General features: G+C 46.2%; 2 protein-coding genes across 2 annotated transcripts; both read right to left on the bottom strand.

Moving 5' to 3' along the window:
* Nucleotides 1-1,064: 1,064 nt before the first annotated feature.
* B4GALNT3 (beta-1,4-N-acetyl-galactosaminyltransferase 3) lies at nucleotides 1,065-101,150 on the bottom strand. The gene is made up of 20 exons (XM_038387374.2): nucleotides 100,887-101,150; nucleotides 45,489-45,592; nucleotides 38,556-38,633; nucleotides 26,716-26,811; nucleotides 26,206-26,296; nucleotides 25,054-25,154; nucleotides 24,613-24,680; nucleotides 21,970-22,048; nucleotides 21,456-21,522; nucleotides 19,889-20,032; nucleotides 19,414-19,523; nucleotides 18,734-18,834; nucleotides 14,889-14,968; nucleotides 12,839-13,868; nucleotides 11,689-11,987; nucleotides 11,029-11,182; nucleotides 5,655-5,727; nucleotides 4,347-4,500; nucleotides 3,159-3,285; nucleotides 1,065-2,386 (listed from the first exon to the last, which is right to left on the bottom strand). The coding sequence occupies exons 1-20, from the start codon at nucleotides 101,026-101,028 to the stop codon at nucleotides 2,278-2,280; spliced, it is 3,207 nt and encodes a 1,068-aa protein (XP_038243302.1). The 5' UTR covers nucleotides 101,029-101,150; the 3' UTR covers nucleotides 1,065-2,277.
* Nucleotides 101,151-112,244: 11,094 nt separating this feature from the next.
* On the bottom strand, nucleotides 112,245-133,188 carry CCDC77 (coiled-coil domain containing 77). Its single transcript, XM_043506347.1, has 11 exons — nucleotides 133,177-133,188; nucleotides 128,979-129,233; nucleotides 124,990-125,132; nucleotides 123,525-123,621; nucleotides 121,936-122,008; nucleotides 121,548-121,645; nucleotides 119,729-119,877; nucleotides 118,882-119,131; nucleotides 117,628-117,744; nucleotides 117,345-117,497; nucleotides 112,245-114,821 (listed from the first exon to the last, which is right to left on the bottom strand). Exons 1-11 carry the CDS (start codon nucleotides 133,186-133,188, stop codon nucleotides 114,675-114,677), a joined length of 1,494 nt encoding a protein of 497 aa, XP_043362282.1. The 3' UTR covers nucleotides 112,245-114,674.
* Between the last annotated feature and the right edge of the window lie 59 nt (nucleotides 133,189-133,247).

The following is a 133,247-nucleotide window of genomic DNA, read 5'->3' on the forward strand; positions in this document are numbered from 1 at the left end:
ATCTTCTAGGCCAGCCAGTCCCCATTCCACATGAATTTCTTTACAGAGCCAGTTCAGACAGGCTATGAGACTTGCAATCCCAAGGAATCCAGAGTTTGGAGAGAGGGTTTGCAAGTACTAGAGATTGGTTGTGCACTGCAAATATGTGCACAAGCACCTGAATAAAGCAGCATGATAGGACATGCACTGAAGATGCAGATCAACTATTCCAGTCAGAAACAATCAACTGCCAAATTATTAAATTTCTAAAAACAGAGAGTTTTCATCTGTCACCTCCTTTCCTTTCCAAAAATCGTTTTCATGTTATTTCTCAGTCTCTAAATATGAAACTTCCCTAGTTACAAAGACTGCTGTGATTTGCAGTGGGTTTGATACTGAATCTTCTTAGATCCCAGATGGCTACAGTCCTACAAATATTTAATGGATTAAAAGACTCAGTAGCCCCTTGTACATTTTTCACCATTGCTCCCCTCTGCATAGCATGCCCTCCCGAACCCTGGAGGTTGATGATTGGTGGAGCACTGATTTATCCCATACCAACCAAGTTGTGGATCTCTGCACTCCTTGAATTATGAGAAAGGACCATACCCCAGGCATTAGGGGTGAAAACTTAACCCACTAAAGTCAACAGGAGTTTTACCATTGACTTTGGTGGGGGCAAGATTCCACCCTAGGTTTGGGCAGAGTTTGAACAAGGTCCCCTCCATATTCCTTTCATCAGTGCAGTCACCAAACTTTCATGGTCCTGTCAGCAGTGCAAGCCTGAGGTCCTAAGTTCATAGATTCAGAGATAGATTCATAGATATCAAAGTCAGAAGGGACCATCATGATCATCTAGTCTGACCTCCTGCACAATGCAGGCCACAGAATCTCACCCACCCACTCCTTCGATAAACCTCTCACCTATGTCTGAGCTATTGAAGTCCTCAAATCATGGTTTAAAGACTTCAAGGTGCAGAGAATCCTCCAGCAAGTGACCTGTGCCCCATGCTACAGAGGAAGGTGAAAAACCCCCAGGGCCTCTTCCAATCTGCCCTGGAGGAAAATTCCTTCCCGACCCCAAATATGACGATCAGCTGAACCCTGAGCATATGGGCAAGATTCATTATCCAGATACCCAGGAAAGAATTCTCTGTAGTAACTCAGATCCCACCTTCATCTCACCAGTGCCAGGGCCAGGCTCATCTGGTCTTTCCATAAGTGCAGCATGGTTAACTGCTCCTGTTCTTCCACTATGTAACAAATAGTTCTTCACACATGTAGAATCTACCATGGAAAACAACTGTGAAATCATAACTTATTAAATTAACCCCCAGATGCTGTGTTATAGACCAGGTTTGAGGAGCAGAAAAGTTCTCCTTCTCACTGACAAAGATACAATATTTCAGCCAATCAAATATTCCATTTCCCTCTATTATGAATTCCCAGCTACTGCTGGGACACACACTTGTCTGACTGGGCTACAGCTGTCGACATGGCTTCCCAGTTCCTACTGAGATGGCCTCACCTGTCCTCTCCAAGTACCCAGCATGAGCCTCAGGCAGGGAACAACTAACCAAGATGGGGGTCTTAACACTAGCCCCAGCCAGCTGCAGGCAAATGAGGTCTCTCGTGAGAGAAAAGGGTTTGAGTCTACAGATACGGCCCATGGTTTGTTGAACAGGAGTGTAGATTTTCCCAGTGATTTAGATGAAAGGGTGGCAAATAGGGCTAAGCACTGGCAGCCTAACATCCCTAACAGCTCCTCAGTCTATTCTGGGCTGGGCTGGTACCTGGGGATGAGGACACAACACAGTTCAGAGAAGTTCCTTTGGTCCCCTGTCCAAAGACATGGGTGTCAGAGTTTTTCAAGTATCAAAAGAAACAGCAGCGTTATTGTAAATAATCCATTCAGGTTGTAACTGGGATTTGTTCCTTTTCTTAAATTTGTACCATGCAAGACACTCCAGACTGCTCGCCACCACTTTTATTGTACCATCAGTCAGGGGCTCCAGGTGCATCAGTGTCAGGGGTAACCAGTCCTTCGCTTGTCTAAGGCTCCCCCAAATACAGAACGAGTCACTGATCCCATGTCTGGGACCCACTGGCTCACAAGTGCCAAAGATAAGTTTCCACTCCTATACACTGATCATCCCTTTTCACAAGCACCTGTAAGTCTGCTCTCCTGTGATGACTCTGGAGAGAGGAGGAGTGTGTACTGTTGGCAGCATGCCTAGGCGAGGTGCATGTGCTGCTTCAGGGGTGGCTGGCTCTGCCGGGCAGCTTTATGGTCGAACTTTATGGTGTCCTCAGCTGTCGTCGGTTCCACATGCCCCGCTTGGAGTGAAATCGGTGAAAGAAGTTCCTCAGGGACAGTCGTTCCACTTCCAGGCCAGCCTGCATGATCCTGTGGGGGAAGGAAGAGGAGGAAATTCAAGAGAAGATTAGTTCAGTGAGACACTCCAAGGAAGGGTTGGCAATAAGGGTTGCTAGGGTGATGTGAAAGTCTCCTCTGTACAGTGTTGTACACCAAACCATTGTACTAATATAATGAACCAAAAAACCGCTAAGGCCTACAACCCAGGGCGGCTGAGGTCTAGGACTTGTACAGCATTCAAAAGAGTTGTCTGGCATGAAGGGGTGAGGGAAAGGGATACCTCATATCACAAACTTTTCAAAAAATGTAATTGCAACCCATGACCTTACTTCTAATATCTGCCCTGTTGGGCATTTATTATGTGTGTTATTATACAGCCTATAGGCCCCAGCTGAGATCAGAGCCCTATTGTACTAAGCACTGATCAGAAGGGGTCGAAAATATGCACTGGGAGTAACTGTCTGTGTCTGCTCTACCAATGCCTGCCAAGGATGTAGCAGGAAAGTACCAAGATTCTGGAGATAGCTCTCTCCTTTCCTAGATCAGTGGCTATAATAAGGCATTCTGGTTATAACAGCACACTTAGCTCTGACAACCAATGTGTTGCTCAAGAAGACATGCTCAGGGGGTTACCCACTAACGGGGAATGCACACTGTGATCTTTGTCACCTTCATTTATTACTGCTCTACGTCAGCAGGAACCCCAGCTCACTTCTCTCTCCCTCCCTGCCACCTGAGGATCAAGGGAGACTGCTCTACTGAACCGCAGCCTGGGCAGAGCTTGTGGAAAATCTTCACTCACCTGTCCACGAGTTCCCAGTCCTCTCCTCCCCAGCGATCCCGGAACTCTTTGGTGTTCATCCCTCCAATCTGATCCAGGTCAGACTTGTATATGCCTAGGAGACCAAATCCATTCACCTCCCAATAGCCTGCGGACAAAACCAGAAGTCATCAACCATGTTTGCATCCTAAACCACTAGTGAATGAAGCAGGAGACTCTCAGCCCTGGTGATTCCTGCCTCCTCAGAGACAAGCAATCACACTTCCCTGGGACAATAACTGATCCAAAGAAATGGGAGGGACACACAAACTAATCCCAGCACCTCTAGTTGCAAGAAATCAGCACCAAGGTACAAGGTGTTAATGTTTAGGGCACCACAGGAACCAGTTCTGAAAGTGGCTAGAGAGCACATGCTCCTTTTAGCTCTGACAGATGCCCTCACCTCTCATGTAAAAGCAACATACTTTCTAATTCACCTGTATTATCCCAACATGGAGGGTCTGTCCTGGGTGTTAATACTGAAATTGGAATTTTGCCCTGATTTTGAGAGAATCACAGGAAGTCCCGCACTCCTTTCTTGGATGGTCACCTGTACCTAACAGCAGTGCTGCTCCCCGACCCAAGGCCTGCTGTCTCTCAGCTCTTCTCAGCAGGGATGATCTATGCCCACTGAAGAGAGACGAATGAGCTCAGACCAAAGCAAGATGCTCTAAGGCAGTGGCTCTGGAGGCCCTGGCATCAATCCTCTTTGGGGCAGTCGTGGACCCAGTGGAGATGAGCCTGAGAACAGTTATGTCCACAGCAGAAAGAAATGAAGAGAGCAGATGAAGGAGTTGGAGTGAGGGAAGAGAAACTGAGAGAGAGGAAGTATTTTCTTGAAGAAGCCAAGTGTATAAAAAGACCGTAAATGGTGTCCAGCATAATCTTTGCGCATCCTGCATCAATACACCACTCACATGCATTATAGAGCTCTGCTTGCTTAACACTCTGATACAATGCATGGTAACAATCTTCTTGGCACCTGGCATGGAGATTTTAGCTCAGTTAAACCCAATCCTATATCTAGTCACTCTCTTAGTGGCCCTGGTAATACCCCCAACATCAAGATTTTGGAGGACCCTGATAATAGTGAAGGAACATATCCTGAGGGTTTTTCAGATTACAAGCACCTTCCTCCCAGGTCTGAGCCATAGAGCCCTGGCCTCTTACCCTCAGGCCATTGTGGAGATGCGCCGCACTGCAACCTCATAACTATGGGTGCAAAGGCCATCTTGCCCTCTATGCAGTGCTTCCGAATCGAGTCGATGATCCCAGCCGGGAAGTGGATGTGGAGATCACACAGGAAGATGATACTGTGTGGATCCTGGAACCAATCACACAGCTATCAGTCATAGGAAGATTTAATCCATTGCCATTGACCTGGCACCACAGCTTATCCAGTGAGGGCATGCGGGCACCATCCTCGCTGACACTGCTATCAGCCACAGAATCCTGCACTCACTTTCGACTATCTGGGCTATGCAGCTGTTATCTATTGTTAACGCTGTTGAACTAGGGCAATTTTCCAACCCAGTCAAGCTGAATGATCCTAGTTATATCCAAAGACTACAATACCCACCTCTCTCACAGCCCAGGTAGGCAAAAGCCAACCACCAGCCAGCAGCTATTGCCCCATAGCTGTCCAAGATCCATAGGGTCTCATACTCTTTCACAGTAGGGTTCCTTCACACTGCTCTGACATATAATTCACACCCACTTTAAGGCCCCTCTATACTGGCAGAGCAGTGTAAATGGGCCCTTGTGTAAATAAGAATCAAGCCCCTAGTCTCTGCCCCACCATCATCACCTTGGGCCCAGAGATCCTGCCTAACTTGGGGCCATGGCTCATGTGCCACAAACAGAACACCCTCAGCTCACTGAGGTCCCAAAAGCCTCCTCTCAGATCTTAAGGCTGTGCTGTGGCAGCTGGACGATCAAACATGCTTCAATGTGATCTCTTCGTGCACCTCACTCAGAGCCTTGCTGGGGAGTCTGCGTGGGGGATGGTGCTTTCTTATTTGGAAAATACACACTGGATTAAAACAGGCCTGTCTAGGGTGACCAAGTGATGGGGGGTTGGGAATGAATTAAAACAGCCTTTCACCTCTAGGTCACAAATCCAAATCCAGCTTCAGTTTGGTAAAGAGGTTGCCGTACAATGGCTGTTCAGTGACTTGTGTGAAATATGTTGTTGCCACAGTCTAGTTCCTTGCAGGCAGTGTTCACATTACAAAAGCCACAGGCACTAATTTCTCTCCTTGATTGGTAGTCCCAACAGGGAGGCTAAGAAACTGAATGGGCAACGTGGCCCCTCCATGTCATGATTGAGGCACATTGTCAAGGCAGCATGAATAGGGCACTTACACTGACCCTGGCCACGCTGAACGACAAAGGTTTCAGTATGACAGGTAGTGCCTGAGCTGTACAGGGACTACAGATCTTTCTGCAGCTTGGGCTCCACAGCTGTCAGGCACTCACCTTCACTAGGTCTATTCCAGCCTGCAGCCCTGCAGAGCGCTCAAAATTCCCCGTCAGCTTCAAGTACTGGTAACTGTTGGCAAGACAGACAGGAATTGGGTTAAGTTCCTTAGCCACACAACAACAACTTCTAGCAAGGCTCTTTTGCTCTCTCACAGCAGTTCCTGGAATTCTCTCAAGGAAAACAGGTGGATAGTGGGAGAGGGGGAGAAAGGACCTTGGTTCACTGCTCACTTACAACTCTTGGGAATGTTTAGTTTTACGTGTGGATGTTATTGTATTACACATTCACCCTTACTTTCAATTCCTATTCAGCACAGTAAACACCTTCCAGGGCCCAACAGGTGCCTGATATAATCGGGGCCTGGACAACCGAGATGTGTGCTTAACTGAGACCTGCATTCCAGAACAGATGTCTCAGAAGTGCTTTGAGACCCACAGATAAGTGTTTCATCAGCACAAAGCACTATTAGTTGTATGATTTGGCACATATCTGAAAGCTCATTCTGTGGAACTGCTCCTAGCTGCTTCCAAAGCAACCAAATGGCAGCTCCATGACATGGTTACGAAGAAGGGGAAAACACATTTGTAACTTTAATCGAATGCTTTGTTAGTTCACATCCCAGTCTTGTGTAATGAGGCTGTATGGTGCCTTGTTTCTTTTTATTTACAGGAGAGGGTCTCTTGTGAGGGCAGTCCTCAATAGCCAGTTCAGCACCATTTGGCATTCCAGAGGCCTGGACTAGACTGACTAATGGGATGTGCTCTAGATCAGGGGTTCTCAAACTTTTTTTGTTGGGCCCATCTTTGAAAATATTTCAAGCTGTGATGACTTCCCCCACCCCCGCGCCCTCCAGGGTTACCATATTTCAAGTTTCCAAATAGAGGACACTGCCAGGGGAAGTTGGAGGGGGAACACGGGTACAGCCCTCTGGCTGCCCAGCTCTGAAAGCAGAGCCGTCACCAGCAGCAGTGCAGAATGGTGGCATGTTATGGCATTGCCATCCTTACTTCTGTGCTGCTGCTGGCAGCAACACTGCCTTCAAAACTGGGTGCCAGGTTAGCAGCTGCTGCTCTCGCAATCCCCCTACAATAGCCTTTTATCCCCTTTTGCATCAGAACCCGCAGTTTGAGAAATGCTGCTCTAGAACACAGAGGGAAGGTGTGATGCTCTGTACCTCATGGGAACACCCTACAACCCCATGTTCATCCTTATAAAAGGATTGTGTGGTATCCAATGCAAAGTTTGTCATGTTGGGTGTCTCTGGAAGGCTCATGATGCACTGAGCATTGTTGTTATAGTGATAGGTTTCAGAGTAGTAGCCGTATGTATTCTGTATTCGCAAAAAGAAAAGGAGTACTTGTGGCACTTAGAGACTAACAAACTTATTTGAGCATAAGCTTTCGTGAACTACAGCTCACTTCATTGGATGCATTTGGTGGAAAATACAGTGGGGAGATTTATATACACACACAGAGAATATGAAACAATGGGTTTTATCACACACACTGTAAGGAGAGTGATCACTTAAGATGAGCCATCACCAGCAGCGGGGGGGGGGGGGGGGAGGAGGAAAACCTTTCATGGTGACAAGCAAGGTAGGCCATTTCCAGCAGTTAACAAGAACATCTGAGGAACAGTGGGGGGTGGGGTGGGGGGGAGAAATAACATGGGGAAATAGTTTTACTTTGTGTAATGACTCATCCATTCCCAGTCTCTATTCAAGCCTAAGTTAATTGTATCCAGTTTGCAAATTAATTCCAATTAAGCAGTCTCTTGCTGGATTCTGGTTTTGAAGTTTTTTTGTTGAAGGATAGCCACTCTCAGGTCTGTAATCGAGTGACCGGAGAGATTGAAGTGTTCTCCGACTGGTTTTTGAATGTTATAATTCTTGACGTCTGATTTGTGTCCATTTATTCTTTTACGTAGACACTGTCCAGTTTGACCAATGTACATGGCAGAGGGGCATTGCTGGCACATAATGGCATATATCACATTGGTAGATGCTTACAGCACACAGGGAAAGATTAAGAATGAGCTCTCAAAACTGGATACTCTCATAAAGAACCAACCTTCCACACATATTTCCTCGTGGCTGGACTTTACAAAAACTAGGCAAGCCATTTACAACACACACTTTGCTTCTCTACAAAAGAAAAAGGACACTAAACTATCTAAACTACTACATGCCACAAGGGGCCACAAAAGTGGTTCCCGTAACCCACCCAGCAATATTGTTAATCTATCCAACTCTTAACCCAGCAGAAGAATCTGTCCTATATTGAGGCCTCTCCTTTTGCCCCTCCATCCCCACGAACATGATACAGTACTGTGGTGACCTAGAATCCTATTTTCGACGTCTCCGACTCAAGGAATATTTCCAACACACCTCTGACCAACATATTAACCCACAGAGACCTTCCTACCAACACTACAAAAGGAAGGATTCTGGGTGGACTCCTCCTGAAGGTCGAAACAGCAGACTGGACTTCTACATAGAGTGCTTCCGCCGACGTGCATGGGCTGAAATTGTGGAAAAGCAGCATCACTTGCCCCATAACTCAGCCGTGCAGAACACAATGCCATCCACAGCCTCAGAAACAACTCTGACATCATAATCAAAAAGGCCGACAAAGGAGGTGCTGTCATCATCATGAATAGGTCGGAATATGAACAAGAGGCTACTAGGCAGCTCTCCAACACCACTTTCTACAAGCCATTACCTTCTGATCCCACTGAGAGTTACCAAAAGAAACTACAGCATTTGCTCAAGAAACTCTCTGAAAAAGCACAAGAACAAATCCGCACAGACACACCCCTAGAACTCCAACCTGGGGTATTCTATCTGCTACCCAAGATCCATAAACCTGGAAATCCTAGACACCCCATCATCTCAGGCATTGGCACCCTGACAGCAGGATTGTCTGGCTATGTAGACTCCCTCCTCAGGCCCTTTGTTACCAGCACTCCCAGCTATCTTCGAGACACTACTGACTTCCTGAGGAAACTACAATCGATTGGTGATCTTCCTAAAAACACCATCCTAGCCACTATGGATGTAGAAGCCCTCTACACCAACATTCCACACAAAGATGGACTACAAGCCATCAGGAACAGTATCCCCAATAATGTTATGGCTAACCTGGTGGCTGAACTTTGTGACTTTGTCCTCATCCATAACTATTTCACATTTGGGGACAATGTATACCTTCAAATCAGTGGCACTGCGATGGGTACCCACATGGCCCCACAGTATGCCAACATTTTTATGGCTGACTTAGAACAACACTTCCTCAGCTCTCGTCCCCTAATGCCCCTACTCTACTTGCGCTACATTGATGACATCTTCATCATCTGGACCCATGGAAAAGAAGCCCTTGAGGAATTTCCACCATGATTACAACAATTTCCATCCCATCATCAACCTCAGCCTGGACCAGTCCACACAAGAGATCCACTTCCTGGACACTACGGTGCTAATAAGCGATGGTCACATAAACACCACCCTATATCGGAAACCTACTGACCGCTATTCCTACCTACATGCCTCTAGCTTTCATCCAGATCATATCACTCGATCCATTGTCTACAGCCAAGCGCTACGATATAACCGCATTTGCTCCAACCCCTCAGACAGAGACAAACACCTAGAAGATCTCTATCATGCATTCTTACAACTACAATACCCACCTGCTGAAGTGAAGAAACAGATTGACAGAGCCAGAAGAGTACCCAGAAGTCACCAACTACAGGACAGGCCCAACAAAGAAAATAACAGAACGCCACTAGCCATCACCTTGAGCCCCCAACTAAAACTTCTCCAACGCATCATCAAGGATCTACAACCTATCCTGAAGGACGACCCATCACTCTCACAGATCTTGGGAGACAGGCCAGTCCTTGCTTACAGACAGCCCCCCAACCTGAAGCAAATACTCACCAGCAACCACTAACCCAGGAACTATCCTTGCAACAAACCCCGTTGCCAACTCTGTCCACATATCTATTCAGAGGACACCATCATAGGGCCTAACCACATCAGCCACGCTATCAGAGGCTCGTTCACCTGTGCATCTACCAATGTGATATATGCCATCATGTGCCAGCAATGCCCCTCTGCCATGTACATTGGCCAAACTGGACAGTCTCTACGTAAAAGAATGAATGGACACAAATCAGACGTCAAGAATTATAACATTCAGAAACCAGTTGGAGAACACTTCAATCTCTTTGGTCACTCGATTACAGACCTAAAAGTGGCAATTCTTCAGCAAAAAAACTTCAAAAACAGACTCCAACGAGAGACTGCTGAAGTGGAATTAATTTGCAAACTGGATACAATTAACTTAGGCTTGAATAGAGTCTGGGAATGGATGAGTCATTACACAAAGTAAAACTATTTCCCCATGAAGAAAAGGAGTACTTGTGGCACCTTAGAGACTAACAAATTTATTAGAGCATAAGCTTTCGTGAGCTACAGCTCACTTCATCGGATGCATTTGGTGGAAAAAACAGAGGAGAGATTTATATACACACACACAGAGAACATGAAACAATGGGTTTATCATACACACTGTAAGGAGAGTGATCACTTAAGATAAGCCATCACCAGCAGCAGGGGGGGGAAAGGAGGAAAACCTTTCATGGTGACAAGCAAGGTAGGCTAATTCCAGCAGTTAACAAGAATATCAGAGGAACAGTGGGGGGTGGGGTGGGAGGGAGAAATACCATGGGGAAATAGTTTTACTTTGTGTAATGACTCATCCATTCCCAGTCTCTATTCAAGCCTAAGTTAATTGTATCCAGTTTGCAAATTAATTCCAATTCAGCAGTCTCTCGTTGGAGTCTGTTTTTGAAGCTTTTTTGTTGAAGTATAGCCACTCTTAGGTCTGTGATCGAGTGACCAGAGAGATTGAACTTCACGGAAGGTCTTGATGTTGCAGATGACCACTTTAGATAATTGCTACAGTGAGATACACAAGTTGGCTGAAGATGCAGCTTTCTAAATTCTCCCTTCTCTCAGTCCCATTCATCACTGATTTGTCACCTTCTGGGTCTTTCCCCTCTCTCCATTACTTGGAGACTTGCCTTTGACCTTTTTTACTACAAACCTGAACAGGAGCTACAAAAAGGGAGCTGCATCTGGATGGATGGCTTATGCAATAGGCATATGCGTGGAGGCAGATGGTGTCACTGTACGTGGCATACAGGTGCAAGAATGTGTGTGTGTGTGGCTTGTGTCTGCAGGGGTGCATGTGTTTGGCTTTTTATATACGGATGGATGTGGATAGCCTGTATGCAGAGATTAATGTGTGTGCTGTGTTTGTAGGGGTGTGCCTGTGTGTAATTCATGTGAATAGGTGGTATTCTCACCTGTGTAAACTGGACCTTTTCAGAGCCTTCTCTACATCCATGTCATCACTGCTGTAGTCTGCGATGATGACATTGAAGTATGGGTCCTTGGTGACTCTAGACAGTTCCTCCATGTCAGAAATGAACTGCAGCACCCAGCGTGCCTGGTTTTTCACTAATCATGGTGGGGACAGGGTTAGGGAAGAAACAGAATCAAAGCAAAATTGATTTCATGCCTTGAAATGATTGCAGACAGCCAAGATTTTCAGTCTCCTGTCAGATCCAGTTGAGACAGACAGGGGTGTCAGGGAGCAATCTAGGGTCAGGTCCAAACTGAAAACCCGGATCTGAATGCCCTGAGCTTTGAATTCAGATCTTGGCACTGCAGGGTGAACCCATTCCGAGTGTATTTTGGGAGTCAGATTTCAGAGAGTTCAAGCCACTCGGGGGGTTGGGCCAGTTATATTTCTGATGCAGTTTCATTTGGAGGGAAAAGGAAGTTGAGAGTGAGGTGAGCAAGGTGGTGGAGACTGGCACAGACACAGTGTTCAGAGCTGTCTCAGAATCAGTCCCTAGCAGCTTCCCACTCAGAGGCTGGCTCAGGACCAGGCCCCACAAACTCCCCACTCATGTTTTATTTTGGAAGAGTCTGGATCTCCTGCCCCATTACAAGGCCCTTACCTGGCACTATGAAGTGGACAACAGCATGATGGTTCCAGGAGAAGCCCAGTGGCCAGCACAGGTCTGGCTCATTTGCAACTCCCATCAGTTGGCGCTGATGGCCCCATGCCAGGTTCTTCATGTTCATCTCCTCCTGCTTGTCGCTGCTGATGCCCTGCCAGCCCCGCGCAAAGACATACTCTGAGAAGCGCACGAGCTGCCCTCCCCTCTCCAGCAGCTCCAGCTCCAGCAGGTAGCGGCTCCCGCGCAGGCGGTCTTGGCGCTTCTCCACATTCACTACGCGCTGTAGGTGGAATCTCCTGCAGGGATGCAACAGGGTTATAGATGTTCCCCACACCAGCGCCCAGCAGCCACTCCTCCCCAGGTCATCTCAGCCAGTCCCTCTTCCAGGAATGTTATGAACCCTTTCACTCCCAGTCCATAGCTTTACTGCAACACCCCAGAACCCATGTCAGAGGGTTTAGGATTTTGATTATCATCCGGCCTCAGGACTATTCACTTGGGATTAGATCTGAAATCTCAACAAAGATAAAATAGCTGACGAAGGAAGGGGAACAAAGATCATGCCAAAAAATAACTGTTTAAAAGTGAATTTAAGTTATGCTGTGGTGCCGGTGATAGGTGCTGTATGCACAGCCCTGGAGAATACAGGCTTCTTAGGCACAGCCTGGGTGATGGTAGCCTTCCTACACTCTTTCAGTGTATCTGAACCCTCAACTGGCAGGGAGAAGTTATCTCAGTTTCTATGTCCATTCAATGCTTGGCTGTTCTGAGGAGACAGCCAACAGAAGAGCTAATGATGATGCTGGTTTACACATTATGGGAACGTGCTTACTGGGAACTGGACTGAAACCTTCATTCATTTCACACCAGCCACCACCCAGCTGTCAGAGAACTTTCAGCCACTTCTGACCTGGGTTAGATAGGTCTTAGTGAGCTAAATTGAAGGTGTTTTCTCCCATTCTCATTCCACTCAGGTGTTTAGTACCCCTTCCACCTTCACAGTTCATTTCCTAGGGCTGTATTTTCCACCTCTGGAGTTTGCTCTCTAACTTCTACTGGTTCCTTACACTCTCCTGTGGTTCCTATGCAGCGTGGTATGGAGACCAGTAGGAGAGGACCACAGGATGCGAGATACATTTTGCCTTACCCTTTGCTTCTCTGGTTGAGTTTTTTCAGGAAGACATGTGTGACCTCCAGGGCCTCCCTCTCTTTCAACAGCAGGTTCCCCGATGTGTTGCACTTCAGGTCGATCCAATCTGTCCGCAGCGTGTGGAAGTCCAAGTTGCTCGCGCTGAAGGTCTGCTCCCAGTTCACTACCTGGTCAAATTGTGGCATGTACTCAAATTCTTCCTCCTCCCCCTCTGCTTCCCCTTCTACCTCTTCCTCCTTCTCCTCCACTGCCAGCTCAGCAGGCTCAGGCTGAGACTCCACTTGCCCCCTTTCCACATCCACCTCAATGCCGTCAGCCGCCTTCTGCTCGGCAATGTATGACTCCACTTGGTTTAGCCACTGTGCCTGGTAAAGGGTCTGCTTGCTGAGGCTGGCAGCACTCACGGCCCTACTACTTATTTTGCCAGAGACTGGACTTTGTCTCCTTGCTTGCATGTTGCCTGCTGGCTGGTCCTTGGTGCTGGTTGCATAGAGATCTCTCTGAGGAGGCCCCATCTCCCTTGGAATCCTGTCAGTGGAGTCCCTGGAATTGCTGGGTATATGTTCCCAGGGCTCGTGAGGTCTTGTACTAGAAGGAAGGTCCTGGCCTCCCATTCTTCTCTTGGGCAGTGACTTCCCATGGATGCCCCTAACATGATGAGGAGGGTTTCTGGAACTGTCCTTGACCTTGATTTTTAGATGGGGCCTCTTCATTGATAGGTTTCTTTCTAGGCCAGTTTGGTTGATGCTCTGGTTGGCTGAAGTCCTGTGAGCTGGCTTGATGAGGGGCCTTTGTGCTCCTCTCTTCTGTAGCACCTGTCCCAACTTATCATCCATGAGCGAGAGGAACTTCCGATGCCCCGGGAGGGAATAGTCATTGTAAATGTCATCATAGCCTGCTTTCATGGTGGGGTTTGCCTCGATTCCCACTGGCTCTGCTCCCCACTTGCTGAGATTCCTTGGGGGATTGGTGCTCTCTGCATATTCATCCGTGTACTGAAACTCATCAGGATTCCCTTCCTCAGAGCCTGCAACATCGATCCTAGTTACATCTTTCATACCCGCTCTGCTGCCCCCACTGCCCTGACCCACACCCACAAGGAGAAGGGAGTTAACCCATCCGCTCATCCCTCTTTATGCATCCACCACTGAGGAAGCTGCCTTTGCTTGTTCTCATTCACTGTCGTGGTCTGGATGGTGAGTATTCCCTCTTCCAATGCCCTGGGGGTGCTCTGGGGAGGGGAAGTGGCACTAATTCTTGTACTAGTCTCCTTGGCATGTGTGGGACAGTCTCACCAATGGCCATGTGTCTCTCGCATGTGTAGACTTGCCCCTCTCACCCAGCTATGGCCCTCTTTCACATGTGGACAAGGATGGCCAAGTATGCACATTTGGCACTTCTCTCAGGCCAGGCTGAAGCTCAGCTGAAATCTTATGTATGAAGTTGTGGGCAGGAAACGCAGTTCCTACTGAGGCCATTAGAGCCCGCTGTGGTGCCTGACATCGGGTGCCCATCCAGCATGGAGTCTGCCCTGAGGAAGAGGCAGGGTGACAGCCGGGATCAAGGGGAACACTGAATGAAGAGCACTGAGATTGTGGAGGGGACTGAATGTTGAAACTGGGTGGGTTATAAGGTGGGGGAAGGGACTGAGGTTTAGGGAGCAGAGTAGGGAGAGAATAGGGCAGGGCCTGAAAAGGGCATGGGGAGGCTGCCCCATCCTGAGCTCCCAGTGATATCTTTAACCAGCAATAAATCCACATTTTTTTTAACGATGAAGTTTAAGACTTTATGCAAAATTATTAGTAAATAGGCAAGTCATATAATAAAATAATTTGCATGATTTGTCATATGTGCAGCTTCACTAAACTTAGCAGGTCTGGTGGCCCTGCCCCCTCCTCCTGGCCATGGCTCTCTGGCACACGAGGGCCATGCTTTTCACTGCACATGAAATCAGCTGCATCTTCCATCCATTCCAGGGAAAGAGAGACAGAAAAAAAAAATTCTATAGACAGGGGAGTCCTCCTGTCTCTCGCATTAGGGTCTCTACCTGGCTGCTCGGTTTTCTCCCCAGACTCCAGATTTCTCCTCTCTGGATGGTCGATTTTCATATACTTATAGAATCCAAACCTTCAGGAGTAAGGAGGCAATGTAAGCACAGCTGGAGTGTTTCTCTGCTGGAAGTATCACACCATGATAAATGCCATCTTACCGTCCCTTAAATCCATTCAAAATACTGCTGCAAAGACCATGTCTCAACACTCTGACTTTCCCAACCCCATTCTTGGCATCCTCTTTTCCTCTGCATCAAACAAAAACTACTTGTCTTCATGCTTATAGTCATCTCTAATACAGTTTTGAGTCATCAACCCCTCCTTTATTGTCCATCATTTCAATGTCCCCTCAAACACCTTCCTTCTTTCTCCCATGCTGCCCCATATGAATGGGAAGAGCTCTCATTCATATGGAGAAGCAGGTGCTGGATGGTTACCTTATTGCCCCTCAAAGATAAACCCTGCAGGGGAAAGAGAAGCCTTCATAGATTCCATTTGCAAGGTCCAAAGGGACCACTGTGATCATCTAGTGCAGTGGTTCTCAACATATTTACCATTGTGGGCCACATATGCAGCCGTCTGTGTTTTATGTGGATCGCATCAACACAATATATATATTACCTGTATGGCCCTGAGGATGTCACATGGGCCACAGCTGTGTGCTGATTGGGCTGCAAGCGGCCTTGTGGGTTGAGAACCACTGAAGACTGACCTCCTGTATAGCACAGGCCATAGAACTTCCCCAAAAGGATTCCTAGAGCTGACTTTTTAGAAAAACATCCACTCTTGATTTAAAAATCGTGAGTGATGGAGAATCCACCATAACACTTGCTAAATTGTTCCAATGGTTAATTACTCTCACTGTTAAAAATGTAAGCCTTATTTCCTAGCTTCAACTTCCAGCCATTGTGATTGTGTTATACCGTTCTCTGCTAGATTGAAGAGCCCATTATTAAATATTTATTCCCCGTGTACATACTTAACATACTGTAATCAAGTCATCCCTTAGCTTAACAAAGAGAAGGTTAAATAGATTGAGCTCTTTGAGTCTATCAGTATGAAAGGCATGTTTTCTAATCCTTTAATCATTCTCTTGACTCTTCTCTGAACCTTCTCCAATTTATCCACAACCTTTTTGAAAGGTTGCTGATAAATTGAAAGATTCATAGATACTAAGGTCAGAAGGGACCATTCTGATCATCTAGTCCGACCTCCTGCACAGCGCAGGCCACAGAATCTCACCCACCCACTCCTACAAAAAACCTCACCTATGTCTGAGCTATTGAAGTCCTTAAATCATGGTTTAAAGACTTCAAGGAGCAGAGAAGCCTCCCTCAAGTCACCCATGCCCCATGCTACAGAGGAAGGCGAAAAACCTCCAGGGCCTCTCCAATCTGCCCTGGAGGAAAATTCCTTCCCGACCCCAAATATGACGATCAGCTAAACCCTGAGCATATGGGCAAGATTCACCAGCCAGATACCCAGGAAAGAATTTTCTGTAGTAACTCAGATCCCATCCATCTAATATCCCATCTCAGGGGATTAGTCCTATTTACCCTGAATATTTAAAGATCAATTACTTACCAAAATCCCATTATCCCATCATACCATCTCCTCCATAAACTTATCAAGTAGAATCTTAAAACCAGATAGATCTTTTGCCCTCACTGCTTCCCTTGGAAGGCTATTCCAAAACTTCACTCCTCTGATGGTTAGAAACCTTCATCTAATTTCAAGTCTAAACTTCCTGGTGGCCAGTTTATACCCATTTGTTCTTATGTCCACATTGGTGCTGAGCTGAAATAATTCCTCTCCCTCTCCTGTATTTATCCCTCTGATATATTTATAGAGAGCAATCATATCTCCCCTCAACCTTCTTTTAGTTAGGCTAAACAAGCCAAGCTCCTTAAGTCTCCTTTCATAAGACAAGTTTTCCATTCCTCGGATCATCCTAGTAGCCCTTCTCTGTACCTGCTCCAGTTTGAATTCATCCTTTTTAAACATGGGAGACCAGAACTGCACGCAGTATTCTAGGTGAGGTCACACCAGTGCCTTGTATAACGGTACTAAAACCTCCTTATCCCTACTGGAAATGCCTCTCCTGATGCATCCCAAAACCGCATTAGCTTTTTTCACAGCCATATCACATTGGCAGCTCATAGTCATCCTATGATCAACCAATACTCCAAGGTCCTTCTCCTCTTCTGTTACTTCTAATTGATGCGTCCCCAACTTATAACTAAAATTCTTGTTATTAATCCCTAAATGCATAACCTTACATTTCTCACTATTAAATTTCATCCTATTACTATTACTCCAGTTTACAAGGTCATCCAGATCCTCCTGTATAATATCCCGATCCTTCTCCGAATTGGCAATACCTCCCAGCTTTGTATCATCTGCAAACTTTATTAGCACACTCCCACTTTTTGTGCCAAGGTCAGTAATAAAAAGATTAAATAAGATTGGTCCCAAAACCGATCCCTGAGGAACTCCACTGGTAACCTCCCTCCAACCTGACAGTTTGCCTTTCAGTAGGACCCGTTGCAGTCTCCCCTTTAACCAATTCCTTATCCACCTTTTGATGTTCATATTGATCCCCATCTTCTCCAATTTAACTAATAATTCCCCATGTGGCACGGTATCAAATGCCTTACTGAAATCTAGGTAAATTAGATCCACTGCATTTCCTTTATCTAAAAAAATCTGTTACTTTTTCAAAAAAGGAGATTAGGTTGGTTTGACACGATCTACCTTTTGTAAAACCATGTTGTATTTTGTCCCATTTACCATTGACTTCAATGTCCTTAATTAATTTCTCCTTCAAAATTTTTTCCAGGACCTTGCATACTACAGATGTCAAACTAACTGGCCTGTAGTTACCCGGATCACTTTTTTTTCCTTTCTTAAAAATAGGAACTATATTAGCAATTCTGCAATCATTCGGTACTACTCCTGAATTTACAGATTCATTACAAATTCTTGCTAATGGGCTTGCAATTTCAGGTGCCAATTCCTTTAATATTCTTGGATGAAGATTATCTGGGCCCCCCGATTTAGTCCCATTAAGCTGTTTCAGTTTTGCTTCTACCTCAGATATGGTAATATCTACCTCCATATCCTCATTCCCATTTGTCATGCTACCATTATCCCTAAGATCCTCTTTAGCCTTATTAAAGACTGAGGCAAAGTATTTGTTTAGATATTGGGCCATGCCTAGATTATCTTTAACCTCCACTCCATCCTCAGTGTTTAGTGGCCCCACTTCTTCTTTCTTAGTTTTCTTCTTATTTATATGGCTATAGAACCTTTTACTATTGGAAACCTTTCAATCCATTTAACGTGTGCCATGTTAATTTTATATCATTCTAGTTTTTTAATCAAAATGTTGTGCAATACTGAGTTAAATGCCTTACAGAAAGTCAGTATATCAATACTATTACCTTTATCAATCAAATTTTCAATCTCATCAAAATGAGAGATTGGTTAGTTTGACAGGATGTATTTTCCATAAACCCATGTTGATTTCCATTCATTACATTACTCTCTGGGGGGCAGTTTTCATTTAGGAGTTAAAAACATTTTCATTTAAAAAAAGTACATCAGCTATCTGCAGGATTTAAGCTCCAAGCTGGCACCCTCAATTCCCATTAACTTCAGTGGAGACTCTGGGTGTTTAATAAGAGAATTCTACAAATTTGCACATAAAGTTCTATCCCAGTCCAAACCCTTGTACTTCTCTGCTCCCACTCCAGTGGTTAAATCCTAGCATCTCCGCTACATGCCAAGGCAGTTGCCTCACCAACCAGTCCTGGACTGTGACTCGGGAGGATTGTTTTACCTCTCCAAGTAATAGTGGCTCTCCTGGTAGAAGCATTTGTTGTCTGACTCCATGTGGCTCAAGCGGCTGTAATCATTTGGGTAAACAAAGGACAAATGAACCTGGGAAAGAGAGAAAAAACCCATGCACAAAAAAGTATTTTATAGATGGGCATGAGCCTCAGTGTTCAAATCCCGATGTGAGCTGTCAGAGCATGCAGATCTGGGGTTGGCCCATTACAGAAATCCAATCTGTCCTAGGGATTTTTGGATCTAGAGTTTTGATTTGGGCCCTGTATAAAAACGGGGTGAGTTGCACAGTTCAGAAATTCATCCAAACTTTTGCAGCATTTGGCACTGTCTGGCGCTAAGGTTTGGGTTTGAGCCTAGTTCTGTTTATTGTATGGCTTCAGAACTGATTCTGGGGGATATGTTTTTCAAACCCCCCATTTGCATCTTGCTGTGTGTATCCAGCTGAGTAACAGCTCCGGTTGAATAAGGAAATAGGGAAGCAGACATTGGATTGTTCTACAGACAATGGAAGCAACACCCAAACAATCAGCAGGTATCAGCTCTTGGGCTGCTCCACACATCATGAAAAGAACACCCTCCCCTCAAGCAGGCATTAGTCCCGGAATGTACACTTTTTCCCATGGCAGGGGTGAGCTGGGCAAACATTTCTGTTTAAGGAATGAGACTTACGAACTGGAGTCCCTGATAGCGCTGCAGTGGGAATCCATTCACTAGGTAACTGGGTTTGTAAGGGCAGTCTGGTAGGGTCCTGCGCAGGCGTGACTTACTAATCAAAGGCACTGGGAGGCAGACACACACACACAAAGAGAATAGTTACTAAACTAAACCCTAAACTGACGCAACAGGACAGCCATCACTGTGGTCATTCCCTATTAACATGTACCAATTTGCCACCACAGTGATGTCAGCTGCATTAAACATGCAATCCCACTGGGGTCATCCCACTACACTAACCTCTTACATTTATAATTTATCCTTCATATGCTATATCTCTCTTGGGTGTCCTGAAATGACAGGGCAGAGTGTAGAGCAGCTATTTCCTTATCTCAGTTTGGGGGAAACAGCTTATGAAAAACCACTTTACTCAGTTGCTCCAGTTCATGTGATGTGATGAGCTGCAACTGTCTGTTTGATGGTGTCTTACCTTTATAAATAGTGTCTCGAGAGTCGGGCTTCAGCATGTCAGCTGGGTGTACCATGTTGCCCAGATTGGCTGTAGATGGGCTTGCATGGCTTGCCAATGTCTGTGGGATATGACCAACCTCATCCATCTTGAAGACAGTCTCATCTAGAAACCAGAGACAGAATGAGAGAGGGAGGAAGGAACAATCCTTCATTTCATCCACTGCTAGTATCGTTCCACTCTTTGGGGGCTCCTCCAGCATTCACTCTCCAAACTTTAGTCCTTCTAAAATTTGGCATCTCATCCCCAGAAATGATTAAATTATTATTTATATTATGGTAGTGTCCAAAAACCCCCAGTCAGGGTCAGGTCCTCATTGTGACAAGGACTGTATGGACACTTCCCTGGAAAGCTCAAAATCTAGAAAACACCAGAGCAGATGAAGGATGGGGATGGAGAAATCACATTCAAGCAATGAACGTAGTAACAAATGACACCACTCTGATAATTTACTGATTTGTTATTTGAAAAGGGGGTAGTGGCAGGGAGAAGGGGAATGGGGGAATTAGTAAGAAGCAGGGAGCAAGAAAAGGAAGGGGACTGTCACAACTCATCATCTGCCTAGTCATTGTCACCTGGCAGGTTCTGAAGACATCAGAGCAGAGGTGGTTTTCAAAGAGGGATTTGAAGAAAGAGAAGGTAGTGGCTATACGGATTATATCAGGGAGTTTCCCCTATGCATAAAGCGTGGCCTGGGAGAAAGCCCAGGGGTGTTTGAGAGTGAAGCTGACACTGATGATTGGTAAAGATTGGGAACACTGGCAGAATGAAGGTGGGGTTGATACTAGAGACACTAGGTAGGGCCAGGCTCAAGTGTGAAGGGCCATAAATATAAAGACAAAAAACTTGTATTTGATGTTATGGAGAAAGGAGAGCCAGTGGAGGGACTTAAAGGGGGAGGGTGACAGGGTCAGTGGAACAAGCCAGGAAGATTTCAGCAGCAGCATTTTGAACGGACTTGAGAGGTCAAGGCTGTAGCTGCATCCTCAGATATCTTCGGTGGCTTCCCTTTCATTCAGCATCCAGCACAAGAAATTCCGTCTAGCCTTAAAAAATCCTTCACAGATCCATCCCCCTCATCTCACTGTCCTCATTCCTGTCCATCTGCCAGCACATTCCCTTAGCTCTCATATTCTGCTCCCCTCAGTCCCTGCACAGCAGGCAGTAGATCTTCCTCCTGTACTACCAACACCTTCCTTGCAGATTCCCTCACGCTCTTCAGATTCCATCTCTTCTCCCTTGCAGTGGACTCCAAATCTCTCTAAACAACATTGAGATCCCACTCCATGAACCCTCCAATTTCCCCATGCTTAATAATGTGCCCCCAAACTTGGCCAGAGCGCATCTTCTGACCCGTATCCTGTTAAACCTCCAGCTGCTCTGTGTAACATGCTGTGTACACAGCACATTATTTCCATGTGCCTGGATAGGCTGGAATCAGCTGTGAAGCATCTGTGATGCTTTGGAATGAACAATGAGATACATAGACACATCTGTGAGGCATCAGGCCTGTGGAGGAGACACTTACTAGCAAAAAGGGAGAGGAACTGGGAGTCTATGACTGTGAACTTAGTTTCTGGGTCACTCAGTCTCCACTGGAATAGAAAAAGAGATTAGTATGAAATGTTTATTGAATTATTCCATCCAGCAGGAAAGGAAGAGAGCGCATCTGTCCATAACCATATGGGACCTCTGAGAAGCCATCTTCCCCAAATCAGTACAGAACATCTAACAGGGAAGGGACGGGAATGGGAGCAAGTCTAAAATTCACCAGGACTCAGTCTAATGGCAGGAAAGGGAAAGAATGGAGAGGGGGAAAGATGGAAGAGGTCAGGGACTGAGTGGGGCTGTCCCAGGCAGAATGAGATAAGGGCCAGGATAGAAATAGGGCTGTCCCTCACTGAACAGTGTCAAGTTTCAGGATGGGAACAGCCATGTCCCAGGCAAAGTGGGGAATTGGGAGGGGAGTGAAGTTGTCACCTAATCTCACTCTCAAACTCCACTAGTGCACATGCGGAACCTGGCTGGACAGATGCACTTACTGCCACTTCCACATGGTCTGTTCCTCTGTCATCCTGTTTGTGAAGCACCTCAAAGTAGTACCTGCCTGAAGCTGATAATCTGTGAAAGAGAGAAACTCATGTCTACCATTGGGAATGTTCAGTGGCATTTGCTTGCTTCATTGCTCTCACACAGGGACCGTGGAGCAACCATACCACACCTTGCAACCTACCCTGCTCTCAAACTAAGCAAGGTTGGGCTTGGTCATTTGTGGGATCTGAGACCTCCAGAGGAATCCCAGATGCTGCAGGCAGGGGGCGCTAATGATTCTGTATGTAGCACTCTTCCCTGGAAGGCCATACTCAACCAATGCTCCCAGCCAGTACTTGCCACCCCCTCAAAGGCAGCAAGATGAGCCTCCACCTCCAGCTAATGATTCTGGATACCGGAATTTTAGTCCCCCTGTTGGGTTTCTTGGCCTTTAGGAAACCTGGCCAGTTGCTAGGTGGAACACTCTAGGCAATGTTGTATACAATCTCTCTCTTTTTTTTTTCTAGAGGAGATTGTTGGATTCTTCTATTTTTGTTTCAGAGTAGCAGCTGTGTTAGTCTGTATTCGCAAAAAGAAAAGGAGTACTTGTGGCACCTTAGAGACTAACAAATTTATTAGAGCATAAGCTTTCGTGAGCTACAGCTCACTTCATCGGATGCATTCAAGTATTCCTTTTCTTCTATTTTTGTGTTTGTTTCTTTAGGAGACACCGCCTTCTTCTCTCCTCAACATCACAGTTCCCCAAGGAATTCTGGTAGGCAACCACCAGGGGGAATACTGTCACCATTTTTATGTACTCTGGATGCATCTGATAGGGATATATAATCTGGCAGTTTCCCCATTTTTAGGTCTCTTTCCCAATATTCGCAAAAAGAAAAGGAGTACTTGTGGCACCTTAGAGACTAACAAATTTATTAGAGCATAAGCTTTCGTGAGCTACAGCTCACTTCATCAGATGCATTTGATAATAATAACTAATAAATTTGTTAGTCTCTAAGGTGCCACAAGTTCTCCTTTTCTTTTTGCGAATACAGACTAACACGGCTGCTACTCTGAAACCTTTCCCAATATTGCCACCGTAAAACATTCAAAAATCATGACATTAAAAATATATATAGTTTTTATTTCCCTACAGTTTTCTGAGCCCTTAGGATACATGGATTCACTCAAATAACATTTTCAAGCTTTTCTCCACAGTCATCAAGGCTAGAAACTAACTTTTTTCTTAAGGAAAGTTAGGTATCTCATGGTCACTTAACTCAAGAAACTGAGGTTATGAGTAAAATATCAAATACCGCAGAACTTGCAATAACATTGCAAGAACTGACAACACTGTTTTCTCCCATGGTGGATTCTATGCAATTTGTCATCTGCTGGTGTCCTGGATACCCAGAGCAAAGAGATCCTTGGGCACATCATGGGTTTACCAGACCTGGAATTTCAGAGTAGTAGCCGTGTTGGTCTGTATTCGCAAAAAGAAAAGGAGTACTTGTGGCACCTTAGAGACTAACACATTTATTTGAGCATAAGCCTTCATGAGCTATATCCGACGAAGTGAGCTGTAGCTCACAAAAGCTTATGCTCAAATAAATTTGTTAGTCTCTAAGGTGCCACAAGTATTCCAGACCTGGAATTATTGGTCTTGGCCTTTTGGTAGGCCATCATAAGCCCCTTGATCTCCCAGCTCTGTGGCCCAGTGTGGTGGATTCCCGTCTCAGCCAGTGTAGAGCTTTGCATTTCAGTTCTTGCTTCCAAAGCAGGGAGCCTTGCATCAAAATTCCACAAATGCCTCAGAGTTAGCCTCTGGCCAGCTAGTGGCACACTCAGACAATGCACTAAGTGGGCACTGTAGAAGCTCTATACGGGAGATGATTTAAAATTGCTCACGTTGGAAGTCACATGTGACTAGGAACCAGGACACTGAGCAGTCTTATATATAGTGGTCAATGACTTCTAGCCAGAGAAAAGAGAATAAATAGATAGCAAAATAGGCCACTACATGTGGAACCTGAGGATTGTCGGAAGGCCCAGGAGGACCAGCAGCCATCAGCTATTGTGCCATGGCACTAACCTGAATTCACACTAGAGAAAGGGAAGGAAGGAGGCTCATTCAAAGTCTGCCTTATACCCCAACCATGCCAACTACCTTGAGTAATGCCACCAGCAACACATGACTCGGGGGTTGTGTCTGGATAGGAAGCAAGTTAATGGGAGCAGTCAAGCAATAACTTCAATTCAATTGCTCGTGAAGACAAACCCTTACAGATAAGAATGAATCAAACCACTGGATCCCAGCCCTGCATCCACACTCTGCGAGTAGGAAATTAAAGAAAGAAAAAAGGCTCATTTTGACAAAAAAAAAAAAAAAAAAAAAAATCAGTTTTGGAAAAAAAAAACCCATGTGACTAAGCTGACCAATCAGAACTGGTGGTGGTAGAGAAACAAACAGAAAACAGTAAATGAAAACCAAAACCGGTAAATGAAAAACTGAAGATGGTAAATGAAAACCTTTGTAATTAGAGACACCAATAAAGCCAAACCGCAGGAAGTGGGGAAGTTTGGGACTAAATCCAACATGTGTAGATAGTGCTCTGAGCATCGGGGAGTTGCAGCAACCATTCCTGATCACTTACCTCACAGGCCTTGATTGCTGGCTCCGGAATTTCCCAAATTCCCCTGGCGCTGTCCACTCCTTGCCAGTCTGTGAAAGACAGAAAATGCCCAGGTTACAATGCACTTCTTCACCCAGGCTCCCTGGTTACTATCCAGCTGTGGGGATTGAGCCCATTCTCTTGGGAAATCTGACCATGAGCTCCAGTAGCTGGAAACAGAGCCAGGTCTGTTGACTACAGCCCAGGACTCCAGCAGCTCGGGAATAAGCCAAGCTGCCCCAGATATGCCATGTGGTGAAAATCCTCCATTTGCAGGGGCCTCCCACAGTTTGATCAGGAGGACAGTTTGGCTAATCCAGCCACCCTTTCTTCCTCCTGAAATACAACATAAGCTACGAGGATTTTCATCCCCCCAAAAGTATTAGAAACTTGACTAAAACAGCCATGCGACATGCACTGTACCTTGCCTACACTGGCCAGCAGCTGGAGACCAGACGTCTTTTCATCTGGACTCAACCAGAACTCAGCATTGTCATCTGCAGCAATAGCAAACTCAAAGTCCCCTGCCGAGAGATTTCTGGGATTAAGTGGTGATCTCCATTAACAGGATCTATATACAGACAGAAAAAAAGCTTCCTCTCCTAGAGAGGGGTAGCCTGATCCCCTTTGACGCAGCACTTTCCCTCTGCCCAACTATCCCTTCCCCTCTCTCGTTCAGAATTGTAAAACACGACTGGTGCTTTCAAATCTCATCTTCCCGTTGCAACAAAATGCAGATTGTCTTCTTGTGCTCTCGATAGTGAAACTGGTTAATTCCCCCTGCTGCGCAGTTTGGCTGAAATATAACCGAGGGGGAAGCTGAGAAGTCCACACAGATTCTCCTCAGCTCCTCCTTTGCTTACTAAGGGGGAAAAGAGTGTGTGCTTGTATCTGGGAACGTGCCCACGGAAGCATGGAGGCAGGCACATATGTGTGGGCTTAGGGGTGTGTGAGGCTTTGGAGTGCTGACCAGGATATATGGGTGGGGGAGTTCATAGGGGCTCAAGGGTGGTGTGCGCAGGTGCACATGGGTGCGGGTGGGTGCTTACGAGGAGGCTGTACTTAGAAGCATGTGGATAGGTGGATAGGGATGGGGTGGGTGGAAGGGGCCTGGGTTTTGTGGATGTAGATAGGGACACGGGGTGTGTATGTGTGTGTGTGTGTGTGTGTGCGCATTTGCCCATGAGGGTAGATGTGTCTGCACATGCAGGAAAATGTGGGCATGCGTACATGGGTGTGCAAATGCTGGTAGGTGGTGTGCATATGCATGTGTGGACAGCTATGTGGTCATGAGGAGCGTGCGTGTGTGTATGTGAATAGATGTTGTGTATGCAGGAGTGTGTCATTTGCTTGCTCAGAAATTACATATCTGTTTTCTTCTGTGTTCTCCCTGCTCACCCCACAGTGAAGAGCGGGCACTCTGTTGGAGTCAGAGCTGGACCGTATCCCTGGCTCCCGGCTGGAGAGCCATCAAGCTAGGATTGCCTGCATGAGAGCATTTCTGTTTGGTCTCAAGCAGAGAAAGGGAGGGCTGGGGCAGCATGACAACCCTGATCTGCCATTGCACCTCCTCACCGTCAGTGAAAGGATGCAGATAACCGAAGAGACGGAGCCCATAGTTTGTCCATTTTGGTGACACTGCCAGTTTCTTCAGTGTGGTTCGTATCTAAAGATGGAAGAAAGAAAGAACAAAAAGTAATTAAATGGGATGGGATTGGGAGGTATCGGAGGGGAAGGGACTGACAAAAGGAATGGGAGAGAATGTGAGAGGAGGGGCCGATGAAGGAAATAGGATGGAGGGAAGGGCAGGTGGAACTGGGGGGGATGGGAACAGCAGGAAAGGGTGCGGTATGGGCAAGGGAGGAGAAAAAGGGAATGAAGGGCCTGGGAGCAATGCCAGGAAGATGGGAATGGGAAAAAGAGTGAAAGGTAGGCCTGGGGAGGGGAGAGGAGAGGAAAGGGAAGAGGAGGAGGAGGAGGGGCAGCGAGGGTACAGTTAAAGGAAAGAAGAGGAAAGGAGGGGCAGTCTGAAGTAAAGATGCTGAGTTGTGCAGGGATGGGGATAGGGAGTTGGCGTACACTCACATGGGGGTACAGTGGGAAGTGGAGGTTCCTTCTGAGCTGCTCAATGGAGCTGCCACACCAGTCCTCGAACACATGGAGATTGACTTGACCCTGGAACTGCAGGAACATAGAAGCACAAGGAGAGATTCCCATTAATGACTGCATCCTTCCTGGCTCCCCATAACTCTGCAGCAGAGCATGTCATTTGAGTACCCTGTGCCTATCATGGGAGAGGGAGGTTGACACTTGCCATTACTGTGGGAGTCTGTCTTAAGGCAGCTGGCCATTTAAAGGAGGATGGGTCCAGCTCTTCCCTTGTGACCAACCAGCTGTCTCACAGCTGAGTCTGTAGGGCCAGCAGACAGGGGATAACCTGAAGAGCACTTGGTCCTTCTGGAGGCCATCAATTGCTCAAGTGAATAGGAGACCTGGGAACAGCTATCCATGTTGGACTGAGAAACCACATTAGATATTTTGCCCAAGTTTTTATTTAACCAATACATTGCATACTGAGGCAAGGGCCTGAATCAGAGTCCAGTGTGGCATCAATCTTTCCTGGGCTGGTGTGAGAGCACATCAGCTTACAGTCACTGAAGAAAGAAGGCATGTGGATTGGCCCCTAAAGCTGAGACAAAATTGAGGCAGTTACAGAAAAGACAGGGGCAAAAAAAATGATACAGTTGGTAAAGTTTCTCTGGTGGACCCTCCTTCCTTCACCTTTCTTTGAAAGCAGCAGGAGGCCCAAATACCAGCAACAGGAGCGACTTCTGAAACAACTAGAGAAATAGGTTCCTGGAAGTCTTGCTGGTCTCGGCAAAGGTAGCATAGGCAGCCTGGCCGAGGGTTAGTAATGCTGGGGTCAGATGATAAATGTGAATGGGAAGCCTAAGCTGTCGGCTGGGAGAAGTTAACTTGGCTGGCCAGGGTGGTACCATTTCTGAAGGGAGAGACCAGGCAGTGTCCCGAGCCTTGAGCAATAAGAAGTCTGGCTCATATCCAGAGTTAAAAGCTGCCATTTTAGACAAATTGGGACCAACTCCAGAGGCATAACGTCCCCAGTTCTGTGTTGAACTGTTTCCACTGGGAGCACACCTGAATGTAGGGGCACAACAATTGCAGGACCTCCCTACCTGTTGGTTGTGTCCAGAGATGAGTTCCATTGACAGAATCATGAACCTGGTGTGCTTGCAACAATTTTGGCAAGTCCTGTGCGACTGGGCTTCTGAGTCAGGAGCTGACTCAACAGCCTGTCACTCAAATCCCCACCATTAATTGGGATCTAAGTGGAAGACCAATTAACAAGTAGGGCCACAGCTAAAGAGCTAATAGAAGGGAGAAGCAATCCCTGCAGCTGGGAGCTGATCAATAGAGAGGAAAGAAGCCCTGGGAAGGGGAGGTGCAGAGCCTGAAAGAAGGCAGAGCTGGTTGCTGCTAGTGCTGCTCCCTATTCCCCTAGAAGAGAGGAGCTGACTGGGACTTGTATATATGTAAATAGTACTACAGGCGGTGGCCTGACAGAACACTATAATAAACAGTGTGGTAGTGAAGGTGGCCGGAGCATGGTTTGTATCTAAGGCAAGAGAGATTCCCAGGGGACCCCTATAACATCCTGCCTGTGGGAACTCAAAGCTGGGCATGGTGTTTCTGACCATCATCCATGGGTGAGGCAGTGAACAGAGGGTGGAGATGAAGTGATACCAGTCAGCTCTGTGTTCTTGGGGAACCAGGGCACAGTGAGCTGTAGCTCACGAAAGCTTATGGTCAAATAAATTTGTTAGTCTCTAAGGTGCCACAAGTACTCCTTTTCTTTTATCCAGCCTGTCTGACTCATGAAAGACACCCCACCACCAGCCTCTGCTTAAACCAAAACCAATCAGAGAAAAACTTGCAGAGAGCAATGAAGGGCGGATGGGAGACACACCTAGACCCCTCCTGACAAGGGTAACAAGATTAAGACATTTCCATTAGCATACAGAATGGAAAACAGAGACAACTCCCCTAACCTCATCTGCATGAAAGATGGGACAGGGAGACATCTCAATTTGCATACAGAATGGAAAACAGAGAACAGCACTGAACCCTGAGACCAGAAAAGCAGGGAAGCATGGCATCATGGGGGATCTTTGCTCCAGATGTTAATGAACCTACGCCTGCACACACCCAGCTTAGCAATTATCAGGCCAATTTTCATAATAAATCCTTGATTGATATCCAAAATGCTGAAGCAGCCTAGCTGCATTGTGAGCTCCATGGAAGAAAACACCACCCATAGCCAAGAGTGATCAGCTCCTATTGTCTAACCTAAGGAAAACTTGAGTCATCAGTTTACCAGTAAACAAATCTAGTGTTCTCCCTTGAACCATTGTATTTTCTCTACAAAAATCCCAACTCACCCTCCAGGCAGTGTTCTAATGCATGGATCCAAACTCTGCATTAGTTGCACTGGGACACCATCTCCTGACTGATCGTGCTAGGGGTTCTGCCTGCCTCCGGCACTCAGGACCCTGAGCTACCAACATCACCTGGGAACCCCGAACAGTTCAAGCCTCATGGAGTGAGTGAGATCCCCCCTTCTCTCTCTCTGTTTTCTTTTCTACCTCAGGTATTAACCTTTAAAAATGTAACTGTTATGTTTGCTTAGCCCTCCTTGTGTAGTTATCACTATTATTCAATAAATAACTTTTATGGTTAAGCTGGTTGCTTCTCTCTTGCTCTCTGAACTTTTGTGTTTTTAGCTTCCCCATTTACTCTGCAGCAATGCTTCTTTTAACTAAGCTAAAGATCCCTGTAGTGCCCAAAAATACCGTGGGGTTTGCTCATTAAGTGAGTTACTACCAGTACAATTGTGACATGAAAGTGGGGATAGGGACGTGTTAAATCTGTGGCATATGGGGTGGGGGCCAGCTGAAAGTGCTGCTTGACCCAGCCTATTGAGACAAGGGGCACATAACGGTGACAGCTTGAACGCGCTGCTTGACCCAGCCCATTGAGTACAGGGGCATATAAGCGGATCAGCTTGAGAATGCTGATTGACCTGGTTTGCTCAGACTTGCTCCGTTAGTGTGTGTGCGCGTGCGCGTGTTCACCTGGTTCTAGGGCTGGAGAAACCCAGTCCTGGGGAACGTAGGTCCTGCAGGATAGCTCCATTGGGAGGGAACTTGCATAAGGAAGGAGTAGAGCTCCATATGAACACACAAGTGACATTAGCAGTACATTAATAGAATTACAGAACACCCCCCCGCACTGAAGAGTAACCCTAATAAATGAGCATACCCCAAAGTAACGGGCACATCTGGTAACAGAACGGAGCTGAGCAGCATGCCAGACCAAGAGTGTCCCACTTGGGAAGGCAAGAAGAGGTGACGCCTTGACCTGGGGAGACCTCTGAAGGGGAGAATGTCCTTGTTAACTCTAGCCATAGGGTTCTGGATGAGCGACCAGTCATTCCCACAACCTGGGGTAGCAGGGAAACCAGTAGTATATTTTTCATGAGGGAAAGCAGGGCACATCTAAAGAGTGCTCACTAATGGGGTGCTATTTCACCCAAGTGGGTAGGCTGGGATCCCCGACCAACAGCTTGTCCCCTAGGCCGTGAGTAAGGTATATCAGGTCACAGTAGTGGAAGAGTCACCCCAAGGTCTACTTTGGATGTGTGAAGATAGGACATGTAGTAAAGGCATTGCCTTTTGAGGGCTGGGACCTCAGAAGTGGGTGAAGGCCCTAAGAAAAACTGGGTCTGTGAACGAAGAGAAACAGTCCTCAGGCCTAAAAGTAAAAAGGGGAGAACAACACACATTATTAACTGAACCATGTCAGCCCCGGGCACTTGAAGCGAAGCAGGAGGAGACAGGGGTCCTATCCCAGACTGGGGATGTAGAGAACTGGATCTATAGGCCAGCACAAAGTTGGAAGTAGTGTGTGGGGCAGACATGACAGTGATGGCAGCGGTTCAGACAGCTACCTAGCAAACCAATCTAGGAGTAGATGAGAAACTGGGGAAGAGGGTTTCTGTGGCTGACAAGAACAGGGCAGAAGTCTTTGCACAACTCAGATGGCAGAGTGCTAGCAGGAGCTGGAAGAAACATGCTCCTCAAGGGATAAAGTTTGGATGCAAGCCATAAGGAGAGCAGGAACTGGTTTGCCTTGGAGTAAAAGAAGAGAACAGTGAGCAGCACCCGTGCTTGCTTCAGGAGGAGGAGCTGATGAAGTTGGGCACTAAAATCCTCCTGCAGAGCCAGAGCCTGGCAGAAAAGATGAGACATTAGAGACCCTGGAAGCTGAGTTGGCTGCTTTAAAAGGTAGAGACTGAACTCTGGGTGAGAGTATCAACAGTAAAACTTATCCTGGGACCCGGCAAGGCTCTTGGGACAAGATATGTTACAGGGGGACTGGCCCTTCTAAGGGGAGACTAACCAGCTGCCTACCAGCTGAGGCTGAGAGGCTTGGAGCCAGGGGATAGCCTGAAAAGCATCTGGTCCTTATGAAGGCCAGCAAAAGCTCAGCTGAGTATGTGAATTGGAGGGAGCTGGTAGGCTGGTCCTTGGGTCAGGTCAAGGGGGCTGGGAGAAGTCTGGGAAAAGCCCCTGGGAGCTGTAGCCCATATTGGGCAGAGACACTACTTCATTTTGATGTTTTGCCCAAGTTTCTGTTTAACCAATAAAATCGTACCCTGTGGCGATGGGCTGAAACAGACTGGCTTGGCATCAATCCTTCCCGAGCTGGTGAGAGAGCCCACCAGCGTACAGTCAGTGCTCCGGCTACCGCTCCTTGTGAACTGAGCACTGTGGTCCTGCACACAAAAATCATCTCTACACACAAGAATACACACACTTGATTCACATCCATTCCTCCTCCTACCTGGTTTCTCATCAGCGCTCCACCCTCTGTAGCTGAGCAAGAAATGCTCCTATGATGAGCACTCCACTAGCTCTGCCTGGGTTCAGGGTTTGCATTAGAACCAGCTGTACTTCAGCCACGAGCCCACTGTCTCCTCCTTCCCTCCTCAGCTGCCTTCCCACAATGAGCTCCAGTACTGCCTATCAGAGGCAGAGAGGCAAGACTACAGAAAGAAATTTAATTCTCAAAGGTGATGCTAACTGAACTGTACAGAATTACAGAGAGGAACAATAAAGAGGGTCCAGGGCAATGAGTTTCCTCTGGTGAAGGATTCAAAATCCTTGGAAGGATCCCACTGTTGGGTACTTGGGAATAAGCAGGGCACTATGATAGAAAGCATCTACTATAAAGGTAGCAATGATGGAACAGATCTCTGAGGTGAGGTGAACAGACCATGATACCACGCAGCTATATACAGATTTGGGCCCAAGGATCAGTGGCAGAGTCTGGAATAGAACTCCCATCTTCTGACAATGGGTGCCACTTTAACTACTAAGTAATGGTGTCTTCTCCTTCACTCGCTGGGGAGGGAATCACACACATTATCTCTGCACCATGTGCAGCAAGCACACTGCAGTATAAAATGCCTCTTGCAGAAGAACACCCAGAGGCTGTGGAGAGACTGGGCTGTTCCTTTACGGCTCCACAGCCCCTTACTTCGTGGGTAATAACACAGTTCTGCAGGCTCTTCTCTGGCTCCAAGACCTCAAAGGGGCCATAACTGTGGCAGCTGAGACACCAGAGCAGGACTTAACTATGGAGAGCTCACAAGTCAGTGACTAGACTTGCTCAGGTTATTGTAGATGAGACACAAAGCAGGTCAGTCATGGTACAATTTACTTCTGAAAGAAGTCAGAAACTGGATTTAGAGAGACTGGAGGAGCCCCATTTTAACTACATTATAAATTAAGTAAAGGGCACTCAGATTTCATGTTCTAGGGCATAACCGATCACTGTTGGAATTGCCTCACCCCCAGCTACACCACTCAACAATTAAGTGCATCCTTCAGGCTAAGGTTGGCCTTTATCTTCCTTCAAAGCATCAGATGTCAGCCGGACAGTCAGTCTCTCCAGAGAGAGACACCAGAGCTGAATCAACAGTCTGATCCATTGCAGCATTGTCATTATTAGGACTGTATCAATGCCTAGAGACACCAGTCAAGGATCAGGTCCCCTGTAAACATAGTAAGACAGTCTCTGCCCTAAATCTAGGTTATTTTAAGAAGCAACAGGTGGAGGAGACAAACAGATGGGGATGGAGGAGAAGAGGTCACAATAAAATAAGTGAGTTAATCAGGGTATCTGATTAGACAGAGCAGTTGTTTGATCAGGACTGCAGGAAGCAGCCTGTCAGACCAAGACCAGTGGCCTGATATAGCACAGCAAATACTACAGGACGTATTCTTAGTAACACTGGGACCCCTTCATACCACTTTGGCAGTGTAAAGGGCCCTTAATGTAAATGAGAATCTGGCCCTAAATCACTATGATCAAAGGCAGCAGAGCAGGGCCCTACAAGGTGACCTGAGGGCAGCCTCTGGCAGGCCCAGCTGTCAGGAGCTGATGGGCTGGCCTCCCTTTTGCTGAGCTTATGGCCATGAAAAAACATAATGGCATATAATAGTAATTCCTAGCACAGCAGTGCACAGGTTCAGAGTGGCATTTCCAAAGCAGCAGAGTTCGGTGGTATCAGAACTGGAGCAGTTTGGCTTTACCTACAACAACAGGGGAACAACAAGAGCTGCATAGACCATGTCCCTCCTGGAGGAGAACAGAGAAATGCTATTAAATGGACAAGTGCTGGCTGCTGAAGGAGCGAAATCTGGAATTGGGCTTTAATTTTAGGTCCTTAAGAGTCATCAGCACAGCAGCTGCAGACTGAAACCCTATAACCCTTGTTTTCTCCCTGCCTCTCCAGCTCAGGTCACCACTCCCTCTAGGAAGTGGGTGAAAAATTACTTTGGCTGCCATTTGGGACAATAGAATAAAAGAATAATCGTTGGTGCTTGTCACTGCGTATCACAATGGCAGGTAAGTATCACAGTCATTCCCATTTTACACATGGGGACACTGAGGCAGAGAGAGGCCGACAGTCATATTTTAAGATGTGGCTTCTGATTTTGGGTTCTGAGTGAGGCACCTCAGGCCTGCTTGTCAGTGATGCTGAGCAGCCTCCACTTCCATTGACTTCAGTGAGGCTGTAGGTATTCAGTGCTTCTGAGAATCAGGACTTAGGTGTAACAGGTTGAGAACCCAAAAAGTGGAGGCTCCCACCATCAGTGACAACTTTGGAAAATTTTGGCCTAAGTGATTTCATAAAGGCCACACAGCAAGTCATTGACAGAGCTAGGCATAGGACCCAGGAGTCCTCCAGTCCCGTGCCCTAGCCACTGGACCTTGCCCCTGCTTAGCTGTACTGGCAACCTGTTCTCACCTTTAGAGACTCCCCATACTGCTGAGGGACTATTTCCCATTTACCCCTGAGTCTCCTACCCAGTAGAGGACCCCTCCTGCTGTGAAGGGTGGAACACTCCCTGAAGCTGCATCCTCTCTGGGCCACAATGCAGGAGAGGTTGTCATAACAAGATCTTCTGTGATTCCCAGTTAAGAGAGCTCCATTTGTCTCACAGGTCTCTCCCACCATCTTCCTCTCTCTCTGCCTCTACCCCTCCTTCTTTTTACCACACCCTATGGAGGTGCTTACTCTAAACACCCCCCCTCAGAATCAAAATGGCTGTAGGGGGTATCACCAGATCATTTTCACAGTGCACGGGAGGGCAGGCGCAACAGTTGCCTGCGATAGTAATACTAGCAGAATTGGCACCAGGGATAAAAGGGAATTGTTCAGCGAGGATGGTTTATTGCAGGCCAGTATCACCCTAAACTAGATGTCAGGCTGAAAGCAAGGTACTCTGAGTATGGAGGAGAGAGGATCCAGACAGTATGTGATCACTATAAAGTAGCATTTGCAGAAAAGATGGAGAGCAGACACTCTCAGTTTCATGTGTTGAATTAGTGCTGGCATGTTTGAATCCCTGGTTTTATATTAATAGGCTTAAGTATTTCCACTTATTCCAGCAAGGTGTTTTAGGTTATCAGCACCTGGCCCCACCTGGAAAAACTATCTCAAGGAAGAGGCGGGTTCCAACACCGTAAAAATTCCTCCTCGCTGCCTGTCTTCCTCTGTTCTGAAACCACCACACTAGGGGCTCACCACAAAACAACACTTCCTTCTAGAGCAGGAGTAGGCAACCTATGGCACATGTGCCAAAGGCGGCACGCAAGCTGATTTTCAGTGGCACTCTCACTGCCTGGGTCTTGGCCACCGGTCCGGGGGCCTCTGCATTTTAATTTAATTTTAAATGAAGTGTCTTAAACATTTAAAAAACCTGATTTACTTTACATACAACAATAGTTTAGTTATATATTATAGACTTATAGAAAGAGACCTTCTAAAAATGTTAAAATGTTTTACTGGCATGCAAAACTTTAAATTAGAGTGAATAAATGAAGACTTGGCACACCACTTCTGAAAGGTTGCACTGTTCTAGAGTGAAGATACCTGGGGAAGAAAGGCTAAAAGGGAGCGGAGATGAGAGACCCACATAAAGCACTGCTACACACACACAACCACCAACAATGTGAAGGGACACGGGGGCCAGGTTACAACCCTGGAGAGGTGACTCCCTAGATTGTAACTGGAGCAGGAGGGGAGGAGAGGCCTTGTCTAATTTAATCTTCGATGGCTTGGCATTTCAGGGGCAAATCAGCTGCTTACAATCCAAAGAATGCAGAGCCCTGGGGAAGATAAACTGGACAAAAAGAGGGTCTGAGTCAGGGAAGAATGGAGACATTGTGCTACCGATTAGAAATTCTGTAAGATGAGTTTACAAGACTCTTCTGTCTCCTCACAGCAGCCCTGGCCCCTCCTCTTGCCTCCACGAGCTCCCTTGACTGGGTGACATTCAGGAGCAAGCAGCTGGATGTTGCTGCAGTGTCTTCTGAGCCGTAAGAGGGGAAAAACCCCCTCCCCCTCTGCACTGCACTGCTGCAAAGTCACTCAAACCCCTTTAATTATTCAAGTTTGTCAGCAATATACATCATCTGTTCAAACAAAGCCTGGCTTCATGACATGTAGAATTGCCCCTTCCTCCCCCCAGCACAGGAATCAGGCTGCAATTATGTTCTTATAGATGGCGTAGAGGGGACACAATAGGATCATAGATCCCAAGTAATTAATTTGTGCAGAGTTAAGCCTCTAAAACTGTCAACAGGTGATTAACAGGAAAGCAAGCAGCTCTCTAGTGCTATCTGTTCCCTCAGTGGCTGTGTTATACCAGGCACAGTGTAAACAGTAACACTGGAAGAACTGGAGTACTTGTGGCACCTTAGAGACTAACAAATTTATTTGAGCATAAGCTTTCGTGAGCTACAGCTCACTTCATCGGATGCATTCAGTGGAAAATACAGTGGAGAGATTTATATACATAGAGAACATGAAACAATGGGTGTTACCATACACACTGTAACCAGAGTGATCACTTAAGGTGAGCTATTATCAGCAGGAGAGGGGGGAGCGGGGTGGAAAACCTTTTGTAGTGATAATCAAGGTGGACCATTTTCTCTGGTTACAGTGTGTATGGTAACACCCATTGTTTCATGTTCTCTATGTATATAAATCTCCCCACTGTATTTTCCACTGAATGCATCCGATGAAGTGAGCTGTAGCTCACGAAAGCTTATGCTCAAATAAATGTGTTAGTCTCTGAGGTGCCACATGTCCTCCTTTTCTTTTTGCAGATACAGACTAACACGGCTGCTACTCTGTAACACTGGAGTGACTCAGATGACTTCAGTGACACATTTAAACAGGTGTAACCAGTAGCTAGATTTGACCCTTTGGGTACAGGGACTGTGCCATGACCAACATGGGGCAGAAAATATAGACCAGGACCGGGAATTGGTGAGAAAGGCAGGAGCTTCACAGAGCGGGGAGCAGAGTAGGAGGAACCTTATGGGTGTGGGGGAGGATAATTTAACTCCCCACCCTCCTATTTGATTATTGTATCCACCAGTTTTCTCTTGTCAGATACCTAGAGACTTAAAGCCCCTTGGGGCAGGGACTGTCTTTGTTAGGTGCATGTACAGTGCCTACACTATGGGGGTCCCATCTATGATTGGGGCCCTCTAGGAATTACTACAATAATATTAATATTAACAATAATCCTGTCCCTCCCTAACCAATCATTGATCTTCCTCTACAGCTCTGTCCCATCAGCCTTACTACACAGCAGAGCATTGTTTTCACAGAGAGCAGTAGAGAGAATGACACAGGAAGTCCTGGTTCCAGGCACTCACCAGCCATTGGTGAGGTGCTGCCCCAATCCAGGCTGAGGCCCTCTCCCTTTGCTTTGCATAGTGCAGCATCACTTGGGGCTCTCTGCTTGTTTCCTATTTGGCAGCGCTGCAGAAGGAGAAGGTTTATGCCCTTGGTCTGTGCTTTGCCTGGCACAGCACTGCACAGGGGAGTGAAACTGTCTTGTGTCTGGCATGGTGAGGGTTGGCACTTGCCCTGCTTGTGGTAACCTGCCACTCCAAGGTACAAAGCACATGCCACAGTCACGCGTCTCAAAAAGAAAAGGAGTACTTCTGGCACCTTAGAGACTAACAAATTTATTTGAGCATAAGCTTTCATGAGCTACAGCTCACTTCATCGGATGCGAACTTGCCAGCAATGGGTCTTCCTAAGACAAATCACGTGGGCACCAAATCACGTGAGCACCAGAGACAAGCATGCTTCACATTGTTCTGAGCGATCGCTGGGAATAAGAGTCAGTGAGCAAAGCCCTATGCTGGCCAGGGAGGCACAAATACCCATCACCCATCACTGACACTGTGGGAGAAGAGAGAAGTTAGACATATCATGTGCATAGCAGCAATAGCAACTGTGGCATCCTGATGCCCTTCTGACAGTAGCTGCTCATCCGAGAGGCAGCCCTGAGGCAGCGTGAAGTGCCAGGCAAACAGCCTGCCACTGGAACAATGCCATGCAAGGGAAGGACTACATCAGACTCGAGCTGTGACCAGTCACCATAGCAGTTGCCACAGCAGAACACAGTAATGGTCCATCTTCTAGACTGGTTTTCTGTGTCAGACAGTGGCCACTGCTGGATGCTTCAAGGAAAGATTTAACTCCCTCATCATACCCCAAGCTGTCCAATGCTATAGCTAGTGAGGAAATTTCTTCTTGCCTCCAGCTGGTGATCAGCTTATGTCTTGAAGCATTAGGACTGTAGTTTGTTTCCTAGCTAGAGCAACTGCAGAGGCCATTCTAATTTGTGTGGGTGTCCAGTCAGCTTTTGGAATTTACTAAGTTAGCAAAACACCCAGTGGTTGGTGCTTCTCTCATTATCAACATGCTGCATTGCTCCATTATCTGAAGAGAAGTAGTACAATAAGGGGACAGTGGAGGGAAGAATAAATGAGACATAAAGAAAACAAAGGAAATGTTTACTCAGGTTCTCAAGGGTCACCTGAGAAGGTCTCTGCTCACCAGAAGTGTCAGTGAAGTGACAAGACCTCTATGCACAAGATACAGGGATTGGATAACAGGCAAATACCAGAGCAATAGCACAGTGTGAGACACTTACATGTCACAGTCATGTATTTGCCTGTTGAATTCTTTGTACTACACATTCTCAGCTCTGAATAAACATCACCTTTAAGGGGGTAGCAATTTGGCTGCTTTCCAGAGGCTGAGGGTGGATTCCTGGTGCCTTAGTGGCTGGGTCAGAAGCCAAATCTCCAGGAATCTGGGGATTCCTGTCTTTCCAGATTTTTTCTTTGGTTTGCAGAACCAAAGCTTTCATTAAACAGGGATGGGGGTGGGAGACACTGGACTCCCAGAGAAGCAGAGGCCATAAGTTACAATCCTCTAATAGAAAATGGTTCCAGAAAACACCAACCTCCGGGATCCAAGGGACGGAGTTTTCCCTGGCTGGATAAACAGACCTATTCCTCGCACCTCTTTGCTGCTCTTGGTTCTAAGAGACATGCAGATAAAAGAAAAAAATCATCTTATAAGTGACTGATCACATTTACACAAGGTTGAAAAGCTTTCACAAGTCCATGTGAGCATGGGTGCTGGAACTAGGGGGTGGGGGGTGCGGGAGTGGTTTCCATCATATTCAGGCTTTACAGTTTGGTTCAATGACTCTCAGCACTCCCACTATACAAATTGTTTCAGCGCCCCTGCATGTGAGCAAACAGGAAGTGCCCAGCGGCTTCTAAAAGCCCACAAGTAGTACTATGTGGGAAAATGTTCTCCCAGCCGAGGAAATTTTTTGAGACTGATAATTTTTTCAATCCTGATTCAGGATGAAAAGTCAAAATAGCAAATGTGCACAAAACAACAACTTGGGGGAGGGGAGGGGTTTATTGGTGTGGGTCAGTTGAATATTTCATTTTGATTTTGACCGTTTACACTTTGTTTCAGTTTGTTTTTACTATAAATTAGCTTAAATTTCTAAACAGTCATTTTGAACCCCACACCCCTACCCCAGTAAAAGGGAATTTCTCATTTAGACAATGTTGAAATGAGAGTGGTTTTTTTGTTTTTTGGTTTTTTTTTTACAATATTGCATTTTTTCCTCCCAAAATTTGTCAAAGTGAGAAATTCAACAAAACTGATCTTTTCCTCATGAAACTGTTTTGGTTGTGACAAATCAGCATTTTCCCAATAAAAAAACATTTTGTTAAAAAATTCCTGATCAGTCACAGGTATAGTGAAACATAAGCACTCTCTGCCTTCGGGACTGATGACTAAGGCCTTGTCTAAACTACAGAGTTTTGTCGGTGATCAAAAAGTGCTATAAGAAAATCAGTATTTCATGTTCACATTACACTCCCTCTGTCTGCAGAGCGTGCCCACATTTGGGGCACTAACATCGACATTGAGAGCTGTGCACTGTCGATTGCTATCCCACAAGTTCAGCTGGACACCTTCTGCTGCTAGGTCTTGTGGAAAGATGAAGTGGATTGCAGCACATTATGGGTCCGGGCTCAATGTCCCATGATGCATTGCTTTCCGTCCAAGCATTCCAAGTGCTTCCGTCTTTGGTTGGCGGCATTTTTCAATGGCCTTTGTTTGCTGTTCATCCCACCATCTCTGTGTGAAAGGATGGATCCCGCACTGCTCTCCAATGCTCTTCTGCCATTAACACATCACTGATGGAAGTGCAGTTTATTGTGAAGTTCCTAACTCAACAGGATTCACAGTTGCCTGATGTGCTGTCTGACATGGATAAGAGCAACATTAGATTACTTTTGGCATGCACAGAACAGTTGCACATGGTGGACTGTCGCTTTTGGACTGAGTGGTGGGATCACATCATCATGCAGGTCTGGGATGACAAGCAATGGCTACCTTCCTGGAACTGTGTGCAGAGCTCACCCCAGCTCTATGGCGCAAGGACACCAAAATGAGAGCTGCCCTCTCAGTGGAGAAGCACATGCGATTGCGGTGTGGAAGCTTGGTGACTCCAGACTGTGACTAACTGGTCACAAATCAGTTTGGAGTCGGAAAGTCGACCGTTGGGGGTGCGTTAAAGCAAGTGTGCAGGTCTGTTAATTGCATGCTGTTACGAAGGACCGTGAGTCTTGGTAATGTATGTGAAACAGTGGATGGCTTTCCAGAAATGGGTTTCCCTAACTGTGGAGGGGCCACAGATGGCACACATATTCCAATTTTGGCCCCAGACCACTTTGCGACGGAGTCCATCAATAGGAAGGGGTATTTCTCCATGGTGTTGCAGGCATTTGTGGATCACCACCAGCGTTTCACTGACATCAAGGGTGGTGGGGGTCCGGAAAGGTGCATGATGCATGTATCTTCAGGAACACCAGCCTGTACAGAAAGCTGCAAGCGGCAACTTTCTTTCCAGACCAGAAGATTAAAGTGGGGGACGTCGAAATGCCCATAGTGATCCTGGAAGACCCAGCATACTTGTTAATGACATGGCTCATGAAACCTTACACAGGAAACCTGGATAGCAGTAAGGAGCAGTTCACCAATAGGCTGAATAGGTGCAGGATGACCATGGAATGTGCATTTGGCAGATTAAAGGTGATGACTTTATGGCAGGTTAAACCTCAGTGAGGATAATATTTCCATGGTCATAGCCATGTGCTGTACATTGCACAATATTTGTGAAGTTAAGGGTGAAAAATTTGCTCAGGGTGGACTGCTGAGGCAGACCGCCTGGATGCTGAATTTGAACAGCCATATGCCAGGGCTATTAGAGGGGCACAAGGTGGGAGCAATTCGAATCAGGGAGACTTTGAGGTAACACTCTGAAAATGAGAACCAGTAATGTATATTACTATTCTCAGGACTGCAATGCTTAATGAAATTGAGTTTTCCTAGGAAGTACTTGTGATTTTTGTGGCCTAGGATTCCAGTAAGCAAATGATTAAACTGCTTGTGTATGTCTTGCTGCTGCCTGATATCACAATTTTCAGGAAACAAATAAGATTACTTATCATTCAAAAACTTTGCTTTTATTGCACAGAAAACACAACTACCACACACACACTTGCTGGGAAAGGAGGTACCAAGGAAGGGCTGACTTTCAGAGCTGTGCATAAGTCCAGCTATCATTTGAAAAAGTGTCCGCGGGATGGAGTGAACGGGAAAGCAAGAAGTCTCAGAAAGCAGAAAGGAATGCTCAGGTGGAGTTTAGAGAGGGCATGGGAAAGAGTTCTGAATATGCTGATGGAAAGGGCAGGCATGCATCTGCTCAGTCTATAGTGTTATGAGGGACTTCAGCATTTTAGTTTTCTCCTCCATAACTTTAATCATCCTCTTAGTAGCATCCTTAACAAGGCCTTTTTTTTCCCCCCGTCCTGCCTTTTGATTTCCCTCCACTCCATGCGTTCCCTCTTTTCTGCATCTGAGTATTGCAGCAGCTCCCAGAACATGTTCTTCTTGTTCCGTCTCGGGCATTTACTTATCTGGTGGAGGTGTTCTGCTGGTGTGTAGGGCGTGCCTCTAAAGGCCACATCTGCAGAAGCACAAGGACCAATACACAGAAGCATGATTATTAAGTACACACACAGCACTGAAAAAGTACAGTAAAATACACCTCTAATAACATACCAATCACTTTCTCACTGACCCTTGATAAACACATGTTGGCGAACACCACAAGCTTGGTCAGTTTACCCTGGGACAGAGGGCATTCTACATGGGAAGAAAAGCAAAATGAAAGGGTCGATGGGCACTTGACTAGGGACAATATTCTAAATTTTTCCACAGGGGGTCATTGTAGCAAATATCTCAGTCCTGAGGGTATGCAAGGAAGCAAGGATGCATCTAGTGCACACTTGTGGTTTCTGACCCAGTTCCTATTTTGCTCATCTGTGTGCTGCTTTGGTCCCTGTGCACATGATTGCAGAATGGCACAGGAAACAAAGCAGCTCTGCCAAGGAACCTTTGGCAGAGGATTGCCGGGTACCTCCAGACTTTACTAGAGATTTCTCTGGAGGATTCCCATGAAATCTCAGTGTGCATCAACACCCTGTTCCGCTGTACTTCTTAGCTGCTCAGGGAAATGTCCAACACACAGAAACACAGCCAGCCTTGTACATTTCTATGCCCTCAACCCACCTCTGCACTTCACAAAGCAAAGCCACTTACCAGGCATCTCCTCTCCTGCTTCTTGCTCGCCTGAGTGTGACTGCCAAGACTGGCTAGACACCTCCAGAGTGGAGAAAAGCTCCTGACTGGACAGACCACCGGGAAACCCTGCAGTGGGCTCCACATCATCGTCTAACTCCACCTCTTCATCAATGACTTCGTCCTTTGGACTAGGTCCACTTTCCGCCAGCTCCAGGCTTGCTGAAATATCCCCGGGGCTCTTGGCAGTGGAGGTGGGGTCGCCACCAAGGATAGCATCCAGCTCTTATAGAAATGGCAGGTCTTTGGCGCAGCACCGGAGTGACACTTTGCCTTCTTTGCCTTCTGGTACACCTGCCTCAGCAACTTCATCTATGCTCTGCACTGCACCATGCCCTGATCATAGTCCTTTTTGCACAAGCCTCGAGAAATCTGCCCGTAGGTATTGAAATTTCTATAGCTGGAGCGCAGCTCCAGGGACTGCACAACCTCCTCTCCCCATATACTGATCAGAATCAGCAGCTACGCAGTGGTCCAAGTGGGAGAGCATCTGCTGTGTGGAGCCATCATGGTCAGCTGGGAAGATACGATGTGAGCTCTCCATGCCGAGCAAACAAAGCAAAATTCCGGGGGGTTTAAAGGGCAAGTGGCAGATGGTTGTTTACCTGGTTGCAGGGCAGCGGAGTTGGAATTGCTGACCGGAGCAGTCAGGATGGGCATTGTGGGACACCTTCTGGAGGCCAATTAAAGCGATAAAATCAAGCATGGGTGTCTACACTGGCACTTTGTCAACAAAACTTTTGCACAAAAAGCCTTATGTCCCTTGTCGAGGTGGTTTTATTTTGTTGCCAGAACTGAAGAGTATTGTTGCCAAAAGTGGCATTGCAGTGTGTATACTGTGACAGGCTGGGGCCAGATGGCTATAGGAGAGTAATAGAAGGCAGATATATTACCCCCAGGCTAAGTAGGTCCCTTTTCCCTGGGTAAGGTAACAGGAAAGGTTCTAGAACAATCAGGAACCTTCTGGAGACAATTAAGACAGGCTGATTAGAACACCTGCAGCCAATCAAGAAGCTGCTAGAATCAATTAGGAAGGCTAATCAGGGCACCTGGGTTTTAAAAAGGAGCTCACTTCAGTTTGTGGTGTGCATGTGAGGAGCTGGGAGCAAGAGGCACTAGGAGCTGAGAGTGAGAACGTGGACTGTTGGAGGACTGAGATGTACAAGCATTATCAGACACCAGGAGGAAGGTCCTATGGCGAGGATAAAGAAGGTGTTGGGAGGAGCCCAGGGAGTTGTAGCTGTCACACAGCTGTTCCAGGAGGCACTCTAGACAGCTGCATTCCACAGGGCCCTGGGCTGGAACCCGGAGTAGAGGGCCGGCCCGGGTTCTCCCCAAATTCTCCCAACTCCTTGTCAGACACAGGAGGAGCTGACCTGGACTGTGGGTTCAGAAAAATGGCCAAGCTGAGGGCTGCCGTGAAGCTCCAAGGCGAGCAAATCCGCCAATAATCGCAAGACCCACCAAGGTAGAGCAGGAACTTTGTCACAATACCTTCACTGTTTTGCCACCAAAAGCTGCCTTTTGCCAACAAAACTGTGTCGTGTAGTTAAGGCATAAACTAATTAAATCCATTTATTCATGCCTCAATATCAATGACATCATAACAGAATTTTGAAAAGCCTTCAAGATCCATCATTAACTTTGCGCACTCAGCAGCTGACCTTCCAGTGATCTGCTGCACATCATCCATCATCCATCCATCCATCTCCTTGCTGATCATACCGTACTATGATGACCCTCCTCCATTCCTTCCATAATAAATTTCTCAAGGTTATTTCCATCTCTATGCCTAATGTGACCAAAGTATGTAAGTTTCAGTCTGTTGATTTCCGACATCATGGTCTGCTTCTCTCCAATAATACTTCTACATAACTATCCTGCACTAATCTAGTCTCTGCTCTCATTCATGTCAGCTGGAGGACCCAAGTCACCCTAATAACTACCTTTGTCCCCTTCGCAAACTTTGAGCTGTAAATTAATTGTTAACATCTGTTTATTCTCCAGTGCTTTGACCAATCTCTAACACTTCCTTTGGAAGACTATTCCTTAGTGTTATACTTCTCACCATTCATTACAAGCTTTTCCCTCACAGTGATGGGGTGTACCAAACCTGCAGTGCCTGACCAATCACTGTGGGCACAGGAGACCACACCCCCATCACCCCTGCTGTGCATGCTCCAGGTGGAAGGGACAGATAAACGGAGGCAGGCCAGCTCAGGCTGGGCTGGCTGAGGAGGAGGAAGGACTTCTGCAGGCTCCTGCAGAAGCATCTGCGACTCTCCAAATGGTAGGAATTGTATACCTGGACTATGCTGAGGACGACTAGCTGGCCGCAGAGACTGACTGGGATGCTGAGCCACTGCCAGCTGAGGAGATGCCTGAAATGCACCTTGCAGAGGAAATGACCCAGGGAATGTAATAGAAGCTGAGCTTACACCCTTAACGGGGAATTTCCCAGCTTCATAGGGCCCTGGGTCGGAACCTGGTGCAGTAGGGTGGGCCAAGGTTCCCCTACCTCCCCAACACACACCTGCCACTAGGCATGGTTACTCTTTGCTTGCTCTGGGGCTGCAAACTGATTGCTCAGGGGCTGCAGACTGATTGTTTGTTCTGCCCTGCCCAGGGTCAGAATCACAACTGCTATTGCTTGCCTTAGCCAGGAGGCATTGGGGCCACAGACTTTTTGCTTTCTTCAGCCCAACCCAGGGGCTGCAGACTGATTGTTTGCTTGGCCCCACCAGGGGTCCTGGGCCCTCCTTACTGCAATTGCCTGATCCCATAGGGAGATCTGATGCTTGTGCGACAGGATGTACCAACCCTACACTGGGCCAACGGGGGTGGCCCACTTGACACGCAGGACCCCACACAACACTAGCTTTTAGTCTAAGTTCTCCTTTTCTTAATTTCATCTCATCACTCTTAGTTATCCCTCCATTGTATTGATGTAAATCCAACCTAATTCCATTAAACTGCAGTGGAGTTGTTCTATATTTACATTGGTGTAATTGAGATCAGTATAATTGAGATCAGAATTTGGTCCATGGCCTGTTCTCATTCTGTGCATGTAGGGAGAGATGACTACAGGAGCTGGGATCTGCCATGCTGATCTAGAAGGAGAATTTTCCCCTGAATGTTTAAGACCACTCCTGAGCCTCCTTACCTGGTGTAGTGGCTTCTGAGGATAGTAAAACTGAAGGTTTGGGTCCACAGCAGGGATGTTCCTGTTTGCCAGAGCTTTAGCCAGTTCCCTCCAGCTCCCATATCCTGCAAAGAGGAGGGGAAAAGAGATGTCAAAACCCACCTCAAAGAAAAAAAAAGAAAAACAGTGATAACTTCAGGTTACACCATTTCCTTCTGGGGTTTTATAGTAATGGGAGCCTAAACCTCCCTCTTCCCCCAGAAATATTCAGCTTGGCCAGTCAGTGACACAACTCCTGTTTTGTTATTGTCCAGCACCTTTCATTCAAGGTGCTCGAAGTGCTGCACAAAAAGTTAACACATCCAGTATATTGGGACCCCACTATTGAAGCCACGCCTGCCAGCTCCTTAGATGGCTTCCTTAGCCACTGAACCATGGTGTTACATTGAACCAGTCCCCTAACCAACAGTCTTAGTGCTCAAGGCTTACAGGCCCACAGCAGCCATACCACAGGCCCCTGACTGGATGGAGAAGGCTGCACTCTCGTTGAATACCTGGGCTATAGAAATGCCCAAACAGCAAGAGGAAGCTGTCTGAGCTACAGACCATTGCCTGCTAGTTGTTCCCTAGACCCACTTGCCCTGCTGCCTCACCTGACCCTACCTTGCTGCTTTGCCTGACCTTGCCTTCCCAATCCACTGAATTGGCCCCTTGGATTGGATCTTCCGGCTACTGATGCCTGAGAGAACTCTGAGCATTGCCCCAGATTGTCTCTGATATGAATTGACCTGCTGGCTACCTGACCATTGGCACACACTTGAATACTGCTCCAGACTGCTCCCAATCCTGCCTCAGCCACCAGGCATTACAGTTTGTTCAGACCACTTCAGTTTCCTCCTAGACTCATCTTACCTGAAAAGGGTATGGAACCCACACGTACAGCCAGGGGCGCTGGAACAATTTGTATGGTGCGGGTGTTGATAGCCATTGAACCAAACTGTAAACCCTCTATATAATGGAAACTACTTCAAGCTAGGGGGTGCAGCAGCAGCCCAGCAGCCCTACCTCCAGCAGCTATGGGTATTTTGCCATAGGGGCCACTGAGCCTCCAGGAGCAGACTGCTCACTACAGGTGGAAAACCAAGCCTTACATGTCGCAGTGGACCAGTTCAGGCAGAAAAATGCACCCTGCAAGAACAGATCATAGGACCCATGGTGCCGTCAAGACCCAAACACACAGTACCATTACCAGAGCTCTACAATGGGACCTGTAGCAAATTTAGGGGCTCCATTTCCTGCCATGGCCCAATGCCTACCAGATGGACCACGCAAAGGTGGGACTAGTCATGATTTTCCAACAGGTGAGGGCTTGGACACAGTGACTGCTCTGCTAGAGCACCTATTCCTACCCCTACCCCACTGCTATAGGCCTACACCTTCCTGAGGGCCATTATGACAATCTTCGATGACCCACACCAAGCTCGCACTGCAGAAGCAGCCCTACAGAGACTCCACCAGACCTTGGGGTCAGCTGCAACATATGCAGCCTGCCCTTGATGCCTGGCAGTGGATAGGGCTTGGAATGAGGTGGCCCAGCTACACCAGTTCTGTCTTGCTCTCAGCGAAGAAATAAAAGATGAGCTTGCCTGTGTGGAGCCTCCCACTGATCTAGATTCATTTATTAAGTTGGGTCTCCAAATCAACACCAGACTTAGGGAATGGCATCTCGAAAAGAAAGGGATTCCACCCTGCATCCAGGCACTGCCCACAACCCCTGCAAAGGCCAACCCACGCAAGCCCACAGAGGTGGACATGGCATGGACCCGACTGGACCAGTGGTGAGTGTACTTGTGTTTCTACTGTCGTGGCAATGGCCACATAGTGTCTGTCTGTCTTGCTATGTCCCCGAGCCATGTGGTTCCAGGAAACAACCGTGCCCAGCCTTGGTAAGGGGGTCAAGCCTGAGCAACATCGAGAAAACTCCTCAAACCCCCCTCCAGCAATCCATTCTGGCTGCCTGGCCCAACATATTGAAAATGTACCAGCACCTACAACTCCAGTTATGACTCTGGCTCTGGGATTTTGGACAGATATTTTGGCCCCAGTGTCAGTCAGGGCCTCTGTGAGGGGTGATAACTTAATGGGCACTACCATGGCTCAAGTATTCAGCCTACGCAAACAACCTAAGATAGCCCCTGATTTAGTTGAGACAGTTGATGGATCACTGCTCACCTCATCCATCAGAAAACTATAGTTTTGGAAGTGATGGTTGGGGAGCACTATGAGCTTCTCCAATTTAACCTAATCTGGTCCTCCTGGTTCCATTTGATGGTGTCAACAAACCATTACATTTAATTCTAAGTTTTGCCAGGACATCTGCCTCCTGACTTCCAGGCTCGAGACTCCAGAACCTCAAGTTGGATGCCTTGCCTAGGCTTCAGCAACCCAGAGAGATGTTCGGGCAACACAGCAGGCCTGCTTGCTACTAGGGTCAACTATCACTCTCCACAAAATACCAAGTTTTCAGACATATTCGAACAACAAAACGGAGACACTACTTCCTCACAGGGAATATGACTGTCTGATTGTCTTACAGCCTGGAGCCAAGATTCTGTTCAGCTGAATGCATTCCATATTGGAACACGAATTAGCCGCTCTTAAGGATTACAGAATCTGAGAATCTGGAGAAAAGTTTCCTTGAGCATTCTACATCCCTGGCTGGGGCCCCTGTCCTCTTTATGAAAAAGAATGACAGCTCCTTAAGATTCCGTGTTAACTACTATACTCTGAATAAAATTGCAGCACAGAATTGATACCCACTACCCAGAGTTCCCGGACTGGGTAAGAGCAGCCCGGGTTTCACCAAGTTAGACCTAAGAGGGACATACAACCTAGTCAGAATCCAGTCAGGTGATGAATGGAAAACATTTTTCACACTTGGTATGGCCACTTTGAACATCTGGTGGTGCCTTTTGGACATACTAACCTTTCAGCATCTAATTCAGTGGTTCTCAAACTTTTTTACTGGTGACCTCTTTCACACAGCAAGCCTCTGAGTGCGATTCCCCCTTATAAATTAAAAACATGTTTTTATATATTTAACACCATTATAAATTCTGGAGGCAAAGCAGGGCTTGGGGTGGAGGCTGACAGCTTGTGACCCCCCATGTAATAGCCTCGTGACCCCCTGAGGCGTTCCGACCCCCAGTTTGAGACCCCCTGATCTAATTAATGATGTCTTATGAGATATGCTGAACTGCTATGTGGTTATCTACTTAGATGACATCCTAATTTACTCTGATGACCAGCCTATGCACAACCAGCATGAGTGCAAGGTCCTGGAAAGATTCTGCCTACATGGGCTATGCTAAGCTGGAGAAATGTGTCTTCAATCAGCCTACCATGGAATTCTAAAGATACATTCTGTCTGCTGAGAGAGGCCGCATGGATCCCCAGAAAGTGGAAGTGGTTCGCGACTGGGCAACATCACGAAGCTGTCAAGAAATTCAGCACTTCATTGGGTTTGTGAATTTCTATAGATGCTTTGTATGGGACTGCTCCCGAATCCTGGCCCCTATAACATATCTGCTGCAAAAACCCACCAAGTTTGCTTGGAAGCTAGAAGCCCAAGAAGGCTGTGATCCTCTGAAGCTGGCATTCACCTTCATGCCCGTCCTCACACATCCAGACCCAAATCAGCCATTCACACTGGAACCTGATGCTGCCATTGGGGCGGTGCTGTCTCAGAAACAAGGCCTTGACAAAGAAGTTCATCCCTGTACGTATTATTCCTGCAAGCTCACTCCTGACGAGCACAATTTTGACATTTTAGACAAGGAGCTTGTCATAAATATAAAGGGAAGGGTAGCCTGTATACAGTGCTATAAAATCCATCCTGGCCAGAGGCAACATCCTGTTACCTGTAAAGGGTTAAGGAGCTCAGCTAACCTGGCTGGCACCTGACTCAAAGGACCAATAAGGGGACAAGATACTTTCAAATCTTGGTGGGGGGGGGAGGCTTTTGTTTGTGCTCTTTGTTTATATGGTTGTTCTCTCTTGGGACTGGGAGAGGCCAGACAGAAATCCATCTTACTCCAACCCATCCTAATCCAAGTCTCCAATATTGCAACCAGTATAGGTAAGCCAGGCAAGGCGGATTAGTTTATCTTTTGTTTTATGTGAATTTTCCCTGTATTAAGAGGGAGGTTTATTCCTGTTTTCTGTAACTTTAAGGTTCTGCCCAGAGGGGGATCCTCTGTGTTTTGAATCTGAATATCCTGTAAGGTATTTACCATCCTGATTTTACAGAGGTGATTCTTTTACCTTTTCTTTATTTAAAATTCTTCTTTAAAGAACCTGATTGATTTTTCATTTTTCTTAAGATCCAAGGGTTTGGGTCTGTGTTCACCTGTACAAATTGGTGAGGATTATTATCAAGCCTTCCCCAGGAAAGGGGGTTTGGGAGGATATTTTGGGGGAAAACATCTCCAAGTGGTCTCTTTCCCTGTTCTTTGTTTAAAATGCTTGGTGGTGGCAGCATAATGTTCAAGGACAAGGCAAAGTTTGTACCTTGGGGAAGTTTTTAACTTAAGCTGGTAAGAATAAGCTTAGGGGGTCTTTCATGTGGGTCCCCACATCTGTACCTAGAGTTCAGAGTGGGGAAGGAACCCTGACAGAGCTACTTGCCATCAAAGTGGCTTTTGAGATCCAGAGGCATTATCTAGAAGGCACCAGACACCCAATTCAGGTGTTCACTGATCACATAAATCTAGAATACCTGTGCACGAATAAAGCCCTAACCCAGTGACAGCTACGCTGGGCTCTCTTTTTTCTGGGTCTGATTTTACTATCAACTACCATCCTGGCTTCTGTAATGGTAAAGCAGATGCTCTGTCCTGAAAAGAAGAACCTGAAGAAGAGCCTCCTGAAATCACATCTCTTCCTTGGCAGAGCATCATTATCCAATTTATTCAGGATGATATGTTCCTCCCTATCAAATGAGCTCTTTGCCCAGACACTCTCAAACTTCCAAACTGAATCACAGAGTAAATTCACATAGAAGGATGGACTTTTCCTAGTTCACAGGCGAACCTATGTCCCTAGGGACAACCCCGTTTGAAGGCCTTATGCACTTGCCCTGATATCCCTTGGGCTGGCCACTTTGGCCAAGCAAAGACCACTTGCATGGCATGTTTGTCATTCTGGTGGCCAAAAGTGTGGTCCAATGCTCAGGCCTTCATCAGGTCTTGTGACACCTGCGGCTATACCAAAGTTCCCCAAACTAAACCCTTTGGGATGTCAATACCTTCTGAGACCCTTTCAAGGCCTTGGGCTAACTTTACAGTGCACTTCATTGTTGAATTACCAGCATCTGAAGGATGCCAAACCATACTGACAGTAGTGGATCAACTGATAAAGATGGCAAACTTCATTCCCCCTTCACATCTTCCCACTGCCAAGGATACTGCTCATCTCCTCATCACACATGTTGTCCACCTTCATGCTCTCCAAGACCACATTGCTTCAGCCTGGGGTTCACAGTTCATGTCTGAGTTTTAGCAGGAGGTGTTCTGTCTCCCAGAGGCGTGTCTCCATGCATTGACTGCCTACCATCCACAAACCAATAGCCCGTCAAAACGTGAACTAGATATGCTTCACCAACTACCACAAAAATGACTGGGCCTTACTGCTTTCATATGTGGACTTTGCCCATAGCAACACAGGCCACACTTCAACCAAGATGAGCCCCGCCCCCTCCTTTTTTACAAATTATGGCTTCCATCTCCATTTTCACTAAGTACTACCCACAGTTCCCACAAACTCAGGCCTGGTTTGTCAAATCCATCAGACATAGGAAAAGTTGAAACAAAACCTAGATGCAGCCAAGAACACATACAAACCTCATGCTGACGGTCATCAGCAGGAGGGTCCTATATTTGCAGTAGGACCAAAGGTATGGCTATCCGCAAAGCATCTCAAGACAGGTGGATCTGTATGTAAATTAGACCACCAAGTACGTAGGACCCTACCAGATCTGCAGGCAAATAAACCCTTTGAACTTCAACCTCCCTGCTACTTCAGGGTGCACCCTATATTCCATGACTCCCTCCTTAAACCCTTCACTGACAACCGCTTTCCTGAAAGAAAACAACCTCCCACTCTGCCAGTCCAAGGCCAAGAAGAGTACCTTATCCGTGAGATCCTAGATTCCCAGATATGAAGAGGGAAGACATGATACCTCATCAACTGGGAAAGGTCTGAGCCATGTGAGGGTCCTGAGAGCCAGCCCATTTTGTGCACGCTCCCAAAGAAGTCAGAGCCTTCCACAGTTGGGGTCTGGGCTGGGGCAGGCAGCTGGGATGCAGGAGGGGGCTCAGGGCTGGGGCTGAGGGTTGGGGTGCAGGATGTGAGGGCTCTGGCAGGGGACATGGGCTCTGGGGTGGGACAGAGCCAGGGATGAGGAGCTTGGGGTGGAGACAGGCTGTCCCAGGGCTGGGGCCAGAGAGGAGGACTCCCCACAGCCCTCTCCCCGCTGACAGCAGCGAGCTCCAGCGGAGGGACCCCCCTTCATCCCCCCCGGCAGCACACTCACCCTGCACCACTGTTACTGCACATGCTCCTAGGGCCCCTCTCAGGTCTAGAAAGCCCCCTCACCTCTCCTATGATGGGTGCCGAGGGGGGGTTGCCATCATGTGTGGCCTCCTCCCCTGCTGCTGCCCCTCACCATAGCCTCACTGGGGGTGGGGGATGGGGCTGCCCCTTGCTCAGGGTGGGGCAGGACTGGTGACTGTGGGTGGGGGGCACAGGGTGTCACAACACTCACCCAAGCCCTAGCTGCTCAGGTCCAGGAAGACCCCTCACCTTCCCTGTGTGGGTGGGTGCTGGGGGGGGTTGGGGGCTGCCATCACATGGGGCCTCCTCGCCTGCCACAGCCTGCTGCCCCTCACCATAGCCTCAGCGTGGGGCAGGAGCGGTGACTGCAGGCTGGGGGATGGGGTGTGGCTCACAGGGTCAGACACTCACCGAAGCCCCAGAAGATGCTCAGGTGAGCGAGGTCCACTCCAGACATCTCCTGGCCTGAAGCTCCCTCAGTGGCGCCTCCCGATGGGTCCCAGGGGAGAGGAGGACTGCCAATCATGGTGCACCTCCTCCCCCTCCTCAGGTGCAGCAGCAGCCAGCTGCCTCAACCTGCTGCCAGCGCTGCTGTTGTGCTGTAGCTTAGCCTTAGGGCATGTCTTCACTGGCAGTGCTTTAACATGGCTTGTGTAGTCACGGCCACCTCCACAGGGGGAATAGCTAACAGTGCTGGAAGCACAGCTCCCAGCGCTGGTGCACTGTCTACACTGGCGCTTTACAACGCTGAAACTTGCTGTGCTCGGGGGGTGTTTTTTCACACCCCTGAGCGAAAAAGTTGCAGTGCTGTAAAGTGCCAGCGTGGACAAGCCCTTAGGCAGCAGCAGCTGGCAGCGCAAGCAAGGGAGAGCAGCGTGGAGCGGCAGGGCAGCTGCCTGCTTTCAATCAGGCAGGGACACTCTGGGGCCTGGGGGAGGCGCGTGGGGGAGGCAGGCGGGGGCTGGAGGACACTCCAGGCAGGGCCAGGGCAGAGACCTGGCTCCAAACATTGGTGGAGCTGTCCCCCGGCCCTGAATATTCCTGGAGCTGGGCACCATGAGCCCATATAACTCGTCGCCACTGGGTGAGAAAGGTGTAAAACAGATGGGCGAAGGGGAAAGACAGGGCAGATGCAGACAGCGTGGTACAGACAGGGAGTCACAGACATTGATTGTATCTCCCAGCCAGATTTGCAAAGTCCAGCTACTGGCTAATGGCATAGAATATTTACCCTATTCTCATGGGCGGTGAATGAACCCCCCATTCAGGGAGACTAGCTCCCCTGCCCCACCCCTTCCACCTGCTGGGGCCAGAGAAGCCCTGAACCCCACACTGTGGCCGCAGCCACCCCAAACCCCAGCCACCAGGATGAGTCCCAAGCCAAAGAGGAAGCAATTCAGGGCTCTGCTCTCCCACTGGATCATTTGAGTATCACCCACTGATGGATCTAATTTACCTAGATTTCAGTAAGGCATTTGATACCGTGCCACATGGGGAATTATTAGTTAAATTGGAGAAGATGGGGATCAATATGAACATCAAAAGGTGGATAAGGAATTGGTTAAAGGGGAGACTGCAACGGGTCCTACTGAAAGGCGAACTGTCAGGTTGGAGGGAGGTTACCAGTGGAGTTCCTCAGGGATCGGTTTTGGGACCAATCTTATTTAATCTTTTTATTACTGACCTTGGCACAAAAAGTGGGAGTGTGCTAATAAAGTTTGCAGATGATACAAAGATGGGAGGTATTGCCAATTCGGAGAAGGATCGGGATATTATACAGGAGGATCTGGATTACCTTGTAAACTGGAGTAATAGTAATAGGATGAAATTTAATAGTGAGAAGTGTAAGGTTATGCATTTAGGGATTAATAACAAGAATTTTAGCTATAAGTTGGGGACGCATCAATTAGAAGTAACGGAAGAGGAGAAGGACCTTGGAGTATTGGTTGATCATAGGATGACTATGAGCTGCCAATGTGATATGGCTGTGAAAAAAGCTAATGCGGTTTTGGGATGCATCAGGAGAGGCATTTCCAGTAGGGATAAGGAGGTTTTAGTACCGTTATATAAGGCACTGGTGAGACCTCACCTAGAATACTGTGTGCAGTTCTGGTCTCCCATGTTTAAAAAGGATGAATTCAAACTGGAGCAGGTACAGAGAAGGGCTACTAGGATGATCCGAGGAATGGAAAACTTGTCTTATGAAAGGAGACTTAAGGAGCTTGGCTTGTTTAGCCTAACTAAAAGAAGGTTGAGGGGAGATATGATTGCTCTCTATAAATATATCAGAGGGCTAAATACAGGAGAGGGAGAGGAATTATTTCAGCTCAGCACCAATGTGGACACAAGAACAAATGGGTATAAACTGGCCACCAGGAAGTTTAGACTTGAAATCAGACGAAGTTTCTAACCATCAGAGGAGTGAAGTTTTGGAATAGCCTTCCAAGGGAAGCAGTGGGGACAAAAGATCTATCTGGCTTTAAGATTCTACTTGATAAGTTTATGGAGGAGATGATATGATGGGATAATGGGATTTTGGTAAGTAATTGATCTTTAAATATTCAGGGTAAATAGGCCAAATCCCCTGAGATGGGATATTAGATGGATGGGATCTGAGTTACTATAGAAAATTCTTTCCTGGGTATCTGGCTGGTGAATCTTGCCCATATGCTCAGGGTTTAGCTGATCGCCATATTTGGGGTCGGGAAGGAATTTTCCTCCAGGGCAGATTGGAGAGGCCCTGGAGGTTTTTCGCCTTCCTCTGTAGCATGGGGCATGGTTGACTTGAGGGAGGCTTCTCTGCTCCTTGAAGTCTTTGACTTCATGATTTAAGGACTTCAATAGCTCAGACATGGGTGAGGTTTTTCATAGGAGTGGGTGGGTGAGATTCTGTGGCCTGCGCTGTGCAGGAGGTCGGACTAGATGATCAGAATGGTCCCTTCTGACCTTAGTATCTATGAATCTATGGATTGGAGCTCCAGGCCCACTGTGCTTGAAGGACCAAGCCCTCAGTGTTTCAAATTGCTTCTGGCTCATGCAGGAAGGTGCACTGAATGGACATTTAGGGGAAGTAACTGAGCCATTGACACTATTGTTAGTGTAGGCCTCAGCTGGAAACAATTATTCCAATGTCAGATCAGCCATCTAAGTAGCAGTGATATCTGTGGCTTCCAGTATTTGAGTCCCTTCATCCTCCACACTGAGGTGTGACATGTTGCAGGACCAGCAAAGCAACATGCAGGATGCAGCAAAGAGAAGGCAAAGGGAGGTGAGGAAGAGCGAAACAGACACACACGGGAGAAAGCAAGTGAGGAGAAGGTGGTCACTTGTGTTCTGGAGTATTTAGCAGTAGGGCAGGTACTTCTGTTGGACATGCCAGTATAGGTGCACATGTGGGCAAACCAGTATTGCAGGGCCAGCTTTATGATTAGTGAAGACCCCAGCAAGAACCAAGGGGTGGAACTGGGCCTTGTGCATCACCGCTTCTCCAGTCCAGCTGCTGGAGGATGACACTGTGTGGTGAGTAACTACCTCCCTCACTGGTCTCACTGGTGTAGTGGGGGAGCTAAAACATGAATTTCTGGTGTTACTTGAGTCCATAAGCTTAAGACCAGCTCTGGACTAGTAACAACTAATCGCACCTAGTGAGACCCTACTTCCAAGCCAGTAGCCACTGTTCACAAACTGATCTGCATCTCTACCCTGCACCCATAGACAGAGGGGCCAAATAGAGCAGGGGGTGCAAATAGTAGGTTTACACATTGGATGTGAGGCCATCTGAAAATGGATGTAGCCTACAAGCCAAGGGGCCAGAAAGAGAGGTAAAGAATATAAAGAACACCCTGCTGTTAGTTACGGTAAGAGAAAGAAGGGTGCCCCTCTCCTTATATGAGGCCTGGTTAGGCCCAGGCGCTCTCTCCCTCAGAACGACGGCTGTTATTGTAGTCACGATAAGCCAGTCTCTTGGAAGTGGCAAGGTCAGCAAACACAAGACAGACAAAGCGAAAGAAAGAAAAGGTCTCTCATGTCTCATTCAACAGCAGGTGCTCCAGCTGACTGATTAAGCTTAAGCCCTCCTACAGAGCAAACAGTCCAAGAGCCAGAAAGAATGACATACTAGAAGCTATCAGGCTTCAGGTTAGGAATATGATAGGAGCTGCCATATCTATTCAAACATTAGGTACATCTAGTCCATTGTCCTGCCTATGGCCCCAGCCAGCACTGATGTTTCAATTAGCCACATAATGCACCTGGCCAATTGTGCAGGGGAAAATCCTAGAGCCTGTTCCCCATTCCCTCAGATGATCAGCTTACACTCAAAAGGATGAGAATTGACTCTCCTTGTGTCATTGCTGTTGCTTGCTTAGCCACAAATGCTATTAATGCCCATAAATTATCCTGTCCTTTTGTAATCATGATTAAGGCTCCGAGTTTGTCACAGAAGTCACAGATTCTGTGACTTTCTGGAACTTCCATGACTTCTGCAGTGGCCAGTGCAGCTGGCCTGGGGCTGCCTGAGAAGCCAACGCACTCCCCCTCCTCTCCCTGCAGCAGCAAGACTTTGGGTGTGGGAGGGGGTGAGGGCTCTTGGCAGCCCTCGCGGGGGAGGGGAGAGCTCTCCAGAAGCAGTAATATCCCTCAGCTCCTACGCGGAAGCGTGGCCAGGCAATGGGAGCTGTGGAGCTGGTGCTCAGAGTAGAGGCATCGCGCAGAGCTGCCTGGCCACACTTCCGCCTAGGAGCTGAGGGAGGGGGATGTTGCTGCTTCTGGGCAGGCACAGAGCCAGGTAGGAAGCCTGCCAGCCCTGCCAACTGCTCCCCCAGCACCAGTGAGGGTCACAGGCTGCACACTGTCCCCATGACCCTCCAAGCACCAGTATCGATCCCAGGCCACCCATCCCCAGCACCCTTGATGCCTTCTAGCCACCCCCCCACCCCACCAAGATTTAGTCAGAGATATATAGTACAAGTCATGGACAGGTCATGGACCATGAATTTTTGTTTACTGCCAGCGACCTGTCCATGACTTTACTAAAAATACCCATAACTAAAACGTAGCCTTAATCATGATAAATTATTTGATTTAACAGCTTCCTGCAGCAGTGAAGTCCATGGGCTGGTTTCACACGAGGTATACAATCATAGAAGTGAAGGGCTAGACGGGAGCTTGAGAGATCATCTAGTTCATCTCCCTACTCTGAGGCAGGATTAAGCATACTTAGGCCACCCTTAGACCATATGGAAGCATTTCCTTTTGATTTTAGTGTCCCACACTGTTCTCATGTTATAGGGACCAAGTTAGAAAAAAAAAAAAAAAAGACGGACAGACAAGGCTGATGAAAGGAGAAGACTACTGCACCAGCAGTTTTGTCCTCAGACAGTCTGCAAGCATTGGCCTCTCGCTTGCAGACACTTAACACACATTGAATGCTTTCGCTGGAAGGACTGCTTAGTTCTAGGGTAAAAGGGGCTTCTGTCTTCAGAACCGTTCACTGAACACGGGCTTCCCAACATTGTTGCACCAAGGACTTTAACTCGGTCTTTGGTGAACTTACCCCATAACCATTCTGACCTTCTCCACGCTGCTCCAGCAATAAGACACTAAACGCCCCTCCCAGTGAGTGTCATACAGAAGGAGGAAAGGTTTCAAAAAGAGGATACACAGGGGCCTTGTATACATTGCAGTTACAAACAAATTAGGTTCTGTCCTAACCATGTTACAACAAGGTTGGGTTTCTATGTGTAGACATGAACAAACTGCATTATAGCCAAGTTAACCCTGAGGGTTATAGCACAGTGCCCTTTACACAACTATAACATGATGTGATCTGACCTACACAGACAAAAATCAAAGCATAACTGGTGTAACTAGGTTCCTGAACCTGGTTGTAATTGTAGCATAGACAAAGCCAGAGAGGGGAAGAATACAAGGGGCATGAGATATGGATAGAGAAGGATTACAGAGAGAATGCTAGTGAAATCGGAGACTGTTCCAATTTGTCACTCTTGCCAGGTGCTTATCCCTTGCAGGAATCTATGATGGATCCTTGTGGTCCTCACAAGTTGCAGTGTCTATCACACTCCCTGAAGCACAGGTCCCATTTAGCTTTGCATCAAGTACGTAAACTGTAAATGAAGGGCTCTCATATTGAATACCTTCCTGCCATTGAAAAAAAATCTACATCAGTGCTGAAATGTTGTGATTTAATTGCATTCCTCTACTAATAACACTCCTGTCTGAGCATCCAAGCCAGTACTATATACTTTCCAAGTATCATTAAAGGGTGTAAGAGAGAAACAGGCCTGAGAAGCCTGCATGGTTGTTTGGAACAGTGCTGGGCAGAATGTGACAGAATTGCTCAGTTCAGTGGAGGAAGGAACTATTTTCAGTGTTTCACATACACACACCACGCCTTGACTGGTTACAGACATTAACTGAAAAACATTCCCAGCAAATGTACTGACCCAACCTCACATCACACCATGCATGTAGTGGGGAGGAGAACATGCACTAACTTAGGGCATGGCTACACTTGGAGATGTAGAGCGCTTTGAGTTAAACCCACCTTTGGAGAGCGCAGTAGGGAAAGCGCTGCAGTCTGTCCACACTGACAGCTGCAAGCGCACTGGTGTGGCCACATTATGGAGCGGAGTGGTGTATTATGGGCAGCTATCCCAGCATGCAAGTGACTGCAACATGCTTTTCAAATGGGGGGGCCGGCAGCGGTGGAGTGTGACAGGGAGTGTGTTGTATGTATTTGGGGGGAGAGAGAGTGGGTTTTTGGGGGGCTGAGAGCATGTCAGCATGCTGTCTTGTAAGTTCAGATGAAGAAGACCCCCCACCCCCTCCCAGCCTCTTTCTCTCACACACAGCATTCCACACTAATGGCTTGCTTTGTCTCGGAGTAGATAAGCAGCCAGCTGTCAGAAACAGAGCTTCCTGCAGCGATTCAAAAACAATGACAAGAGTGGCCACTTGACTTAAGGGGATTATGGGACATTTCCGGAGGCTGATCAGAGTGCAGCAATGCAATACCTCATTCAGGCTGGCGCCACGGCTCTAAGCAAACGTTATTCCACTTGCCGAGGTGGAGTACCAGCAGTGTTGTAGCTGTGGAGTCAGAGTGCTCTACGTGCCTTGCCAGTGTGGACGGGTAGTGAGCTAGGGCACCTGGGGCTCCTTTACTGCACTGTAACTTGCAAGTGTAGCCAAGCCCTTTGTTTTGCTTGTAACCTTTAAGCTGGACCTCAAGAAAGCTATTCTTGATGCTTAATCCTTGTAGTTGCTCTTTTAAAATCTAGCAATAACCTGAGTTCCCAGATGTATTTTCTTTCCTTTTTTTGTTTAATAAAATTTACCTTTTTTAAGAACAGGATTGGATTTTTGTGTTTTAAGAAGTTTGTGCACATGTTTAATTAGCTAGTGGTAACAGCTAATTTCCTTCTTTTTTTTTTTCTTTCTTTTTTTTTTTTCTTTCTCAGCTCTTCCCTGGAGGAGGCGTGAAAGGGCTTGAGGGTACCCCACAGGAAGAAATTCCCAAGTGTGCCTTCCTGGGCCCTCAAAGGGGTTCTACACTTGGGTGGTGGCAGCATATACCAATCCAAGGTCAGAAAAAAGTTGTAACCCTGGAAATAATACAAGCCTGGAGTGGCAAGTATTAATTTTTAGAGTCCTTGAGGGCCCCCACCTTCTGCACTCAAAGTGCCAGAGTGGGGAATTAGCCTTGATAGATATGATAAAAAAAATCACTCCAGGGTGGAGATGGCTGTGATATGGATTCTATGTGATTACAAATTCCAATTAATAAAATGTACAGGCACAAAGGAATGAGCCCATGCCCCCAGATCAGAATCAGAGTGACACTCATGTTTACAGAGATTCAAGAAGTTGCAAAATCAGCTTAGACTACAAGGAAATCAGCAGAAACCCTTCCATTTCTGCTGTGCACAGGATTCTGCAAACCCCCTTGTTGGTCTTGCTCATGCAAAGATCACAAGCTGTAAACAGTTTGCATTTGCGCAAACACAAATCCCTCCATTCGACTAAGTTCAAACACCTGCATTCATGCGTCTGGTTCATTGCTTGCAAGTTTGCAGGATCCCAGTGCCTGTGAATTTGTGAGAGTCTGTAGGATCCTTCCATTGTTAATGTATAACCAAACTATTACCAAAATCAGACTAGGGTACTGCACATAGGAATAAAGGTGATAAAAAAAAAGCTTTAAACTAACAATATACACAGACAGCATCAGTTCCAGAGTTACACTCCAATCTACTCCCTAGGTGGGAGCTCACTGTTATTATTATGTAGAAATAGAGAACGCATTACTGTGGCAAGAAGCCCAAAGATAGCCCAGTGTCTAGAGACCTAGCTTAGGCTGCAGAAGACCTGGGTTCAATTCCAGCTTTATCAAAAAATTCCTTAGTGTCTGTGTGTGTCACAGTTCTCAATCTATAAAATGGGGATAGAGAGGTGGGTATTATGAGGTTAAAGATTCTGAGATGTGAGGATGATGGAGTCTGACCTCAATGTATGAGGCTTCAGAACATGTTATAGTGAACACGTATTTGCAAGGTCAGACCAATGCAAGAACTGCACACACAGTTACACCTGGGACAGACAAGATTGCAGGCTGTTGCATTCTTACTTTGTGCTGTTCACATTTTTCACATAAAGGTGTTAATGTGCGTTGCTTCAAAACAGTTAATGGCCATATGACAAAGCTACTCTGTCATGAGTTGTTGCTTCCTAATTGCTGGGGTCAACCTGATATGCTTTCAAGTTTGATTTAAGTGTGCCTTTATATCCTTTGTACTAGCTACCAGAGACTGGGTGCCTTGCTTTAGCTGATCATAAAACATGGCCTTGGGTATCCTCAAATCAGCCATATGAACGAGATGCCCAGACCAATGTAGCTGAGCTTTTATGAGGATGCTTTGAATGCCAGACATCTGTCAATGATTAAGGATTATGATATTGGAAATCTTGTCCCCACAATTTAACCCTGCAAACAGACCGAAATCAGCACATATGGAACTGGTCAAGTTTCTTAATGTGGTGCCACGTGAGGCACTCAGGTACTACGGTGATGGGGGGCCCTACAAGATAGACATAGAGTGTCCAAGCTGAGCACTGCTGTTAATCACAGCTCCATTGGGTTACAATGATCTTTGCAAAGAAAGGATAATAGCATTCCTAATAGGTGCCTCTCCCGCAAGAGGGAACTAGATAAGTTCATGGAGGATAGGTCCATCAATGGACATTAGCCAGGATGGGCAGGGATGGTGTCCCTAGCCTCTGTTTGCCAGAAGCTGGGAGTGGGTGACAGGGGATGAATCACTTGATGATTACCTGTTCTGTTCATTTTCTCTGGGGCATCTGGCATTGGCCACTGTCGGAAGACAGGATACTGGGCTAGATGGACCTTTGGTCTGATCCAGTATGGCCGTCATTATGTAACATTGGGGTGAAATTCATCCCTGTGCAAAAGGGCCTCTGAACCACTTAAGTCTCCAAACCAGCAGCACCTCTGCACCCGGGTGAATTTCACATTAAAAGAGTAGAATCCAAAACTAGGAAGAAATACTTAATGGGAGATTGAAGGGCGAAGTAGAGTCTATAAATGTAAAACTCACTGATCATTTAAGAACATCACACTATTTTCATTATTATCAGCATTCAGTTTGAATTGGAAGTGCAAATGGTTTGTGTAGCTCTGAGCACAAACAAACAAACAAAAGAACATACCACACCAAAAAGAGGAAGTAAAATCTGCCTGGAGAAATATAGGAATTTGTTTGTTTTTGTATAGAAACTCATACAAAAAGTGGAAATCCTGTCAAACACCATGAATATAATTGAAACCCAGATTGTGTAAAGTCAGGATGGAAATGAAATGTAAAAAGAGAAAAGGTGACAAATTAAAAAATAACCCAAGATATTTAGGATGGCATTTTAAAAAGGTGTTAGTCAGCGAACTTATGGTATAAGAACTTCTAACGAATAGAATAATCTTTTAAGACTGCAATAAACTGATCTTTTTCCCAGTTCACAAAGGACTCACTGCCACACCCAGAGTCTCTTTCCATGTTTAAATTTCACAACGTAGGCACAATTAACAAAACCAGTTCCTCAGCTCATCCTGGGCTACAGCTGCTAAGGGATTTTCCCCTATACCTCTCACCCTTCTTGCTTCAGGGTTTCCTGCAGGAATCTTCCATCCTCTATTCACTGAGCACTACCACTAGGGCTTCTCCATGGAAGTCTTTTTTCCCTAGCAGGTTCCCACTGCCTCCCATCCCTGGGGACTCTGGCAGCCTCTCCCAGGGGATTTTCGCCTACTGCTAGTTCTTGTAGCTCTCTAACTCACCACATCTCCATCTCACTGGATTTCTCCTCCATAACCCCCAGTGCCTTTTTTTAAACCTGAGGGTAGCTGACCCATCACAGGTGCGCTGGCCCTGCTCCATCTTGAAGGAGTCAGTCACCCAGCCTAAAAGAATTATAGAATCATAGAGATGTAGTGCCGAAAGGGATCTTGAGACGTCACCAAGTCCAGTCCTTTGTGCTGAGACAGGACCAAATAAACTTAGACCATTCCTGACAGGGGTTTGTCCAATCTGTTATTAAAAACCTCTAGTGATTGGGGATTCCACAACCTACCTTGGAAGCTTATTCCAGAGCTTTAACTATCCTTATAGTTAGAAAGGTTTTCCTAACATGTAACGTACATCTCCCTTGGAGATTAAACCAATTACTTCTTGTCCTACTTTCACTGGGCATGAAAACAATTTATCACAGTCCATAAAATCGGGACATCTGGTCACCCTATTTATCACAGCCCTTAGCAGATTTGAAGACTGTCGTCAGGTCCCCCCTCAGCCTTTTTTTCCCTCAAGACTAAACATGCCCTGTTGTTTTTTTTAACCTTCCTTTGTAGGTCAGATTTTTTCAACCTTTTTAATTTTTGTTGTTCTCCTGTTTGTCCACATCTTTCCTAAGACGTGGTGCCTAGAACTGGACACTGTAACTCTCCAGCTCAAGAGAAACACATCTAGGATGATCTGTGTATCAGTAAAGAGAAAGGAGGGAGTAGTCACTATTGTGGTTCTTCTGTGACACTGACAAGGTCAAAGTCTGAGAACAGGGAGAACACATGCCTGGAACACATGATCTCTCTGAATTGGTGAGAAAACTGTATGTGGCATGGCTTTACGAGGCTGAGGGGCAAAAAGGGAAATTAATAAGGGTAAGGAGTTTGTTAGGGGTTAAATACATTATTTTTAGGCTTGGCACAATTAGATTTTTATTTTTTTTATAATTCTGATAGATAATATCAATGTTTATTTTTAAGCATTTTTTCAATTTTTATCAATTTAAAATTTCACAGTTGAGAGAAATTATGAGGGGGCCAGAGAGTGATTATTTAATGACAGTAGATGTTGAGATTCAAAAATGTAAAGCTTTATAAATGTAAAGCTTTGTTAAAACACAAATTGTAACATCATATGTCAAAACATATGAAGTAAATATCCTTAAATCAAACTCTAGTAAGTTCTAAAACAGAATTATTCTTTCTTTGTCTATCTGTAAGCTTTGTTTATCATCAATGGAAATATTGTTTCGTTGGTTTGTATGCATATGGTGTAATGGATGTTTACCGACCTTTACAGATTAAAATCTATTCCTTTCAAGCCTAAATTATTTTCCTCATTCAATATTATTTGAGAGGATGGAGAAACTCCTCTTCTGAGGACACTTTGTATGGGAAACCAAGAATGCTACCCTGACATAGACTGAAGTCTTGATGAAGGAAGTTAAGAAGAAACTTGAGATTCTCAAGATGTAGGACCAGATGATTCTTATCTGAGAGTTCTCAGGAAGATCAAATGTGAAATAGCAGAGATACCAAGGAGGAAATGCAATATGAAGCAGCAACTGTTCCCAAAGGCAGGAAAGACAAATGAGTATAACACTCAGAGAACTAAAGCCTGATAGGGTAAAACCAGAACAGTTTATGTGGGGAGAAACTGTGTCCTTAGTCTAACCTGTGGCAGTGCTTTGGAAAAGTTAGCAGAGAATGCTGACCCAGTGGACACAGTTTACTTGGATTTGCACAAAGCTTTTAATAAAGACCCTCATATAAGCCTGTTATTAAAGAAAATAAATATCCAAGGATAAAAAGGGGAAATATTGTCAGAGGTTAAAAACTGGCTAAATCACATGCAAAAAACCCTTTGTTAACATGGAGTTAAGGTTGCTGGCATTCAGCAGTGCCCTGAACTCCTCATGCCCTTCCAGAATTAGAGTGTTTAATTCCCAAAACTCAAACACTGACAAACACTGTCAGGAAATGTTAAGATACCCTTACAAGACAATTACTGGTATAAGAAAAAACAAAACATCAAAATACCAGGAACTGTGGGGTTAAGGCAGGGGTGGGCAAACTTTTTGGCCCGAGGGCCACATCAGGGTTGCGACACTGTATGGAGGGCTGGGTAGGGAAGGCTGTGCCTCCGCAAACAGCCTGGCCCCCGCCCCTATCCGCCCCCTCCCACTTCTCACCCCCTCCTGCCCCCCTCAGAACTCCCGAACCATCCAACCCCCCCGCTCCTTGTCCCCTGACCGCCCCCTCCTGGGACCCCCCTCCTTAACCACCCCTCTTGGGACCCCACCCCCTACCTGGTATGGAGGGCCGGGTAGGGAAGGCTGTGCCTCCGCAAACAGCCTGGCCCCCGCCCCCTATCCGCCCCCTCCCACTTCCCACCCCCTGACTGCCCCCCTCAGAACCCCCAACCCATCCAACCCCCCGATCCTTGTCCCTTGACCGCCCCCTCCCACTTCCCACCCCCTGACTGCCCCCCTCAGGACCCCCAACCCATCCAACCCCCCTGCTCCTTGTCCCTTGACCACCCTCTCCCGGGATCCCCCATCCCTAATCACCCCCCCAGGACCCCACCCCCTATCCAACCCCCCCGCTCCTTGTCCCCTGACTGCCACGACCCCTATCCACACCCCTGCTCCTGACAGGCCCCCCGGGACTCCCAACCCATCCAACCGCCCCCCACTCCTTGTCCCCTGACCGCTCCCTCCCAGGACCCCCATCCCTAACTGCCCCCCCCAGGACCCTACCACCTATCCAATGCCCACTGCTCCCTGCCCCCCCTCCCGGGACCCCCTGAAACCCCAGCCCCTATTCAACCCCCCCTGCTCCCTGTCTCCTGACCACCCCCCTGAACCTCCGCCCCATCCAACCACCCCCTGTCCCCTGACTGCCCCCTGGGACCTCCTGCCCCTTATCCAACCCCCCCCCCACCCCCTTACCATGCCACTTATTGGAAAGCCTCGGAGGTGAGCGGGTGCAAGCCGCGCTGCCCACACGGCAGCATGACAGCCAGGGAGGGGGGACAGCGGGGGAGGAGCCGGGGGCTAGCCTCCCCAGCTGGGAGCTCAGGGGCTGGGCAGGATGGTCCTGTGTGCTGGATTTGGCCCATGGGCCGTAGTTTGCCCACCTCTGGGTTAAGGTGACTATTCACACACTACACCGCATGATGCCACCCCATAACAGAAATCAGATGATTTCAAACAACAGTAGCTTCTCACAGTGGGGAGAAGTTAATAATGGGGTATACAGTTGCCAACTTTCTAATTGAAGAAAACCAAACACCCTTGCCCTGCCCCCACTACTTCCTCAAGGCCCTGCCCTTCCTGCCCCTTCTCTGAGGCTCTGCCCTCTGATCACTCTATTCCCCACTCCCTTCATTGCTCGCTCTCTCCCACCCTTGCTCACTTGCTCATTTTCACTGGGCTGGGGTAGGGGCTTGGGATGCAGGGGGGTGAGGGCTCTGGCTGGGGGTGTGGGCTCTGGGTTGGTGCCAGGGATGGGGAGTCTGGAGTGCAGGAGGGAGCTCCTGGTTGGAGCCAAGGGATTTGGAGCATGGGAGGGGGCTCAGGGCTGGGGCGCAGGATGGAGTTCGGGCTGCGGGCTCTGGGCGGTGTTGATCTCAGGCAGCCCCAGTATTTCCCGGGGACTGAGGAAGTCTGCGCGACTCCCGGGAAGCGGCGGCATGTCTCTCTGGCTCCTAGGTGGATGGCTGGCTAGGGGAATCTGCACGCTGCCCCCGCCCACAGACGATGGCCCTGCAGCTCCAACTGGCTGCTGTTCCCAGCTAATGAGAGCTGCGGAGCCGGTGTTCAGTATGGTGCCTGGGCGGGGGCAGTGTGCGGAGACCCCCTGGCCACCCCTCCGCCTAGGAGCCGGAGAGACACGCCGGCCACTTCCCAGAAGCCGTACGGAGCCTGCTGGCCCCACTGCAGCCAACCAGACTTTTAGTGGCCCAGTTAGCTGTGCTGACCGGAGCCACCAGGGTTCCTTTTCAAAGGGTGTTCCAAAAACTGTACGCCTGGCAAACCTAGGGGGTATCCTGGTGCACTGTTTCAGTGTCAGTATTATTTTACGTGTGTATTAATTAGAGATTGATTAACAGGTTGGATTCAAAGTCCACTCAAGCCAATGAGAGTCTTTCCATTAATTTTAGATGGTTTTGGATCAGGCTCTAAAATGGATACTTCTCTTGAATTCAAACTCACCTCTATGGTTTAGGTTCCAATTTCAAATCAGAAGGAGATTGTTTTCTGGTTTGGGTTTGAATGTGGCCAAACTCTCCCAAGAATATTTTAGCATATAACAACAGGGAATCTCATTTCATCAGTTGAGAGTGCCTGAAATTTTATGGAAATACCTCCTGAGATTTCGACCCCACCAAATCTGAAACCAGAGTGCCAAACCTAAATCTAATCTGGATCCACCTATAGACTCCACCTTTTTGGAAGGAATTATTGTCTCAGTCATCAGCATGTAAAACATTGCCTCAAATTGCACATAGCTATTTGTGCACTTTCATCTCCCTGTGACGCATCAGGTATTGGCCACTGGCAGAGGCAGGTAAACCATGCAAGCTGGTTTGATCTGCTATAGGAAATCGTAGGCTCCTTTGCACTCACCCTCTTAAAAACATAATAGACCTCTCACACAGCGTAGGAGTCAAGAGCTCTTCCAAACTCATAGACAGATGGCACAGAATCAGAATTCTCACACACAAATCAGGCCGCTCGCCCTCCCCATTCTGACACCCGGCCTCAGAGGGAACATACATTCCATAGCGGAAAGGACCACACCGTAGACACTGAGTTCTTGGATCCCTTTACCAGGTTTATTTATATATAGCCCAGAGTTGCCGTGGAGAAGAACATTATTATGTAAAGGAAACTCTTTCTGTAAAGCTCTTACTCAATGGCAACAGAATGCCAAAACATGAACTTTTTCCATACTGTACCCGTGGCACCTTAGAGACTAACAAATTTATTAGAGCATAAGCACCCGATGAAGTGAGCTGTAGCTCACGAAAGCTTATGCTCTAATAAATTTGTTAGTCTCTAAGGTGCCACGGGTACTCCTTTTCTTTTTGCGAATACAGACTAACACGGCTGCTACTCTGAAACCTTTTTCCATACTGTTATTCCTCCTCCTGCTGTACTAAGTTCCACCTAGCATCCTGCTCAAGGGCTCAAGCCTGCCTGTGAGACATTTATGACAAAGTTCTTCCAAGGGACGAAACTAATCGGATTCCACAGAAATTACCCTAAATCCTGTAGCGTTCACTAAATAACTGTCTCCTTTTGATAGGTGTTTTATCCATTCCATAGAACTGATATAATTCTCTGTTAAACTCCATAGGGTGGTTCAAAAAAAGTTATCACTTTCAATTAAATTCTATAGGAATTTTCCATCTGAAGAGGAAGAGGGTCTCTTATTGTGTGATTCCAAGCCAGTAGGTGCCTAACAGATTCACAGATTTTAGGGTCAGAAAAGACGATTATGATCATCTTCCTATTGACTGCATATCATATGATATCAGAGAATGTCACACACTGCCTCCTACATCAACCTCAGTACAAGAGTATTACGATTAAAACCTTGCAGTGGCACTGCCAGCCTCACTTACTGGCTCTGACAGAGGACATTTACAGCCTTACCTGAGATTTCATCCAAAAGCTGCTTCTGACCTTTATAGAAAAGTCCAATAGAATTTAACAAGACCATGATCAACTGTCTATACAATTCTAGAGCAGGGATATAATTCCCTAAGACACTCAACAGGTCGGTTCTAGAAAGTCTATAGAAAGGCAGTCATTCTCCTTTAAATTCTAAGCATTCTTAGAGTAATTTCTAATGAACCCTTTTGATTCTATCCCTGTTCAATTTCACATGACTTTTCCATAAGGGGAAGTTTATAAACTTTTATACAAATTAACCACCCTGTCAATAGATCAATTTCTAATTACTTCTGCGCAGGCTGAATGAGCAAGAAGGCAGTAGCCTGTTTATTACCTTTTTCATGTGAACCCCATGGGACAAGCTGTTAACCATCTTTCCCCAAGTGCCAATCAGGTATGCACTCATGAAGCTCCAGGTACATTTAACAGGAAACAACAGAGCTTCAGACCTCAGTACTGACTGCCCATAAATGCATGATGTAACTGACATGTTACATATTGTTATACAGCAATGAATTCTTACACTACAACTCTTTCTGGGATAAAGGTGACTCCATAACTTTCTAACATCCACAAATAGTCCATTGCAGTTTACACAATGATTGCTTGCTAAGTCCATTCATGTTCAGCGCACTGACACTCCTAAGGTACTCTGCAGATCCTGAAGGACAAACAGCATTTGTGGGAGTAAACCGTCCCACTCATGTCAATGGGTTGGTAACTCTGAAACACAACATTTACAATAAAGAGTGGAAAACTGCCTAAGTGCCTTAGGAGCACAAATCCCATTGGAAGGCACTGGGACTTGTGTGCTGAAGTCCCATAGGAGCTTTTGAAAATCCCACCCTAAAATGGCAACATTGTGCTGATTGGTTTACAAGAAGCATTGAGCTACAGTAGCTCTCCCAAAATCCTAAACTACCTGCCAGATCTTTTCAGGTTCCAGGTATCACAACTGCTCTCTCCCCAGCTGTCAAAATATCCAGCTTCACCCTTGACAACTTTCAGACACAGGTATCAATACAAGAATCTACAGCATATTAAACACTGAGAATGGGGGACAGTGTTAAATAAATTTCATTTACTATCAAAATAAATTCCACAAGGGTTACTGGGCTAAGTGTATTATTCTTGTTCTTAATTTATTCATGAAAACCTTTTATATTTCATTTAAATGATGCTGCCACAGAATTTTCAGACTGCCAAGGGATCGAGGAATCTTGTTGTAGAATTTGGGCCCAGCTTGCTGTGGAGTACACAGGATCTTGCCTATTATATTGTGCAATATATACAGACTGCATTACTACAGCCTACATATAATAGCCAAAGTGGTGAAATTAGATTATTCCATTACCTGTGAACTTACCCACACAAAAAAGTTCAAAATGTGAGTGCAATCCACTACTGTGTGCTAGAAAGGTAAGACAAAATCATCTGCTTATGTCAGGCCAGATGCCTTGCTGGTGTAAACTGGTGTAAGCTCCTTGACTTCAATGGAACTATGCCAATTTAAACCAGGGCAAGATCTGGCCCATATTATGAAATGCTTTCCGCACTGCTTCAAGGTTTATTCAACGAGTCTCCCTTAGTAATCAGAGGTGTACACTACACATCTTATTTCCTAATTTCCCAGATCAGCTGTGCTGGTTGATAGAGTTGTGTCAGATATTTTCTAAGAATCAGTTTACTTCACAACTGTGACACAAGCCATTACTGATGTCAACAGTATCTCCATTTTGGTGATGAATGGTGCTCCCAGCTCTGCACTATGTGAAAAAAGGTCTGTATAAGATAACCTAATATTCAGAAAGCCTAAATGCAGCCCAGGTCACGCACAGTACATATATCATGGGCTAAATTCAGAGCTGGTGCAATTTGGTGCTACTCTGTAGACTGCCGAGGAGATGCACAGGTTCACCACTCCATTAGTTTAGCTGGTAACATTTAGCATATTGATTTTCCAACAGCACACAAATTGTTGCTTCAATTAAGGCAGTATTTAAACATGGAAAGATAGATGAGCCATTTCCTCTTGATCCAGTGCCTCTAGTCAGATGCTGGAATATGTGGTTCAAAGCAGTGAAACATTACAGATTATTTGGATACTTGCAAGGATGTCTTGAAACAAAACTTGCTATAACTGATGCTCACACCCCCGAATATTCTAAGGCTACTCCCCTAGCTGCAGCATAGATGTAATTTGCAGCTTGTATTGGCACACCCATGCTAGCATTCATCTAGCTAGCACAGCTAAATATAACCGTGAGGATGCAGTTGTGCAGGAGTCAATGTGGGCTGCACACCTGGTCTCCCAGGTATGCATTCACATTGTTAGCCTGTGCTGAAATCTGCACCTCATTACTATTTTTAGTGAGCAAGCTAGATTAAAGCTAGCATGCGTAGGTCTGCACAAGCTGCAAATGACCTCTGGTTTTAGCTTAGCTATAGCCTAAGTTTGATACAAAAGGATACTGATTTGATGATATTGCTTTCACAGCAGTGAAATGCAATGCAGAGTCAGTCACTTCAAAGCCAAAGTGATGGGTCTGGTATAAGAACCCATACAGAACAGAAAAGAAACAGAAACTCACTGTGGAATTTAAAAGGTGCTCTGTATTCAGCCATCTAATATACATTGATATATCGGATCTCCTGCACAGGTCAAAACTGAAGCGACGAAGTGCGCACAACAGCAACAAGTTGCTAGATAGAGATGTACTATAGAGGTCGGAGCACAGGTGTGGGAACCAGATATTCTCAAATTCTAATCCCAGCTCTGATACAGACTCCCGCTTTGCCTCCTTCTACAGAGAAAGAACAGGAATACTTGTGGCACCTTAGAGACTAACAAATTTATTAGAGCATAAGCTTTCGTGGGCTACAGCCCACTTCATCAGATGCATAGAATGGAACATATATATATATATATATATATATATAAATATATACACACACACACACACACACACACACAGATAAATTGGAAGTTACCATACAAACTGTAAAAAGAAAAGGAGTACTTGTGGCACCTTAGAGACTAACAAATGTATTTGAGCATAAGCTTTCGTGAGCTACAGCTCACTTCATCTGATGCATTCAGTGGAAAATACAGTGGGGAGATTTATATACACAGAGAACATGAAACAATGGGTGTTACCATACACACTGTAAGGAGAGTGATTAGGTAAGGTGAGCTATTATCATCAGGAGAGTGGGGGCGGAGGGGAACCTTTTGTAATGATAATCAAGGTGGGGCATTTCCGGCAGATGACAAGAACATCTGAGCTGTAGCTCACGAAAGCTTATGCTCAAATAAATTTGTTAGTGTCTAAGGTGCCACAAGTACTCCTTTTCTTTTTGCGAATACAGACTAACACGGCTGCTACTCTGAAACCTGAGGAAGTGTGTTGGGGGGGGGGACAATAAACATGGGGAAATAGTTTTACCTTGTGTAATGACCCATCTACTCCCAGTCTTTATTCAAGCCTAAATTAATTGTATCCAGTTTGCAAATTAATTCCAATTCAGCAGTCTCTCGTTGGAGTCTGTTTTTGAAATTTCTTTCTTGAAGAATTGCCACTTTTAGATCTGTAATCGAGTGACCAAAGAGATTGAAGTGTTCTCTGACACTAACCCAGGAACCTATCCTTGCAACAAAGCCCGTTGCCAACTGTGTGCATATATCTATTCAGGGGACACCATCATAGGGCCTAATCACATCAACCACACTATCAGAGGCTCGTTCACCTGCACATCTACCAATGTGATAGCAATGCCCCTCTGCCATTTATGTTGGCCAAACTGGACAGTCTCTACGTAAAAGAATAAATGGACACAAATCAGACATCAAGAATTATAACATTCATAAACCAGTCGGAGAACACTTCAATCTCTTTGGTCACTCGATTACAGACCTAAAAGTGGCAATTCTTCAGCAAAAAAACTTCAAAAACAGACTCCAGCGAGAGACTGCTGAAGTGGAATTAATTTGCAAACTGGATACAATTAACTTAGGCTTGAATAAAGACTTGGAATGGACGGGTCATTACACAAAGTAAATGTATTTCCCCATGTTTATTCCCCTCCCCACCCCGCCCCGCTCCGCAGACTTTCTTGTCAACTGCTGGAAATGGCCCACCTTGATTATCACTACAAAAGGTTCCCCCCCACCACTGCTGATAATAGCTCACCTTACCGGATCACTCTCCTTATGGTGTGTATGGTAACGCCCATTGTTTCATGTTCTCTGTGTATATAAATCTCCCCACTGTATTTTCCACTGAATGCATCCGATGAAGTGAGCTGTAGCTCATGAAAGCTTATGCTCAAATAAATTTGTTAATCTCTAAGGTGCCACAAGTACTCCTTTTCGTTTTGCGGATACAGACTAACATGGCTGCTACTCTGAAATCATATAAACTGTGAGAGGCTAATTAGTTAAGATGAGCTATTATCAGCAGAAGAAAAAAATTTTTGTAGTGATAATCAAGATGGCCCATTTAGACAGTTGACAAGAAGGTCTGAGGATACTTAACTTAATAGATTCAATATGTGTAATGACCCAGCCACTCCCAGAGTTTCCCTTGTGTTAGGAATCTAGTTTTGAATGAAGGTTTTAGAAACATTTTCTGCTAGGTGATTATGCTGAAGGAGTGCATAATATTTCAAAACTGATCAGTACCTAGTCCTGAATGCTTTAAAAAGGTTTTGTCTTTACAAAAAAACAAACAAAAAGCTTTGTCTTGTTCACACCTGCCAACATAACAGCATTTGCAGCATTCCCAGTTAGGGCCTTAACCTCCTTGCCTTTCTTTCCTCATCTATACAATGGAGAGAGTAATACTTAATTACCTCCCTCCTTCCCAGGAGTGTTGAGGCTTAAGTAACTCATGTTTGTAAAACACTGAAGATGAAAAGCACTAAGAGCCTGATTTAGGGTAGGTGCTGAGCATTCAAGGTTTCTACTGACTTGATTTGCAATTGTAAGTAGTCGTCATTTTTGAAAAATCAGGCCCCAGATTTTGAGATTCTCATTAATAAAAAGAATCAGAGCTTTTCAATGAAATAAACAATGAACTGCAACAAAAATGTGAACAGAGACTGGACAAAGAAGAGTTTTCTCATCCTGGGATGTTTGCATTTCCAATCTATTGCAAGCACTAAAACTTGAAAATGAATCCGCATTGAATGTCATTTCAGTCTTTAACAATGCAGCATGGTCAGAGATTGCAGCTTTCCAGTTCTATGAATCTCAGCATAGGATCAAGGAAATGATGGTCACAGAGTTTTGGTGTGAAGTTAATGTACAGGGTCTGATCATATAGCTACTGTACAATGACCTTATAGAAAGATCCTATACAATTTAATACATATCAATAACTTTATTATTGTCTTTTTGGACCATCCTATAGAATTTCCTAGAGAATTATATCCCTATTATAGAAATAAAAAAGAAAAGGAGTACTTGTGGCACCTTAGAGACTAACAAATTTATTAGAGCATAAGCTTTCGTGAGCTACAGCTCACTTCATCGGATGCAGCTGTAGCTCACGAAAGCTTATGCTCTAATAAATTTGTTAGTCTCTAAGGTGCCACAAGTACTCCTTTTCTTTTTGCGAATACAGACTAACACGGCTGCTACTCTGAAACCTATTATAGAAATGTTAAAGGATAGTTTAAAAGACTGTAGCAAGGATCTAATTCTCTATTACATTCTATAAGTTTTCAGAGTAATCTCTATAGAACCCTACGACATTTCTATAGAGCTCAACTGATTCTTTATTAAATTCTATAGGACTTTTTTTAAGGGCAGGGTCTGTGATAATGATGCAGAAGGGGAAGTTTCTAAGTACAGATAAGTGCTCACTAACCAATGCCACAGAATGAAAGGAGAGACTCTAGGTACCACATAATCATAAAATTATTAGTAAATTAGAAGGAGATCACAGAAGTGCAAAAAAAAAATGTAGGTTTTCTCCTGTCTTCAGCATAATATGCTAGCTGGCTAGCCTCTCCCATTGCCTCCAGCACCCTCTCTCTGCTGGTTGCTCTCCACAGTTGTCTTTAACCTCTCTTCTTTCCCCTGTTATTCCCCAGCATTCTCTGACTCTCCCATTCTTCCCAGTTCTCAGTAGCCCTGTTTGCCTGCCCAACTCACTGTGACCTCTCCTCTCTATTTCTCTCTATTCTACTCCTCTCTATTGCCTCCTTGCTACAGTCTTTTAAACTATCCTTTAACATTTCTATAATAGGGATATAATTCTCTAGGAAATTCTATAGGATGGTCCAAAAAGACAATAATAAAGTTATTGATATGTATTAAATTGTATAGGATCTTTCTATAAGGTCATTGTACAGTAGCTCTGTAAAGCCCCCTCCCTCTCTGACTCTCTCCTTAAGCATCTCTATGAGCTCAGTCTCCTTTTTAACCATCTCTTAATAAGTTCTGCATTAGCCTTCCAGAGACAAAAGGAAACTCAACACTACAGTATTAATAAGTGATAGCCAGTCCCCTCGTTTCCCTTTCCTCTCCTCTTCTCAGGCAGGCAAGTGATCTGCCTCTGGCAGGGATAACAACAGAAAGCCAGGCCTCCAAACCCAGTCATTACACTTTCACTAACCGCCAGCAGACCATCCTGCTATGCATGGCCACACAGAAACCTGGGGCATACTGCAGGCTGCAAAACAGCCTTCCAGCCAAGTTAGCACCTGAACAGGTGGATAAGTGAACTAGGACTCATTGTGAGCTGTGAAGCAGCCACCAACATCTCACCTGACCAAAAACTGACAACAGGGGCCTAGGTACTACTATTTTGGGGCCTAGGTACTACATATCTCCTCTTAATGACTGTGACTTGCCAGGAAAACACAATCAGTCTCTTTTGCCACTTGCCCCAGCCCTGGCAAGAACACTGGGCACCCTGGACTACGTGTTGTAAAGTGCAGCCCCAACATGTGGGGAAGGAGGTGGGACTAGAGGTCATTGTGCAGCTAGGGTTAAATGGAGCCCTCAGGATCCTACAGGTACTTGCATTCCCCTGTCTTTCTGCATCCATCTGTTGTCTCTTGTCTTGTAGTTAGATTGTAATCCCTTGGAACAGGGACCATCTTTGTGTTCTGTGCTTGTACAGTGCCTAATGCAAGGGGGCCCGGCCCATGACTAAGGGGTGCTACGATGATAGATAGATAGGTAGATAGATAGATAGATGGATAACTTGTGGCAGGGGTTCTGGTGAACTTGGAGGTTAGTCGTAGTTACCCTCCCCAATGGACAGCTCCCACCTCAGCCAATATTGTGCAAACCCCAGGACTCCTCTCCCCACAGCAGAGCACCCAGCCTGCTCACCCGCATCTGACCGAGTGCCTGCTCAATGCCACCGCCCATAAGGGTCTAGTCAGTGACCTTACTCAAAGCATCGTCATCCAACTGAGCACCCAACCCCTAACCCAGGGGTGGCCAACCTGAGCCTGAGAAGGTGCCAGAATTTACCAATGTACATTGCCAAAGAGCCATCGTAATATGTCAGCAGCCCCCCATCAGCTCCCCCACCCTGCTCCCAGCACCTCTCACCCACTGGCAGCTCTGCCAATCAGCGCCTCCCCACACCTCCCAATCAGCTGTTTCGTGGCCTGCAGGAGGCTCTGGGGGGGAGAAGCGAGGGCACGCAGGCTCAGGGGAGGGGGAAGGAAGGGGTGGAGTGGGGGCAGAGCCTATGGCAGAGCCAGGGGTTGAACAGTGAGCACCCCCGGCACATTGGAAAGTTGGCGCCTGTAGCTCCAGCCCCAGAGTCGGTGCCTATACAAGGAGCTGCATATTAACTTCTGAGGAGCCGCATGTGGCTCCGGAGCCACAGATTGGCTACCCCTGCGCTAACCCAAGAGAAGGGTCTCACTCAAAAGAGCACCTGGCCAGTGTCCTCACTAAACGAGTGCCTACATAGCACACTCACCCAACAAAGCCCCCCAACTCACTGCCAGCTCAATTTAACCATGGCAGTTCCATGGAAATGATAAACCAACTGGTCTACTTTCCAAAGCTCCTCAGAGAGCTCATCAGATGCTCCCTTGTCCCCTCCCCCTCTGTGCCCAACTCTCTTGCTTATTAAACCAATTAGACTAAATGACTCATATTGCACCCTTGGGCAAGAAGCTGAGAAAACAGCTAATGAAAGGACAGAGTGAAGGGTGAATGAGTTTCGTCTAAGTGCAATGTATAACCTCCCTCCTTTCCCTGGTCTCCCAGGCCTTTCCCATCCCAAAATAAAAAGCAACAATTAAACCTCTCTGTAAGATTCTGAAAGCTGCTGCTATGACTGAATGTGATGGCAATTAAAAGGCTGCACTGATTCCTTACTGATACCTTGGAAAAACCCTCTCAGAGTCAATGCTAATATGATGTGGGTTATTTATGATCAGGGATTTGACTTACTAGGGACAAAGAAGTCCTCTTCCCCCCATCTGACAAGAGGTGGCATTAAGGTCTGATCAACCAGTCAGAGCAGTGCTCAGTAAGATATAGGTCTGCAGACGTCAGCTTGACTCCCTGAAGACATCCGTGCAGCATCAACACTGATGAACAGGTGAGGAGTTGAAGTTGAGAACACCTGCCCAGGAGCCCAATATGTTCACTTTAATCATGCCCTGAGAGACATTAAAATGCACACATAAAATTGACACTACAAAAACATCAAGGGGTTCCACAGTTAGTCTCTCTCAACTGCTTCTTCATCCATTTTGCTCAGTTTCAAAGTCAAAAGAAGTTGTTTTTTGTAACTGCCAATGTCACAAACTGCAACCTGGAATGTGAAAATCAAGCCAGGTGCTTTCTGCTCCTCAATAGTAACAATGTTCATGCCCCAGGCACCCCGTGGTCAATTACCTTACAAACTGCGCAGCTGCCTACTTATATTTAACCAGTTGTACAGCTATTAGTGCTGAGTGAATACTTCAAAAATAATCACAAATATTAATTCAAATTTGAAAATGAATTTGCCTGGGTCTTGTTGATGCGTCTGTTGTGTTTGCTTGCCAAAAGTGTTTGTGATTGACTTATACCAGCACAAATAATTGCAAAGAGCATAGTTTAACTCAAACTTCATAGTACCACGACCCCCTTCTGGCGACAAAAATTACTACATAACCCCAGAAGCAGGGACAGAAGCCTGAGTCCACCTGAGCCCCTCCACCTCGGGTGGGGGGGCCAAAGCGCAAGGGCTTCAGCCCCAGGCAGGGGGGGCCTGTAACCTGAGCCCCACCCCTCAGGGCTGAAGCCCTCAGGCTTCTGCTTCTGCCCTGGGTAGTGGGGCTTGGGCTTTGGCCCTGGGCCCCAGCAAGCATAAGTCAGCCCTGGTAACCCTATTAAAATGAGGTCGGGACCCACTTTGGGGTCCCAACCCACAGTTTGAGAACTGTTAGTTTAAGGCCAGACTTTTGATTTCTCAGAGAAAACAAAATTTCAATTCACTTTCTACAAGCATTTATATCAGAAACCTGATTCTAAGTGGTTCTTATTCAATCAGGAGACAGAAACAATAGCATCTACCAATCACAACTAACAACACAGATCCTATTTTGTCAAACATTAAATACATTTGAGAAGATTGTGCTCTGGTCACAAATGTTCCCTAAGCAAAAGACAGATGAAATGTATTAAATAAATTATTTTTAAAAAATTATTTACTCAGCAGTAATAGAACTAAACACAACTCACAGAGACCTGTCTGGGGCTATCAGCTTGCAGATGCTGTTCAAGCTCACCCAAGTTTGTCATTTCAACTAGAGATCAATATTGGTGCTTTAACTCCATGTAACAAAGAGTTCTCCCTGAAAAGGCATTGCCCGCTCTACACCCTATGCCCATACATCAGTGGTTCCCAAACTAGGGGTGTAGCTTGTTCAGGGAAAGCCTCTGGCGGGGCGGGCCAGTTTGTTTACCTGTTGTGTCCACAGGTTCGGCCGATCGCGGCTCCAACTGGCCGCGGTTCACCGCTCCAGACCAATGGGGGCTGCAGGAAGGGCGGCCAGCACATCCCTCGACCTATGCCTCTTCCCACAGCCCCCACTGGTCGAGAACAGCTAACCACAGCTAGTGGGAGCCGCGATCTGCCGAACCTGCGGATGCAGCAGGTAAACAAACTGGCCTGGCCCGCCAGGGGCTTTCCCTGAACAAGTGGCGCCCCTAGTTTGGGAACCACTGCCATACATAGTGCTCTCCCTGAGCATGCAATGCAAGCTCCTTGAAGGAATTTAGTGTTTATTATCCTGAATCAGATCATTGGTCCAGCCCATCAGATATCCTGGCTTTGGCAGTGCCCAGTTCCAAATGCTTTGGAGGCAGGACAAAACAACCCTCAAGCACCTACAGTAGTATTGCTTTACCTGAAGGAAAAATGTCCTCCTGACCTCACACAGGCAATCAGCTTATACCCTTAAGCACAAGAGCTAATTAGCTTTTATCTTAGTATGCATAGCTGTAAATGTTATTAGTCATAAAATTATTCAGCCTTCTAAAAAATTCAGCCACAGTATTTGCCTCACTGATCTCCTGTGGCACTGAATTAATGATGTTGAAAATAGTCTACCCATTGCAGGATTGATTTTATTGTAAATTTACTGCTCTTTAAATGGAGTGACTCCTTGTTCTTGTGTGATAGGTCAGGGTAAAATGGAGGAGACGGATCAATTTTCAGTCTGCGTAATTAAATACCACTTCAGCCTGCGTAATTAAATACCACTTGCAGGCCTGCTCTTAACTCTTCTCATTTCTTGGTTAAATATTCTTGTGAATATCTTCAACCCTTAACTATCTTGGTTGGCCTTCTCTGGTCCTTTTCAAACTCCATTCTATCCTTCTGAATGTTGAAGTGTCCAGAATTAGTCACAGTACTCCCTACGGAGATGTATCCTTGCCCAACAGAATGTCAGAGTGCAATGAAATCAACGGGGATCCTTCCACTCACTTCAGCGGGCTTTGGATCGGGTCCTAAGCCTCGATCCTACTTGTTTTTTTAATTTGCTATTGTAAACTGGACAGACAACTTCGTCACTTAGTCAACTTTTAATACATAACATATTAAACATAAAAATGGTCACACTGGATCAAACTACAGGTCCATCTAGTCCAGTATCCTGTCTTCCGACAGTGGCCAATGCCAGGTTCCCCAGAGGGAATGAACAGAACAAGTAATCAACAAGTGATCCATCCCGGGTCACCCATTCCCAGTTTTTGACAAACAGAGGCTAGGGACACCATCCCTGCCAATCCTGGCAAATAGCCACTGATGGATCTATCCTCCATGAATTTATCTAGTTCTTTTTTGAACCGTTATAGTCTTCACCTTCACAACATCTTCTGGCAAGAAGTTCCACAAGTTGACTGTGTGTTGTGTGAAAAAATACTTCCTTTTGTTTGTTTTAAACCTGCTGCCTATTAATTCCATTTGGTGACCCCTAGTTCTTACGTTATGAGAAGAAGTAAATAACACTTCCTTGTTTACTTTCTCCATGGGAGTCATGATTTGAGAGACCTCCCCCATTAGGCGTCTCTTTTCCAAGCTGAAAAGTCCCACTTTAATGGCTCCTCATATGGAAGCCGTTCCATACCCCTAATAATTTCTGTTACCCTTTTCTGAACCCTTTCCAATTCCAATATATCTTTTTTAAGATGGGGCGACCACTCCTGCACACAATATTCAAGATATGGACATACCATGGATTTATATAGAGGCAATATGATATTTTCTGTCTTATTATCTATCCCTTTCTTAATGATTCCCAACATTCTGTTCCCTTTTTTGACTGCTGCTGCACATTGAGGGGATGTTTTCAGAGAATTATCCACAATGACTGCAAGATCTCTCTCTTGAATGGTAACAGCTAATTTAGACCCCATAATTTTATATGGATAGTTGGGATTATGTTTTCCAATGTGCATTACTTTGCAATTATCAACATTGAATTTCATTTGCCATTTTGTTCCCCAGTCACCAAGTTTTGCGAGATCCTTTTGTAGCTCTTTGCAGTCTGCTTGGGACTTAATTATCTTGAGTAGATTTGTATCATCTGCAAATTTTGCCCCCTCGCTGTTTACCCCTTTTTCCAGATCATTTATGAATATGTTGAATAGGACTGGTCTCAGTACAGACCCCTGGGGGGCACCACTATTTACCACTCTCAATTCTGAAAACTGATAATTTATTCCTTCCCTTTGTTTCCTATTTTTTAACCTAGTGGTTCCCAAACTTGTTCCGCCGCTTGTGCAGGGAAAGGCCCTGGAGAACCGGGCCACTTTGTTTACCTACCGCATCCGCAGGTTCGGCCAAGTGTGGCTCCCAGTGGCCGCAGTTCACTGCTCCAGGCCAATGGGAGCTGCTGGAAGCGGCTGTCAGTACGTCCCTCGGCCTGCGCTGCTTCCAGCTGCTCCCATTGGCCTGGAGCAGCAAACTGCGGCCACTGGGAGCCGCAATCGGCCAAACCTGTGGATGCGGCAGGTAAACAAACTGGCCCGGCCCGCCAGGGGCTTTCTCTGCACAGGCGGAACAAGTCTGGGAACCACTGTTTTAACCAGTTACCAATCCATTAGAGGACCTTCCCTCTTATCCCATGACAGATTACTTTGCTTAAGAGCCTTTGGTAACGGACCTTATCAAAGGCTTTCTGAAAATCTAAGTACACTATATCCACTGGATTCCCCATGTCCACATGCTTGCTGACCCCCTCAAAGAATTCTAGTAGATTGGTGAGGCTTGATTTCCCTTTACAAAAACCATATTGACTCTTCCTCAACAAATTATGTTCATCTATGTTTTCTGACAATTTTGTTCTTTACTATAGTTTCAACCAGTTTTCCCGGTACTGAAGTCAGGCTTACCAGCCTATAATTGCCAGAATCACCTCTGGAGCCCTTTTTAAAAATTGGCATCACATTAGCTATAGTCCAGTCATTTGGCACAGAAGCTGATTTAAATGATAGGTTACAAACTACAGTTAGTAGTTCTGCAATTTCACATTTGAGTTCCTTCAGAACTCGTGGGTGAATACCACAAGTGACTTATTACTGTTTAGATTATCAATTTGTTCCAAAATCTAGACACCTCAATCTGCAACAATTCCTCAGATTTGTCACCTAAATAGAAGGGCTCAGGTTTGGGAATTTCCCTCACATCCTCAGTCGTGATGACCAATGCAAAGAATTCATTTAATTTCTCCGCAATGGCTTTATCATCCTTGCGTGCTCCTTTAGCATCTCGATAGTCCAGTGGTCCCACTGGTTGTTTAGCTGGCTTCCGACTTCTGATGTACTTAAAAAAAAACAACTGCTATTATTTTTTGAGTCTTTGACTAACTGTACTTCAAATTCTTTTTTGGCTTTCCTAATTATATTTTTACACTTCATTTGCCAGAGTTTATGCTCCTTTCTATTCTCCTCACTAGGATTTAACTTTCAACTTTTAAAGAATGGCTTTTTGTTTCTCACTGCTTCTTTACTTTGTTGTTTAGTCACAGTGGCACTTTTTTGATTCTCTTACTGTATTTTAATTTGGGTATACATTTAAGTTAAGCCTCTATTATGGTGTCTTTAAAAAGTTTCCATGCAGCTTGCAAGGATATCACTTTTGGTGCTGTACCTTTTAATTTCTGTTTAACTAAATTCCTCATTTTTGTGTAGACCCCCTTTCTGAAATTAAATGCTACCATGCTGGGCTGCTGTGGTGTTTTCCCCACCACAGGGATATTAAATGTAATTATATTATAGTCATTATTACCAAGCGGTCCAGCTATATTCACCTCTTGGACGAGATCCTGTGCTGAACTTAGGACTAAATCAAGAATTGCCTCTCCTCTTGTGGGTTCCAGGACTAGCTGCTCCAAGAAGGAGTCATTTCAGGTGTTCTGCATCCTGTCCTGAGGTGACATGTAGCCACTTAATATGAAGATAGTTGAAATCCCCCATTATTATTGAATGTTTTATTTTATAGGCTCTCTAATCTCCCTCAGCATTTCACAGTCACTATCACCCTCCTGGTCAGGTGGTCGGTAATATATTCCTGCAGCCCAAGCCCTGCAAGCTTGAGTTAGATGACCCAGCCATGGGTCTTTTTTTGCTGTTTAGATGTACCTTTGGAGTCCAGACTCAGGGCTCTGCAGCAGGGATCCTGGAAGCCCTGAGAGCCCCAGCTTGTGCTAGGTTTCTCAGGGCTATAAGGCTCCCTAACATGGAGCTGGGAACTTGGAACCTCTTGCTCTACCCAGGGCTTGGCTCCTGTGTCCACAGCAGGGAGCCTAGAAGCCCAGCTCCAAATGGGTCTCTCAGGTCTTTCAGGTTCCCTGCCAGAAGAATGAACACACATGCGCGCACACAAACTCTACCTTATGTCTACAGTGAATTCCTCACAATTAGGCTTCTTGGCTGAGGTCAAGAGTGGACATGATTGGATAGAAAGGGAGTTACTGCCAGGAAGAAACACTCTCCATGGCATCATCTCCTTGGAAACCTATGTGGACTTTCCCAAATTCGTGCTGACCTGCCAGTAGTAATTTACATTAACTCCCACTACTTGATGCCTTCAAATCTAACCCCCCTGACGGAAAGCTTTTGAGCCAGGCACTGTTGGATAGGTCATGACAGCAGGTGACAGGGCACCCGATGAGTATCACAGAGTTCTGAGATGCCATGTAGACACTCTGACTCTCTGCACGATCTCCCTATGGATCTGCGATACCCATAGGTAAGGAGGGCTGTACCCCTGCTAACTTTGTGGATGGCAGTATAGGCGCAGAGTTCTAATGTGCTGGGGGTGTGTATGCTCCGTCCGGCTCCACCCCAGGCCCTGCCCTATTCCACCCCTTCTCCCAAGGACCCAGCCCCACCCTGCCTCTTCCTGCCCCGCCTCTTCCCTGCCCCCTCTCTCCAGTGCACCGGCCCTCACTCCTTGCCCCTCCCATCCAGCGCCTCCTGCACACCCTGGAACAGCTGATTGCAGGAGCTGGGAGGCATTGGGAGGGAGGGGGAGACACTGATGGGGGGCTGCCAGTGGGTGCTGAGAACCCACCATTTTTTTCCCATAGATGCTCCAGGCCTCGAGCACCCATGGAGTCAATGCCTATGGTAGCAGTGGGCTTTCTGATAGCCTAGATTGTGAGAACTCTGGGATATGTACTGCCTTTGTGCTATTTATTTGTACAGCGTCTTGCACCATGGAGCAGTACAGTGCTCCTGTGACAGAACTAGTAACCAGTAATAATGTGGGTTATGTTGGCTACATGCAGGATGTGAGGATAGGGATGAGGCTGGTTTTCAAAATGTCAAAACTTAATTATGGCTTCTCAGGCTTTTAGACACTTGTTTTTTTAACTAAAACATTCTTCTGATGCTTAAGTTACTTATAGCAACAACCGTATCTCTGTTAGCAAAGACTTCACCTAATACTGTGAAAGTACCCAAAAGCCTTTGGGCACTGGAAAACCTGCCACATCTAAAAGGTACAGACTGAGACATTTGGGATGACAGACAGGCAGACACCTTGTAACTTCAGCTAAAAAGATTAGACAGAAGGTATGTTTACACTGCAGTTAGAGGTAAATTGCAGCATGTGTATACATACCCCAGGCAGCTTTAATCGAGCTAGTTCGGGTGCCAATAGCTGTTAAGCTGTGGCAACACAGGCTCACCACCTAAGTAAGTGCCCATGCTTCTGGGTGGGCTTGTACAGCCTATGAGGCTGCGGCTTAACTACTATTGGTATCGGAGCTTGCTAGATTAATGCTAGCTCGGGTATATCTATGTGTGCTGCAATCACAACTACAACTGCAGTGCTGACATAGCCTAAAAGACTCTATGAGAGGATAGACTGGGGAAATGAGGAACATTATGCTAAAAATAGTGGGGATCATAGAATATTATGATCTCCCCTAAATTGGGATTCTGGGAATGGATGGCAATAGGCATTAACAAAACATCATCATTATGGTTACAGCCCTGTGCCTGGGGAGGTATGAACATTTCATTCAATTACACCATTATCTGGAGCCCAACTTACAATCTTGAATAAGGAGAGGCCCAGGGTTGGGATAGCAAAGGGCGGTCAGGGCTGACGTGCATTAGGAGGCTCTGTGGGAGCTCAGATCTGACTTATCAGAGGGTGCTGAAGAACAGAAGTGAGACTTGCTGGCAGAGCAGTGGAAGGGCCAAGACTACAACAACTAGAAATGCCATAAATTGGGGCCCTATCTCGATGCACAACAAGGATGCGTTTTTCAATCCCATGAGCTCAATCAAGTTAGCCTAACATGATTGAAAAGCCCCACATAGATGCAGCCTAACACATCAGAAGCCATGTTAGCAGGCTGAGTTGTAGCCTGGGGGGGGGATCTTGTGTATGAGGGATAGGGAAAGGGGTGGGGCAGGACTGAAATAACGTGGGGTGCTGCAGGTCAGGAGTGAAGTGCTTTGGCAGAGCTCTGAAGAGTCCCTGGGCTGGAATCTCTGGAGGTGACAGCAATTCAGGATTGAAGTACACAGGGAAAACTGTGTGAGAAGCAGGGAGACTGAGTGCTGGAGGTAAGCACTGTGGTGCACAGTCAGAAAGATGTAAGGGAAATTTGCAAATTCCATGCTCACATCTTAATTTTGTTAATGTCCTTCATTTCCATTAGCATTACTACTCACCCTCCAAAGAAACCAGGAAGGGAAAAATATTGGAACAGAAAATGAGTTGTACAATGTGCATTGCCTGGCAGAACTGAGCAGTGTCTGTAGTGTGCATGTCTTTCAGGGGCAAGGGCATGTACAGGTGAACAGCATGCATGTGTGGGAATTCTGTGGATCCAGTAATGTGTAGGTACATGCATGTATGAGGAGGGGTATGCATGTGGTGCCTGTCAGAGTGAATGGCAAGAAATGTGTAGGCAGATACAGTGTAGTAGGGAGTGTATCTATGTTCTGGGAAAGAATGTGGAGGAACACGTGGCAGTATGTAGGTAGAAATATGGTATGTATTCAATAGTAAATCCAGGAACGTAGCGTGCAGAAGGGAGGAGGGGAAGTCTGGATGTGGGAGAGGTGGAATTGCTCTGTGTATTTGCATTGGGGGTATTTCTGTATGTGTTAATGTGAATGTTTATAAGGGAATGGGGGTGGGTGGATGTGGCTGTATATGGGAAGGGGTGCACTGTGTGGGCAGTGTGTGTATACTCCAGTGTGTGGGGATAGCATGTGTGTGGTGCATGGATGTGGGTACAGGAATGTGCAGGGAAATAGTAGCATACACACCTATAGTGTGTGCGCACACGATTCCCTAGGACCCCATGGCTGGGCCACAGCAGCACGGACCCCTACAAGCCACTTTTTTGTTTTGAATTAACTCTTTCACCTCTGATGTCCTCACTGATCAGTAGCTCCCACAACAGGATCTCTTGGCACCACAACTATGGTAGGAAGGGGAAAAGGCAGCACGTGAGGTCCTATTCTAAACATTCTTTAGTATTAGTTTTTCCTCTCTTATCTCAATGACAGAACCATGATGAAAACCAGTCACCCCACCCCATACCCCGCCCCAACAGGAGGATGCAGTCTCCTTCCCTCGCTCCTGGTGATGTAATACAGTTTCTAAGTCTGCTTTCAAAAAATCATAGGCTGTGATTTAATATTAACCTTGGGAAGTCTCACAGGGTGTAATTACAGGGCACAGTACACATCCGGTCCACAGAGAAACCATCACTGACTACAGGCACATTAGGGAGAAGTGACATCCAGTCAAGCAGACAGGAAACACGTGGCCCTTGATTCTGGCACAATGCACCAGACAGTGCTAGGAGGTGGCTTAAACATAACAGTGCCTCTAACAAACTGCCAGATCCCTCACGCCCACTCCACACCAAGGGGATTCTGTACTCAGTGGAATGACAGAAGATCATGCTGAATCTAAGCAAGATGTTCATTGCTAGCCATCTGCAAAGACCTTCTGTGCATAGGCCCGACCTGTGTAACACCTTTCCTCCTGCCTCAGTGTTGTGCTACATGAGGAAATGCAGACCAAAACTGTGACGTCACAGCCACTGGGAATGGTAACAGTGTCCTGTAAGATATGTATTCCACAGCTCCTCCACTAGGAATGACAGGTTCTTGGGTGCTTGCGCTTACTTTCAGACAGGCATTTGTTACAATTGCTTTGGAAGTGTTACATATTTCCATATGGCATATTGGAACAGAAGAGAGGTACAAAGATCATATAGGTGGGACACCCCCCAAACACAATGCAAAGTTGTGGTGCAGCATTTTCCTTTAAAGGTTTCTTTATTTTATTTTTGAGATATTCACCAGCTGCTTCTTGGTGTCATTTTTGGTCTGAACAGCCATATACACACACCCGAATGCTCACACAGATGTGACACAGAACTGCAGAGACACCAATGCAAAGTCAGGCCCAGGGAAACAGCTACAGAAAAACATGTGCACACATATTTATTCACAATCGTACAAACACACACACTGACATGCACACATATGGAAAAAAAACCATATCTAACTTCCTTGCTAACCTCTTCCTGATTTCATTCCCCCTCCTCTTTTCTTGTTCAAACACATCCAGCCTGACGCTCTCCACGAAGCACTGCCAAGTTTAGACAGCTCTGGTAATACTCACCTCGACTATCCTCACCAGCAGGCTTCATAGCTAGAGTGATGCAAGCAGCCCCATGCACCCCTTGCACAAGAGAGTCCCCTGTTACCACTTAACCAGTACCAAAGATTGTACGCTACTTTTGCACTGACGTATGTCACTCAGCAGTAAACAGACACACATGGACCAAACCTAGCAATAGCTACAGGTTCCAGGAAGTGGCAGTTCTGGGTCAACCTGATCATCAAATGCTCTGAGAAAGCTGCAGCACGTTAGCAGGTTTAAACCACTCCTCTCCTGTCAGGTTGATCTGAGGATAATGAGCAATCTTAACATCTACAGATCCAAAGGATTCAGAAAAAAAAGAACAGGAGGACTTGTGGCACCTTAGAGACTAACAAATTTATTTGAGCATAAGCTTTTGTGAGCTACAGCTCACTTCATCGGATGCAAAGGAGGAGATCTCAGTGGGGAAGTCAGGAGATTGGTCCAAAGGGCAGGATCACCTTCGAGAATTCAAATGCCTGGCTAGAGAGAGAGTGAAGCAGGATATTGTTACAGTAGGATTCAGAGTAGCAGCCGTGTTAGTCTGTATTTGCAAAAAGAAAAGGAGGACTTGTGGCACCTTAGAGACTAACAAATTTATTTGAGCATAAGCTTTCGTGAGCTACAGCTCACTTCATCGGATGCAAAGGAGGAGATCTTAGTGGGGAAGTCAGAAGATTGGTCCAAAGGGCAGGATCACCTTCAAGAATTCATATGCCTGGCTAGAGAGAGAGTGAAGCAGGATATTAAACAGACTGGTTTAATGCCGTAGTTCAGTGGTGCCCAACCTTATTACACAGGAAGGCCATATAAACCTAAGCACAACCTTCTGTGGGCCAGACAGATTCTACATATTTTAATAAGATATAAAGTCACCTATATTGATTTATATTTTAAGTTCAGATTGTTTCATATGTATTTTGATAGGTCGTTTCTCTGTACAGTATTGTGTATTTACACACTTACATAAACTAAAATGATATAATCATGATGACAAAACGTTAATGATTCAGCCATTAGTATATTGTGTTGAAGCAGGCTGCAGGCGTTATACAATTCTATGGTGGGCTGGGCTGTAGGTTGGGCACCCCTGCATCAGTTGATAGGGTCCAGCTAAATGTATTTGTACAGCAGACCCAGCTAGTCTTGATTTTCTTCCAAGTGAAGTCTCATAGGGGGGCAGTTCAGTACCAGCCTGAGGGTACCAGCATATCTGAGTGCAGCAGGGGCAGGTAACCTGAGTTTCCAGCTCATGATAAGTTGCCTATTAAACTTTGTAATCCAGCTCTTTAAACATCCCATCAATTCTGACAACAGCAATACAAATGAAATCTCAAGTGTCAGCTAATGGACTGCAGAGCGAAGAAGCGATTCCCACCAGCCATCAACCATCTACATACAGCCTTCTTCACTTGGCCAAATTCATTATCGGGATTTGGGGGGGGGGGATGTTTGCCTTCTTCTGAAACATCAGGCACTGGTCACTGTCAAGTGGCAGAACACCAACTTCATGGAACTATGCTCTCCTCCACTGTGGCTGATCTTACTGGATGTTCCCATGCACTGTGGTTTGGACCCATTCCTAATAAAAAAGCAAGACTAATGAATCTATACTGGAGTGGTGTTGCTTTGATCAGCATTCCCTCCCACAGTGGCCAAGCACAAATTGTGTCTTTCTTTTTTCATGTTAAAAATAGCCTGATGGCCCCAAAGCAGCCACTTCTTCTTTGGCCTCTGGCAAAGAAAAGGAAAGGGAAGCCAGAGACCCACTTGAAAGTTTGATTTTCTTATTTAACTGGAATGAAAATTACAGAGCGACCAGCCGGGAGGGAGGTGTCCTTGTTCAGAGCAGCTGTGCACATGGTTGACATGACATCAAGGGGGGAAGCTGTCGCTCCCTTAGTTCATTCTTCTCTTAGAGCCCTCTCTCCCCACAGAAAACAGTCAGCTTTAGTCCCCAGCTAATTTTATTGTAACAGCTAATGAAAAGGAGACCGAACAAGGAGTTCCTACACATCTGTGTATGTCCTACCAGGGGGATTAAGGTGGCTGCATCACAGCTAGATGGCCAGATGCCCAGACACCCCAACTTCATCCATCCCATGTGCCCTGGCTTCTCAGTTGATAATAGGGAAAGTGGGATTTTGCCTCCATTTCAGTGCAAGTTGTTGTCTGGCAACCACTCCTGGGCCTGAGATCAGGCCTTTCTTTGTTTTTACTGCCCTTCTGATTGTAGTCCTTCCCTCTCTGAGGCTCACATTCCTTCGTGCTGGGCCTTTGTGTACTGCCTGTTGGCATCCCTGTTAAACTATCTGTACCCAATGGAGTATGGACATTCTATATCTCTTAGCTACCCCAGCCTATGGCCTCAGCTGTCTGCTGCTGAACGGCCTCACTACCTTCTCCCCATAAATAACCATTTTATGCAGCCCCAGCTCTCACACCCTGACACCTGTTAGACTCCGCTCTTGTTGTGGTGTTATGTGACAGGGAGAGCAGAAGTTTTCCATCTACCTTCTCTGTACTGTTCATTGTTTGATATACTTTTATCACATACCCTCTTATTTGACTCCTTTCCGAGGTAAACTATCCCAGTCTTTTCAATCTCTCTTCATATGAGTGTTTCCAGGCCCTTCATCATTACCGTTGCCCCTTTCTGAGCCGCCTCTAATTCTGCAATATCCTCTTTGAGATGGGGTGACCAGTGCTGAACACGGCATTCCAGGAGACTGCACCACTGATTTATACAAAGACATTATATTATTCTCTGTATTGCTCTCCATCCCATCTGTAGGCATCCTAACATCTGGTTTGCCTTTTTGATCACAGCTGAATGTTGAACCAAGGTCTTCATTGAGCTGTCCTGAGTGACACCCACATCCTTTTCCTGAGCTCATATAGTTAATTTAGAACATTCTAAGGCAGGGGTGGGCAAACTATGGTCTGGGGGCCGTATCCGGCCCATCAGACATTTTATTCCGGCCCTTGAGCTCCCACCGGGGAGCGGGATCTGGGACTTGGCGGGATCTGGGACTCGAGCTCCAGCCACGGAGCAGGGACTTGTCCCGCTCCATGCATGCTGTGGCTCCTGGAAGCAGCAGCATGTCCCCCATCTGGCTCCTACACTTAGGGGCAGGCAGGGGCTCTGCACGCTGCCCCTGCCACCATGTAGGAGCCGGAGGGGGGACACACCGTTGCTTCTGGGAGTTGCCCGGAGCCTGCACATCTGACCCCCTCCTGCACCCCTGACCCCCTCCTGCACCCCAACCTCCTGCCTGAGCTCTGATCCTCCTCCAACCCCTCAGTCCCAGCGGGGAGCATCCTCCTGCACCCCCAACCCCTCATACCCAGACCCACCCCAGAGCCCTCACCCCTTGCCCCACACCCCAACTCCCTGCCCCAGCCCGGAGCCCCCTCCCACACCCTGAACTCCTCATTTCTGGCCCCAACCTAGAGCCTGCACCCCCAGCTGGAGCCCTCACCCCCTCCCACACCCAAACCCCCAATTTTGTGATCATGGGCTGCCATACAATTTCCATATCCAGATGTGGTCCTTGGGCCAAAAAGTTTGCCACCTGTTCTAAGGTGTAGGAGTAGTTTAATTTTTTACTGCAATGTGCATTACTGTGCATTTATCAACACCAAACTTAGTTTGCCATCAGGCTGCCCAGTCACCTGGCTTGACTGGGTCCCTCTGAAGTTCACAGTCCATTTCAAAATTGTCCAGATAGAGGACAAAGATGAGACACTGATCAGCTCTTTAAAGGGTTGAATTCTTCTCCTCCACCCTCTCTTCTCCTCTGGAGGCTACAATCCAGGCAAGTTTCGTGAGTGGGAAGCCATGAGACATTCAAGTGTGACCATGGTTGCCTCATTGGGTTTTGTTGTAGTAATGCACATATCAGCAGAGCAGGTTGCATAATGAAAGCAGAACAGGTGAGTGCCTAGGGCAGCAAGGCTAGCAGTGGCACAAAGGCAGGACAGGCTGAGTCTAGAATAAAAGACAGCAACAATACAGCCTGCTGCAAAACTCCTACTGAAGTCAACTGGAGCCCATATAAGGCTTCACATCTATACATATTAAAGCACTTCACAAAGATGAGTAAAGCAGCAGCATCAATTTTACAAACTAGGTTAACTGAGGCACAGACAGAACAAGTGACCATTTAGGCAGCTAAATATTAGGGGCAGTAAAATCTTTGGTAGCTGGTTATTGTGGGGCTGGGAGGGGGTGTGTATACATGCCCATTTTCCTAAGGCAACAAAACCCCAGCTCTGCCCATCAGTGAACCTCTCCTTAAATATGCGGAGATGCCTGCTCCAAAGAGAGAAACCGAGACTGAAGGAAGAATAGGTCTGAGAAGGAGGGTTTCCTATGAAGCCCTAGGACTGCACCTGCACTGCCCCATCCTAGCTAGGACTCCCAAGGTTTTCCTCTGAGGCATCTCATCTCCCTGAGTGTGACACTTCCGCTTCTCATCTCAATGGGATTTTTGAAAAGCAAGGGACTCTGGGCTCTCTTCAGGGAGATTTAATACCATTCTCCTCTCTGACCCAGCCAAGCCTGGAAAGACAGACACAGCTCTTGGCAAGAAACGTCCGATCTAAATTTAGCCTCCAGCTCTCCACCCAGGCAGCTCAAATACTTTGGAAGGCTGGGCAATGGTGAGGTAATGACCGGGAGATTCTTTCTTTAGGCAGCCCACATGGCCATACACTGCCAGCTAAATATAAACCTGGTGAACGGAACAACATGTGTTGGTTCTGGATGAAGCAGCTCCCATTGAGCGTCTCACGAGGAGGGAGAAAGACCAATTTCATCCTCCAGGGAACCAGGGTTCTGGACACAGGGAGACATCACTAGTGATACTCAGTCCCCATCAGAGCACAGGCCTGCCTTTGTCTCTTGGACTTTCAGGCCTCTTTCAGGAGCATATGTGGTCTAAATCTTTATTGAAAGATCAAGGCCCAATACCTTGGAATCCAGCACACAACTGAAAGCAAATATAGTCGCTGGAACATCACATAGCTCATAAGGCATGAGTGAGAACAGGTCTCACTCCCTCCACTCCCCATCCCTTTCCACAGTGCTGGCGGGAAAAGCACAGCTGATAAAAAGCTGAAGCATAAAGCATACTACCAGGATGCAGCTTTTCTTGCATCACTCCTGCTTCACAACTGCCTGAGCTTGTACGTGCAACATAGTGTGATACTCATGCTACTGTAACATGTGACTCAATGCAAATTCCATGCCCAGATAAACTCTCAAAGAGACATTAGCATTCACCTGATGCAGAAAGAAGGAATCAAGCTGTTGCAGCACTACGGCCCAGGTGCAATGTGCCCCTGAGTAATCACAGTCCAACCTGACTCACCAAGGCAGGAGAGAGTGGCCTGGGAATATGTACTGTGCAAAAGTCTTGGCATCTCTATGCCAGTCATACACGTCATGGGTAAACAAATGGGGCATTACAACAGTCACTTTGTAATAATCCTATATAACATTTGTACGGCACCTTCACCCTAGAAGGATCCCCAAACCCTTTACAAACTATGGTCCTCATCCCAAGAATGCTAAGCACTTGCACCTCACATTGACTGCAGTGGGAGGCACAGACTCTCAGGATCAGACCCTGCATATACACAGGAATCCCATCACAACTGAAATGAAGTGGAAGGGAAACAGCCAGGCAAACATATAACTTGCAGCACCCCACAGAGCAGTGGTGACGAGGTAATTTGGCCCACGACAGATAATCATAGGCAGTGTTAGTCCAACATCCCCCACAAGGCCCTGCCAACATGCCTTATGACTGACCTGAAGGAACCATCAGCAAGGAACAAGAGAGAAGATCAGTCTTGGTGGACTTAGCTTCTCTGCTGAGTATGCCAATAAAGAAACCAATTATAATCGTGGTTCTTGTGATGTGGACACACATTCATTAGGGTCTGGACTGAGATCCATCAACTCCACCCAGGCCATTAAGCCACCAACAGATGATAATGACTTTTGCTCATTCCCACCCTCACCTGGAGTTAAATGGATGATGTAGAAGAGAAAGTCTCCATACCCATTAGCAATATCCAGAGCCATCTAGTGTTCTAGGGAACTGGATTCCTGGAAAAGTTTGTGTTTGAGGCTATATGGAAGCATATCTCCTAGGGCCTTCAAAAGCATAGGAATATCACAGGCAAACCTGGAAGTGAGGGCATTTTTCTGCTGCTAGCACCTTCCATGAGGCAATCATTTTGAAGGTTTTACCTTTTAGTTTGCTGTCTTTTCCCTTTGGCTTATAGTTTATACTCAATGCGTAATAGAAAAGTATGTGCAGCCACAAGTCTGCCCATGAGCATTGCATCACCCTGCATGCAAATAATCATGCACAGCAGTGCAACTGTATGTGTAATGTGTGTGCCCATGAACCACTGTACGTAAATTTACTTGGAAAGATCCCTCTGTGTTTCTGGACACACTTGTTTCTCGGTGTGCTTGGGCACAGCAGCTAGAGAGAAAGGATGACACACTTGAACAAACCAGGGCTGGTTTCAAGGAAACAGCCTCAGGCTGCACCCAGCTTGCTGCTTCCCTTGTACACAAATGCACACACACCTGCCAGTACTACGTCCAGATTCTGAGCAATTCACAGTGCTACATCATACCCTGGAGACAGAAGAGCCCACCCCCAGGAAAGAGAAAAGGGCCTGCTCCGGGGAGGTACGGAGGGAAGGGAGCCAGGAGTTGAATGCTGGGAGAAGGAAAGAAGGTCCTGCCAAAAGAGGCCCATGGCCCTTTAAAAGTGGTATTATTAGCTCATTTGTCCGGTTTCTTCTGAGCCCTCCTCATTTTCCACCTCAGATACTGGGACTATGCACTATTGTGTTAGGAGAGCTGCTGCGCTAAACTTTGGAAACCAGACAGAACCATTTGTTGCTCAGCCCGTCACAAACTAGACAGAAAGACAATGCACTCCCAGCATCATTTTATACATAAAGAAATTAGAAGGAACAGAGAAGAGTGGGAGGGACAGGTTTAGCAAGGGCCTCTGGTTACCGTGTTCCAACCAGTGACACCCTCCCAGCAATCTAATCTAATCCAATCCTCCACATAGAGGTCTTGATTACTCAATGTGTCATTCACCTCTGCCACAAGGAAATTCAGTGCATGTTAGGACTGTTTGTACTTTTTAGAGCCTCATGAGACATCTCTGCCTCTGCTGCAGAATGTATCACAGTCTATGCAAGAACAGCTGATATTTTCAAAATCCCTAACCTCTGAATTTCACGGGGTCCAAGGATGGCTTTTCACTTTGTTCACTACCTCTTAGTTGTTAATGTAAGGAGTGCAGCTCTCATTCCTATACTAAAAGCAGAGGGAAAGCTCCCCTGCCGCTCCTGGCTTGGAATCTGCTCCCTTGACATTTCCCCTCCACCTTAGCTGGTGACAGGAGGATTTGCCAGGCAAGGGAATGTGAAATGAAAGCAGCAGGAGCTGTTGCCTGACAAGGCAGTTCCTACAGCTTCCAGGCTTTCCACCAGGGGATGGTACGGAAACAGCATCTGATGGGACAAGCTGTGGTGGCCCAGCCACAAGCCCTCTATCCACCTCTGTGCCTTAAAGTCAATGGTATTGTGAGTGAGTATAATTCAGAGCAGATAATTTGGCTTCCAGTGTTCTATTGAGAGAGGGCTTCAATTTCCAAAATGGTCAGTTCAGCACCTTTCCCGAACAATACATTCCATTTAGAAAAAACAAAGCTACTCTATTTCTAGCACTCTAGCTAGAGGAGGCACCTGACTGCAAAGCTTTTCCACTAACAGTCCCTCACCAAAGAGTTTAACTCCTGTCAATGGCGGGGGGTAAACAAACTGTCTATGACTCCTCAGATTCCTTCCCAGAGGGTCACTTTACTGCCTGCAGCGTTGTTTCAAATGATGACAGCCAGACCCTGGGTGAGAAGAGCTGCCCATCACTGACCACGGCTTTGCTTTCCCTATGTTGTTTGCAGCTCATGCCAGTTTCCTTTTTTTTTTTCCCTCACTTGATTGTCAACATGTTCATTTAAGGATCCTAAAAATCCCAATCAGACCAACAAGTTCTTTTACTATTGCCAATGAGATGTCACATTCCTATCAGTCAGACTTCCAGGCAATAAGCAATAGCTTGGAAAATGAAATGTGATCAGAAATTAACAATTGAATTGAATTGAAATCTGGGGGGAGGGTGTGTGCGGTGATTGCTGATTGGAGCATCTCTCTCAAAGCAGTGGACTCAGTCCTTCAAGGATGATGGTCCACACTCTAATTTGCTACTCTGATGCATTCCCTTCATTCACAGAAAGTCTCCTCCCTCCTCTAGAAAATAGCCCAAACCAACCACCTCAGTCCAAACATCTGATCCAGACTGTGTGTTCTGAATCTGAACTCTGTGGTTCAGGCTCATCTCTCAGTCTCCAACCTTCTCTCTAAGGGTATGTCTATACTACAAAATTAGGTCAATTTTAGAGAAGTCAATTTTTAGAATTCGATTTTATATAGTTGATTGCGTATGTCCACACTCAGCGCATTAAGTCGGTGGAGTGCATCCTCACTACTGTGGCTAGCATCGACTTACGGAGCGGCGCACTGTGGGTAGCTATCCCACAGTCTCCACCACCCATCAGAATTCTGTGTTAAGCTCCCAATGCCTGATGGGGCAAAAACATTGTCGCGGGTGGTTTTGGGTACATGTTGTCAGTTGCCCCTCCCTCCATGAAAGCAACGGAACACAATCATTTTGCGTCTTTTTTCCTGGGTTACCCGTGCAGACGCCATACCACGGCAAGCATGGACCCCATTGAGCTCATCGTCACCGCTGCTGTTGCAGCAGACGGTGCAATAGGACTGGTAGCTGTCCTCATCAGATATGTAGCTTGGACGGGGGTTCTGGCAATGTCTTCCCTGCCCAGCTCTTAGCAACCTCCAGGGAATGGTGTACGGCTCCACCGCTTCTGCTGCATCTCTGCTCTCTTGCTCTTTTGTGAGCTGGAGGCTTCTGCCACAGGCTGCTCGCCCAGCCGGCAGCGTGGTGCGGTTGCACCTACCCCAGCCTACCCCTTGCTTACATGGCTCATGAAGCCTGGACAGTAGTAAGAAGCAGTTCAACGATAGGCTGAGCAAGTGCAGAATGGTGGTAGAATGTTCCTGGGACGTTTAAAAGCTCACTGGCACCATTGGCTGACAAGGTCAGACCTCAGCACAACCAACATTCCCATTGTTATTGCTGCTTGCTGTGTGTTCCATAATATCGATGAGAGTAAGGTAGAAGACGTTTATGGCAGGGTGGGAGGTTGAGGCAAATCGCATGGAGTCTGATTTTGAGCAGCCAGACACCAGGGCGATTAGAAGAGCGCAGGTAGGGGCTCTGCACATCAGAGAGGCTTTGAAAACCAGTTTCATGACTGTCCAGGCTTCGGTGTGACAGTTATGTGTGTTTCTGCTTGATGCAAAGCCACCCCCGTTGTCAATTTTAATTCCCTGTAAGCCAACCATTGTTCCCCCCTTCGAAATAAAGCAACCATTGTTTTGAAACCATGCATTCTTTCTTTATTAATTTAAAAAAAAAAAGAGAGAGAGATAACGGACGAGGTAGCCTGGGTGGGGTGGGGGAGGAGGGAAGGACAAGGCCACATTGCTTATTGTAGCCACACTAAAAATCAAACTGTTTGAATGACAGCCTTCTGTTGCTTGGGCCATCCTCTGGAGGGGAGTGGTTGGGTGCCCGGAGCCTCCCCCGCCCAATGTTCTTGGGCTTCTGGGGAGGAGGCTATGGAACATGGGGAGGAGGATAGGCGGCTATACAGTGGATGCAGTGGGGGTCTGTGCTCTTGTTGGCTTTCCTGCAGCTCCAACAGACACTTCATCATGTTTGTTTGCTCCCCCAACAGACACTTCATCATGTCCATTTGCTCCCCCATTAGCCTCAGCATCGCATCCTGATTCCGCTCTTCACAGTCAATTAATTCTTTCCTGGCCTCTGCCACTGAATGCCTTCATGCATTAAGCTGTGCCCTATCAGTGTGGGAGGACTGCATGAGCTCAGAAAACATGTCATCGCGAGTGCATTTTTTTCACCTTCTAATCTGCGATAACCTCAGGGACGGAGATGATCGGGAGAGCGTAGAAACATTCTACACTCTATGATTCTGGGGGGACTGCACGGTCACCTGTGCTGCTGAGTTCGCCATGCTGACTAAACAGGAAATGAAATTCAAAAGTTCCCGGGGCTTTTCCTGTGTACCTGGCTAGTGCAGAGTTCAAAGTGCTGTCCAGAGCAGTCACAATGAAGCACTATGGGATAGCTCCCGGAGGCTAATACTGTTGATTTGCATCCGCACTACCCCAAATTCGACCCAGCAAGGTCGATTTTAGCGCTACTCCCCTCATCGGGGAGGAGTACAGAAGTAGATTTTAAGAGCCCTTTAGGTCAATGGAACGGGGTTCGTTGTGTGGATGCAGTCATTTTTAAATCCACCTAACGCGGCTAAATTGGACCTAATCCCGTAGTGTAGACCAGGGCTCAGTTTATACACAAATGAACATTTGGAACCAGATCCTCAGGTATAAACCATGTAGATCCATTAAAGTCAATGGACACTGATTTACACCAGCTGAGGATTGACCTTTGCAGTGTATATTTTTAGGACCTAATTCTCATCTCACTAAGACCCATTTACACTTGTTTAAGCCTGAGTTTGGTGGAGCTACTCGTGTGAGAGGAGGATCAGGGCCTTAGTTTCTATACTTCTACTTGTAAGGTCCATACCATTGTAAGGCCATTTGACAACATCTCCCCTCACCCTACAAAAATGTTGTGGGGGAACATACTTGGAAGGAACTGAGATGACTTCAGCCTTGCTCTGCGAAATGGATTCTGACGGCTGAAACAGCAGTGCAGCACTATGGCATGCTCATAACTTGAACTCTGTTCTGTGAGTAGTGGAAATGGGGGGAATGGAGTGTTTCTGGTGACTCCAGATTGGCCTTGGGGGTGAGCTCACTTCTTTGGAAAATGTTCCATAGTCATAAAAGAAATATCAGCTGGGCCTCAACACATAGGCTATTCCATAAGCACCATCTAGAGACAGTTGAGAAAACTCAGTCACAAACTTAGGAATGGAAATGCTGATCTACTGTAGGCCCCCTTCCAACTAACAATTCTAGGATTCTCTGCTACTGAAGGAGAGAGTCTAAGCACTCTTGCCTGGAAAATTACTGAAACTTGTGGGTTTTAAAACAACAAACACGGAGGCTGTTGCATCAGAAAAGTTGCTAAGATAAATGCTGACTGGTACTCTGTTGTGCCTTGCAGCAGGTCTTTCCACCTGGGAGACTGGGAAGGAAGGAGAGCCAAAAACAAAAGAGAAGAATGAACAGATTTGAAAACCTCCCTTCTCCTTCAGCTCTTGGGGTCTCAGAAAAGACCACCACAATGGAGTCAAAACCAAAGCTGCCTTTGCCCCAACAGGTAGAACTTCTACTGAGCTGTAATAGCCCAAGAGAAACAAACACTATTTGTTTTTCATTCCTACCTTTGATTTCTTTTCAAACAAAACAGGTCTTTGTAGGTAATGAGGTAGGAGGGAGAGTCACAGATTAACTTTGTTACTGTTGGCAGTTAATATGGTTCTCCCCACCATGCCAGGAAAATAGGACTCTAGATTACTAAGGTGTTGAGGGAGACCGAGCTCTCCGAGCACTCCTTGTATATGCACATTTGCTCTGCCCCTGCTGCACTGCAGCCTAGTGCCATCTACCTATCTGTTTATTCATTCTAGGGTTTTAAAAGTAGTATCTGATCACCTTCCACATAAAACCAAGAGCAAGGTCCCTAGCAGGCTTCCTGGAGTCTCCAGCAGGTCTCCCTTTTTAGGGACCAAACGCTGTTTGTTGCTGAAGTAACCTGTTTTGTGTTTTGTAGAGATGTTATTAGATTTCCTTATTTTTTGGGGAGGTGGAGGGGGAGAGGCTTTTAGGGGTGACAGTGTTGCGAGTGCCTTTCTTAAAATGGAAAGGCTTTCACCTGGCACAAGGACTTTTCCCATGTGCTAGTGCAATTCATACCTCCAGGAGCAGAGGAGGAAACAGAACACAAATCACAATAAGGTTTACTTGCTCACTGTCCTTGTCTCTCTTTACTTTCTTGCTCTTGCTGCTTGTGCCTTCCCACCACTTTCTCATCACTGCTAGTATGAAAGCTTTTTCTTTGGCGGCTCCTGACATCTGAAACAACCTCTGCCTTATGACTATTTCGAAATATCTCAAAATATCCCATTTTGAACTCTTTGTCCATGTCTCATAATTCCACCATTCCTCCATCATTTAGGAGTTTGCATTCAAGGGATACAGTTTTAGGCACTTGATGGATAGATTGTGAGGAAGATATTATACAAAGTAAAATTGTATTGCACTCTATTTCCATTTTCTGCAGTAAACAAACAAACCACAATGAATGCCCCTAGTTGTAAAAGCTATCCATAGCAGTCCATAGCTGCAGGTCAGTTTAAATCAACAGGATTGATTACGGTGCTATCATAGCTAGGAGGATTAAACCTCTGTCACTGTTAAAAGCAGCAGTTCAACAAAAAAATTATTGTTTTGCCCAAGAGAACAGAGTTGCTATATAACAGGTGGGCGCAGTGTAAAGCCCAGCTCCTGCAATGAACTTTGTGAAGGTGGACATCTGTGCTGTCACGGAGCTTATTGTTGGCTCAGGTTTTGATTTTCAGAATTTAGGCCCCGACACCCTTGTCTCTTAAAACTAACAATCAAACGATTTAAGATGTGTGTGGGCGGTGGGATGCTTAAAAGCATTAATGTTCCTATAATTTAAAAAAATCCACTCATGGAAATAGTTGTTTTCAAATAAACACCTGCAATAGCAGCATTTCCCAACCTTTTGAAAGCTCAGTCCTCTTCAGACAAATGAAACCAACTGCACCTGCTTACAACCCAGATGGGTTGTTAAAGGCCTTCCCAAAACAAGGAATGACTCAGAACAGCCTATGTAAATCTTCAAAATATACTTAATCTCCATTTTAACAGGCTCTGATGAACAGTGACATAGTTAACATGACTGACATTTAAAGTACCAGGGCATCTGAGTTAGCACCCACCAGAATGAAGGAACAGAACAACTCACACCACAGAGTTATTGTTCCAGGCTCTTTGCAAACTCAGGTGAACATCGCTGCATGGGTTACACTTGGGTCACATTTTGAAAGTGTTGTTTGTATCAGAACAGCTAGAGGCTTACAGTTTTTAAAAATGAAAGCTAAGACTTTGGAGAGCATTGCAAAGCCTGTCTGCAACCAAGGGTAATCCTTTATGCCTATGCCACACTCTGGGAAACACCATATTGTATTAGGAAGCAATGCTTTTGCGGACTGGAGAACCTGAAAAGAATACTGACTATAAACAAATGGGAAACTGACTTCTTTGATTTTCATGGCCAAATGGGGAAGAAATGCAAATAGGAAAGAAATAAAGATCAGAAAACAGTGCCTGTAAATGGGATCTTTACTATCCTCCAGCTTCCTAATCTGTGTTATTAATACAGTGAAGGGGATGTGTTTGTTCAGAACACGCGATAGTGTCCCACATTTGTGGGAAGTGGGAGGCTCCTTGCTGGGTTGGCAGGTGTTCTCCATAGGGCAGCAGTACCGGGCCGAGGGAAGGAAGGGCCAAACAGCAGGAAACACATGAGATTCCCCATCCACGTCAAAAAGCAAACCAAAATGCTGCGCCCCAGCACCCTTTCCTTTTCCTCCCCAGCCTCTGGCGGGCAGAGTCCGGGAAGAGCCGGCCGAGCGGTTCCTCCTTTCTGTGGGCAGCGATACCAGCCGCCGGCGCTGGGAGGTAGCAGCCCGCCCGGGACCCCCCGTCCCGATGAGCGCAGGGCTCTGCCCCGCAGCTCCGCCCTCGCCCCCTTGCGCCGGACCGAGCTGTGCCGCGAGCATGGCGGAGGAGCAGGGCTCAGGGCTTCCCCTCCCGGGCCGGGAAGGCTCCGCACCCCCCGGCAGGTCCCGCGGTCCCCGCCCCCGGGGAGACTCACTGTGGTTCAGGGGGTGCCCGCTGGCCTCCGCCGACGCCACCAGCTCCAGGTAGGCGGCCCAGAGCCCCGCCATCAGCAGTCCCAGGGCCAGCAGCAGCCGGAGCCGCCTCCGGAGCACCTTGCCCAGCGGGCGGCTCCTCATCCCGCTGCTCAGGTCGCCCCGTGCCAGCCCCGCGCGGGGCTCCGGGACATGCTGTGCCCCCGGGGGGGGGGGGGACACCCCGCCCCAGCCTTCACCTGCGCGCCGCACAGTCTCTAGGCTCGGCTCCCCCCTGCCCGGGCGCTGGTGCCCGACTCCCACCCCGCCCCTCTCTGCAGGCGCGGCCGCTGAGCCCGGCTTCCCTGTCTGCTCGCGCTCTGCAGCCCCAGGCGCGCCCCCCCCCCTCCAGGGGCGGGATCTCCCAGGGCCGAACTCCAGCCGCCGCCGCCGCCTCCACTTACAGCGGCTCCTGCTCGCCCGCGCTCGGCCCTGCTGCTGGCTCGGGCGGGGGAGCCCTGGGCGCCAGCGGCCCCGCGCGAGCCACGCTCGCCGTCCTGCCGGCCGCCCCCGGGGGCCTGGCAACGTGGGGGGAGGGGATCCCGCTGTGCGGGGGCAAGGGCAGGGGGCCTGTCCCCGACACCGGAGAAGGCTACAAAAGCCTGGGGGATCCTCTCCCAGAGAAGGCATTGCCCTTTGGTGCAACGTGGTGCCCTCTCTGAGAGGGGGCAGGGAGAAGGATGTTCTTGGGGACAGCCAGGCCAGGGGCTACCAGAGGGGAAGGTGCTCCCACAAGGCATCCTCTGCGCCTCCCTCCCCCTCATTTGCCCCCTCTGATCAGCAAGGGAGGTTCCTTAGAGTAGGCCGGGGGGCATCTCCCACTCTTTGGAGTCCTATGTGGCTGATTTTTCAGGGGTCCTAACCACCCACACAGCTCCTATTATTGAACTCGGGGAGCTACAGGTGCCCAGCGCCTGTGAAATTTTGCCAATCAGGCCACTGCGGAATGATCTTTACCCAGTGCTGTTGGGTGGCTGCAGTAGCACATTTAAGCCTCAGTTCTGCCTACCCAATTTCAAATGTTACTTTTGCCCACTCTGCTCAAAGGGACGTGTCTAGCTTAGATCCCAGGGCCCTGGCAGTTTAGTTGATGGCTGGAATCCCCAGCCCCAGCCACTTACCCATCAAATGCTGTGGATAGTCTCATCTGGTCAGTGAAGCTCACTCAGGTGTGAGGACCTCGGAGAGACCAGCTTTTGTCGACTATGGAGAACTTGTGACACTCTGTACCTCGGGGGAACACCCTGCACCCCCATGTTCGTCCTTATAATATGATTGTGAGGTATCCAATGCAAAGTTTGTCATGTTGGGTGCCTTTGAAAGGCTAATGATGCACTGAGCATTGTTGTTACAGTGATGTTATAGGTTGTAATTTCATGTATATAGTTATGAGGCTGAAAATGTGTCCTCGTGGCTTAAAACAAGCCCAGGCAAAAACTCTCCAGGAGCAGAGGGGCAGTTCATACCTCATCAGGGCAGGTATGGGACAAACCCAACCCAGCCTCACAGAAACAAAGGATACCGGCCTAGGCTACACTTGCAGATGTAGAGCGCTGGGAGTTAAACCAGCCTTCGGAGACCGCAGCAGAGAAAATGCTGCTGTGCGTTTACACTGTTAGCTGCAAGCGCAGTGGCGTGGCCACGTTAGCGGCTCTTGCAACACCACAAAGAGCAGTGCATTGTGGTAGCTATCACAGTGTGCAAGTGGCTGCAATGTGCTTTTCAAATGGGGGGGCGGTGGAGTGATGGGGAGTGTGTTATGTGCATGTGGGGGGAGAGACAGTGTGTTTTGTGGGGCTGAGAGCGTGTCAGCATGTTGTCTTGTAAGTTCAGGCAGCAGCAGACCCCTCTCCCTTCCCCTCTCACACACACTAACAACAGCAGCATTCCACACTAATGGCTTGCTTTGTCCCGGAGCAGATAAGCATGCCGGCTGTCAGAAACGGAGCTTTCAAAACAATGAGAAGAGTGGCCTCTTAACTTCAGGGGATTATGGACATTTCCAGAGGCCAATCACAGAGCAGTAAGGCAACAGCTCATCCACACTGATGCCAGGGCGTTTCAGCCAGGGTGCAGCAAGTTTTATACGTCTCGTGGAGGTGGATTACCAGGAGCACTCCAGCTGCAGAGTCTAGGTGCTCTATGTGCCTTGCCAGTGTGGACACATCGGGAGTTAGGGCGCCCGGGGCTGCTTTAATATGCTCTAACTTGCAAGTGTAGCCGAGCCCAGAGGATCTGTTGGGCTCTTGAGGGAGTCGCCCCGCTTTCCTTGGTCAGGTTGGGACTACGATGAGGTAATGCTCACCTGACTCTGAAGTGGGGAGGAAGGCAAAGCCAAGAGGGAAGAAAGAACATAATAAAAAGGAGAGACATGTGCCATGCTCTTCCTCTCTTTTCCACCTCCATCTACAGACACCACCACCACCAAGTGACTGAAGCGCTGATCAAAGGGGAGAGCCTGGCTGAAGGGCAACCAACCAGCTTGTGGTGAGAAGCATCTAAGTTTGTAAGGGCACTGAAAGTATTAAGATCAGCATAGAATGCATTTTGCTTTTATTTCATTTGACCAAATCTGACTTGTTGTGCTTGGACTTATAATCACTTAAAATCTATCTCTTTGTAGTTAATAAATCTGTTTGTTTATTCTACCTGAAGCAATGCCTTTGGTTTGAAGCATGACAGAGATTTCCCTTGGGATAGTAAGCCTGGTACATATCAATTTCTTTGTTAAATTGACAAACTCGTATAAGCTTGCAGCATCCATCGGGCATAACTAGACACTGCAAGATGGAGGCTCCTAGGGTTGTGTCTGGGACCGGAGATATTGGCTAGTGTCATTTGGTTGCACAATCCAAGGAGCGACTGGCCAAAAGTGCTCACGTAGCTAGAAGCAGCTTACATGCTAGAGGCTGTGCATGAACAGCACGGGAGTGGGGATTCTCACAGCAGAGCAGAGTAAGGCTGGCTCCCAGAGTTGAGAATTGGAATGACCTAGCAGATCACCAGTCCAAATAATACCAGGGGAACGTCACAGAACTATACCAAAATTGTCACATAATCACAAACCCTTTGTAATTATTTTTAGAACCAGTAGAAGAAAAATGTTTGTAAATTTCCCTGGTGTAGACATGGGCTGAGTGTGAAGAGTCAAGCTGGCCACACAACTGTCATATTAGCTGAATCCATTTTTATAGTAGTTTCAATCTAACATGGGTTTAAGATGCTCCTCAGGAGGGACGAGGCTACTGGCATGTAACCATGTTTCAAAAGTTGTTTTCTAAATGGACTGCACCTCATTTTACCTGGTCCATGCCAATCAGAGAAGTGTCCTTTGTATTGCATTCACACCTACAGACCCCCGCCAGGGATTGGGGCCCTGTTTGTTCAAGGCATAATTCACACATAATTAACCTGTGTTAGATTGAAACTCATTTTAAAAATGGGTTCAGCTAACGTTGGCATTGGGGGGCACAGGAGGTCTCTAACTTCTTTGTGTGGTGTTCTGCCTGAGTGGGAGGACAGGAGAGATGAAACTTGCTTTTTGTTTAGCTACAGGCAAAGTGCCGGAGCCCTGCAGAGAGCATGATGGAGCATGCAAATTAAATGGCTAAAATCACATTGAAAAAAAGAAATGCCCTTTCTTTTTAAAAATCATTGTAGAGCCCCAAAGCCGTTCCTTTACCGCAACTTAGGGAAAGAAGAGGTGGCTTCACACCCTAGTGTTGCTTGGCTACTACAGCAGAAAGAATGAGGTAGGGAAGGGGTTATCTGCTCAGATTATTTTGAGATTGATTTGCCCTGAGTTATGATTGCATTTAAGCAATAAAATGATGTCAGAGGCCCTCTGTCTATTATTAGTTATTTAGCACAGATGATGTACTTGGTGCAGGACAGTACACAAAAATAAAGACAGCTGCTGCCCCCAAAGAGCTTGGAATTTAAAAGGCAGACATAGAAGACAGGACACACTGGAAAATTGAGAAGGGGCTGCGGGGGGAGGGAGGAAGATTAATTATATTTAATTATAAACCCATTTCTTATGAACAACAGGTCTGTGAGTGCCTCGTGACATTATAAAAGGAGATTCTCTCCCTCCCTCTCCTTATCCAGAGGGCTTTTGTTGTGGGAAATTTACATCAAGCAGAGAGTTTTATATTTTGTTCGGGAGGTGGAGAGAATTGAAATGGTTCTGATCTCATTTGGAAGGGAATTCTGTGGGCTGACAAAAAAAGCTTTGTCTCCTGTGCTTCCAGATTTCACCCTTGTGATTGGCTCTTCCAATCTTCGTATAGAACATGGCTGTCATGGGAAGACACCGCTGCTCATGCATGTGGGGCCAATTCAGTGGAGGTCTTTGAACAAAAGGACTGAATCTTTAAACAATATCACTCAGTATTTCCTGGGGAGCTAATGTAGTGAGTGAAGCACAGGGTGATGTAGGTGATCTAGGTGACCTGTGTTATTAAGCCAGCAGGCTGCTGCATTTTCAACTACCTGAAAATGCTTCACCCTGAAAAGCTTCATTCCTAGGTACAATAGCTACATTAGAGGTCACAAATGTGTAAGTCACAATGATCAAAGTCTGAATCTGCCACTGTGGGGTGCAGCCTCCTAGCCAGCTGTTGGTAGAAGGTGGAATTTTAGCAGACCTTGCTGTCTGGATATCCAGTAGCCCTAAGGAAACTTGAGCCTGTGAGCCATCTTGATGATCTGAAAGGTGGACACTGGGGATGATATTTTGGTGATGGTGAGCTCTTCATAGTCTTCCCCTCTCTCCATTAGCATTAACTCCATCTTGCTTGGGTTTAAGTTCAGCCAGGTGCTCCTCCTTCAGGCACTGATCTCTCTTGGCAGAGGCCCTTGTCCATCAGCACCAACAGTAATAATTCTGTGTGGTGGTATGAATCCCATTTGGGAAAGAAGCATTGTATGAGCAGTGGATAGGTGAAGTTGAAATAGATTCTCTATTAGCTTGTTCAGAAAGGGGAGGTTAGACACTGGGGCTGGTGTTGGCATGGTTGATTTCCTTGAGCAATGGTTTCTTCAATACTAGTCAAAAATATTGTATGTTTTAGGGGTGGAAGGCATAGTTCCCTCTTCAAAGGAACTGTCAATAATCTGTCAGTTGAACCAGCTGAAATTTTTTGGTTAATTTCTTGATCATAAATGCAGCCTTTGAATTCAGGGCCTACTCTGTAGCTATACTATACGGGCATCTTTGCTTCCCTTCCATTATGGTTTTGCTTCTTGTTACCAAATCACTTCCTACAAATGGCTTTTAGCTCTGTGCCAAGACCCCTCCTCTGTGGAGTTGCAAAAGTTTCAGTTCTCTGACTTTTTTTTTACCACACCCATTTCTGTCATATTTTCACTAATTATGAGCTCCATACTGATGATACCCAGCTATACATAACGTTCAGCAGCTCTACTGACTCCTTTTTGCCCCTCCACCCCCATCCACATTCTGTATGATGGTCTCAATCACATTATGTCTCAACCATATAAACTTGGGGCTTCATCTCAACTTCCTTAATCAAAATATCTCAAAGGCAGAAGTATTTCTCTTAGGCAAAAGCAACTCCTTACCTCCCTTCTTGACTCAACTTCCTATTGGTTTCCACCATCTATTCCAACAATTAACCTGCTCCTTGTACAACTCCTGTATCTGTAACATCTGCTCATTACCACCCATTACCTCCTAGGCTTGTGTTTACTTGAAAGTTACTTCAGCATAACTACATCTGTCAGGGGTGTGAAAAATCACACCTCTGACTGACATTGCTGTGCCGACATTACTCCCAGCGTAGATACAGCTGTGTTGACAGAAGAATGCTTCTGTCGATGTAGCTGATGTTATCTGGGGAGGTGGTGTTCCTTTACTGGCAGAAAAACCCTTTTTGTCAGTGTAGACTATGTCTATGCTACGGGGCTACACTGGTATAGCTATAACGGTAATGGTATAGTCTCCATAGTGCATACATACTCCTTCATACCCTTATGTGAGCACTCCCCCACTCCCTGCCCCATTTGCTGAAAGCTTGATTCATGCTTTTATCTCCTCAGGCTTTGCCTATGGAACTCTCCAAGTTGCAGCGGTCCAGACTCCAGAATTAGTGGAACACCCAGTCGAAAAGGGACTCTGATGACTCCGATCAGCAACGCCGACTAGGCTGTTAAAAGTCCTGAGCCTCCTGCACTCGAAACCCCTCATCCTCGGGCCCACCCCAGAGCACACACCCCTAGCCAGAGCCCTCACCCCCCCTGTACCCCAACTCCCTGACCCAGTCAAGAGCCCCCTCCTACACCCTGAACCCCTCATCTCTGGCCCCACCCCAGAGCCTGCACCCCCTCCTGCACCCAACCCCCTGCCTCAACCCGCAAACTGCTCATGCACTCCAAATCCCTCAGCCCCACCCCCCAAGCCTGGAGCCCCTGCCTGCACCCCAAACCCCTCATCCCCAGTCCCATTCCAGAGCCCGCATTCCCAGCCGGTATCCCCCTCCCATACTCCAACCCCCTGCCTCAACCTGCAGCCCCCTCCCATATTCCAAATCCCTCGGCCCCACACCCCAGCCTGAAGGTCCCTCCTGCATCCCTCATGCCCAGCCCCACCCCAGAGCCTGCACCCCCAACTGGAGGCCTCACCCTGTGTCATACCCAACTCCCTGCCCCAGCCTGGAGCCCTCTCCTGTACCCTGAACCCCTCATTTCTGACCCTACCCTGGAGCCCTCACCCCCTCCCGCATCCCACCCCCTGCCCCAGCCAGTGAAAGTGAGGGAGGGAGGGGGAATGTAGTGAGCGGGAGGGGGGACCTCGGGGGAAAGAGCGGGGCTAGGGTGTTGGGTTTTATGTGTTTAGAACAGGGATTCTCAAACTTCATTGCACTGCAACCCCCTTCTGGCAACAAAAATTACTACATGACCCCAGGAGGGGGGAATGAAGCCTTAGCCCACCCAAGCCTGCAACTGAGGGGGTGGGGGGCCAAAGCCAAAGTGCTTCAAACCTGGGGGGGGCTGTAATGTGACCCCTGCCACCCAGGGATGAAGCCAAAGCCTGAGCCCCAGGAGTTTCTCCTTTGGCCCCGGGTGGTGGGGCTCAGGATTTGGTCCCAAGTGGTGGGGCTTGGACTTTGGCTTCGGCCCCAGGCCCCAGCAAGCCTAATGCCAGCTGTAGCAACCCCATGAAAACAGGGTCTTGACCCACTTTGGGAACCCCTCCCACAGTTTGAGAACTGCTGGATTAGAAAGTTGGCAACCCTATCCAGAATGTGTGGCATGAAGCTCCCAACCCTTTTTAGATGTACTGACAATTTTAATATCAGCTCCTTCTCCAAACATCTCCACAGGCTCATTCATTTCAAGATCCAGATGAAAACTACCATCCTTGACTGCAAGGCACTTTATGCTCTTTCTCCCTTCAGGACCTCAAAATTGCCTCTCTTTGCATATCTAGAGCATGTCTTCTCTTTATCCCTTTCCAGTTTGCATTTTCAGTTCCTGCAGATTTTCTGCATCTCTCCACCTCATGGATTCTCCAGCTGAGATTTTTCAAAGAGGTCAGTGGGATTTATACACACTTTTCATTAATTGTAATGGAAGGTACATGTCTGAATCCCTTGAAAATCTCAATTTCCCTCTTTTTTTTTTTTTTTAAATTTCATATTAAAATATATTTTCTTCCTTGCCTACATTTTCTCCTTTCTCTTTCTTATTTGCCTTCTGATTAAATGTTTTAAATTACAAAATGTGTTGCACATGCAATGTTTTCTGTAATTTATATACTATCCAGTTGTTTAATTCTGTAAAGCATGTTGCAGTCGTGCACAGTGGGTATCGTAGGCAAGGAGAGGCTTTGCCTCCCCAAACAGCCTACCGTGGCCCTGCCCCCAGGCCAGCATACCTCCTGCAGCGACTCGGGGTGGCTGGTGCTGGGCCACGCTGCCTGCCGGACGCTGGCTGCACAAGCACTGCAACAGAGGGTGAGGTGACCGCGCTGCCTGGCCATCCGGAGCCCTAGGGCTGGGGGTACTGTGACCGCACCGCCCAAGGGCTGTGGGCGCTGAGGCTGCGGCGCACCAGGGCTGGGGCCTCGCCCACCCCGGCTGTCCGGTGCTGGGGCCAAGATGGGGGTGCTTTGGGCTCCTGCAGGGAAGGGGGAGATAGAAGGGAAGGGAGGGAGGATAGAAGGGGAGGGGCAGGGCCCTGGGTACAAGGGCAGGGGCCAGGGGTTAGCCTTCCCAGTCACCAGCCGCCCATGGTTGCAGTAGTTTTTATGAAAGATGTTACACAAAATAAAACTCTGTGAAAATGCTGAGCAGCTTGCAACTTTCACATCTACACCTGAAAAATGATGATGTACTGGACAGTGTGTCAGAACCTTGGTACTGTGTGTTATAACCACAGCCTAAGACAGATGTTTACAGTAAAAGCAATGGCATCAGATCTCTAAATCAATATAGCAGAGTTCAGAGAGTCCTGGATAAGTATGGTTGGTGAAATCCAAGCTTGTTCTTTAAATCACACTCATTTTAATCAATGCAGCCCTTGTTGTCTGTGTAGTGAGATATCCACTTGCATTGGTATTGAAGCTGTTGTATAACAAAGCACCCACTTGGATTTCCTCAATAAAACAATACACTCTTATTATTAACTTGTAATGTGTTCCCTGCACCCAAAGCAATAGAGTTTACAGGACATGGCGTTTACTCAGTTTAAGTGGACACCCAATTCCTGTCTAGAGGCCCTGAGTATGCAGCCTGACTGCTACTATGGGGGGTTCAAAGCATGCATTTGTACAACTTAACTGAATGGGCAGCTGTTCAGACACTTCAGCAAAGAGGTCCTTTCTTCAGATAGTTCACTAGTCACTGGAAGGATTAACAAAAAGCTACCAATAAAAAAGTTTTAAATCTGCCTAAAAATCCTTTGCCCTCTGAGTTGCTCAACATTCAGTCACTTGTGATGGCATAGTTTTACTAGTTCTTCATTCACCAAGGAGGCTTCCAGAGCAAAGAAGACCTGCACCAAGGGGAAACACAAATAGGGAAAAATCACCTTTCCCTTTTTGGCTCAGGCCTTGCACTAAAAAGGGGCACAAGTGAAAGCCTCACTTGTTTTTATTTTGCTGGTCACTATCATCTCCAACCCCAGGTCCCTTCCACCCTTGCTGTAAACTAAATATGTGGTGCAGAATCCCAGCTAGTAGGACATCTTAAAGCTGTGTACCGTGGCAACTCGGCCCACAAGCTTGGGAATGGCTGTTTAGGCTGTGCCATTTTCCAAGGGGAAAACGGGCAGAATTACAAGTCAGAGTGACATGAATATTAGCACAAAACAGTGTCCAACTTTTTGAAGCCATCTTTCATACAAATTTTTATGTTTTTAAAAAGGCCCTTTGTCAATTAAAAAAAAAAATCAACTGAAAATTTTCAACTAACTCTAGTGATTATGCAGTTTTGAATGTGGGAGAACCTGACCTGCGTACTGGCCAGGATCCTGACTGAGTAGCTCTATGTATTTTGCTGTAACAGACACTATTAAATACATCTGTGTTATAAAAAATTATCTGAACCCTCTACACCATCTCATAATATGCAAAAATCTAACTGTACAGGAAAGACGTTCAGGAGGGGATCTTAAAGTCAATTAAAGGCTTTAAAAGTTAAAACTGAGCTCAGTCCCATATCCTGTTGAAGTGTCTGCTTGCGTTATCATAGAGTTGTTTATGATTACTGGATTGGTACATTCTAGCTCCTGAATGCTGGACTCCATGCACAAGGTCCATCTACACTAGCAAAATTTGTAAGTGCTTTTCCAAAGCAGTGCTATTAAAGGTGTAAGCAGTAGAGTAGACTGGACATCAGTGTTTTTACCTCTGAGTAACGTAAACTTTCTCTGAGCAGGTTAGCTGAGGTAATGGCTCTATATTATGTTGTTGATAGAGGTGCAACTGCATGATTGTTGAAAAAAAAATCTTACAAATATTCCACTTATAGAAAATTCAGAGTTTAAGGCCAGATGAGACCATTAGGTCATCTAATCTGACCTCCTGTATATCACAAGCCATTACATTTCACCTAGTTACCCCTGTATGGAGCCCAATAACTTGTTTGCCTAAAGCATATCTTCCAGAAAGGCATCCAATCTAGATATGAAGACATCAAAAGAGAGAGAATCCACCATTTCCCTTGATAGTTTGTTTCAATGGTTAATCACCCTCACTGTTAAAGATTTGCATCTTATTTAAATTTGTCTGGTTTCAGTTTTCAGACACTGGTTTCTGTTATGCCTTTCTCTGCTAAAGAGCCCTTTAGTATTTGGTATTGTCTCTCTGTTAAGGTACTTACACACTGTAATCAACTCACTTCTCAATCTTCTTTGAGAAGCTAAACAGATGGAGATCTTTAGGTCTCACTGCAAGGCATTTTCTTGACTACAGCCATAAAAATAGTCATTCTCCAATGTTTTAACATCCCTTTTAAAATGTGGATACCAAAATTGTACGCAGCATTCTGGTATCAGTCTCAACAATACTGTATACTTCTCTACTCCTATTCACTAATCCCTTGTGTATACATTCAAAGATCATATCATTAGCTCTTTTTGCCACAGGATTTCACTGAGAGCTCATGTTGAGTTGCTTGTGCTGGTCTACTATGACCCCTAAATCCTTTTCAAAGTCCCTGCTCTCCAGGATGCAGTTCCCTTATTCTGTAGGTATGGCTTGCATTCCTTGTTCCTAGATGTATAACTTTGCATTTGGCTGTAGTAACACACATTTTGCTTGAATGGGTCTGGTTTACCAACCAGTCCCCATGGGTCTGTCTGACAGCCTTCTCCTTATTATGTACCACTCCGCCAGACTTTGTGTCATCTGCAAATTTTATCAGCAGTGATTTTATATTTACTTCCAGACCATTAATTACAATGTTAAATAGTATTTGGCCTCGTACCTTTCCCCATGAAACCCCACCAGAAACACCCCCATTTGATAATGATTCCTCATTGGCTGCTACTTTTTGATATCTGTCAGTGGCACAGTGATCGGTTATTTAGAGTCACTTTTGAGCTTTGAGCCCCTGGCATTGGTTTGTTTTGGAAACGGACATTGGAAGCAATGCTTTTAAATATACATCACATGAATTTATCAGATATAAGAAAAACAAAAGTAACACTTTGTGCCATCTGCCCTTGGAGGTGACCTATGACAGTTTCCAAAATAAAGAAAGGGATTTACCGAGTCAACACTAGTATAACTTTCGCAGTGGGGAGGGGTTCACGTCCTAGGGACGTACTGAAAATGAAAAGAACAGGAGTACTGGTGGCACCTTAGAGACTAACCAATTTATTTGAGCACAAGCTATCGTGGACTACAGCTCACTTAGCTTGGGCAGCACTTGGGTTTTGCTAGATAGATGCCTTGGCAGCAGAGCAGCAGTACCATGAGGTTTGCTTTGCAATACACACAGGGCCATTACCACGCTGCTGGGTTTTGCCTTTCACATGATAGTCAGTACTGGAAATAGGGAGCTGCGAAGAGAGAAACATTTATTTAAATAACCCGGGATTAAACAACATGCATCTACTGGCTGTCATGTGAAGAAATGCAAATATCTAGCGCGATGAGCAATTCCTTACCTCGGAGGAGCTGAAAAATTGACAAAGCTCAGGAAACCTGACTTCTTAGGAGCAAAAACTTAAGGTAGGTGGAAGCTGCACCACAAGCAGTTAATATTTCATTACACAGTGTGCTTCAGTAAGAGCATCAGGAGCCAGATTTTGATATCCTAACTCACAGTGAGAGCATATTGACTCCCATTGACTTAAGGGAACTCTTGTGTAGTAAGGTGAGACCATTGGGACTTCTAGCCACAGGAATATGCCCCCAACCACCTGGCTAATTTGCAGGCATTGTCAGAGGCAGCAAGTCTGTTACAAAGAGAATGCACCAGTGCAAGAGGACCCTTTGCCTCACCTTCCTCTCACACACAGTATGAGCCAGGACCCACTTTGGCTACCACCCATCAGCCTGACTGAGGTTGGCTATAGTTATCCCTCTCGTGGGACCTTCAGCAAGAAGTGCTAGCAGTAGATCTGATTGGTACGGGGAGGAACCTGTATTAGCCATATCCTTCAAAAAGAGAAGAAAGGGAACCCCTTGCAAGGAATCTTCCAACTTCATTTTTAATTGTAAAAGTCTGGATTACAAAAATTAAAAAAAAAATAAAAATCACAAAAATTGATTCTTTGTCCAGTAAAAAAAAAAAATAAATTAATGGCCCTGATGGGCAATGCCAGAGATCCCAGAAAAAAATCAGGTTTCTGGCATCACATTTGGCAAGAATGGTATAGAGTTGCAGCAAGAAACTCCATCAAGGTACTGAGACATCTTTATACACAGGGTAAGTCGTCTTCCCTTAGTTTGTGTGTAGGAGGAGGTACAGTGGTGAGTTCAAGTTGCAATATGCTGGAATACAAATAAAGGACTATATACCCTGCAAATACAACTAGGCTTTAGACTAGTTACAAACTACTGCTAAGGTCTAGCCTATACTCCAAACTGAAATCATCTTGTTACCTTGTTTGGGGACAAGGGTCATGCAACCAGGCTTGTATTTATAGTATAAACAAGGTCTTTGGCCTCAACTGTTCTAGCCTTTATGCTCCTTCAGAAGTTTTCCACCATTGCTACTGCCCATTTATATCCAGCAGCAGTGAGAGGTGCCAGTGGCTGCCAGTAGTTTAGCCACTGTGTTGTTCAGAGCTGTAGGGTTAGACAACACTGGCAGTTAAAAGGGCAATGGCTGGTCTGTATCAGGACTTCCACCACTGGGGGAGATGAACTGATGGTGTCTAGAGTGCAACCTTTTAGGGAAAAAAGGCGTTAGAGGCGATACAGCTTTGGAGTGGAGAGTAAGAGAAGGTTGGTGGAGGTTTGAGATCAGATCTCACAAAACAAAGAGCTTCATAATGTGAATGTTTCCCTTTCTGGCCTGTCCAGGCTGGCAGAGAATCATGGGAAGAGAAGCAATTTGAAAACACGGTTATGCTGCCCAGGATATATAGGACTTCAGAGGGTTTAGGCAGAATTAAATAGACACTTTCTAGATGAAGTAGGTATCTAGTTTAGAAAATGCAAATTATGTCCTCGGTGCATTAGACATCATAATAAGGTTTAGGGTTAGGGTTTGTCTTTGTTTAAAAACTGCTTTTCTTAATACAGTTCCCATTACTGTAGAACAGGGCCTTATACAGTCCCTTGCTTCTAGAACAGCAACAGGAGGGAACACTTGAGTCCTGGAGGACTAGCTCCTCTCCGTGATTATTAGTTACACATGTAGCTTTTGTTGCGTTTGGCTGCATTCTGGACAGCAGTACATTTTGCCCTGTTGTCATAGTAGGTGAAGGTGCCTAGAGGCTGTAAACATGTCCTATGGAAACATTATATAAAAGTTACAAGAGGACTTTGATACAGTCTACAAATGATCTCATCAATTAGAAAAGGTAGTAGAGCAAGGCATGCTAAGATGAAAGGAATCCCCTCCACCCCCAACCTAGCATTAAATTCCACAAAGTATCCAAGCCCCACAGCACACAGATATATTGTTGATTCACAGCAGGTTATGTATTCTTAAGCTTCTGTCACAGGATGCTGGAAAGCAGATTTATGAAAGTTTTCCTTGAGAATGTGACCTTCCTAGCCTAGCACTGGTCATGTTCTGTGCACTGTTGTGCTGGGTCATACATCTGTGTCAGCAGATCCGTAGCTCATTCTCCAAGCTGTAGATTTTTGCCTTTAGGTTTCTTAGCTCCCCTTGAATTTTCCTTGTTCGTCTGTTCCCTTGGCGGACCTCATGCAGAATTGCGAGGTCCTGGTCTGGTCCGATATTCATGGTCACCTAGAGAGAGAAAGAAAAAAAAATAAAAGCAGAAAAACTTGGTCTGTGGTGTATCATCTGGAGAAAATTATGAAGAGAACAATCCTGTCCAAGGAGATTCATTTGTACCTAGCAAGGGGAGCTACAGCCACAGTGTGTCTGAGCTGCCCTGACATCATACATGGAAAGAAGCCCTAGGATGGAGTGTAGATAATGGTTAGTATCATGGGGATGTCCTACCAGTGCAATGGGAGAGGGATCTCTAAAGTGTAACCTGAAATGTATCAGTAAATGGTCAGCTGTTTAACAAATCATTTTCAGTATGATTTAAAAGGACTCATTAAAATGTGAAATTATATATTTATTACCCAGCTTTTTTGTACTTAAGTCTCAATTGTAGTCTCAGGAGACATCCTCTACAGGTGGTAGTGAGGATGTCTTCTTGCCTTGGCAGAAGACTGTATTTGGTTATCGAATAGTTCTTTTTGATCTAGAATAACCAGAATGATTTAGGATCATGGTTGTTATGTCTAGCCCAGTGGTTCCCAAACTTTAACAGCCCGCGAACCCATTTCACTAAATTGTGAAATCTTGTGAACCCCCTCCTAAAAATGAATATTTCCAGGGATTTAAGTTTATATTTCCTCAGTGTGATGGATGCGCTTGCTTTGCTCTGCATAACTCTTGGAAGTCTGGAACCACTGGAGAAAGATAAAGTCTCAGGTCTGGTTCGGCATCAAGTCTGTTTCTGTATTTGGTTTTCAGATGTGCATACGAGGAAAACGCTTTCTTGTACAAGTAAATTGTTGAAAATGGTAACAAAACTGCAGCAGTTTTTTCTGCCAGAAGGGAGTACTCATTTCTTAAACTCAGCCAAAAGTTGATCAATGACAGATTTCTGACACTCTTTTTCAGTTCGTAATCACAGGACATCTCAATCAATTTCTCTTTTTCCTCAGTGTTCAATATCGGTGTTGAGAAAGTGGTATCGTCGAAAGGGTTGCAAATCCAATCATTATTGCCTGACATAGCTGGAAAATATTCCCTGAAAGTTGTGCAAAGTCCTTTTAGGTGTGCAATTATATTGGTTTTATTGCATTGATCCAACTGAAGTTTATGTTCTGCCAGGAAGTCATGAAGATTACTGAAACAGTTTGATTGTTTTCCAAACAGCTTTACTTCCGCCATAAGGTCTGTCCCTAGGAGGGTGCCCTGCAAGGGACAAATTAGCTTGGACTACCCCCCACATACAGCGTGGCCCCTGCTCGCTCTACCCTCGATGCCAACTTCCCCTTTCTGATAAGAACAGGGATCCGAGCTGCCACCTGCGTGCCTGGGATCTCAGCTGCCGCCCTGCCCACTACAGGGCTCAGGATACTGGCCCTGCGCTGGGGTCTGGTCTGCCAGCTCTGCACTCCGTGAGGCTCCTGCTGCTGGACTCCACTGACCACCGGTCAACTGAGCCCCACTGAGCTCGGGCTGCCGGCCCCGCTCTCCCTGGGGCTCGGGCTGCTGGCCCCGCCCCACTCTCCCTGGGGCTCGGGCTGCCCTGCTCTGTTCTGCTGGCAGCCCGAGCCCCAACTGCCCTGCTCTCCCTGGGGTTCGGGCTGTCTGCCCTGCAACCGGGTCCCACCTGGTGCCTCCAATGTCCAGGGTCCTCTGGCCGCCATTAGTGAAATTTTTCTGGTGAACCCCCTATAACGTTCTGCGAACCCCCAGGGGTTTGCAAACCCCAGTTTGGGAACCACTGGTCTAGCCTGTATATTGTATTTTATTAATGCACCCCCTTGTGGTCATGGATGTAATAAGAATAGAACAATACAATTAGGCTGAAATAATTAACTAGGTATTGACATGGATTTGATTAACCATTTCCTTTTCTTTTCTTAATTTCTGCAAGTTAACCATTTCTTGTGGTATCATTTGAATAACCCTTGCTATGCAGGATATTCCCGAAGTCATTATATTCAATGTATGACCAGCTGAACTTACTTCTGCACTTTGAGCCCTAATTCTTTGCACCAAGTACTCAGGTCTGCTCACACTGAACTTGATGACAAAGCTCTCATTGACTTCACTAAGAGCAGAATCAGTATCTAGAACTGTCAAGAGAAAAGCCAAACAGGTCTGCAACACTCCATACAGAATATACTTCTGCAGTTAATACTTACTTGCCTCACAATCGTGTTGGGAGAATCCGATTTTGTAAAGTGTTTGGAGATAGCAGATGAAAAGCCTTAAAGAAGTAGCATAACTAGATGCCTTAACTACATCCACTGTATAATCACAATCTCTAGTAATCTGGATGCCTATTCAATTAACAGCTATGAGTATTTTTCTCTTCACAATATACATATAACCTGTAACTTTCCATAACACTGAAAGGTACCATATGTTACAAGTATCTAAAGGCCCAAGTGAGGAAAAACAGGAATTTCCAATAACCTAGGCTCCAAAGATTTGAATAATCAACCCTGACACTTCCCCCCAATCCACTGGACCAATACCATCTCAGCCCTTGCCCTGAAGATGATCAATTATTACCTTGAAGAGCTGTTTCTCTATGTCCTTCAACCTCTGTCGAAGTTGCTTGATGTCATTCTTGAAGCCCTCCACCTCCATGCTACGCCGTTTCTCCAGGGCTTCATATCGTTGTGTCATTAGCTGCAAACGCTTCCCCATCTTCTCTGAGCGCTCCTGGGGATAGGAAAGCGCACTAGAATTTGTAGGGAAGGGCACCAACAACAAACATGAATATGCAGAAGGGGAAATCAGATAGACCCAAGAGGCTACAAACCCATCCCGCAGCAGGAGACAGAGGAGATACCTTGAAAAGCTCTCGGCCAACATCTCCTTCTTCACGAATTCTAGCCAGCTCACTCTCCAGAGCAACACATTGCTCTCGGTACATATCTGCCAATCGGTGCACCTGTGTTAGCTGCTCCTGTAAGGAGCAAGAGAAAGAATTAGCATTAACAGATGCTGGAGGCGGGTAGCCAGTACACTCAGCACTTCCCTCCCTAAAGTACACACAGCACTTCCCTCCCTAAAGAACAAAATTGCTCGGCAATTGTCACAACTCTGAGTGCTCTTTGGTGAAGATATCATGACAGAAAATAACTAAATGAGTAGCCCTAGAAATTGGAGTTGGTGCAGGTAGCCAGATAAGAAAGATTAGAGATCTAAGAATGCCAAAACTCCTTCAAATTACAGGATCAACTCTGTTCAGATGAGACATTAAAATACAAAACAAACATGGTTCTAGCCACCATGTAGTCATTAGAACCCACAACCCTTTAAACAACAAACCCCGCAAGGGTTGGTCCCACTGTCCTCAGTCAAAAATTCCCCATCTCACCCTCTGTTTGATTGCTGCTCTCCATCTCAGAGGTTGCTGCATTTCAATGGAGGATAAAGGAATTTTACTTTAGGTATATACTGTGGTTAGTAAACTATTATGGGTACATGTAATATGAGGGCAGTACAAGTTCCCATGGTTCTCCCTTCAAGTATGTTAGTGGCTGAAGGAAAAAACTGATGGCTGGATGGGAGCAGCAGAATTGTGAGCGGTGTTATTCCCAAAAAAGCAGTGTTCTCACAACAGCAGGCAAAACACAGAGAGCGTTCTTACTACCAATAGTTAAGAGAATTTATTCCAAAGGATGGTTGCCCATTTCATGCTTGGAAATACCTAGTCCTAATAAAGAGCTTAAGAGCTGTGCAACGACATGCCACTTGGCAGGTGGAACAAGCTGAGGAGCTACATGCTTGTTTTGGGTGTGGAAGGAGTGGGGGATATTAGTCTTGTGAGACAAAACCCCATGACGTGCCATTATAAACTAACAGAGTTCTAACTTCATAGCATTTTCTCTTTAAAGTTAATAAGCAACAACATCCCCTGTAAAGTGCATCTTTCTATGCCTCAGTCAGCGTAACAAATGTATCCCAGGATGGAGAATTCCCGCTCTAAAACAGGGACCACCAGTTTCTCAATAAAGCACCATGGTGAGATCCAATCCTAGACGCTCTCAAACCTCCATCCATAAACAGTGGATTTCTTTTCCAAGGAAACAGCAATTACCTTGAGTTCTCCACTCTGTGCTTTCCAAATTTCACTCTCTGCTTGAGAAATTGGCTTGATGTCTCTCTCCTTCTCCTTCTTCTTCTCTCTCTCTGGCTCCCTGCTGATAAGCTGATCCCTGCTTACATCAAGCTTCCTCAACAGACAGTCCTTCTCTGCCATCCATGATTTCTCATTGGCTCGTGCATCGAACTTCAGCTGAAGGAAGTCACGCGTGCTCTCATACAACAGGTTTTGAGTCTGATGGAGCCTGAAGTTAGGGATTGCACTAAAGTAATAATATCACTGCCTTCCCCAATTCCCTTCATCATTCACCTGTACTCTCACTGGGAGTTGGAGTGGGCATGGGATGAGAGAGGCCAGGAGCTTCCATCACATACTTTCAAGGGCCAAGTTCTCCAGGGATGAAAGAGGATTTTTAGTTTATGCAATCAATCTCCAATTACATACCAAGCAACTGACCAAATACTCTGCTTTTCTGCCTATTAGGGCATGGCTACACTGGAAACTTCAAAGCGCTGTTATGAGAGTGCTCCTGCGGCAGCGCTTTGAAGTGAAAGTGTGGTTGTGCGAGAGTGCTAGAAGAGAGCTCTCCTAGTATTCTACCTCCACAAGATTAGCTCCGAGTGCTGGGAGCCGGCTCCCAGTGTTGGGAGCCCATTTACACTAGCGCTTTAAAGCGCTGACTTGCTGTGCTCAGGGGAGTGATTTTTCACACCCTGAGCCAGCAAGTTACAGCACTATAAAATGTAAGTGGAGCCAAGCCCTTAGGTTGCAAACTTATAGGTGATTTTTATATTCTGGGTTTCCTGCCATAATTAAACCAGAACCATTCTCTTGCACTCACTTATCTGTCAAGGTTTTGATCTTGTCCTGGTCCCTCTGATGCTGGACCTGCACTTCCTCTATGTGAATCCGCCTGTCCTCTAGCAGTGCATCAAGCTGCTCTTTGGATAACCGGGTCTGCTCTTCCATCTGAGCCTGCAGGGCCTCCACCTGGATTGGCACACAGGGAAGGCATAGAGTGAGATCCTACACCAAGCATGCTGCCCTGCTTGAGAGCCCTGTTTAAATTCCAGGTTAGGCACAGACACAGTGAGAAAACACCCCCTGCCCTATAATGTTTTATTATATAGGTCTAATTTTTCTGCAGGCCTTGAAGTTAGGAGCCATCTGCTTTGGAGTTCTAGAAGTTTCCTGTAACAGGAAAACCCCATGTGAGAAACACACTTTACAGAAGGTAGGCGAGATTCTTCACTCATTACCTGCATTGGGCACAGGAAGGAAAGTGATGGGGCAAAGGTGAATTTAAGTCATTTTTGTGCATCACTAATTCTGGCCCCTGTTGCAATTTCGAGCAGCCCTAGGGTTCTCATCACGCAAATGCTTTTCTTGTTTCATGCCAATCTTACCGCCCTTGTAAATCCATTGCAGAGAGAGCTAAATAGATTGGGAGTAAGTGGGAGGCACTGCAAGGGTAGCATAAAGTGGAGATGGGCATGCCCGGTGTAAGGATAGAGGGAATAGGCAAGCAGCATGTTTGGCTGTCGTATAAACCCATGTGTGACATTGTATGGGATCAGTGGAACACCATTATAATAAAATTGCAAGGAATCTGATCAGATATGCCATGTGATGCAACTGCAAAAATGTTACAAACATAAACCAGATCATCATACTTGGCAAATTGCATCACCTTTGTATTATGAGTTATAGATATGTAGGGTATATATCTGTATTTCAAACTGGTGCTATTCATCTGGGTGACACCCCCAGACAGATTGCCATCAGCACTACCTAGCCTGCCTGATGGCCCACCAAGGGACATCAGCTGTATAATAAACCCATTAAAAGATCAGGGACCACACCTGATGAGCCAGGAAGCCATGTATGGGCATGCCTAAGACAGAAAACTCTAAGGTTTTTCTATGTGCTGTGAAGCTTGTGTTTGGAACACAGGAAGTGCAAGCTTCATGGCAAAAGAATATAAAAGGCAGCTGCATCTTCTCCATTTTGTCTTCAATTCCACTTCCCACCTCTGGAGTAAATTTTCTATAACTGAAGCTCTGAGGAAAGGACTGAACGACCCATCCAAGCTGTGGATGTGTTCCAGAGGGACTTTCAAGCCAGCACACTCACCAACACTGCTAAAAACCTGATACAATATGGACTTTGTAGTCTGTTGTATGCACCAAATTGCTTTACCATTTAACAACTCATCTTGTTCTTTCTTGTATAATAAATCTTTAGTTTTAGACACTAAAGGATTCACTGGCAGGGCGGTATTTTGGGTAAGATCCAAACCTACATTGACGTGGTAAGGTGGCTGTCTCTTTGGGTCAGAAGAACATTTTGTCTATGTGAGCAGAGTTTTGAAATAACTCCTTGTACTGGACTGAGGTGCTGATTGGGAGCCAGAGAACTGGAATGCAGTAAGGGGGCTGTGTGATTCCAATGTTTCCCCCACCCCCTCTTTTTCTTGATAACCAATGTGGGGATAAGCAGCAGTTTGTGACTGGTTGGTGAGTGTTAACCACCAGTCTTTGGGAAAATCTGTTCTCCCTTTTGCAGCATGCCCTGACCTTGCCATTTCCAGTGAAGGCACCCCTGTGTCACACCATGCACAGGCTGAAGTTGCATCTGTTGGGCAGTAAATGCTCTTTTACCTGCAGTAAGAGTGTTTGATTGTCTCTGTGATATCTCTCAGGACTTTCTGGTTTCTCTCCTTTTGCTGCTGGTTTTGATGTGCTTCTTTTAGTGCTTGCTGCAGAGAACAAGATTAATTGAGATAACTACTCCACTCCTTTCTCCGAGCAAGACTTTGCCCAACAGGGAATATTGTAGATGTGCTGGCTGGCCTGAAGGAAAGGAAGAGCTTGCAGCTACTGCTCCACAGCATCTTCCGGCAGGAGTCACTGCAGGAAACATTCTAGCACTGGCTTTGGGGAGCTCATGGCGACTGCACACTTTTCACACATCCAGCACTATCGTGATATTCAGCCACCCTCCAAGTACTTGTCTTTTGACTGGTATGTAAAGTCACTTTTGGGGTACCTGTTCTGCAAGGGTAAGTATCGCTCCGTTCATGTGGATCCCTGGATTTGATTGGTTTTTGAGGAACGGTGACCTACAGGAGCAAAAACAGATCTGTTACCTGAACGTCCTACATTCTGTTCTCTGAGCCCACTCATCAAGAGTGAATACTAGAAGGGTGGGAAAAGACTTAAAAGAGCAGCATGCCCATCGGTGCAGCAGGAGCAAGGTAAGGACGTTTGCAAAAGGAATACCAGCATTGAGAGTAGATGCCCACTATGATGGCGCTGCTTGAACATCACATTTTCCACCTCTTCCGCCATTGTATAGTTCTCAATGATTGGTGATTGGTCCTGTCTTTACTGACTTCAATGGGAACAGGATCAAGCTTTTAGCAAAAGATCCAGCATTCAGATGTGGGAGAGAATGGAAGAGCAACAGTGTCCTTTTTTCCTCCACTTACCCTCTTGCCAGCTGGTGCACTGCAAAACATATGTACAACAAATCTACGTATACCCATACACTTAAATCCTGGAAGAAATCAAAGGCAACAACTGCTTGGTGCAGCTACTGATCCAGATCTAACTTGTGTGCTGAGATCCACTCAATGCAAGAAGAAAAAGCAGCCATCAGGGAGCTGATACAGTTCCCTCGTTCTCATGGTGCTTCTGCAATGGCTCCAGCACTTGCACCAGCTGGCCACAATCCCCAAGACACAAGTATGCTAGTAAGGAATTAGCTTTGGACATGTCCCTTCCCCACTCCCTCTGCCAGGGCCAGTTAAACTATCTGAACCAACTGAAAGCTCCTGCACACAAAGGAAATTCAGGGCTGCTTTCAGGGACTTTTGCACAACCTGAGCAGTGAAGATGGCAGCAAGCAGCCTTTTAAAGCTTTTTTAGCAGATTACACAACTGGGAGCCAATCACGCTCTCCGGCGGGAAATTAAAAACAAATCCAAAAAAAAAAAAAAAAAAAAAGTGGGGGGATGGGGGACAGAAGCCCAGCCCCCATGGGCAAGCCCCAAAACAAGCAACACACTACTTAAAGAAATGAATAGGCAATTACATACACAAAAGAAGCTTATATAGACTTGCTGGACACCACCTTGGCAGCCTGCAGGGGGGACTAGACAACAGTAGAGAATGTGGCCCATTATTTCAAGTCTCACTCTGCACCCTCACATCACAGGAGGCCCTGCTTTTTTCCCCACTCTTCATGCCGTGCATCACAACCGTGACCTTTCTGGTCAAACAGGACTACATACACCCAGCTTCAGATCCCCCCCACAATGCTGTGGAGAGTCACCACTCTTGAAACTTGGCACACTTGCTCTCCTGGAGGACAACATACTTCCTTTGCAGCTCTCCTGTGCAAGAAATGAAACCCGGATTGCCCAGCACTAACTACCAAGACAATGGGAAGGCCTCACTCTTTGTCTCGAGTCCCAGCACTAGTTTATTACAGTGTGTATCAGACCAACACAGAGCCAGCTGAATTTCAAACATCCACATTTTCTGGCAACTCACTGTGTAGAGCTTCTAGGGGCTGAACCCAAAGTAAAGTCTGCCAGAAAGGTGGCAAACGGGCTTCCCAATGAATGGTTTTACCTTGTGTGGAGGCTCCTTATGAAAATAGGTAATTTCTCCTGCGTCTGTTCCCACCAAAGCCAAGAGATGCTGAATCTTTTTTCTGTCTTCCAGCTCCCTGGAATTCATGGAGAAGCATCAGCACATTTCTATTCCAAAATGCATCAAGCCTGTACTCTCTCTAAAGGGTTGTTACTGTAGTTAAAGGAGCAGCTCTAACCTGTTCTTCAGATTGTCACAGCCCATGAGACAATGTTGTCCTTAAGCCAGACTGCAAGAGATCCAGTTAACACTGAAGATGCATGGGAGGAGCTTCCATTCTGCTGGTGCACTGAGGAATTCCCCTTTTAGAACAGCCTGATAGTGGTACATGGGCTTATATAGGGATGGCAGATACTGAAAGGACATGGACTGTGAATTTTATTAATAAAAGCTCATAGTCCAGGGGGAATATGACCTAGTTAGGAAGACTTTAATCCTGTAGCACTTCTGCTTTTCAGAAGACTGTGAAACCTCCTTTGCCTCAGAAGCCCACGTATTCCACCACAGTCCGGAATGTGATGGATATACAGGGTTTTAGGATATACAGGGTTTGAGGGTACACAAGAACACTTTACCCACCACACATAAAAGGAGACCCCATCAAGCCAACCAAAAACTGCTGAGATTAATTCCCATCTGGAGTTCAGAAGCATCTTAGGGAGGCATGTGCTACTTAGAGCTAACTTGGTGCAGCTGAGCCTATTCAGGGTCATTACATTAACACAGACAAACAGGGGGTGTTGACCAGAAGACAAAACAGGTAGCTCTAGGAAAACAGAGGAGTTACCCTCTTTGGTCTGTGTTTTCTATGAGTTTCCTGCTTCTAAAACTGCATAGAGGAAATGCAGCTAAAGAATTATGCCAAGCTCACATCAAGCTGAGTTAAAGCAGAACCTCCAAGCTGAAATAGGTGATTTTGTGATCAAACCTGACCCTTTGGTAAACTTTCGCTCTTTGTTATAGCAAGTCCCTGTTTTGTGGGCCTATGTTCTGCAGCAAGATCCTTGGTTTCTCTGGTACAGCAGACTAGGAGTCCTGCAGCACAGTAATTTCACTTTTTTTAAAAAAGGAAGTTTGTAATAATTGAATAATAGTCAGTACAGTAGGTCAGCATAGAAAGGAGGAGCAACAGCAGTATTTCTTTTGTCCAGTTCAGCGTTTGGGAAGATTGCATTGGGCCTGATCCTCAGAAGTGTGGCACACCTGCAATTTCCACTGACTTTAGACCCATAGTGAGATTAATGACAACTTGTACTATAGTGCCTAGGTGCTGCAGTTATAGAGCAGGACACTGTGCAATTTGCTGTACAGACACAGAATAAAAAGCTTTCAAGATGGCTCTACTAATTCATGTGGCTTCCGGAAACACTACCTGCCCATGAGAAACAGCGAATATAACTCTTCCCCGTACCATCTCCAGCCCTATCCCCTCCCAGCTCTGCACCTGATTTTCAGCCGATCATTCTCAGCGTAGAGGCGCAGCACATGTTCCCTTTCCTGAAAGAGATAAACTTGCATGTCGCTCAAAGCCGTCTGTAACTCGGCAATCTCCTGTTCCCGTTGACGCATTTCCCACTGTAGTTTGTGCTATGGAGAGAAAACAGGGCATGTGAAATGATACTGACAACAGAGACAAAGAGCATCTTTTGCCTCAGATGACCCTAGCCTGCATCTAAAACTAGCAGCTGTTAGTGTGTCAAATGACTAGGCTTGGCAGAATTTTGTTTTTATTTATAATTGATGAATATTACAAAATTTTATTTTTTATCAATTTAAGTTTTCAGGAATGAGTAAAATTATGTTTTAAAGCATTTTTTTAAAATTTTTATCACTTAAATTTTCCACAGTTGCTGGAGCTTATGGGGATGGGGCATGTCAGGCAACACTGATGACAGCAGACACTGAGATTCAAAACATTAAAGCTTTATAACCATTAAAACATCATATGTCAAAACATACAAAGTAAACAGCCTTAAATCAAATTTTAATAAGTTCTCAAGTGACATTTTTCTTACTTTGCCTATTTGTAAATTTTGATAATTGATGGAAATATTTTTTTCATCAGTTTGTGTGTGTACCTTGAAATACATTTATCAACATTTACTGATAAACTAATTCTTTCAAGTTCACAAATAGCTACTAGGCAGCTCTCCAACACCACTTTCTACAAGCCATTACCCTCTGATCCCACTGAGAGTTACCAAAAGAAACTACAGCATTTGCTCAAGAAACTCCCTGGAAAAGCACAAGAACAAATCCGCACAGACACACCCCTGGAGCCCCGACCTGGGGTATTCTATCTGCTACCCAAGATCCATAAACCTGGAAATCCTGGACGCCCCATCATCTCAGGCATTGGCACCCTGACAGCAGGATTGTCTGGCTATGTAGACTCCCTCCTCAGGCCCTTCATTACCAGCACTCCCAGCTATCTTCGAGACACCACTGACTTCCTGAGGAAACTACAGTCCATTGGTGATCTTTCTAAAAACACCATCCTAGCCACTATGGATGTAGAAGCCCTCTACACCAACATTCCACACAAAGATGGACTACAAGCCGTCAGGAACAGTATCCCCGATACTGTCACGGCTAACCTGGTGGCTGAACTTTGTGACTTTGTCCTCACCCATAACTATTTCACATTTGGGGACAATGTATACCTTCAAATCAGCGGCACTGCAATGGGTACCCGCATGGCCCCACAGTATGCCAACATTTTTATGGCTGACTTAGAACAACGCTTCCTCAGCTCTCGTCCCCTAATGCCCCTACTCTATTTGCGCTACATTGATGACATCTTCATCATCTGGACCCATGGAAAAGAAGCTCTTGAGGAATTCCACCATGATTTCAACAATTTCCATCTCACCATCAACCTCAGCCTGGACCAGTCCACACAAGAGATCCACTTCCTGGACACTACGGTGCTAATAAGCGATGGTCACATAAACACCACCCTGTATCGGAAACCTACTGACCGCTATTCCTACCTACATGCCTCTAGCTTTCATCCAGATCATACCACTCGATCCATTGTCTACAGCCAAGCGCTCCGATATAACCGCATTTGCTCCAACCCCTCAGACAGAGACAAACACCTACAAGATCTCTATCATGCATTCCTACAACTACAATACCCACCTGCTGAAGTGAAGAAACAGATTGACAGAGCCAGAAGAGTACCCAGAAGTCACCTACTACAGGACAGGCCCAACAAAGAAAACAACAGAACGCCACTAGCCATCACCTTCAGCCCCCAACTAAAAGCTCTCCAACGCATCATCAAGGATCTACAACCTATCCTGAAGGACGACCCATCACTCTCACAGATCTTGGGAGACAGACCAGTCCTTGCTTACAGACAGCCCCCCAATCTGAAGCAAATACTCACCAGCAACCACACACCACACAACAGAACCACTAACCCAGGAACCTATCCTTGCAACAAAGCCCGTTGCCAACTCTGTCCACATATCTATTCAGGGGATACCATCATAGGGCCTAATCACATCAGCCACACTATCAGAGGCTCGTTCACCTGCGCATCTACCAATGTGATATATGCCATCATGTGCCAGCAATGCCCCTCTGCCATGTACATTGGCCAAACTGGACAGTCTCTACGTAAAAGAATGAATGGACACAAATCAGACGTCAAGAATTATAACATTCAAAAACCAGTTGGAGAACACTTCAATCTCCCTGGTCACTCGATTACAGACCTAAGAGTGCCTATACTTCAACAAAAAAGCTTCAAAAACAGACTCCAACGAGAGACTGCTGAATTGGAATTAATTTGCAAACTGGATACAATTAACTTAGGCTTGAATAGAGACTGGGAATGGATGAGTCATTACACAAAGTAAAACTATTTCCCCATGGTATTTCTCCCTCCCACCCCACCCCTCACTGTTCCTCTGATATTCTTGTTAACTGCTGGAATTAGCCTACCTTACTTGTCACCATGAAAGGTTTTCCTCCTTCCCCCCCCCTGCTGCTGGTGATGGCTTATCTTAAGTGATCACTCTCCTTACAGTGTGTATGATAAACCCATTGTTTCATGTTCTCTGTGTGTGTGTGTGTGTGTATATATAAATCTCTCCTCTGTTTTTACCACCAAATGCATCCGATGAAGTGAGCTGTAGCTCACGAAAGCTTATGCTCTAATAAATTTGTTAGTCTCTAAGGTGCCACAAGTACTCCTTTTCTTTTTGCGAATACAGACTAACACGGCTGCTACTCTGAAAAAAGTTCACAAATGACTCTTAATTTGGATCACCAAACTTTAACCAGCAGAGGGCAGTATTGGCAGCTTGTCTGGAGAAGACTTCAACAGCAAGCTCCTGCCCACAGAGACTGTAGCTCCCACCATGCAATGCTCTGCCTCGATCCAAGTGATCATGAAATATTAAACAAAATGGAACAACTTATCCTAGATGTTATTTTCAAAAACCTCCTATGGGTTAAGATTGGGGTACTGCAGGGTTTAATAATAAGTATTCTGACCAATTACAAAATTGGCTTAGTGATCATGGTTTTCATGGGGGAGAAGTAACTAACTCTCAGAAGAGCATTTCTGTAGGAGAGGGACCTGAGAGACCTGCAGTGTTTGGCGCCTTTCCCCACTTTGACCCAGATGTGCAGCTGAGATATTTCCTACATCTCCTGAGGGTTCTCAGTCTGTTTCAGAGATTGCTGATTCACGAGCAGCTCAGCATATAATGTTTTAAAAGGTGATCACTCCTCTCCCAACCACCTCCTCAGTAGAAAAAGTGCCAATTTTATAGGACACAGCTATACATCTGCTTGATGTAGTGAGATATTAGGAGATCATCCGGCTTGTTAGAAGAAGCTCCATTTTATAGGATAGTTTTTACTTAAGATTATAGGCTCTTTGGGCCAGGAACCATTTTTATGATGTTTGTACAGCACCTAGCACAATGAGGTCATGACTGGGGCTCCCAGGTGCTACTGCAATACAAATAAAGTCTGTCCCAATAAAATGCTCATTAATTTTGGCCAAATGACCATTCACTCTTCATAGGTCCAATGTGGAGTGCAGGGCAAAGGAAAAGGGTAGTGCAACAGACCAGGTGAACATCTAACCCAGTGTTCAAAGGTTAAGAAAACTCCCAACAGCGTAAAGGCTGCCCACAAGTAGAGCACAATAAACTAAAACAAAAGGACTTATCACAGTCAGCATTTCTTCCCACTGGCTCCTAAATTGGGAGACCAGATGGCCAGAATTCACTCAATTCTAGGGACTCAAGACATAGTGATTCCCCTTCAGCTCAGTCCTACCACATTCCCCAGCAACTCCCGTCATGAATTATGTCAGTGATGTTAAGTCTTCAACTAAAGGAGAGTATTAATCCTTTCTCTGCCAACCAATGGTGTATATACGTAGTCCATCACCAGTAAGCTATTTACCTGCTCATCATACGTTCCTTTGTACCTCTCTAGCCTTTTCAAAAGGTCCTCGTGTTCTTCATCAAACTCAGCGATCTTCTTGCGATAGTATTCCAGCAGCTCTCGGGAGGGACGGAGGAAGGCCAGGCGCTCACTGATGGAAGGGAGAGGAGTAGAATCCCCCTGACTTGGAGTTGGAGAATTGGTATACCTGGAGGAGACATGGGGGGCTGCCAATCTGGACAGAATAGTGAAAAAAACACACAAAACATGCTGCTAAAACAAAGATGATGAAGGAACCAATGGCCATTCATTCATACAAGCTTACTGTATCTTACAATGACGACTGTTCTTGTGGCAGAATTACTTTCTCAGACAAAGTTTGAATTCCACACAATAACTGCACTAGGATAATGTTAATCTGATTTTAAGGATATCACCTTTTTTTTAAAAAAATTGTGTTTAGGTGTAGTACTACAATACATTTAGTTCACATCTTCTCTGCCTCCAACAATCTGAGCTCAACATTACTGAAACAGGATGTGTGGCATTTTGGAGATACAAGTGCCTTAATGACAGGTTTCAAAGTAGCAGCCATGTTAGTCTGTATTCGCAAAAAAAAAAAAAAAAAAAAAGGAGCACTGAATTTAGCCGTATAGAGTGGAAATCTGTCAACTTCATGAAAAAAAAAAAAACTCGTACAGATACAGACAGACGACATCTTCCTCTCCAAATGCAAACAGATGGACATCATACCGAAAGGACTGAACGTCAAAAATCCATTACAATCTACATACCAAAAAGAAAAGGAGTACTTGTGGCACCTTAGAGACTAACAAATTTATTAGAGCATAAGCTTTCGTGAGCTACAGCTCACGAAAGCTTATGCTCTAATAAATTTGTTAGTCTCTAAGGTGCCACAAGTACTCCTTTTCTTTTTGCGAATACAGACTAACACAGCTGCTACTCTGAAACCTGTAATCTACATACCACACAGACTATGCTGACAGCTTGTGCCACACACACTCAAAGAAACTGCGGAACCACCTGATCAACATCCTCTACAGCAAACAGGGAAAGATTAAGAATGAGCTCTCAAAACTGGATACTCTCATAAAGAACCAACCTTCCACACAAACGTCCTCGTGGCTGGACTTTACAAAAACTAGGCAAGCCATTTACAACACACACTTTGCTTCTCTACAAAAGAAAAAGGACACTAAGCTATCTAAACTACTACATGCCACAAGGGGCCACAACAGTGGTTCCCGTAACCCACTCAGCAATATTGTTAATCTATCCAACTATACTCTTAGCCCAGCAGAAGAATCTGTCCTATCTCGGGGCCTCTCCTTTTGCCCCTCCACCCCCACGAAAATGATACAGTTCTGTGGTGACCTAGAATCCTATTTTCGACGTCTCCGACTCAAGGAATATTTCCAACACACCTCTGACCAACATATTAACCCACAGAGACCTTCCTACCAAACACTACAAAAAGAAGGATTCTGGGTGGACTCCTCCTGAAGGTCGAAACAGCAGCCTGGACTTCTACATAGAGTGCTTCCGCCGATGTCCACGAGCTGAAATGGTGGAAAAGCAGCATCGCTTGCCCCATAACCTCAACCATGCAGAACACAATGCCATCCACAGCCTCAGAAACAACTCTGACATCATAATCAAAAAGGCTGACAAAGGAGGTGCTGTCGTCATCATGAATAGGTCGGAGTATGAACAAGAGGCTACTAGGCAACTCTCTAACACCACTTTCTACAAGCCATTACCCTCTGATCCCACTGAGAGTTACCAAAAGAAACTACAGCATTTGCTCAAGAAACTCCCTGAAAATGCACAAGAACAAATCCGCACAGACACACCCCTAGAACCCCGACCTGGGGTATTCTATCTGCTACACAAGATCCACAAACCTGGAAATCCTGGACGCCCCATCATCTCAAGCATTGGCACCCTGACAGCAGGATTGTCTGGCTATGTAGACTCCCTCCTCAGGCCCTACATTACCAGCACTCCCAGCTATCTTCGAGACACCAGTGACTTCCTGAGCAAACTACAGTCCATTGGTGATCTTCCTAAAAACACCATCCTAGCCACTATGGATGTAGAAGCCCTCTACACCAACATTCCACACAAAGATGGACTACAAGCCGTCAGGAACAGTATCCCCGATACTGTCACGGCTAACCTGGTGGCTGAACTTTGTGACTTTGTCCTCACCCATAACTATTTCACATTTGGGGACAATGTATACCTTCAAGTCAGCGGCACTGCGATGGGTACCCGCATAGCCCCACAGTATGCCAACATTTTTATGGCTGACTTAGAACAACGCTTCCTCAGCTCTTGTCTCCTAATGCCCCTACTCTACTTGCGCTACATTGATGACATCTTCATCATCTGGACCCATGGAAAAGAAGCCCTTGAGGAATTCCACCACGATTTCAACAATTTCCATCCCACCATCAACCTCAGCCTGGACCAGTCCACACAAGAGATCCACTTCCTGGACACTACGGTACTAATAAGCGACGGTAACATAAACACCACCCTGTATCGGAAACCTACTGACCGCTATTCCTACCTACATGCCTCTAGCTTTCATCCAGATCATACCACTCGATCCATTGTCTACAGGCAAGCGCTCCGATATAACCGCATTTGCTCCAACCCCTCAGACAGAGACAAACACCTACAAGATCTCTATCATGCATTCCTACAACTACAATACCCACCTGCTGAAGTGAAGAAACAGATTGACAGACCCAGAAGAGTACCCAGAAGTCATCTACTACAGGACAGACCCAACAAAGAAAATAACAGAACACCACTAGCCATCACCTTCAGCCCCCAACTAAAAGCTCTCCAACGCATCATCCAGGATCTACAACCTATCCTGAAGGACGACCCATCACTCTCACAGATCTTGGGAGACAGACCAGTCCTTGCTTACAGACAGCCCCCCAATCTGAAGCAAATACTCACCAGCAACCACACACCACACAACAGAACCACCAACCCAGGAACCTATCCTTGCAACAAAGCCCGTTGCCAACTCTGTCCACATATCTATTCAGGGGACACCATCATAGGGCCTAATCACATCAGCCACACTATCAGAGGCTCGTTCACCTGCGCATCTACCAATGTGATATATGCCATCATGTGCCAGCAATGCCCCTCTGCCATGTACATTGGCCAAACTGGACAGTCTCTACGTAAAAGAATGAATGGACACAAATCAGACGTCAAGAATTACAACATTCAAAAACCAGTCGGAGAACACTTCAACCTCTCTGGTCACTCGATTACAGACCTAAGAGTGGCTATCCTTCAACAAAAAAGCTTCAAAAACAGACTCCAACGAGAGACTGCTGAATTGGAATTAATTTGCAAACTGGATACAATTAACTTAGGCTTGAATAGAGACTGGGAATGGATGAGTCATTACACAAAGTAAAACTATTTCCCCATGTTATTTCTCCCCCCACCCAACCCCCCACTGTTCCTCAAATATTCTTGTTAACTGCTGGAAATAGCCTACCTTGCTTGTCACCATGAAAGGTTTTCCTCCTTTCCCCCCCTGCTGCTGGTGATGGCTTATCTTAAGTAATCACTCTCCTTACAGTGTGTATGATAAACCCATTGTTTCATGTTCTCTGTGTGTGTATATCAATCTCCCCTCTGTTTTTTCCACCAAATGCATCCCACGAAGTGAGCTGTAGCTCACGAAAGCTTATGCTCTAATAAATTTGTTAGTCTCTAAGGTGCCACAAGTACTCCTTTTCTAAGTGCCTTAATGTGGAACTATGCAGTGTTGTAGCTGTGTTGGATATTAGACACACAATGTGGATGAGGTAATATTTTCTAATTGGACCAACTTCTGTTGGTGAGAGAGACAAGCTTTCGAGCTCCATAGAACTCTTCCTCAGGTGTGGAAAGGTATTCAGGATTTATGGCTTATTACAATAATTTGTAAACCACTAACCCCCCTTTCGGTGTTATGGCTACAGGGGTGTTAACAGGCTGCTTCACCTTGAATGCTCCCTTAGAATATGTGCTAACTACTTATGCTAAACTATCTGTTTGATCTTATATTTAGTTAGGAAAGTCTTAGTACCTTTCCCAGACCTGAAGAAGAGCTCTGTGTAGCTCAAAAGCTTGTCTTCTCACCAACAGAAGTTGGTCCAATAAAAGATATTACCTTGCCCACCATGTCTCTTTAGTGTGGAACTGTTTGCTCACCCAAGTGTGGTAGGGAGGGAGGTGCCTGTT

This window comes from Dermochelys coriacea, chromosome 1 (assembly GCF_009764565.3).
Source record: "Dermochelys coriacea isolate rDerCor1 chromosome 1, rDerCor1.pri.v4, whole genome shotgun sequence".
In the NCBI taxonomy this organism is placed as follows: Eukaryota; Metazoa; Chordata; order Testudines; family Dermochelyidae; genus Dermochelys; species Dermochelys coriacea.

Coding starts and splice junctions, on each gene's coding strand:
- B4GALNT3 (XM_038387374.2), bottom strand. CDS start 101,028: ATGAGGAGCCGCCCGCTGGGCAAGGTGCTCCGGAGGCGGCTCCGGCTG. Junction 19,524..19,888: donor TCGAGACACTATTTATAAAG/GTAAGACACCAT, acceptor TCTGCCTCCCAG/TGCCTTTGATTAGTAAGTCA. Junction 2,387..3,158: donor GACTGGGAACTCGTGGACAG/GTGAGTGAAGAT, acceptor CTTCCCCCACAG/GATCATGCAGGCTGGCCTGG.
- CCDC77 (XM_043506347.1), bottom strand. Junction 122,009..123,524: donor ATAAGGAGCCTCCACACAAG/GTAAAACCATTC, acceptor TTGCTCCTGTAG/GTCACCGTTCCTCAAAAACC. Junction 114,822..117,344: donor TAGAGAAACAGCTCTTCAAG/GTAATAATTGAT, acceptor TTCTCTCTCTAG/GTGACCATGAATATCGGACC.